Source organism: Cnephaeus nilssonii (assembly GCF_951640355.1).
Source record: "Cnephaeus nilssonii genome assembly, chromosome: 12".
Lineage (NCBI taxonomy): Eukaryota > Metazoa > Chordata > Mammalia > Chiroptera > Vespertilionidae > Cnephaeus > Cnephaeus nilssonii.
In genome coordinates this window covers 56,520,408-56,664,586 of record NC_137083.1, presented here as the reverse complement: position 1 = coordinate 56,664,586, position 144,179 = coordinate 56,520,408, and the positions used below count along the sequence as shown (strand labels likewise).

The 144,179-nt window shown below is 41.6% G+C and overlaps 1 protein-coding gene across 1 annotated transcript; it reads right to left on the bottom strand.

Moving 5' to 3' along the window:
• Nucleotides 1–64,443: 64,443 nt before the first annotated feature.
• Nucleotides 64,444–124,400, bottom strand: MTPN (myotrophin). The gene is made up of 4 exons (XM_079786633.1): nt 124,071–124,400; nt 84,439–84,552; nt 83,409–83,492; nt 64,444–67,796 (listed from the first exon to the last, which is right to left on the bottom strand). Exons 1-4 carry the CDS (start codon nt 124,140–124,142, stop codon nt 67,710–67,712), a joined length of 357 nt encoding a protein of 118 aa, XP_079642759.1. The 5' UTR covers nt 124,143–124,400; the 3' UTR covers nt 64,444–67,709.
• Nucleotides 124,401–144,179: the final 19,779 nt, after the last annotated feature.

Here is a 144,179-nt window from a genome sequence, read left to right as displayed (position 1 = left end):
TCGATGCTTCTAGCTTCAGTCTCGTCTTGCAGGTTTAGGAGTCATTCTATCATTTTCAGGGGACGGTCTCTACTGAGGTCCTTCTTGCATAGAACTTAGGGTTTCACAGGACAATCTGATATCCCCTGGAGCCTTTTTGTTGTCCCCATGTACTGACGAGCAACATTAAGTGTCATCCTCCAGCACAAAGACCAGCCCATTGGTCACTGTTGTTTCAAAAATAATATTTTATTTTTCAGCTACAGTTGACATATGACATTGTTAGTTTCAGGTGTACAACAAAGTGATTAGACATTTCTGTAACTTGGGAAGTGATCACCCTGGTAAGTCTAGTACCCATCTGACACCATGCATAGTTAGTATAATATTGGCTACAGTCCCTGTGCTGTATTTTACATCCCTGTGCCTGTTTTTATAACTGGCAATTTGCTCATCTTACTCCCTTCCCCCTTTTCACCCATCCCCCAACCCCCCTCCCATCTGGCAACCATCACAACGCTCTGAGGAGGGCCTGAGTAGAAGTGAGGCCTCATAGCTCGGGTTGGGACATCCCCTCTCCTCTTCTGCCCTGGACTAGGATTTACACTACTGACTCCCCTGGTTCTCAGGTCTTCACACTCAGACTGAATCTTACCACCAGCTTCCCTGGGTCTCCAGCTTGTGGGTGGCACATGGTGGGACTTCTCTGCCACCATAACCGCGATTATGACACGGCTCTCTTGCTGTGCAACCTTAGGGAAACCTTGGAACCACTGTGTGCCAGGCACTGTGGTAGAAGCCAGAGATATATTTTTGAAACGGATATGCATATACCCCGCCCTCAAGGAATTTTAATCAACTACAAATATTTGTAAACTAAGGTTATGATGTTCAAGGGGCGGTGAGAACACGTAGGACAGTTTGCTGAGTGTAACTTGCTCCTTTCCGGCTCAGAACCTTCCACACTGGGGTTCCCGGGTCTGGGAGAGTCTCCACACCCAATCGCCCTGACTAGTGGACTTTTATTTATCCTTTAGACTTTGTGAAGATTTTTCTGATCACAGCTCTGAGAGCTCATCACAATTTATAATTATATGTATTATTTTGTGATTCTTTGATTAAAGTCTGTCTTCTCCACTCATTTGAAAACTCCCCAAAGGCAGACAGCATGTATAATTTTGTTCGCTTTTGTATTCCTGATGGCGAACAGGGTCTGGAACATAATAGGCGCTCCGTGAATATTTGTTGCGTGAACAAATGATAACATGCCGAGTGCAGTTGGGTGAAGGAGAGCTTGGGTTTGAGGGCTGGAGGAGCGCTCTGGGGAGAGCAAAGGCACGGTGTTGAGGGAGAGTGTGGTTTCTCTGGGGAGCTGGAAATGGCAATGAATGGAGACCTATTGGGGTGGGGTGCGTATTAAGAAATGAACAGGGACCAGTTCATGAAGCTACGTGCACGCCGTGTAATAGAACCTGAACTTTACCTTGAGAGCAATGGGAAGCCATATGTGGGTTTACAGGTAGCGGAGTAGTGTTATCTGATCGGCTTCCTTCAATTGCACCAGGAGAACAGGCGGGAGAGGGTGAGAGCAAGGCCAGAGGGAAGGAGACCAGCTCAGCGCCCTGCTGTAATACAGGACCAGTGACCAGTGGTTCTCAGCCTTGCTAAACGTGAGAATCGAGCATCACCTGGAGGAGCTTTTAAAAATTCTGGTTCCCCGGCCCCACCTGGCCCCATTAAATCAGAGTCTTTGGGGCTGGAGTCTGGGCCTCAGTAATGAAAGCCCCCGGGTGATTCCAGCGTGCGGTCAAGGGTGGGAACCATAGATCTGTCGCGACAGAATGGCAGCCTGAATCAGGGAGGTAGCAGGGGCCGTGCAGTTTATTCTTGGAGACAGCTTTCGCAGGAGGGTTAGCTGGGGCCCCGCAGGGGAGGGGGAAGCACTTTCTCCTGTCCTCCACTCCCTCAAAGGAAGCGTTGCCACCTGGGCTCTGGCATCTTCTGTCTGCTTCCCAGGCTTCTGAACCCCTCTCTGCCCCCTCGTGCCACTTCCTCTCCTGCCTCTTGACAACTCCCCTGGCTCATGACTCCTGCTCCCATCAGCAACACTAATCTAGCCAATCCCTGGCCAGCTCACCCGTCCTCGCCACAGCCTGTCCCTACATTTTGCTGAGCAAATGAAAGCGAACTCTGCAGGCGCAGGCCCTGGGTCTCCCTCTCCCACAAGGACCATTCCGGGACTCAGTCTGTCAAGAGCTCAGGGCTTACTGGATAAGACATCAGACAGACCCTTTAAAGAAACTCATTAGTTTAAAGACAATTATTTTTTTCAAGACCTGTTCTGACTTAAGCCTGACGCTGTGGCCTGGGCCCTTCGGCTCCCTGCAATGGTTTCCCTCAGGCATGCTTTCATCTTCTACGAGCAGGATACCTGCGGGGCCCCTGTGTTGTTCCCTTGGAGGAAGACCCGAATTCCCACCTGGGTGTTCTCTTTGGAACAGCAATTTATTTCCGTTAAGCCCAAGTGTTCTGGAGAGGAAGCCAGTCAGCCTGAATCGATGTGTTTACGGAGCTTCTATCGTGTGCTCAGCACTGAGTGTGAATCCAGAAAATGCGAGGGTCGCCTCCTGGGACTCTATTCATCTGACTCTGCATTCGATGGCCACCCGAGGAAGGCAGAGTCGATCATGCCCCGGGTGTATGTGAAATTTCACAAGCCTGCTGGCATTTCTTTTCTTGTCTTGGTTGTGATCATCTCAGCCTTTATTCCCCCCTATGCACAGATCCCTGGGCTTTTCAATTTTCCTGCAGAGGCTGCAGTTCCCATGGTGGCCACGACAGGGCGCCCTTGGGGAGTGCAGGCTGTCAGCCAGCCAGCCACTGCCTGGGGGATCAGATGGGCACCGAGTCCCTGCAGTCTGGGCCTGTTTGGCGCAGGGGGGTGGGAGTGGGGGCCTGTGGGGAAGGGACAGGAGCTGTGGTGGGAGGCTGCGTGTCTGGTGGGCTGGCGGGTGCCAGGGGGGCCTCAACAGCACACAGCCAGCGATCCAGGGAGCCGGGCAGCTGAGGTGCAGTGTGGGAGGCTCATGGCAGCAATTATTAACCAAAGGATGTCATCTATCCTTCCCTTCCTTCATTGCAGCCTTCTGTTTCCCAGCTGTTTTCAAACAGATTCTCCAAGTGAGCCTCAAAATGCATGCACCAGGGAGCCACCCTCCTTCCTGTCCCCACATCCACTGGCTTGATAAAGTCCTGTCAACTCTGTGCCAGGCATGGACCCATCTGCCCCCCTGACGCTGTCTGTTTCTGTCCTCAGGAACCCTTCCAGGACACATTTTAGGATCGGGGCACGCATCCCTTCACCGGGAGGCTGCCCACGGTCAGAAAGGTGCTTCCCTGGCATTTAGGGCTTTGGTGGTGTGACCCACCTCCAGGGTGCAGAGTGCAGGGAGACCCGGGCTGCGGGTCATAAGGATGCTCTCAGCTCCAGCCCGTCACGTGGGGCCATTGTCACTCTGCCCGGTGATGTCAAAGCTTCCGCTCATGTGTGGGCAACAAAGTCAAGACTGTTCTCTGAAGAGATGAACGTGAAGCTGCTGGCCTGGCGGGCTCCTTATTTTGCCTGGAGCTGGGGGCCCAAGAATACCAGCGCCTCAGCCCCGAGGAGGCGGAACCACAGCGGCGGAGGCCCGGGGAGGCGCCCGCGGGGCCCGGTCCTGCGGCTGGAGGCCCGGAGCCGCTGCCTGCCTCACCCACACGCAGGTGGCACCTTCTCCCTTGGTGTCTCCCTCAGCTTTTCCTGTGTGAGGAGGGAGCTGCTACCTTAACTGCTATCGGGACTCTTGTCCTCGATTTTCCCCAGGAAAAAAGGGGTGAGGGGAGGCTCAGCCAGGGAAAGCAATTCATTTCTCAAGCTCCAACTACGCCGTGTTCACGGTCCAGGCCTCAGACTATTCTAATCTTGTAAACGGTAATGATGTGTGTGGGGGCAATTTTGTTGTTTACTGAAGCAGGTGAGTGATAATTGCAGAGAAAGGAGAGAGCGGAAGGCTTTTCCCACAGGCTGCACTCCTTGCCTCGCTCTCTATGCTAATGTCGTCTCGGGCTGTGTCTTGTGCCTTAGGATGACAGACCTGGACAGGGAGCCCAGCAGGGGAGGATGGGAGGAAGGGGAGCGAACCGGAGGCCTGGCCCCCCTCCCACCGAGGACAGTAAATGGGGTTGGACAGTCCCAGGGCTGGCTGACTCCCTCCGGGGTGCTGTCAGCATGTTCCAGGGTAGGGAGGGTGGCTATGCAAATACCTCCCTGCCCACAAGATGGGGTGCGGGTGGTGCAGGCAGCCTTCTGAAATGCAGCCACGATGGAAAGTTCCTTCTGGTGTCAGATCCAAATGCATCCTGATGCAGCATAAAAAGGGTGAAGGTAGACAAAAAGGGACAAATAGAAAGTTATTTTATTTCGCCTTCTTAGGTTTATCTGTCCGCTTCTGTGGGGACTACAGGTCATGAAACATTTATTCTGCTTGAAATATCAGCACATATTTCTCTTTAATAATGCATATCCCTTAAATTAGCCCTTTGTCACCGATATAGAATCTATCGAATGCCCAATGTATGCGGGAGCCAGGGCTGGGAAGTCAGCGTGCAATTTACGGTTGTGTTGGGTTGAGATAAAACACAGGATGCTTTAAATGCACGGAAACATATGTTAAAATGTTAGAGATGATGTCATGGCTTTGTGGACATGACTGCAAAGCAGGCTGGGATCTGAAGAGGTGGGTCAGTGGGCTGTACCGGGGAAGACACCCAGAAATGAGCAGGACTTGATCTCAGGCGGTGGCTCACCCACAATAGGGTCCCATCAGCTGGGCATAATTCTCTAGGCAGAGGTCTTCCTTTCTTAGCTGGGTCACCACGGCCTCCACAGCAGGGAGTTTCCTTTTGTCATTCCCGCATCACACTGAGCACTGAGCCCAGGCCAAGCACAAGGGCTGGTTTGCTTATTTTAACACATTGCAACATCAATACAGTTTGTCACTGGTCATGGTTATGAGGTTCCTTCTAAAGCCCTGGGAAGCTGTTTCGCTGCAGCTCCCACAGTCACGATCAGACTGGACAGCCGCTCAGGGCCTCTCTGTGGCACAGCCTTGAGAAACTGGCCTCAACAGGCTCCTAACACTGATAGAGTCCATGTCACCAAGGCAGAAAAATGAGATGATGAGTGTGTGTGTGTGTGTGTGTGTGTGTGTGTGTGTGTGGTGGCGGGAGTGGGGGGTACTTGGCTTTGTGTTCTCAAAATTGCAATTCAGAGTCACATTATGCAGGTCTCTGAAGCTCCCTGTTGGGGGGAGGCTTGACCGCCCCCCTCCCTGTGATCACCAGCTGTCATTAATCTACAAGACGAATTCCCTGCTCACTCTAGTTGAGCTGGAGATGGACTGACTAGGATGCCGTCTGGGCTTTGTTGTACAGTTGCTGCTGTTCTTTTCCTCCATCTATTCAGTTGGGGGGAAACAGTATGTACCATAGGCAAGATCGTACAGTACTTGTTGGTTCTCAGGGTCGCTCTGTCCACCCCAATAGTAACATGTAGGGAAGGTAAGGGGAATATGATCCTTTGAGGGATGTGTCATTTGAAAGCGCCTCTGGCCCTAGCCGGTTTGGCTCAGGGGATAGAACATCAGCCTGCGGATTGAAGGGTCCCAGGTCTGATTCTGGTCATGGGTACATACAGGGCTTGTGGGTTCAATCTCCAGTAGGGGGCATGCAGGAGGCCGCCGGTCAATGATTCTCTCTCACCATTGATGTTTCTATCTCCCCGTCTCCATTCCTCTCTGAAATCAATAAAAATAGAAATCAAAAAAGCGCCTCTGGGGCTGGCCTGATTGGGAAGCTGGGTGGACTGGCAACTGGGAGTCTGTGTTCATTTAAAGAGGTACTGTTTCTGCATGGGTTCAGCTGGGAGTACATTCACATAGTAGATCAAGCTGACGCCAAGAAAGGAACAGGACAGGGTCGGTGAGCTGGAGGCAGATGACAGAGGCTGAACAGTGACATCTCCGGAGCAGATAGCAGCTCCTGTTCCTCTTGTATACTTGTTTTCATATGGAACATATTAATTCATGTTTTATTCATAATTAATTGCTTTTTCATCAGTTGTTCTTAACAATTCATCATGTTGTCTCTGAGTTTCTTTTGTACAATTTTAGAACTGCCAAAATGCTTAGTCATTGCTACCAAACATACCCAGTGGCAGCAAAATTCTTAGTTGGGAGATGCTAACTCTAGTTATTTATTAAGCCAGACCCTCGGAAAGTCCCTAGCATGTTGTTTGCTGTGCAGAGTAGAGGGAGGGATATAAAAAATGAGGACTAGGGCCTGGGAAGTAAGATGGGAAGGATCTAAAACCCCCACAGGTAATTTCAAAGAGGCATCGAGTTGCATTAGAAGCAAAGACTATCTTGGGACTGGCATTGTTGGTGATAATAAAAACTTTGAAATAAATATTTCTCAATAAGGATATGCTTAAAGAAATCATGGGCCATGTGCAATAAAACAATATAAACCATTAAAAAGAAGGAGGTCAATTTGCATGTCTTGATTTGAAAAATTGTTTAGGACATTGTTAAGCAAAACAAGCAGTTCTAAACAGTCTGTTTCATATGATTTCACTTTGTAAAAATAACAAAATAAAATTATTTGTTGGTAGATAGGTTTATATACGTTTAGGAAAAGGTCTGAAAGGTTTACATAAAATTATTCAGTGTTGTCTTTTCCCAGGAGTGGGGATTTTAGTTTCTCATTCATTCATTCATTCATTTATTCATTCATTACATATGACGTGTGTCTCAATTTACTTGGTGTAATATACATTATATATTGGTATACTGGCAAAGGTGGACTTAAAATTATGAGTGTGAAATATATTCACTATGTCAAAATGATCTGCCTAGAATTTCCACCATTGTCTCTTCCTATCTCAATATCACAGTATATGTACTTAGAATATAAATGAAATAACGTTATTATTTGGTAAACTGTTAAGTGAATATCAGATCCTTTAGCTCCCAGTGTTTTCTGACATGTAAATGGATGTACTGAGTTGTCACAGAGCTGCTTCTTTAATAACAGAAGCCAGTGCATTCATAAATCTTTGGAAAACACACAAGTAGCAGGAAATAAACCAGTTTTGATTTATGTAAGATATGCAAAGATAAAACAGCAAAAGATTGAGTGAAGAAAGAAAGCAGCTGTGGGATATAATATTTTACAAGCTCACTATGCAAAAAAAGACAGTTCTGGGTAAGTAATATACCTGTATAAATAAGCTATTTGCATTTCCTGTAATCCTGTTTTTGTTTGTTAGATATTTTTGGTGAGATATCTATGTAAACTTGCTAAGTACTTAATGCAAATACATATGTAATTTGTACATATACACATATGTATTTTAAGTAAAAAAAATATATATATATGTTACTTAAGAACATGCTTAAATAAATCATGGGCCATATGCAATAAAATATATATATGTACTAGAGGCCTGGTGCACAAAATTTGTGCACGGGGAAGGGGAGGGGTTTGTCCCTCAGCCCAGCTTGCACCCTCTCCAATCTGGGACCCCTCTCACAGTCCAGGACTGCTGGCTCCCAACCGCTCACCTGCCTGCCTGTCTGATTGCCCCTAACCGCTTCTGCCTGCTAGCCTGATCGACACCTAACTGCTCCCTGCTGGCCCAATTGCCCCTAACTGCCCTCCCCTGCTGTCCTGGTCACCCCTAACTGCCCTTCCCTTGCCAGTCTGGTCGCCCATAACTGCCCTCCCCTGTTGGCCCGGTCACCCCTAACTGTCCTCTCTTGCCAGCCTGGTCCCCCCAACTGTCCTCCCCTGCAGGCCTGATAGCCCCCAACTGCCCTTCCTTGCAAGCCTGGTCCCTCCCAACTGCCCTCCCCTGCTGGCCTGATCGTCCACAACTGCCCTCCCCTGTTGGCCATCTTGTGGTGGCCATCTTGTGTCCACATGGGGGCGGCCGTATTTGACCACATGGAGGTGGCCATCTTGTGTGTTGGAGTGATGGTCAATTTGCATATTACCTCTTTATTATATAGGATATATGAATTTAAATTTATTCTAATTAGCATTGTAATAATGAAAAACTTGAAGTAGCTCAAATGTTTTATATGTGTGTGTATTCTTTGTGTACATATCTCTATATCTATACATGAATATATGCACAGAAGGTAATGTGGTATCTACGGCAACCCATAAGCTGTGTTTGGGTGATGTGGATGAGTAGGTTTATGAATTTTATTTCTTAATGACCATTTTAGTGGCTTGAAATGTCTGATTTTTCTATAGTGTGCATATTTGCTTTTATAATAGGAAACATTTATTTTAAGGGTGAAAAATAAAAAGATGTTACGTCAGAGATGTTTCTGAGCAGTAACAACAGGGGCAAAGGCTGGATGGCTGTGGGAGATGATGAAGCAGAGGCAGGGAGCAGGGAAGATTTCTTTAATGATCTCCAGTGAGGGTGAGGCAAAAGATAACACGAAACTAGAAGTTGATGTAGAGTTGAAGGGAGGTTTATGTTTCTTTCTACGCAGGCCCATCTGTCCATCTGTGAAACATTACACTCACGCTGAGTTTTCCTAAAAGCAGTCTTACTTCCATCTTCCACTGTCCCTTTAAATTCGAGCTAGGAATTGGTCATTTCTCTGGTTCCTCTTATGTAAAAGACTAAAAGCCCAATGCACGAAATTCATGCAAGAGTAGGTCTTCCTTCCCACAGCTGCCAGCACCGACTTCCCTCTGGCACCCAGATCCAGGCTTCCCTTGCAGCCCCAGCTTTGTCTGGAAGGTTGAAAGTTGTCCGGTCTAATTAGCATATTATGCTTTTATTATTATAAATATAGCAAGGTTTCCTGAAGCTGTCAATTCTCATAAATTTTGTGTATGTTTTCTTTTGATAGAAAGGCTTAAAAGAATTAAATTTTACCATCCTGCCCTATGGTTTCTATTTTTATTTTATTTTTAAGACATTTTTATATCAAGAAAAATTATGTCTTATTATAATGATGTTCCTTAAAAGTATTAGAGTTGTATCTATCTATGTAGCTAGCTCTTTCTTTGTTTTATACATCTTTATATTTTTCAATTTATTTTTTTAAAGGACACTTTAATGTAGAAAATTTCAGCCAGACTCAAACGCAGACAAAAGACCACAATGAACATTCCTGTCCATCATTCAGCCTCAATTATTATCAACTCATCTTATTTCATACTAGAGGCCTGATGCACGAAGATTTGTGCAAAAATGGGCCTTCCTTCCCCTGGCTGCCAGCACTGCCTTTGCTCTGGCTGGAGCCGCCTTTTTGCTCCGGCCTGGACCTGCCTTTCTGCCTTCCCATGCTGCCCAGAGGCCTGGAGCGGCTGGGGTGGTGCGGAATGCCTGCATCATCGCCATGGCGACAACGCAAGCACCCCGCCCCTGGCTGCTTGGTGCCTATGTATGCAAATTAACCTGCCATCTTTGTTGGGTTAATTTGCATACTCACTACTGATTGGCTGGTGGGTGTCCCAAAGGTATGGTCAATTAGCATGTTACTCTTTTATTAGTGTAGAAAGTTCCGAATCACATTAGGTCATAGTCTCAATCTCAGTTAATTTAGAATTTTGCTGTGAGATAATAATCAATGCTTAGAACCAGGTTTAATGCTCCCCCCTCCCCAGCTGGCCCCTTGCTGTGCTGGTGGGGGTTGACATGGGCCTCCTTATCCCCACCCCTCCTACCCCAACCTTTCTCCTTTTTCCCTGCTTGTAACTGTGCTTTTGCCACCAGGTCAGAAGCAGGAGTAGGTATGAGAGGTGAGGTGGGCTCCATGGGTTCCTGGAAGGTTCAGTTGGTGGGCCCTTCCCACTGCAACTCTTTTTTGTTGTTGTTGTTAATCCTCACCTGAGGATATTTTTCCATTGAGTTTTAGAGAGGGTGGAAGGGAGAGGGAGAGACAGAGAGAAACATCTATGTGAGAGAGATACATTGATTGGTTGCCTTCCACATGCGCCCTGACCAGGACCGGGGATCAAGCCTGCAACTGAGGTACGTGCCCTTGACCAGAATCGAAACTGGAACCCTTTAGCCCATGGGCTGATGCTCTATCCACTGAGCATGGGCCCATTGCAACTCTTTAGCTGGCCTTGTTGCCCTGATCCATCCTCAGTTCTGCCCTCAAACCTACCCAGCTACCCCAGGGCTGCTAATACTGTTACTTCTGAGGTCTTCTTTTCCTGGTAGCCTCTCTCCAAGCAGGATTCTTACATTTGGTCCCTAGAAGTGACGGTACCACTGAGACTCAGCCCTCCACCCTGCTATCTGCCGCAGGCTAGTCTGACTTCTCAGGCCTGAGCCAGGTCCCAGGAAAACACATCACTCTCTCCAATGGTCGCATTAAAGTTTCCTCACTGGGCTTGAGGAGAAGGCAGACATCCCGTCACTTGTCCATCCTCGGGTGATGAGACCCACAGCATTCTAATGGTTCTACTAAAAATTCCTTACAACCCTCACTCGCTTGACCCTTTTTATCCTCCAAGTGAGTGCGGGAATTTCCAAGTTGTAGTAATGGTTATTGGTTACTCTGTTTTGACATTTCACATGCATCCAGCACACCCTTTGGAGTGTGGTCTTCATGATATCTGGGTGCTTCAGTCCCAACTTCTAATTTCCCAGTTTGTTATATACAAACTAGAGGCCCGGTGCATGAAATTCATGCACAGGTAGGATCCCTAGGCCTGGACGGCGATCAGGGCCCATCTGTGGGGCAACCAGCAGGACGATTGGGGGTTCCCACTTGCATCTGCCTTGGCTGGCCTGGGGCTGAGACTGATGGGGTTGAGATCCAAAGCCTTGATGGGGACCTGGTCTCGAGGAAAGGAGGGGTCTCTTTCCCATTGTGACAGGAGGGAAGGGGATTAAGAGGAGATGCTGGAAGAGTTGACAGACCTCCCTCCCATCTGATGATTTATAGTATCTTCAGGAAATACTGGGTCAGAGGTTTACTGAAGCACAGTGGGGAGGAAAAGTCTTGATTGATGGGTCTGCCTCACTTGTATGATGGAATTTGAGGAATTTCCAGTCCAGCTTTAAGTTGTAAAACCCACTCCAATGGTGCAGGCTGCTGAGAGGGCCGATGGGGTCCTCCTGCATATGGAGAAGTCTAGGTTAACACTTCCCCTGGGTTAGCACTTCCTGTCGCTGTCAGGGGAGGGAAGGGGAGACATATACCAAAGAAGGAAGGGTATTACCTGGACAAAGGAGGACCAGAAAGCCCGGAGATAGCCCGACTCCCTTGTGCAGAGAGGAAACATTTTATCTTTGCAAATAGACTCAAAGTTCAGGTTTGAATGTCCTGAGTCACAAAAGCCCCATCTGTACGCTACCCAGCACCCTGCTGAATCCGACAGCTCCAAAGAGGAAGATAAGAAAAACAAGTCCTCATGGCCTGCAATTACTGACAGGTTTTGGGAACTGGTGGGAGGGAAGGATGAAGTCCTCTGAGTGGATTCAACCTCAGAATCCACAGCCTCAGAACTTGTGATTTGTTCAGGCCTGCAGAAACACTCTCGATTTTGTTGCAGGGGGTGCATAACCGTGTTTGATGGTGAAACTTTTAGATGTCTCCAACACCATTCTCGCTATTGAATGGTAAGGGTGACTGGGACTTTATTATTAGTTTGGTATGGGTAGCCAAGCACTGTAACAGCTCCTTTAACTGTCAGAGATCAAATTATGAGAACTGAAACTAATATTTTGGTGGTAACCCAAGGCCAGGGGAAGAGGGAAGAGAAAGAGAAAGCGGAGCATAAGAAATTCCCTCAAAGCTAAATGGCTACTCACAACCAGGGGGGATTAATGGAAATGAATGAGCTACAATTTTAAGCAGGAAGCATTGGCTTAAAAAAAAAATCAAATCAGATGGGCACACTCTGCTCAGCCTAAGTGAAGGCTCGTCTTATTAATATGGGTCTGAAAAATGGCACTTCTACTGAGGATGTACACTTTAAATTGCTCCCAAGTCTTTCAGTGAATGTTATGGGGTTATGTTGGGCTAGTTATTGGGCCATTGAGAAGTCACTTTGAATGTGCGGAAAAATGAAAATTAACGTCTGAAGTGGAACTTTGCTTTTTCTTCAGAACTCCCAGTCCTGTTGGGGAGAAGGTGGGGTGGGCCCCTGGCATCGTGGTGCTAAATGTGTGTGTGTGTGTGATCTGCACGCAGTTTTCTCTAAAGGGAGAAACATCTTGAGTCTGAACAAAGTGAAATGTGTTCTAGTGACTTTTAAAACTGTCTCCACCCACAAGGGCAACACCTTACAGGCAGTGGAAACAAAGGAAGGATACAGATTTCGTCAGTGGGGCTCAAAGCTTTTTGATTGCCATCCAGTTGAAACCTCCAGTGCTAATTAGTGCCTGGATTTACTGAGCGGGAGCTTCTGAAGTCGGGCTGGCTGGAGTGTGAGGCATTCCATTTGAATGTTGCAAAACCTCCCTGTAAGCACAAAGGCAACTGTTTATCTCAATCCTCACTTTAAACACCTGCTTACTGACATTTCTGAGGCCTGTGATTGACAGTCTCACACCTGGCTGATGAGGCTGATGTTTGCCCACGCTTTTGAAATGCGATTTTACTCCTTAGCGTGTCGTTCCTTGTTGCAATGTATTGAGTGGATTGGAGGCATCAGAACTCTTGTCGTTCTAAAAAAAATTAACCATTACAGATTAATAGCTTGTTTTCATTAAAGAGAAAATGAACTGGAACTTTCTGACACTTGACTGCAGCATTGTTCTTTAAGATGGGGCTGCAACGTGTGTTATAAGGAAAACCTGCATTGAATTCCTACCCTAGACCTATGTAGGAGTCAGCATCTCTACCGTGGGGCCCATGGCTAGCATCTTGAACTAGCTCCCAGAGAGTTGAGAAATGCTACTTTAAGAGAAGGCCACTTTCAGTTGGATCCTGGAGTAGAATGGGTATCTCTCTGGGTAGAAACTTCTGGTTTATACCTGTGAAATCTGAGTGAGAGTTTCAGGTTTGGGTTAGTCCTTGGGAGACCCCTGAGCATGTGTGAGCACTCACCTCTCTCCTGGCTGGGTAGTGAGCCACAGGCCTGAGAGGTGGGGACATGGGCCCCTAAGACCGGGATCAGTAGCCACATTCCCCCATTCATTTTACAAATGAAAAAATTGAGGCCCAGAAAGGTGAAAGGATGGACTGAAGGTCATGTAATACCGAGTTGAGGCCAGAATCCAGGTTTCGTAATTCCTACTCTTCACCCTTCTTCATGTCACTGAAGTGAGGACTCTAAGAGGCCAGCTCCCTCCAGGACCGGTCTCCATCCTTTCCCCCTGCTTGTGCCCCGGCTGGTCGGCTGGGGCTGCAGCCGCCTCATCCTGCCTGCTGGCTTCTGGCTGGGCTTGGCCAGCAGGAAGCACCCGGAGAGGGGAAAGGGAGGAGGAGCCACCAGGCAGACATTGGTGAGCTCACCTGAGGGCACCATATTGGTTCAGAGAGTGGAAGAGCGTGACCGACCACCCTGGTTTGCCAGGACTGAAGGATCTCCCGGACACAGCACTTCCTGCTTAACCCCAGGCATTCCAGGCAACCTGAATGGGGGAGCTCCTTTAATTTGACCGAGAAAAACTCGAGAGACTCAGGACCATGGTTAGGAACCATAGCAGTGTAGTTGCTGTTGCTCTTTAAAAATAGCCACACACTTTATCATTTATTTTATTTAAAAAAAGAGATAATAGCGACACAAAATTAAAACATTTTAAAGGGGCATGTTGATAAGTAGGTCTTTCTTCACTCTTGGCTTCTGTCAGTTATTTTCTTCAAAGGCAAGCTATGACCAAGTGCTGTGTATATCTTCCCAAAGACATTTATACACAGTGAGGTGTATCATATATTATTTAACATATCCAAATGGTAACATACTAGGTACAGTGTTTGTCACCTTTATTTTTAGCTTAACGGGATGTCTTTGAGATTGTTCAACAACAGGTAATAAAGAGCTGTCATGTTCTTTTTAGTGGTTGTGTAGTACTTCCATCTGGGTTTATTATCATTTATAATTTAGCAAGCCACCTATTAATAGATCTTGAATTTGCTTCTAATTCAGTGCCAATATTAATACAAACAATGCCGCAATGAAAATCCTGAAGCACTTAGGCCAAAGAGGATGTCCATTTAAAACCGTGAAAGTCAATGTCAAATTGGCTGTGTATATGCCCAGATGTCGTGGCTCAGTGGTTGAGCGTCCACCTATGAACCAGGAGGTCATGGTTCAATTCCCGGTTGGGGGCACATGCCCAGGTTTCTGGCTCGATCCCTAGTTGGGTCATGGGGGAGGCAGTTGATCAATGATTCTCTCTCATCATTGATGTTTCTAGCTTTCTCTCCCTTCCTATCTGAAATCAATAATTATATATATATGTATATATATGTATGTGTGTGTATATATATATATATATATATATATATATACACATACATATACATACATAGGCTTTGTAGAGGTGAACCACTGGGCACTCCTCCCAAAGTTATAGAAAGTACCTGGTTCCCTGCAGCCCTGCTGGAAGTATCCTTTCATTCAGCTCTGGTCAAGGGTTGGTTAAGCAAGTCCCAATTTTTGCTACTAAATCAGATCTTCTCTCATTTTGCTTCCTAACTGGTCTCTCCCCAGTTACAGAGACAAAACTATTCTTTAGCCAGAGCCATTTCCTGCCTTTTTAGCTGCTTTTGCTGAGTCAACTCATTAGCTTTAATTGTCTTCAAAGTGATCCCCAGCTGTGTCATTCTTTCTGGCCCAGCAGAGCTATGGGAAATGCTGTCAAAGCCAAGGGTGTGTCTGGAGGGAGAGAGAAGTCTGTACAACCAGCAGCCAGAGTTGGCAACTGGAGAATTAATCAGCCTTTTTTAAGACCTGAAAATAGGTCAAATCCACAAAGTCATTGAGGAGCTGGAGAGCTTCATGCCGGGCAGTCATACCAGAGTCCAGACTTCACCCTTCTAATATCCAGAATGATGTGTGAAGGCACATCTTTGTAGACAGGTCAATGTCCTGATCCACATATCCACCATCACAGCCTCCCATCTCCAAATATTTTGTACATGTGGACAAATAGATGTAATCCCCTCCATCTTTCCCCAGCCAGCCGTATGCTGGAGTTGGCTTATATCATTTGAGAGCTGATTGCTAAATTTTTAGGAATTTTGTGAGCTGGTGGTTAAATATAGCCATTATTGAAACTTATGTAAGTTTACAAATAAGTGTATTTATTCAAAGCAAAGGTTATAAATACTCAAAACACATCACAATCTAAATATTATACATTTTACTTTTGTGTTTGAGTTTTTACATCCATTGTACCTATATGGTGGACACACTATGTAATAGTGTGCTACTCTGTGTCTATTCTCAAGTAGTGGTTGGTGTTGTTTCTTTAGTTGCTTAAAATCAGCCATGTTGGGAGTATTTACACCAAGGAAATTGGCAAATGCTATAGATCAGTGCTTGATTTATTGTTTGGTCGTCTAGACTTAAGAAAGTGAAGGAAAAAATATTAATGCAGATTAAACCCCAAAGTCCATCATGCCTAGAGCAGAAGGTGAATGAGGACTTGGTTCAATAAATATAGTTTATACAATCATAGTTTGACTACAGATACCAGGCTTTAGAAATTTAAAGTGGCACTGCCTTATGATTCAGCAGTTCCACATTTGGGAATATATCTGAAGAAATCCAAAACACTAACTCAAAAGAATGTATGCACCCCTATGGTCATTGAAGCATTATTTACAATAGCCAAGATATGGAAATAACCCAAGTGCCCCATCAAAGGATGAGTGGATAAAAAAGTTGTGGAACTTCTACACAATGGAATACTACTCGGCCATAAAAAAGAATGAACTCTCATCTTTTTGAGACAGCATCGATGGAGCTAGGGAGTGTTATGCTAAGTGAAATAAGTCAGACAGAGAAAGACAAATACGATATAATTTCACTTATATGTGGACTCTAAAGAACAAAATAAACAAACAAACAAACAAACAGAAATATTCACATAGATACAGAGAATAGACTGATTGTTGATAGAGGAGAAGGGTGTTTTGTGGGGGGCTGGGTGAAAAAGGAGAAGGGATTAAGAAGTACAAATTGGTAGTTACAGAATAGTCACCGAGAGGTAAATTATATAGCTTAGGGAATATAGTCAATAATCCTATATAATAAAAGGCTAATATGCAAATTGTCCCCTTGGGAGTTGGACTGACTTGGAGTTTGATTGCTCGCTATGATGTGTGCTGACCACCCGGGGTTGGTGTGGAATGAAGGAAGGCCTTGGGAAGGAAGACCCCAATCAGTCCTGATCACCAGCCAAGCTTAGGGACCCTACCCGTGCACGAATTTTGTGCACCGGGCCTCTAGTATTGTAATAACTGTGTGTGAGGCCTGGTAGGTACTTAAAATATTGGGGGAATCACTCTATAAAGTAGATGAGTGTCTAACCATTATGTTGTACACCTGCAACTTATACAGAATGATATTAAATGTCAACTGTAATTTTAACACCCCCCAAAAAAAAAAAAATCAAAAAAAGCACCTGGGATAAAAATCAACTATATGGGCTCTGTAATAAAGACTGTATTTTATCACTATTTATAAATCACATATTGTAAATATATATTTTTTCCTATCAGTAATATTTATAACTAGAGGCCCAGTGCATGAAATTTGTGCATGGGGGTGGGGGGCTTTCCTCAGGCCGGCCTGCACCCTCTCCAACCCAGGACCCCTCGGGGGATGTCCGACTGCCTGTTTAGGCCTGATCCCACCCGCAGTTGAACATTGCTCTCGCAATCCGGGACTGCTGGCTCCTAACTGCTTACCTGCCTGGCTGCCTGATTGCTCCTAACTGCTTCTGTCTGCCGGCCTGATGCCCCTAACTGCTCCCCTGCTGGTCTGATCACTCCTAACTGCCTCTGCCTGCTGGCCTGATTGCTCCCTAACTGCTCCCCTGCTGGCCTGATAGCCCCTACCTGCCCTCCCCTGCTGGCCTGATCACCCCTAACTGCCTGCCCCTGCTGGCCTGATTGCCCCTAACCGCCTCTGCCTCGGCCCCTGCCACCATGGCTTTGTCTGTAGGATGTCTGGAAGATGTCCGGTCTAATTAGCATATTACTCTTTTATTAGCATAGATAGCCTTATGTATGTATATACATGTATTCACCTTTTTTTGAGAGGTGGTTGTTAAGTATTTACCTGCACACCACCATCCTAGCTCCAGAATTCTGTGACTGTACATTGATTTTATGCTATTATCTTAAAAGAAGCGATGCTATTCTCATCAGTGCCCATTCTGGACAGTGGAGATAAGAGATAGTGAAGACACCATTTGCCTCCTTGCTTAAGTAGTAAAGCTGGGGACTGGACAGTGTATTTACTGCAAGCTCAGTGTGTCACTCATGACTGGAACAGGGACCAGGCCTCGTGCTGATGAGCTGGCTCTTTGGAACCAGGCACTTTTTGCTAAACCTTTTTTTTTGGTTCAAAGGCCAGAAGTTTCTGGCATTTTTCTAACTCAGGGGTTGGCAACCTTTCTGAATTAACAAGCCAAGTCCTCATTTATTCACTCTAACGTAGTGTGTGCCAGGAATGCATAATAACTTTGAAAAGTTCTCTCTGTTAATCCACGTTCTGGCTGAAGTCACTGCATAAAAGAATTCTTTTATTAAGAGAAAGACTCTGAAACATAAAACCAAAAATATGCAACTTCTTTAAACTTTGACAGGAATGGAATGTTTGTTATTTTTGTCCCTCATGTGCAGGAGATTTTCATCTTGCCCCATGACTGGAGGGTACGTTTCTTGCATCAATGTCCCAAGTCAATGCTCAGGGTCTCTGTGCTGGCAACCCAAGGGCCAGGGGGAATGGGCTGGTGTGGGGGTGTTCCTGAGCGTGGATCATGGTTTAGGGGGCGTGATATTTCTTTTACATGGTGTGTCATCCAGAATTCACCAAGGCAAACAAGAGAGTCTACCTCTGCTTATGTAAATAATGAAGAGATTTATTGAATGGAGATTTGGTAGGTCCAAGAACCCTTAGGAAGGCTATAGAAGCAGGTTTGGAAAGAGACTAGGCATCAGCTGGGACCACAACCCAGTCACATTCCAAACAACAGCCTGGTGAAGGCCCTGCAACTGCCTTTGCCATCACTGAACTCTGGGCACCTCTGCCTCTTGTGTGTTGTGCGAAGACCTGACTCAAAGTCTGGCACATAGGATCCAGGCCACTAGCCTTTGCTGAGCTGTGAGGTGCCCTGGGAAAAAGACTATTTGGCTTTTTTCAGGATCTCTAGTGGGAAGAAGGCTCTGCTTTCCATAGAAAAGCACAGGGGGGCATCCTGCACACGAAGGTAGGGGATTCGGGCTGGGTGGCCAAAAAAGAAAAATCAAAAGTCCGTGACACTTGGCCACATGCTCTGCAGATTTATATGCTCTCAGGTGTCAGCTGGGATGTTCCCAGGTGCATGGGAACTTTCTAGTTATCTGTGGCTCTGTGGGACCACTGCTCACTGTGCCATCTCTTCTCCAAGCAGGACGCTCTCTGAGCCCCTTCTGCTCCTCTGCAGGCTCAGGGTTGAGTCTGGAGGAGATGCTGGTTCAATCTTGTTCCTGTCGCATTCTTTCTTATCCACCCTCAGGATAGCACCTGGGCTCCTCCTGGGTGAGCTGCGTCATGTGCTTCCTCTGCCCCATCACTCAGATCTCCCCCTGCTCAGCCCATAGTGCGTATGTAGTCCCAGGAGGCAAAAGGGTATAAGAAACCAAGGACTGGGTCCTTGCACCCCTATACTTCCTGGGGCGGGGCGGGGATGGTCCACTGGAGTCCTCTCAAAACTATGGCCCATGTTGCCTTGTATCACAAGGCGGCGATCCCTTGTCTTGGTGTTTCATTTGGAAAAGTGCCTAGTCCTTACTTTTGGGAAGATACTATCAAAATAACACATTGCATTTGTTTGGTGCTGTAGGGTTTTCAAACATTTCCATAATGATGATCTTATTTTATCATCTTAGTCACTCTCTAAAAGAGCCAATATTATCTCCATCATGGAGTCAAGATGCTGAGGCCCAAAGGGCCCAAAGTCACAAGGCTGCTAAGGGCTAGACTTGGCCCCAATTCTCCTTACACCTCCCTTGGCGCTCCATGGACTGTATGTCTGCTGTCAGCTTCTAATGACAATGACATGTGCAGCTATGAAGAAGTCAGTCACCCAAGATCCAGCTCCTTCTGAACAGTCGTGTCTCCCATGGTGTTTGCAGACCCCTGCCTGAGCTCTGTCCCAGCTTTGGGGTCAGATCATGTGAGCCAGGCTCCCCCCTAAGGTGGCGAGGAGTTCTCAGCAAGACCAGAGCCGTGGATTGATTCCCAGACCCACTCTTGGCCTGTAGCTCTCACTCACTCTCCTTCCCTGCTAGTCATGGAATGCCTCAGGGGCAAGGCAAACACAGCTGGTGAAGTAGTCACAGTCCCCTAACTGGAGGCCACGGGGAGGAATTTGCAACAGCCCCAGCCCCTCAGTCAGGAAGACAAATGACTTCTGTTTCAGACCAATGGGAGTGTCAGGTTATTCCAGCCTGATGAGATTACAGCTCAGAGGGTCACGAGGAATCAGTTCCTCCAGAAGAGGAAAAAAACAGCTGGCACCGGAGGGCCTTCTGCTCCAGGTAACGTGGGGTCACAGGCTGACAGGCTCCAGGTGTGACTGGATTAGGGCGAGAGCAACTGGCATGTAAAACAAGCCCAAAATATAGTGATAAACCAGGGACTGACAGGAAGGCTCAGGAATGTCAGGAAGCATGGCTTTGATGATGCAGACACTCCAGATCCTGGGTCCCTTCTTTCTGTCCAGACACAACAAAGGGGAGGTTAGAGTCCAACCGGAAACGGAGAGAAGTTGGGCCTGTCAGAGGGAAGGTAGAAAGGTGGTGGGAACTAGGAAGTGGCCAGTGAGGAGAGGGAGGCACTTTTCTGGGTCACAGAGTTTGATGGGGAGCCCCAAATCTGAGAAATCAAGATAAATAATATTTCAAGGCAATATTTACAAAGATTAACATTACTGCAAAAATAATCTGTGTTGAACAAAATGACATCTTAAAGGAAGACTGGATTAGTAACAATGCGGTATGGAGCCATATCAGAGCCTTAGGCAAAGGGAAAAATTAATATCGATTCTGTCTTTATTTAAATTTTGACATTTTGTTCAACATGATTTTTTTGGGCATTTCCCCCCAAATTTTTTGTGGTTAAGCATATATAACACAAAAGTTACCATTTTAAACATTTTTCAAGTGCCTACTTCAGTGGCATTAAATACATTCATAATATTAGATACAACCAGAGGCCAGGTGCACGGATTTGTGCACCAGTGGGGTCCATCGGTCTGGCCTGTGGGGATTGGGCTCTCTGACATCCCACAAGGGGTCCAAGGTTGTGAGAGGGTGCAGGCCAGGTTGAGGGACCTCACTGGTGCACAATCAGGGCTGGGGAGGGACCATGGGAGGACTCCAGGGCATGTTTGTCCCATCTTGCTCAGTCCCGATTGGTCAGACCCTAGCAGCAAGCTAATCTACTAGTTGGAGCATCTGCCCCCTGGTGGTCAGTGCCCGTCATAGTGACTGGTTGAACGGTCAAACCAACAGTCTGGCACTTAGCATATTAGGCTTTTATTATATAGGATCGTCATCGCCGTCCATCTCCAGAGTCCTTTTCATTTTCCCAAACTAAAATTCTATGTTCATTAAACACTAACTCCCGTCTCCTCTCCCTCCAACCTCTGGCAGCCACCATTCTACTTTCTGTCTTCTGACTGCTTAGGTACCTTATATCAGTAGAATCATACAATATTTTTTTTTGTGACTGGCTTATCTCACTTAGCACAGTGTCCTCAAGGTTCATCCACACGGTAACATGCGTCAGAATTTCTCTCCTTTTTAAGGCAGAATAACATTCCATTTTATGTATGCACCACATTTCCCTTATACATTCATTCATCAATGAACATGTGGGCTGTTTCTGCCTCTTGGCTATTGTGAATTATGCTGTGATGAATATGGGGATACAAATAACTGTTCAAGTCTGTTTCAGTTTGTTTGGGGTGTACCCAGAAATTGAATTATTGGATTATATGGTAATTTTATGTTTAATTATTTGAGGAATCAGCTTTTATATTAATACGTTGCATTAGAATATTTCTTATCTTGTTACTAAAATTTTCAGGACTTGCTTCAACCTAGTCCTGGCCCCAGAACACAGTTCATGGTGCCCAGGGGTTCATCCATGGCCATGTGCTGAACGGAGCCACACCGCTCTTTTCCAGAAGCATGAAAAGACCCCTTGGCTGGCCTGTTATTCAGTGTTTTGTCCTTATTTGGGAATATGATGCTTTGGGTTGTTTTTCTAGTTGTGAGACCAAGTAACACCAACCTGCTGCCTTGTGACATTGGCACAGATCTGTGAAAGAGCCGCCAGGGTAGGGTGTGGTCTGCAACAGAGACATGCTGTTCTGATGAATGGGATGCAAATTGCTCTGAGCAGGAACTGCACCTGCTGGCTGTCTTTATCCTAAATTTTATTAGCAGCCCTTAGTTCTTCACGGTCCCCTTGGTTTTCTTATTTTTTTCAAGTGAGATGCTCTTCCATAAAACCAACAAGGTTTTGGTCCCTTTGTCCAGTTATTTTTTGTTTTGTTGTTGTTAGTGGGAGAGAGAAGAGCAGCCCCAGGCCTGGAATCAAGCATGACCTGCACTCTGACATAGCACCCTTGGACAGCCTGAGCACATTCTGGAATTACAGAAACAGGCGCATCCGAGAAACAAAACAGTTCTTCTCTATTGGTGCTTGAGAGGAAGATGCAAGTGCTCACTGGTTCCTGTGGTGGTCCCCAAGCACCTCTGGGAGTGACAGGTGCCTTTGAGGAGTGACATTTGGGAGCCCCCCCCCCCCCCCACAGGTCTCACCATCTACTTCTTGGGATTCCTCCCCCAAAGGGTAGTTCACTCCTTGGCTTTTTGGGTTAAATATGTGTTTCCCAGGTTATAATCTCCATCCCCCTGGCTCTCTGTGCTCCATGAAGGTTGGTGAATGGCTGCCCTTGTTCTTATGCTCATCCTAGGCCAGTGGTCGGCAAACTCATTAGTCAACAGAACCAAATATCAACAGTACAACGATTGAAATTTCTTTTGAGAGCCAAATTTTTTAAACTTAAACTATATAGGTAGGTACATTGTTATTAACTTAATTAGGGTACTCCTAAGCTGGCCTTTGCTAAAAACTCAAGGGGCCAAAGAGCTGCATGTGGCTCTCGAGCCGCGGTTTGCCGACCACTGTCCTAGGACATAGGAGTTGTCTCTTTACTTCTCACCTCCCATCAGGGACTTACTATTCTTTTCTCACTTGATTGGAAACTGGGTGGGGAATGGATATGGGAGCAGAGAATAGCATTTTACCATTGACTTTAGGGTGGTAGATGAGCCACTTCATAACTCCGGGTCTCAGTTTCTCCAGTGGCTCTACAATAACATCTGACTCCCCACTGCCTTTGTCTGTTGGGAAGAGTTCCTCTGATATGAGAAGAGGAGATGTTGATCACATCTAAGGATGTATGGCTGGGCTGGCTGTGTGTGTGAAGTCTACATGGAGCTCCACTATGTACCTGACAGCATTCTAGGTGCAGAAGATATAGCATTGCTAAAGCATGGTTAGGGTACAGTTGGGGACACAGGCAAGTAAAAGGATTCAATGAGAGTGTGTGTTTAGTACAGTGCCCAGTACAGCTCAGCGAGGGCAATCCTCATTTCTATCTTCTTCTTCCTCTCCCCGCTTCCTTCTCATTCCCCCTTCTTCCTCCCCGTGCTAGGGAGCACCAGGCACTGTGCTAGGCCTTGGGGATGAAGATGTTACATACAAAGATGAAATAGTTACATTTCCTTCCCTTAATTTGCTAATAATCTAGAGGGAGAAATAGACATGTTAACTCAATTTGCATGTAGATGAGTTCAAAGCTATCACACCCATCTGCCTCCGGAGTGCCTCCTCACAGTAATCCCTTTATGGATTAGGAAACAAGGCTCAGAACAGTCATTTGGTTTCTTTCAGACATGCAAACAGTAGAAGCCAAGCCGAGATTCAAACCTGGGGCACTGGGATGCGGAAGCCTGCGATGTTCCATCTTTCAGAGATGTTGGTCAATGCTTGTCAAATGAATGTTCATTCATGGGATGCATGAGAAAATACCCAGAACAGGCACAGCAGGGAACACAAAAGGTGCTTAAGAGAATTGAAGAGTGTCTGCAATTCTCCTCTCCTGCAATGTGTATGTATAAAGAAAGAACAGGAGAGGAAACAGCAATCGAAACCCATTTTCTATGAATCAGTAGCAGAAAAAGACATAGACTCAGTCAAAGACCAGAAAGTCTGTGTCCCCATCTGAGTTCTATGTCGAAGCTTAACCCCTAGTATGGCTGTATGGGGAGGTGGGGCCTCTAAGGAAGTAAGTTGCTTAAATGTGGTCATAAGGGTGGGGCCCTATAGGAAGAGATACCAGCCCCCCACCCCCCCTCTCTCTAAAGGACAGTGTGAGGACACTGTGAGAAGTTAGGAAGAGAGCCCTCACCAGAAACATCTTGGCAGCCCGAGCAGACTATCAGACCTTCCTCCACAGTGACCCAGGCATTAGCACTCGCTGCCCCTGCTTTGGGGCTTTTAGTCTGTGTCTCTGTCTTCAGTGCTGATCGCTTTGCTTTGCAATTTCTGCACAGAGATGTTTATCTTAGTTTTGTGTCCAACTATGACTTTCAGTGTTTCTTTTTTACATATTTTACTTACTGTGAGGGGACCTAGGAAGTGAGTACATCCAAGTTCTAGAAGAAAGAGTCACAAGGAGACAGAGGTGCCATTTAACTTTGCCCTTACTAAATTGCTTTTTGTTTTTCCTTTTCTTGTGGGCACAGTGTTTGGAATCAACTGGTTACTACTCCACAGTTACTAATTATTCTGAGGTTCACTAGGAACCAGTATTTTCCAGGTCACCTTGGGGGAAGGCAATCAACCATTCCTTCCCGTTTCTCCATCCCCCAGTATACTGATCACAGCATCTCTCCAACCACAGCTCTCTGTGGCTCTCTTCCCACATTACCACCAACTCCAGGCTTCACTCTCCCAAGCAAAAATGGCACCCGTGCATCTTTTGTGTGTACCTGATTGAGATGCAAGTTGGGAAACTACGCTACAGTGATGTATTGTTTGGGATGTTTGTGTGTGCCTGTGTGTGTACTTAACATCCCTGTTTTGAGGTGTGAGCTGAAGTGATTAATTTTGCCCACATAAGGAAGACACACCTGGACTGATGTGTACCTGTTGGCCCTCCCACTGCTCGCCCATTGGTGGCTTCTTAGCTTGCAGATGGAAACTGCTGCTCCCAGGCTCTGTAGACATTTGTGATTCTGCCCCACAGCCTCAAGCAGAACTGGAGCCTTTTCTTGACATTTACCTCTTTCCTTCTCAGTGTTACAGGAGTGCACAGTTGTATCTCTGGTTTTCAGCTCGTGGCGTCAATGCCTGACAACCGAGCATCGAGTGGAAGAGAAGGCTTCAGATGCAGTTCTCCTGAGGTCCAGTAAGGTGGAAATCAGATGGACTTGTGTGCTGCTCAAATCTTATTCATCCATCCATTAGCCAGGAGGCCTTGGCCAAGGTCTGTGAGCTTAATGTCTGTGCATTCGTCTGTAAAGTGGGCGTAAAATGCAGGCTCCCCAGGTTAGTGTGAGTGTTAAATAAATGGGAAGCACCCAGCCTGGGTCTGGAGATGCTCAAACGATATGAATTTTTCTCCCTCTCTCTCCTGATCCTTCCGGAGCTAGCTGCCAGATCTTTGCTGTCACCCCACCCCGATGCACTTCATCTTCTAGGTGCTAATCCAGCAGTTTGACTCCTCTGAGATCCTTCCGTTTTTGTAATGTTGTGACTAGGATACAACAGCTGTTATTTTGGCTTCTTAGGTGGTTTGTCTAGTGTGTCTCCCACTCCATTCCCGCTGTGATTAATTCCTTGGCTAAGGGGCCAGGCTGTTTTTTATGACTATATTGGTTAGGAGAAAAGTGGAGAGAATTTTAAAAAGGCTTAAAGGGAGATAGGGTGGACTAGAATCTGCCAGAAGATGGTGTAAAACTCGAAATTGCTGAACACAGCCAGGGGGACAGTCCCTTCTCCATGTGAGACGGTCAACTGAGTAACTGAATTTCTGTTCTCAGAGAATTCACCAGAAGTAAGAGCAGCCTTGCTGTGGTTGGCCATTCTAAGCCCTGGAAAATCTATAGAGAATTTGGACTCTGTCCTTGACACAAAGCCACCTCCTCTTTTTGTGTCCACTCCCCATCCTCCCCAATAGGCCTGACTTCCTCAGTTCTCACAAAATTTACCTCTTCTTCCCTCAAATTGAATATTCTTGTGGCACCCAACCATCAGACTTCGCACTGACTAACTAAATCTGAGAACTCAATTCACAACTAGGTTTCTCTCTATAGCATTATTTGTAAATTCTTCCAAAAGGAAGAATTTGCATTTTAAAAGAATTGCTTCCTAATGAAATGACATATTTAGTTGGGCTATTCTACATTAATTGTGGGAAGAAGTAATGGTAGATGTGATGGCCTTAGGAAAGCTGCATTAGTATGGCCACACTATGAAGCATGGAAGCGTATGAATTCCAGTCTGACAGCATGGGGATCAAACTTCCCTTGGAGTTTCTACGTGTGGTCTTGGACTTGTTGCTTTAAGAGATACCCAGACCTATTGGGATCCGTTTGGATCGGTGAAGGGTTAAGAGCAGATCCAGTAGGCCTGAAGAACCTCCTACCTCTCATGAGAAATGTCTTTTAGGAAAGAATAGACCTGTTCAATATTACGTCACCCAGTGAAGTGTACAGGGAGATGGTTTTGTTTTGTTCTTGCCCCATGTGAAGATGGCTGTTCTTTGAATCAGAATTGCCCAAAGATGCAACAGGCAGTCAGAAGAGCAGCTGTCAAGGGAATTCCAGTCCAGCTGGCTGATCTGACCCATTCCCCTTTCTGCCTCCTCCATCCCAGATCATCAAAGCTTTCCATGAGTGAAATCCCAGAGATCAGCCTGGGGTGGAGTAAGTTTGGAGCGGAGAAAGATTCCTTCCCCATGGTTTATGTCATAGTCCCCAAGCCAGTGCAAGGCTGAGAGGAAAGAAGTGACTGATGGAGGCAAGGCCTTTGCTTCTCCCACTCACATAACTGCCCTGCTTTGGGAAATGGACATTTCATTGATCTGCTGCGGTGGCAGATCTCTGCAGGCTCCTGAATGCTGATGAATATGAATCATTTTTATTTTATCACAGTGGACTGAGTCCCTAGCACAATAAGGAGACATCTTGCCAAATCTAGATATGGCATTTAGGTGATGGAATAAATTTGAATTCTTTGATAATCATATTATTTTTACTTTGACCCCAGAAAATCGCTCTCTCCCAAAGAAAACTAATCTGAAAAATGTATATAAGGTATTCAAGGTTCTTTGGATCTTATTGCAAGCCTGACTCAATTTTTAGTATAGTAGAGTTTGAGAATTAAATTTTCTATGAGCTAGCAAGAACTGAGAGAAGTACTTGATATGTACTTGGGAGTCTTTCCCAGTCCAGAAACTTAAAGACCCATGCAGTTTTATGGGCAACATCTCATAAGTTCTTTATATCCAGTTGTGTTCTTTTCCTATTTATCTTAACAGAATTCCTGGAAGGATCAAAATTGGTATTTAATAAACCATTATTTACCAGAATGCTATATAAAGCTTCCTAAAGTGCTTATGTCTCAAATGAATCAATCAATACAGTAATCACACACAATAAAATATATGGATGTTAAATTACAATTTAAAATTCCCACTTGACTTTTCTGCTATCCCTAAGTCCTGTAAAAAAAATACTGACAATACTTAAGATTAAGTATATTTTATGAGTAACAAAAAATGTTTCCCAATAAAACTTTTTATGGTGATTTACTGATGGAAATTGAGAATTCAACAAATAGTGATGGAAAAGGATAAAACAAGAGATGCATGAAATTAATATTCATTATAATAAAAACTCTGAGCAATCCAGGTAGAGTAAAGAACTTCAATTTAAGAAAAATCTATACACCTACAAAAAACTTATAGGTAACATTATACTTAATGGTGAAAGACTGAATGCTTTGTCCTTAAGTCAGGGAACCAGGCAAGGATGTCTGTTCTCACCATTTTTATTCCAAGATCACGGTGTCAGCATAGTTGGGTTTTGGTGAGGACTCTTTTATAGGCTTCTCACTGTGTGTTCACATGAGTTGGCCTTTGTGCATTCAGAGAGGGGTGTGCTCTCTAGTCTTTTTTTTTATAAGGGCACTAATCCCATCAGACGAGGGCCCCACCCTAACGATCTCATCTTACCCTAATTACTTCTCAAAGACCCCATCTTCAAATTTCATCACTTTGGTGGGGAGGGGGGGAAGGGCTTTAACGTATGAATTTTTGGGAGGCATGTTCAGTCCAAATCACTTGTTATTCAGTAGTGATAAATGGAATATATACTTAATAATAAAAATCAATTACACATAAGTTTAAAAAGATGTATGTATAAGACATCTTATTCCACCTAAAGGTATCATTTGGTGCATAAATGGATTTTGAATAACTCCTTCGGCCTAGGTCAAGACCAGACATTGGCAATTGCTACTCTATTTGTCTACCAGTTATTGTGTACCTACTTAATGTGGGTGCACTGAGTATTATGCACTGGGGATACAAAGGTGACTAAGCCATGGCTTAAAGAGTCTATATCCTGGGCAGGGAGTCCCTGGAAGGCAGGAACTGTGTCTGGTTTATCTTTGTGCCTTGACAGAACCTCTGAACAGTGCCTCACACAGAGTCACTGCTCTGTAGACATTTATTGAATGAATAAATGCCGCTTGAGCAACACCAATCTCTTGTGACTTTCTCTCTTGCTTAAGGTTACATTTTGTGAGCCCAATAATGCAGAAAATTTGGGAATAAGGCTTAAAATCTAGGCTAAGACCAACATGTAAATGGGAAAAGTTTGTCTCTAACTTCCATCCTCCTTTTCTCTCTCCTGTTCTGCAGAACTTTAATCTATTCATCTAAGGCAAGAATCAACAAGTGGTTTTTTTTTTGTTTTTTTTTTAAGCCAGATAGTAAATATTGGGCTTGCTGGGCAATTGGGTCTCTTTTGAAACTACTCAACCCTGCTGTTGTGCTGAAGCATCTACTGACGTATGTATATAAATGGGCATGGCTGGGTCCCAATAACACTTTAAGTATAAGAATGAGCATTGGGCTGTGTTTGGCCTATGAGTCATAGCTTGCTGATTCCTGCTCTAGGGTTGGAATCCATTGCCAGCATTCACTGAAGTCACGGGAGTTACACTTTAGCTTCAAGTAATGGGACTGATATTCACTGAAGGCCATCTAGTTTTCCAAAGAAGCTTCTTGAAACATATTTAAAACTGTACACAAAAGTACACGATCCAGAAGGCAGAAAGCCATGCTGGGACTGGCCTCACTGACACTCAGGACACACCCATGGCACCCCCACTCGTACAGATCCCGGAGTATTGTTTGGTAGGGATGTATGTGGTAGGCACTGTTTCCAGGGAGTGGTGTGGATGAAGCAGGATTGCATTTGGAGTAAATGGGAGGTGAGGTCAGAGTGAGAGGCAGGTGTAGACCAAGTATCAACAGTCCTCAAGGCCCCGGTGTTCAGAGATCTGTTAGAAGCACTCATGGGAATAGCATATCATTGTACTCATTGCAATGATTCATTAAAATAATGTAATAAGGGTGCATATCTAATCATGCGGGAAAAAGACGTGGGCGGAGTCCTGAGGAATCCATATGCAGGCTTCCTCATGCCCTCTCCCTCGCATGAGGGGCCACAAAATGCTCACTCTTCTCCCATCAGTGAAATACAGTGACATGTGTGTGATATTTCTGCCTAGGAAATTCCATTAGAGACTCAGCGCCCAGGTTGTTATTGAGGGCTGGTCATGTAGGCACCCAGTGCATAGCATGGACCAAATTCCAGACTCCCAGAAGGAAAGCAGGTGTTTATCATAAACCACATTGTTCAGGCACCATAAACTCCCCTTATCATTTAGGGAACTGTTTGAGTGTCTCGTTCCCAGACTCCAGCCTTGCAAGCAGACCTTTCTAAGGGTAGCAGTCTTGAGCCTGACATGTTAACTCTGTTTTATACACCCCCCTACTCTGAGACATCTGAATAATCAAGAGGAGAAGAATGATAGGGCATAACATAAAGGGCGGGAGATAAAGGCCAGGGTGGTTTTGTGATGTATGTATTGTGAGCTTTCATGACATCTCAATGTACACACACCAGTGGGATGATGCAATGTGGTACTGCACTCTGCCTCCCATGCAACATTGTCTTCTTGGTTCTTACTTACTGCTGTTCATGCTAGTTTGGAACAACTCTCAAGTCTCCCTGCCTGCAGCCCACTTGCCACAGTCCATTTGCACAGGCTGCCAGGATATGACTTGGCTTCCATTTTTCTTACGTTGCTGTTTGTGCTAAAAAAAAACCCCACAAACAAACAAACAAAAACAACCCTAAACTGCCCGTCTATTGCCTGTTTTATTGAGAAAGTCAAGGTTATTATTTTTAATTAACCTTATTTACTTATCTCAATCTACCTTTCCCTTCTTCTCTCTTGACTCAGAGAATAAAAGATCCTTCTTTCTGCTGATGGCCAATGTCACCACCTGTGTCTTTGACCCCATCCTCTAACCCTCCTCTCCCATCTCTAGGATCTTGCTCCCTCACTTATCTCTCTTCTCCTGTATTTTACCTCCTCCTCTGTACCGGCTTTTTACCCTGAGAACATAAATATATTGTATTTAAGTTTTTCCCATCATTAAAAAAATGCTAAATCAAAACCTTCCTGTGCCCTCTTCAGCTGCTATTCTTTCTCCTTCCATTCTCATTCAAACTTCTTGAAAGACTTATTTTTTAATCATCTCCTCACCTCCAATTTGATCTTCATTATATTGCAATTTGGCTTCCACCTATAGACTTCTATTGACTGTAAGGAGCCTATGAGCACCTAATTGCTAAATCCAATGGGCACTTTTTATTCATTATCTTTCTTGACCTCTCTGATAAATCTAACACCATTGATCACGCCTGCTTCCTGGAAACTTTTATGTTCCCTGGGCTTCCAAGACAGACAGAAGAAAACCGTGGTTCTCACCATTTCTATTTGACTAATTCATTGTGGGCTCTACTTTCTTCATCCACTATCTAATTATTGGTATATCCCAAGGTTTTGTCTGTTGTGCACTCATCTTATTATATATAATCCATCTGAGCACTCTAACCACTATCTGGATACTGATAACTCCCCAATTTATATCTTCAGCTTAGACATCTCTCCCATGCTCCAGACCCATGTATTCATCTCCATCTGGATGTTCTAGGAGAACCTCAAATTCATCATATTCATAACTGAATTCATCATTTTCCTACTTCTGGGATTTCCTATCTCATTTAGGGGCACACCACTCACTAGGTGTGCAAGATAGAAGTCATCAAATCTTTTTTATTTTTTCCTTCCTTCACGTGTTCCATCTCTCTTTAGTCACCACATCCTATTGATTCTATTCCTAAATATTTCTCAACCTATTATCTCTCCTTCTCTGTTACCAATACCTCTTCTATTCTTGCCTGGATAACTTTAAAAGCTTTATGATAGGTATCCTTGGCGACCATCTTACCTCCAACAAACCCATTCATTCAACACATATTTACAGCACACCTACCATATGCACTGTGCTAGGGCCTGGGGACACTGAGCTTACACTATGGTAATTGTGACTTGTGTGTGTGACATATGAGTGGCTAAGTAATTGAATCTACATTAAATAGGATAATTTCAGGTACCAGTAAGTGCTCCAAAGACAAGATACTAGGATAGAAGCTGACCAATGGAGTGGATTAAATTTGGATATTCCCAGTAGGCCTGCCTGGGCAGGTGACATCTGGGCTGAGACTTTAATGATGAAAAGACCAGACCCTGAAGGAAGAGCATTCTGGGCAGGTGAACAGCAAGTAGAAGGACTCTGAGGCAGGTCCATGCTGGTGTGTCTGAAACATACCAGGAGAAGGGATGGATAGTCTGGGATGGAGCCAGATTGTGTTGGACCTTTTAGGCCATGGAATGGGACTGGGAAGTCAGACTGTAATGAGGAGCCATTGGAGGACTTCCATCAGGAGATTGACATGACTGACTTACCTTCCAAGCAGATGACTCCAGTTGCTGCATGCAAAACAGGTTGCAGGAGCACAGTTGGAAGTGGTTAGGAGGTGAATGAATGATTCCACGTAAGAATTGATGATGGCTGGCCTAAGGAGTTAGCAGGCATGGGAAGAAGTGGATGGGGTTGTAACGTAACTTGATGCAGAGTCAATAGGACTTGGAAAGGAAAGAACTAAGGTTGTCTCCTCCAGCCTCCATCATGGGCTCCAGAGTGATTTTCTAAACACAACTCAAGGCATATTTCTTCCACGATTCAACAATAACCCTTGGTATTTCCTCTCTGCTTGTCAAACAAATTCTAAACGCTGTAGCCAGAGACAGAGGGCCACCTCGGTTTGTTCCTGCGTTTCTCTCCAGAAGACTTCCTTGGCCCCCCTCCCTCCCTCGCTGTTCGTTGTCTCTTCTTTGGGCATTTGCTGTTGAAACATTGTGTTGAAATTCTCTGTATGTGTCTATAGGACCCTAAGGTGTGAAGACTTTGTCATGCTTATCATTTTATTTCCATTGTCTAGCTCTTTGCTACTTGAAGTGTGGTTCTTGGACCAGCCATGTAGGCATCAGCTGGGAGCTTGTTTGAATCTGTTTTTTAGTCAGGAGGTCTCCAGGGGACCCACCCTGCAGTGTGAGAAGCTGGCTCATTTTCTGGATGCAGTTGGCACTCACTGAATATTGAACTGAAAAGAACCAGCAATCCAATCTAGACTCCTTCAGAGCACAACAATGATTTCCTTTTGCTGAAATAGATCCAAGTCATGACATTAGCTTCTTTGAGGCGGATTAAACCCTTACAAGATGCTTTGGATGTATTGAAAGTGTCTGTCACCACGGGGCTGGTGGCATTAGTTTAAAGTAACACATGACAAGTGTTACATTTACTTCAAGCATAAAAACTAGCGTGTCAACCCTTTCAGGCTGGATTGACTCAAATGTACTTTTCTTATAGAATACTCTGTAATTTTTTTTGCAAAGTTGCCATGTAATCTAACACCTAACTTTTTCCTTTGAATAGTCAATACTCTAATTAACTGTTGAGAACAAAGTTCTAAGTACCAAAGGCAGGTACTCTGTTCATATTTGAACTATTAACAAACAATGCACAGTGCTAATTAGTCCATCAACACTTTAGTGTTATTCTTTGAAATGATCTCAATTATTTTGCAGCCTAAATAAATCCATAAGTTCAAAAGATTCCAATTTTTCTTTCTCTTTCTTATAAACTTGGTTAAGTTACTATACCTTCTTGGTCACACACTACAAAATGGGATTAACAATCTATTCCCTACCCAGGCCCTCAGGGTGATGAAGATTTGGGGCTCACACACATAGCAATTCTGATTTCCTCCCCAGGCCCTCATACTCTGATCACTCAGTGTCCCCTAGGCATGAGTGGTCAACACTAGAGCCTGAGGATAGCTGCCAGGTCACCTTGTAGTAGAAGAAGGGACAACTACCTTATCTCCTTAGGGAATTCAGTGCTGCTTGAACTCAGAGGCATCTCTTTGATATTAACTCTACGTCTCCAGCAATGTTAACTAGCCCCACAATGGACTGAATGTGTGTGTCCTCCGAAATTCATATGTTGAAGTCCTAACACGCAATGTGATTGTATTAGGGGGTGGGACCTTTGGGAGGTAATTAAGTCATGAGGGTGGAGCCCTCACAAATGGGATTAGTGACCTTATAAAAGAGACCACAGAGAACTATCTCACCCCTTTTCTACTGGGTGAGGACACATGGGAAGTCAGCAGTCAGCCACCTGGGAGATGGACTTCACCAGAATCCAATCATGCTGGCACCTTGATCATGGAATTCCAACACCAGAATTGTAGGAGATAAATGTCTGTTGTTTATAAGCCACCCAACCTATGGTACTTGTCCTAGTAGCCAGATGAGCTACGAGAAGCCATTGCTTGGAGGCAGATGCTTCACCTTCTCAGGGGCTGACAGCTCAGAACAGCTCTCACTTCCACCTGAATGAAACAGTAAGTAGCTCTTTCCCATAAAATGCTTGGGAAGTTCTTGACCCACCTGCTTCTCAGATGGAGGAACATCATGGTGAAAAGCAAATGTTTCATGTTTAAGATGGGAAAATCCACTCCCAGAACAATAGAGTAAAAACATGTTCTGTCTTTTGCTGTTACTATTTTTGTAGAGTTTGTGTGGGACATTGCAAAGAGCAGTGACCTGGAGGTGAGGGATCTGGGTCTTGTCCTCCTTATCTGTAACTGGCAGTGTGACATCCTTGTCACCTCTCTTGGCCATGGTATTTTCACTAGGTGGCCTCTAGCACCTCTTTTAACACCAACATTTTGGGAAACCGTTTCTATACTCCCCAGTCTTTTCTGGGGAGGCTTAGAAAACCTAAATGCTCAAGGTCTGACCCTTTCTGAATGTCTACAAAATCCCAGTGATTTAATGACAAGCAGTGGTGTGCTGGTAAATGTTTCACAACTGGCACTGATTTGTAGTATTTTCCAATTTCCATGGTGTAAATAATCTCATCATGGCTGATTTCCAGCTAGCAAGGTGCTAACAACCAGCTCATTAAATTTCTGAAAATTTAACAGTCAGACCTTACAAGGTTCTGTGAACTGACTTCAACACACCATTGTGAACAAGCCTCCTTGTCTATTCTGAGAGAAGCAGGACTCATTCAGTAAGGGGCAGAGATGCTCGCTCATCATCTTGGCTCTATGCCTGGCTATTGGGAAAGGTCAGTGTGGACATCAGAAAATTATAGAAGATTGGCATTGAAATGTGCGGTCAAACACTGAGAATAGAGATGATTCCCATTTATCAGGATGTCTGACAACTCTCTCCAGGCCTTCTGCCAGAAATGCATCATTCCTTTATGCTTGTAGAAGGGCATACAATGACACTCAGAAATTAAATTGCCAATAGGAAGTGTTCCAAGTAGAGAGATAGTCCTTTCTGTGCCAGATAGGAGACAGTTTGGGAGTGGGGTGGGGTTCAAGATTATGTTGAGTGGAGTCTCTCCTATTTAGTTTTGTGCTCATTAACTAAAATCAACTTTTTATTTTGGGCTGGCATCCCTTTTCCTACAGGTGTGCATTCATCTCTTGTTACTGTTTCTGAGGGCTAGTACTCTCAATTTTTCTGCCTCTGTTAAAAAAAAAATAATCCCAGGATATGCTGAGAGAGAGACTCATATTTCACACTTCTTTAATCATAATTGAAAGCATAATGGAAGGTCATAGGTTCAATTCTGCAGCAGCCAGTGAGTGATAATGGGAACATGGCCTGTATGTTGTCTAACCAAGAACCTGAAGTAGAAATGGTGTTCTGTTCATATTCTGTCTCTTAAGGGGGACACCAGTGTCAAGTGGGGCCTGGTCCTCAGTGAAACTGAAATATCAATAGACCAAGAGCTTTGCACACCTGCAATGTCAAGATAGAGCTCAATTTGCAGATGCCAAGCACTGATGTCTTGGTGAAGACTGGGCAGGAAGTCTGGTATAATGCATAGCCCTGCAGTTCTTTGTCCCTTCCCAGGACAGCATGGAGCAGCCCCTAAGGTTATTGTCATTACTGGAAAGATACACACACCCCTCAAACATTCATTCTATCTTTTCTAGAGTATGGATGAGGACTCCAGGAATAATCTGTGCAGGAAGGATAGCACATTTATTGGGATTTGCCTGAAAAGTGGAGATGAAAATTAACGAGTGTGAGAAGAAGTGTTTTAATGAGGAGTCTACAAAATAGTGCCTATGATGGGTTATGGTTTATTGCAAATATTTATACCAATGGATAAAATTTGGAAGTACATACAAAGAAATGAAATTTAAGGTAGGCTGGTAGGATAATGAGTGAACATTTTGCAAACTTTCCTAGTTTTGTAATGCTATTCAAATATATTTAAATCTTTTGTGAAAAGGATTTCTATCTTGGGAGGGGTAGGGGGCAATGGGGGGGGGATAAGGACACATATGTAATACCTTAATCAATCAAGAAAAAAAGAAATAAACCTACGTTTCTATGAAAAAAAGAAAGAAAGAAAAGGATTTCAATCTTCATGAAGAACAAAATGTGCTGGAATTTCCCTGGAGAAACTGAAATCAGATATAACTAAGAGTTTCTTTGTGGGATGATTGGACCCTGGGAGGTGCTTATAGCACAGCTAAGAAGCCACTTTCAAGAATGGGATCCCCTTCACCCTGCTGGCCTCTGGACTGGGGGGATAATAAACCAGACTGCTGCTGAGAATTCTCCCATCTGAGACAGCGGTCCTGATACACAGCGTTGACTGAGATGCATTGTGACTCGGTGAATTGAAGGCAGAGCTGTGCACGGGCAAGTTGATAAAGCGGGAAAGACCAACTTTGATGACCGCCTCAGATCTCAAATGCGTTTGCCCCTTTCCCATAACTGAACTAGCCCCTCCCAGCAGCCTCGGCAGTTAGAAACCAGGTGAGTCAATCCTGCCCCAGGGTCAGCCTATCTTGAGGACCTTGCAGAGGCTCTTGCAGCCACGACCCAAGGGAACGCCTCCTGCGTGCAGAGGAAGACATTAGGAGCAGCTTTCTAGTGTGGGGAGGACTTTTGCTACCACAGGGGAACCACCTCTTCACACCCCATTCAGGACATTCTTCTCCAAGTTCAGCGTTCTCCAGTGCAAACGCCTTCTTTTTCCAGACAGGAAAGTTATTTTGGTAAATTGGCTGGTACTGTGGCCATATCTGGTTGGAAAGATATTCCTGCCTGAGATGCAGAGTTCTCCTGGAGTTAAAGGGCTCTTGTTTTCCACACGGCACACTTGTGTAGCAGGAAGCTCCCACTGAGCTTAGGCTGCAGACAGCTCTCTTCCACCCTGGCCCTCGGTTGCAAGCTCAAAGAGCCTGTTTTCTCATTTGCAAAGTAAGGCAATTACCTCTCAAGGTTCGGGAGAGGAAGTGCACCAACAAGGGCCTGGCACATCACAGGCCCTCATTGGACATTAGTTCCCTTTAAAATGTTAAGGGCAACAGAGATAAAGTACTCACGTGGTGCTTCCTGTATGGTTGTGACTCATTCTCACTGCTGACCAACACTCAGGAGGTGTCACACAGCAGCCCCTTCTTGCCATGTCTGGCACTTCTTGCCATGACACGTGGTTTAGCCACAGATATTAGCAAAGATTGTTTCAAAGTAACTGTGGGGGCCTCGTCCCCCAAAGCCACTGTGAAACCCTGCGACTGCTTCTATTCCGGGCCCCCAGTCTCCGCCAGGGCTTGGTGTTGGCTGAGTGCTGGGCACACCCTTGGGACAAGATGGCTGTTTAGACTTCAGGGCCAGAGCTCACCGCCCTCGGCTGCTGACGGGTGAGGCTGCTTACCCCAGCCCAGGGCCCAGAGTGAGGAGGCTGGCGAGTAGGAAGGAGTTGCGGAGTGACCACATTCTAATGCAAAAACAGATCATAAACTAAAGAAGAAAAAGGTATAGTATATTTACTAATAACAAATGCTACGGAGAAAAATAAAGCAGGGGCTGGTACCAGGAAGTGTTCTGGGAGGCATTTGACATTGAAGGGGGGGCGGGGGCGGTGATGCATTAGGTTGCTGGGGCTGCCATAACAAAGCAACACAGACTGGGTGGCTTAAACAACAGAAGTTCCCTTTCTCACCATTCTGGGGGCTGCAAGTCTGCGCTCAGAGTGCTGGCAGGGGGGTTTCTCCTGAGTCCTCTCTCTCTGCTTCGAGGTGGCTGCCTCCTCCTGTGTCTTCACAGGGCCTTTCCTCTGTGCGTGTCTATGTCCTACTCTCTTCTTCTTATACGAACACTAGTCCTATTGGGTAGGTGTCTACACCAGGGTGGGGAACCTTTATTTTTGCCAAGAACCATTTGAATATTCATAATGCCCTTCATGGGCCATACAAAATCATCAACTTAAAAATTACCTGCTATATTTGATCAAACCTTTAATTAACTCACCCCTAATGCCTTGGCAGGGCCAGACCAAAGGATTTTGAGGGCCTTATGAAGCCCGTGGGCGGGATGTTCCCCACCCCTGGCCTACAAGAATGACCCCGCTTAAACTTAATTCCATCTTTAAAGACCCTGTTTCCAAATACAGTCACAATCTGAGCTACTGGGGGTTAGGACTTCAACACATAGGTTTTGAGGGGACACAATTCAGCCTATAACACATGGCCAGGGAAAGTCCTATTGACATGACACTTTGGAATAGGCTTGAAGGAGGTGAGGAAGCCAGCATGGGACGATGAGAAGGGTTTTCTAGGCAGAGGGAACAGCAGGTGCAAAGTCCCTGAGATGAGAGCCTGCCTGGCTTCTTCCATAAGCAGCAAGGAAGCTCGTGTGGCTGGAGCCGAGGGAAGAGGAAAGGAGGGGCAGGAAGAGAGTCGGGGCTGACTGTATGGGGCTTGCTGTCCTAGTGAGGACTTGGTCTTCTCCTAGGGAGGTGGGAGCCGGGGGAGCGATGTGGTCTAACTTACAGCGCCATGAGATGGAGCAGAAGCAGAGACTGTGGCAGTAACCTTGGGGTGCAGGGTGGTAGCAGTGGGGGGTGCTCAGACTCTGGGTAGATTTTGGAGGAAGAACTGACAAGATTTGCAGCTGGACCAGATGGGATGAAAGGGTGAGAGAAAAAGAAAAGTCAAAGCTAATTGCAAGATTTGGGGCCGGAGCAAGTGGGACTAAGGAATGGCAATTTATCGAGATGGGGAGACTAGAGGATCTTTGGGGGGAAATGAGGAGCCAGTTGAGGATAAGTGAGGTTTGAGATGCCTGAAAGAATTCCAAATGGAAATACCGAGTGAAGATGCAAGTGTGGCTGTTAGGCAAGAGGTTCCGGTACGGAGATAAATGTTTGGGAGCCATCAGCTTATAGATTTTATTTGACTATGAGACTGGATGATATGACAAGGGAGAGAGGGTAAATGCAAAAGGGGAGATTATCTAAAGACAAATTCCAGGGTTCGCCAACACTTATAAAAAAAAAAAAATCCAGATTAAAGAGGGCTCTAGGGGTCACATTCCTCTTAGGCCTCCAAGTTACCATCCGAGCTGCGGGGTTATTGTTAACAGTCAGACCAGGAGCCATTTCTGTGGTTTCCTGTTGACTTAGAGGAACCACAGCTCCCACAACCTTTCCTTGGTCTCTTGCCTACCACACCTTGCTCGTACCTGTCTCCCGGCTGGAGTGGGGCGTGGAAGGCAGACAGTGCAGGCCACACACGGAGTCTTGGAGACTGAGACCTGGCTTAGCCTTGCCCAAGACTGTGCTGAGCACACACAGTTATGAAGCTGCCCGTCTTACCAGGGGCCAGCAAGTCTTTATTTCTCTGGAGATTAGCCTCGCCGCTTGTGCTAACACAGAGGGAAACCACCGGTGTTGCTAGAGGCCTGGAGAGGACCACGAAGCTACCATTTACTTTCGTCCAACCCTGCAGGGAGAGAGCCGGTGGGAGCCATTTCTAAGTGGCCAACTGACATGACTTAATGAAGCTGGAGGTGCAGGAGGAGGGTCGGTTGACGCAAGCCCCGGTGTGAACCCGCAAGAGGAAACCTGCCTTTTGGCAGGAAGTGCCCCTTTGGTTTCAGACAGATTTTTTAAATCAAAACAAGGGCTAGTGTTCTTGTCTGGCCTTAGCTGTTGAGTCTGGGGGTGTCTAAAGGCCCTCAGTGCTCTGCCACACATGGGCACAGGCAGGCCGCCTTGCCATCCCCAAGACCCGCTGGTGGGGGGCCCCGTGTCCTTTCAGTGCAGACTTCCCAAGAGGAGCTGGTGGGATGTGCAGGGCCGTGGCGTGTAGTTGGTGCATTGAGGCCGCATTAGATAATGTGGAATCACAGAGACAATTCGCTCTTCCAGTTCTCTTTCAATCTTCTTGCTTACAGCAAAAGACACCCCAGGTGCTGGCCTTCAGCACCTCTTATCCTCGCTAATTGTCCATTCTCATGCAGAGAACTCCAGGCTCAGAGTCTTGGGGAGCCAGTCAGAACTTGAAATCATTGATTTTATTATATTTATTTTATTTTTTATTAATCAGAAGTGATAGCTGATTTCTCATAATAAATTCCCCAAATAAGTTTTAAACGTGACTCAATTTAAGGAAAACATTAATAATAATAATAAAAAACAACAGTACAAGCCATTTGTGGCTATGGGAAAAATCCGTGACAGTAGTGTGTGAATGACCGCATTTTTGCAAAAATACTGCCACCGTGAAATCTCACATCTGTGCACATGGAGTGCAAGCGCCTTTCCTAACAATGGAGATCCAGGTGAGAAACCACGGTCCCAAGAATATTGAGGATGTTACATTCTGCTTTCCGGAGATGCTGGGGAGAAGTCAGGAGCCACCCTGAGACCTTTTCTAAGTGCTTTTGTTTTCTTCTCCCTGGAAGCTTGTCGTACCTTCTGTTAGTCCTCAGTGTTCTGAGGCTCCACGATGTGCCTGGTGTGGGTCAGAGTTCATCCTTCGTGCTGAACACACGGTGGTTCCATTCTCACCCGTGTCAACTCTGGGAAACCTTCTTTACTTTTTAAAAAATTTTTATTGAGGCATATTTGACATTCAACATTGTGAACGTTTAAGGTGTACAACGTATATGTTAGCTAATGCCTCTATGATGTCACATAATTACCATTTGTCTAGCATTGAGAACAACTCTCATTCTAGTCTCAGATTCCCCAGTGCAGCCTCTTTCAAAGCCTTGCCTGCAACATACACACCTGACTGCCTCGCTCCCAGAGCCTCTGGTTCTTAGGATGAGAGGACCCCCTGAGAGACCTGAAGTAAAAAAGCAGGTTGCTTCTCAGTTTTCCCCGCTGCAGCTTAGGACTGAATTTTGTGCATTTATATCTTTAAAAAAAAAAATCAGTTTGCTGTTTTAATGAGACGTACTTTCTGTAACCAATAACTTATTTATGAGTATTTTAGTTTAAAACAAGTTTCACTAATTTTTTTTTTAGCTGATTTCTGATTTAATTGCATTATGGCCAAATATGTGGTCTCTACAGAGTGCATGAAATTTTAGGAAACTTTGTCTTTTGCGATCTACTTTATGTTCAATGTCTGTAAATGTGCACTTGTGTAACTGATCCTTTGAAGTATGCAAAATGGGATTGTTGTCTCCATATTACAGGCAGGTCGTCAGGAGCCCAGAGGATTGTAAAGACTTGTCCAAAGCCCCACAGTAAAGAAGGGCCAGGACTGAGGGATGTGGAAGGAAGGGGAACATGATGGTTAAGAGCACGGACTCCAGTAGTTACCTGGGTTGCATCAATGCTCTCTCATTTGCTGGCCATCTGCCTCCTGAGGATGATAATACGTAGTTCCTACTTCACAGGATTGTCAGGAGGTTTACAAATATGGCACATAGTAAACATGCAGTAAAAGCTAATTATTATTTCTGTTTTTTAAATCCAAGGTTTATGGTCCGTTTAGTGCAGAGGAGTCATTCCACTGAAGAGTATGCCTTTAGAAATGTTTGCAGCTACTGCTTCGCCTAGCAATTTGTATTACATTACGGCCACTATGCATGAGAGAAATTAGGGATAATTAGAAATGCCACAATGTAAGTGGAGAAAAGCATTCTGGGTATAATCCACAGAGGGCACTCTAGCCAATTCAGCAAGTTCTTTATTAAGCAAATATTATGTGTCAGTGACCATTCCTACCCAGGAGTTTTTTTCTGTCTTCTGCAGCTCATTTATGCCTCAAACAAGGTAAATACTGGGGGAAAACTTTATAAAATGAACAGCAATAAAATTGCTTAGAACTACAAGGTTGAAAGAAGGCTGGGGTGTTTAGGGGAGTGGGTGGTTGGCCATCCACTTTGTGGTGGATCGCCTAAATAGGAGGAATTATCTGGGCTGCCCAGACTGGCAGGTGCTAATCCCTGCAACAATCCCCTCGAAGCTCTCGGAGCCGAGAATCCGCTAGCAGGGAGGGCGAGATGCCAGCGGTGGGTGTCCACCGCGCTGTCTCGTGGAACAGTCCTCTCTTCTCCTTTGTGGGCGCAAACGGCCGACAGTCTTCAGAAAACAGGCACCGGCCTGCCTCTGAGCTGGACACCTGGAAACAGGCCAGCCCCCACCTCCCTCACTGCGGATGCTACGCTCCACATCTGTCTCCATGAAATGTGACTTCCACTCTGAAACGTCCCAGCTCTGGCCCCCTCTTTCCTCCTGTTGGTGGAGAAACTGTGCAGTTACTTCCTTCTGTGCCATCTCCCTCCAACCCCCAAAGAAAACATGCTTGATGATATATGTTCCTGCTCCACCACTATTGCAGGGAATGTGATATGCCGGGACATTTTTTTAAAAAAGCTTTTTATTTTGAAATAATTTAGACTTAGAGAAAAGCTGCAAAAATAACAGAGCATTTCAGGATCCCCCTCACCCGGGTACCCCCATGTTACTATCTTACATAAAACATAGTACGAAGATCAGAACCAAGGACTTCACATTGATAACAATACTAGCAACTCACCTAGAGGCTTTATTCAGATTTAACCCATTTTCCATGGGTGTCCTTTCTCTGTTACAGAAATCCACCCCAGACCCCAAATTGCATGTGATTGTCATGTCTCCTAGTACCCTTCAATCGATGACAGTTCCTCAGTCACATGACCTTCACAGTTTTGAAGGATTGTGTCCAATTTTGTGGACAATTTGGGATGCTTTCATGTTTTTTCATGATTAGACTGTGGTGATGTATTTTTGGCAAGTGCTATGGACTAAATTGTGTCCCCCGGCCCCAATTTATATGTTGAAGTCCTAAACCCCAGTGTGACTCTTGGGAGATAGAACTTTTAGAAGGTAATCAAGTTCAAATGAGGTCAGAAGGGCGGGGCCCTAATCTGATATCAGGGGCACATGAGGTCAGTAGGTCTTATTACTGGTCCTTTTTCCTTGATCATTGGCTTAAAGCATGTCTGAAGGTGTGTGTGTGTTTTTCCACTGTAAAGTACTATGTTTCCTTTTATAATTAATAAATATTTTGTGGGGAGATACTTTTAGATTATTTAAGTATCTGGTTTTCTCCGAACTTTTCCCCACTGAGTTTAGCATCCATTGGTGGGGTTTTGCCCGCAGTAATCATTATTGTGAAGTCCTACTGGTGATCTTGTATTTCCTTCTTTCCTTCTACACTTATTTTATTTTAAAATATTTTTATTGATTTCAGAGAGGAAGGGAGAGGGATAGAGAGATAGAAACATCAATGATGAGAGAGAATAATTGATTGGCTGCCTCCTGCACACCCCCTTCTGGGGGGGATAGAGCCCGAAACCCAGGCATGTGTCCTTGGCTGGAATCGAACCTGGGACCCTTTAGTCCACAGGCCGACGCTCTATCCGCTGAGCCAAACCAGTTAGGGCCTTCTACATTTATTAATTGGAATTCTTTTGTGAAGAAGTGATATATTTTCTTGCCAATTTACTTATTTGTTCAATTATTTTAAAATATCTGAATAGACTTACGCATGTTTATTTTATTCTAGAATTACAATTAGATGTTATTTATTTTATTGCTCAATTGTTCTGGCGTTGGCCATTGGGAACTCTTTTAGGTTGGTTTCTATGCTCTTTCAGACTTTTTGAGCACTTCCTTACTTCCTGCTGCCAAGAAACGCTCCAGAATCATCTCGTATTTTTCTTGTCCAGACCTCGAATCAACCGCTTCAAGGAGCCCTAGCTCCTGTTGTTGGAACAGTATTTAAAAAGTAAGATCTGAGTGCCGGGTGTCCTTGTGGCTACTGGGGTGCCAGGGAGGAAGGGACATATTTTCTTTCCAGGAATATTTTTCTTTGCTCCCATCTGCCGAGGTGCCTGAAATTCTGAATCTCCTGGAAACCCGTGCGATTGAAATAAGGCATCCCACTACCCTCCAGCGGCCTTAGCGAAGGACTGTTACGTCTGGCAGGTTTTTTCAGTCCCCAGTTAAAATGCAAACAACCCTGGGCTGTAGGAGGGTGCAGTACCAGGTGAGAGCAGGTTCCGTGTGAAGGAGGCCCAGGAGCGGCCCAGGCCTGAGGTCAGCGAGACACCGACACCGGGGACAGGGAGGGACCTGCAAGAGGAAGTGGGTGTTCACCTGTGACTGTTACAGCTACTCACAGACTCCCTAAGGCCAAATCTCCCCTTCATCCCTAAGGCCAAATCTACCCTTCATCCCTAAAACGGAGAGCAGTACGCCTTCACTCTCCATTTTGGGTATATATAAAGTATTTTGAGTATTTTGGGGTCAGAAAGTTGCTGAGAACTGGCAAAAATATCTAGGTAATAACTTCACTAACTTATATCAAGCTCATAGACCTAGATATCCACTTTCTAAAATGTGTTCCATTGCAAAATTTTGTCCCTTATTTGCCCTACTCTTATAATTCTGGTCCTTTAATTGATCTCAGCTCCATTTTCTCCTCTCAAGTACGATTGATCAACTATAAACTCTTCTGATAACCCACACTTCCTTTCTTCTTAGTGTTAGCATGGTATATTTTTCTCTGTTCATTTACTTTTACTATACAGTATGTGCCTTCGTAGTTAAAGTGCATTTCTGATAGACAATATATAGTTGGGTACTGTTTTATGATCCACTTTGATGATCTCTGCCTTTTAATTAATGCATTTAGACCATTGATGTTCAAAGTGATTATTGATATAGATGAATTAATACCTATCATATTCATTACTGTTTTCTATTTGTTGCCCTTGTTCTTTGCTACTATTTCTGTCTTCCACACTCATCTATTTTTATTTAAAAAATTTTTAATAAAAAATTTTAATTATCATTGACATATACTATTCATTTCAGGTGTACAACATTGCCTTTTGTGGTTTTAATTGAGCATTTTATATTTTTCCTCCTTTCTTAGCATATCAGTTATGCTTTTTTTTTTTTTAACTTTTTAGTGGTTGTCCTAGAGTTTACAACATATATTTATAACAAATTCAAGTCTGCTTTCAAATTATACTATACCACTTCATTGGTAGTGTGAATACCTTATAATAATCCTAATTCCTTTCTCCTTTCCCTTGTGTTATTGCTGTTATTAATTTATATATAAGCAAAATAAGCATATATACACTGAGTGGCCAGATTATTATTATCTCTGAACACATAATAATCTGGCCACTCAGTATGTATGTATATATATATGGCCCAGTGCATGAATTCGTGCATGGGTGGGGGACATGGGTGGTTGGCCGGCCTGCCTGCTGGTCGAACTCCTGGTCGAGGGGACAATTTGCATATTAGCCTTTTATTATATAGGATATACACTGAGTGGCCAGATTAATATGCATTCAGAGATCATAATAATCTGGCCACTCAGTGTATATAACATATAAGTATACCTAACTGAATACATTGTTGCTATTATTCTTTTGAACAAACTGTTATCTGTTGGAACAATTAAGAAAAAAATGGAAGTTTTTATTTTAGCTTCACATATTCCTTCTTCAATGCTCTTTCTTTCTTTATGTAGATCTGAATTTCTGACCTATATTCTTTTCCTTCTCTCTAAAGAAATTATTTTAACATTTCTTGCAAGGCAGGTTTGCTGGCAACCAATTCTCTCAGTTTTTGTTTTTCTGAAAAAGTTTTTATTTCTCTTCACTTTTGAAGGAAAAATTTTCAGGGCACAGAATTTTAGGTTGGTGATTGTTTTCTATCAACACTTTAAACATTTCACTCTAGTCTCTTCAAACTTGCATGGTTTCTGAGAAGTCAGAGTAATTCTTATATTTGTTCCTCTATAGCAGGGGTGGGGAATGTCCAGCTGAATAAGGTCCGGGAAATCCTTTGGTCTGGCCCTGCCAAGGCATTAGGGGTGAGTTAATTAAATGCTTGACCAAATATAGCAGGCTAATTTTTAAGTTGATAATTTTGTATGGCCTGTGAACGATGTTATGAATATTCAAATGGCTCTTGGCAGAGAAAAGGTTCCCCACCCCTGCTCTATAGGTAAAGTCCCCCCGCACCGTGCCCACCCCCCTCCCAGCTTCTTTCAGAATGTTTATTTTTTATTTACTATAATTTAAAAATGATATGCCTGGGTATGTACTGGGGGTGGGGTGGGGCATTTATCCTGCTTGATGTTCTCTGAGCTTCCTGGATCTGTGGTTTGGTGTCTGATATTAATTTAGGGAAATTTCCAGTTATTATTGTTGCAAATATTTCTTCTGTTTCTTCTCTTTTCTTTCTGTTATTCCCATTATGCTTATATTACACCTTATGTAGTTGTTTCATAGTCCTTGGATATTCTATTCTGTTTTTTTAATTTTATTGCAGTCTTTGTTCTCTGCTTTTTGGGTTTTGAGGATGGATTCTCCTGATATATCCTCTAGCTCACAGACTCTTTCCTCAGCCATGTCCAATCTGCTAACGAGCCCATCAAAGACATCCTTCCCTTCTGTTACACAGTTACAGCAATTGTTTTTATCTCTAGCATTGTTTTGGTTGTTCCTTAGGATTTCCATCTCTCGGCTTACATGGCCCGTCTCTTTTTGCATGCTGCTTTCTTTGTTTATTAGGGCCCTTAGCATATTCATCAAAATTGTTTTAAAGTCCTACATCTCTGTCATGTCTGCCTCTGATGCTTGCTCTATTCACATTGTGTTTTTGCCTTTCGGTGTGCCTTTTAATTTTTGCTTGAGAGCTTGACATGAGGTAGCAGGGAAAAGGAACAGCTGTAAATAGGCCTTTAGTGATGCGGGGGTGTGGTGTGCGGGGAGGGAAGCATTCTGCAGTCCTGTGACCAGGTCTCAGTCTTTCGGTGAATTTATGCCTCTGGACTGTGAGCTTCACAGTGTTTGTAACTGTGTTTCTCTTCCCTAAAGTGGGGCAGGATTCCTAGAGCCACACAAGATGGTGTTCCCCCTCTCTCCCTTCCCCGTCAATTAGGTTCTGATCATTAGGCCGGCCTCTGGTTAACTAGTCTCACCTGAGGGCAGGCCCCGGGAGCACAGCCTGCTCTGGAGTATTTAAAAATGGCTCCTTTCCCTTCTCCCTCCTGGAAACTCAGGGAGCTTGTCTCAGGCACTGACGGTGGGAATGTGGCTGCGCTGCTGGAGGTAAATTTCACCTCACAGGCATACCTCGGAGGTACTGCGGGTTTGGCTCTGGGCCACAGCTGTCAAGTGAGTGTAGCTGTAATGAGACTTGCAATCTTTTTGCTGGTGGAGGGTCTGGCCTCCAATTTGTAAAACCACAACATCTGTGAAGCGCAATGAAACGAGGTGTGCCTGCATCGCGGGAGCTCGCCTACCACGGGGTTCTCCTGGAGCTTCGGCCGCCAGCAAGTGGGCAGTGGCTGGTTCCTGGGCAGCTCTGCTCCCCAGTCTCCGCTCCAGTGGGTAAGTCGTGCATCCTTTGTCCCCCCTTTTTGTCTCTCCAGTCTTAGGGGGCAGCAGTTTGCCCTGTGCTCTCCCCTCCCTTACAGACCAGGCAGAGTTGTTGCATTTTCCGTCTGGGCAGCTCTTACTTGTTAGGATGGAGTGGTGACTTCTAAGCTCCTTATGTGTGCAACTGGACGCTGGAGGCGTCTCTCTAGCTTCTACCTACCTTCTGAATGCGGGCTCCCCCGCACCACACCTCTCCTCCCCCACCCTGCCTCTGTAAACATCCAGTGGAGTTGGAGTTGGAGAGTCAACATTAAGGCCAAGGAAAGAGCAGTCTGTTTTTCAGAGAGGCTGGTTGACACGCTCTGGAGAATGTGGGTGGAAGAGGCGAGGTGGGGACAGGGGCGATGGCCGGCCAAGTTGGAACAACAAGCGTCCCGGGCTCTTCCCGGCTCTGACTCCCAGCGTCACAGGTGGCCCCTGAGGCTCTTAGACCTGGCGTCTTGGAGACCCGAATGACTTGCCCTGGGAAGAAGGCTCAGGCTCTTGGGAAAGCCCACTGCCCAGCTCTCCTACCTGGAGTCTTGCTCATGAATCTGTCTGCCTGTGTTGGGAGGAGTGGACACTTTGAGTTATCAAGCATCTCTATGCACAGGGGAGGACAGGAGCGCCCCACTGGGTATTTCAAAGACAAATCATGTTTGGGAAAGCGGTCAAGATTCTCAGCATTGAGAAAATCCTGGGGAAAGGCGCTCAGCCAGTTATCATTTATTTATGCTTTCCAAGGGCGCTGGAAACAGGTAGCAATGGGGTGGAAGAACAAGCCCTGCCAGGTATTAATAACCGGAAAGCCTGATAACTGGGAGGGGGAGGGGCCACGGCGGACTAATAGGGTCCCTAGGGCCTAGGTGTGGGCCCTTCTGACTTCTCAGTGAGGCTACTGGGAAAGAGAATGGATTTTCCCCTCTTCAGCCACCTACGTCTGAAGAACTTCAAGGTAAGTCATTAGCAAGCTCTTTATAAGAAGGCAGCTGTTGCTTTGCCTGGATGGACACAGAACATATATACCTGAGGCTGGATTTTTAAAGCAAATTAAGTAAAAGACCTATTGAAAGTCCGTGAAATGCCAGATACTGCTCGAGGCATTGGGAACACAAAACTTAAAACAATGGTCCCTGGCATATAGCTCACAGCCTATCTGGGTATGCCAGGCCAAGGGCAAAGCAATGCAAGTGTTGCCAGATCAATTAATCTATAAGTACTTTTGCAGTATCGGTGTGCTTGGGGGAGATTTTTAAAAAAATCATAGCTTATTTTCTCACGGGACTGATAGGGAAGGCAAAAATAAATATGGAATAGTAACAGGATATTTAATGAAAACTTGGGCAGCAGGACTTTGAAAAAAGGAGAAGTCAGTGTGGATTGGAGTTTAGAGAAGGTCATTGTTGTGGGGTCGAACCCTGGAGTCAGAATAAGACCATCGGAGGCTGCTGATTGATTAAAAAAAAGCAGGCAAGGATTTATTGAACTGGCCAGGACGGCCGCGAGAGCACCACACGCAGGTGGAGTCCACCCTCACGACCACGCCGTTCCAGGTGTAGGCAGTCCTTTTAAAGGCCTAAACCACAAAGATTTTCCTTTGTTCTAAATTCTAAATTCTGGGAACAGCCCACAGGGGGGTTCCCAGCCATATCGTACTGGACATTGGAATGTGGCCCTATCTTGCAAAAGAATCTTTCCAAAAATAGGGACTTTCTTAAAACGCCGTGGGACGCGGGACAAATTGTTAAAAAATCGGGACTGTCCCGCCAAAAGCGGGACGATCTGGTCACCTTACTCTAAAGGTTATCAGCAGTTTCAACTCCTGGAGCTACTGAGTCAATGGGAATCGATCTTCTGTGGTTGTGGTCCACAGGCACAGGAAAATGACCTTTGTGAGTTTCCAGGTCTCAGTCCGGAAGCTGAGGTAACTACCCTATTGTTTAAGCAAGTAAGTGAGTGCAGAAGCCAGAATAGCAGGGTTAAAATTCAATCAGCAGTTTTTACCTAAGTATGGTTGCTACCATACTTCAGTCATGAAGAAACAGTGGGAGACTCATTTCTAAAGGGAGGATGAGGTGGAAAGATGCAGGGCTCAGGAGCAAGGCCAAATACTGAACCTGACATGGAAGCCACTGAGGGTCTTAGAAGAGAAGAGGATTGTATTTGTGTCCTAGGGCTGTCATAACAAAAACCACCCACTGGGTCACTTAACACACCACAGATGTACTGGCTTGCGTTCTGGAGGCTAGAAGACAGAAATCAAGGAGTCAGCAGGGCATGTTTTCTCTGAGGCTCTGGGGCAGGCGTCCTCAAACTACGGCCCGCAGGCCACATGCGGGTGTTTTTGCCGTTTTGTTTTTTTACTTCAAAATAAGATATGTGCAGTGTGCATAGGAATTTGTTCATAGTTTTTTTTAAACTATAGTCCGGCCCTCCAACGGTCTGAGGGACAGTGAACTGGCCCCCTGTTTAAAAAGTTTGAGGACCCCTGCTCTGGGGGAATCCTTCCTTGTCTCTTCCTAGCATCAGGTGATGACCATCCATCCTTAGCTTAAAGTTACATCCCTCCAATCTTCACATTACCTCTTGAGGACACCAGATGTATTGGATTGAGGGCCCATCTTCAGTATGACTTCATCTTAATGAATGACATCTGCAACCCTATTTCCAAAGAAAGTCACATTCTGAGGTATTGGGGGTTAAAACTTCAACGTATTTTGGGGGGACACAATTCAACCCATAAGACTGGTGAGTTGGTGGGAGTGGGATATTGATAAGGTTAGTCTGAATGGAGCATGTTGATGGGTTGGATTGGGAGGGACTTGGGTCTCAGGGCCTGTAAGGGGCAGTCGGTGGAGAGGTAAGCGTGGCCATGGGAGTTTTCATGGAAGCCATGACAGCAAGAGAAGATGAAACTAAGTGTGAAATCAAACAGGCGTGGCTAGGTGTTAAGTCTACGTGATTAAAAGAATGATGTTGGGACATGTTCAATCAGTTGATTTTGAATAAGCATTCTATTTGGAAGGAAAGAAATGTTTTCTTTGGAAGAGTGGGTGAGCAGTGAAGATTGTGAGTTTAGTTTTCGTTGTAGAAGGTACTGGAGGGCAGGGCCCAGAGCTTGGATGAGATTTCAAGAAAGATGTAGATTTGGGAGTCATTCCCGAGGGGTGGGGGATGCCCTGGAGCCTTTGAGTTATTTCCTGGATCCTGGACCTGGCTTTGGGGTTGTTTCTTGTTTTGATATTAAGCATCACCCAGTTCTCTCTCCAGTGGGGTTGCAACACATGAACACGAGGGACACTGTCGATGGTGTGACAGGCTGACTGTGGGCTGTCTCCTTGGGGATGAGAGTAAAGGGCTTTCGGATTAGGGTGCAGAAGGACTACATCAGTTGCCTGACATTCTTGTTTCCAGGGTATCCTTGTTTCTGCCTCCAGACTCCCGGAGCCCTCACTTGTTGGATTAGAAATGGGATGTTTTCAGATTTCCTAAAACCAACTGCCTTCTTAAAACAACATAGTGTCTGTCTTGAAACATTTGAATCGTTTACCATCATTCTGTGCTGCAGATCGGTGTTAGCTGAGGGCTCTCACACTTGCTTCTCACTTGATTATCCACAAGTGTTTCCAACTCCATTAGTCAATCTAGTTTAAATTTGGCTCACCTGTGCTGCTCATCAGCCACTCTGCTAGTCCGTGGTCTTAATTGAACCTCTTTAGGCCCATTAGCATCATCGGGGGAGAAAGCAGGATTGAGCCAAGATCTTTAATTTTCGTTGGATGGATTTACTTTTGGATACAAGGAACTTCATCACTGGTGTCAGAATTGTTTCTGGGTTCCCGGCAGACACATTTCAGCTCAGCCATGTGGGAGCACAAGAAACATGGCCGAGTTGATCTAGGCCCGTGGTCGGCAAACTGCGGCTCGCGAGCCACATGCGGCTCTTTGGCCCCTTGAGTGTGGCTCTTCCACAAAATACCACGGCCTGGGCGAGTCTATTTTGAAGATGTGGCGTTAGAAGAAGTTTAAATTTAAAAAATTTGGCTCTCAAAAGAAATTTCAATCGTTGTACTGTTGATATTTGGCTCTGTTGCCTAATGAGTTTGCCGACCACTGACCTAGGGTGCAAGTTCAGTGTGTGCACAGGAGAACATCACACGATGTGAGGAAAGGAGATGCTGCGACGCCAGGGTGTCCATCCACGTGCAGCCCATCACCCTGTATTGAGAATCTGCTGGCACACCCTTTGCTTTGACATCTTTAGCTCAGAAGCTTATGAAAGCACAGCTGTCTTTCTGCTTAAGGAGACGACGACTTCAAAGAGGAAGAATGGGGCCAAAACCATAGATGCCATTTTTGGCAAAAAAGATTGTCAAGTTGACATGCAAAACTGTAAACATAATTCTTTCCTAAAATGTCAGGAAGCACCAGGCAATCTTTAACCCAAATAAATGACTGTGGCAAGAGAAAAAGAGTAAAGAGATTTTCCCTTTCTTCACCACTCCCCAATTGAGCAGGCATGTATTTGACTCTCATAATAAAATAGTGAATATCTCATAAAAACAGAAATAAATTCAATCAAATGAAAATGTTCTGGTTCAGGTCAGAGGTACTAGATTTTTTTGACTCCCTGATATTGAATCAGTAAGACCTCCTTTTAAAGTCATGCCCTTTTAATCTGCTGAAATGACAGAGTTGAAACTTTTAAGAGGTAACCAGTATGTGTCACAACCAAAACATAGGCACTTGGTCTGGTTATCCTCAGAGAAAAATTCCTTTTTTTCTTTTTTCTTCCCATCATCAAACCACAGTCATATCTCCTGAGTGAGCCGTTCAGTTGCCTGCAGGAACTGGGTGGCAGACATCCAGGTTTTAATTTTTTTTTATTGATATCATTATGAAGAGAATTGTTAATAGTGGCATGAAACAAGATCTACACTCCTAGTTATGGTCAGGGGATGGACCACAGGCTGTCTGTAATGGCACATTCAAAAAGAAGAGGAGTAAGAAAATGCTTCTGTGCTCAGTGCAGGGAGTGGATGCTAGGAAGCACGTCCTCCTTGGGGAGAGCAGGCCTGGGACCACGTTGCTGTTTCGTGCAGCCAACGAAACACTGGTCAGCCTCTCCCTGGATGTGGCCGCTCCCTACAGAGAGCGCTGGGCTTCCATCCCCTGCGTGGCTCTGTCAGACAATCGGGTCAGAGGGCTCTGGGCCGAACCCATCAGGGTGGGGCCTGCCGCTGCTCCTTGGTTAGTGAGTGGACACAGTGCAGAGAGGGGCCCTGGGCATCGCTGCCATGCAGGCAGGGTCATTAGCAGGGTGCCAGGCAATGCCCCGAGGGGCCTGCTGGGCATGTACACGGGTCTCGGTGCTGCTGCCACCTGCCACCCCCCTCCCGTGTCTCCGCCCGCATCAGGGTTACACAACCCCACACGCTATCAGTGGAGCAAGTCCAGCCGGGTGGAGCTTTGCATACCTGAGGCCATAACATTTCATGCAAATTTACAGGCACCACCAGGGGCGCCAACTGGAGCAGGATGTGGGGCTTGCCCTCCAGGAGAAGCAGGCCCTCTCTGCCGCCCGCTGTGGGTTTTCTGGCTCGGGTTGCTCATTCCCTGCCAGCACACATCAGGACCGGAATGATTTCGTTAGGAGTAGACTCTTCTCTGTTCTCTCCTCCCAGCACCTAAGCCCTATTGGGCTGGAGTCATGGCAGCAGTACTTCCTGTAGTGCCCGGTACACATTTAGACAATACATATTTGTTGAATGAATGAGCTCACCATTTAGAGAGCTGGCTAGCCTCACCACCTCCTTTCATGAAATTCACACTGAGCTGAACTGCCCCCGGTTTCTTTTGTAGTTGGATTCTCTGGGCATCTCGTAGACCCTGTGGCTCCTGTATCAGGCATGTCTCTCTTCCCTGACCTTTTCACTTTCCCCTCCCTTCTTGCTCTTGTACCTGGAGGCAATTTTTAGCTTCTGGAGCCACTGTGGCTGGTATGGGTCTCAAGCAGGCTGCTTTGAAATGATTTCAGTCTTGGTTGAAAGAAAGATAGTGCTGAGGCCCTCCCACCCTCCTCAGCCTTCATTTTTGGTGGGGAGACCGACACTGGGTTGCTCAGTGGTTAGCGTGGGAATCCTGGTGAGTCTTCGCCTGTGGCTCCTCTTTGTCCCGTGCTATGCTGTTCTCTCTATGCAACCTACCAGCCCCTGCCAGCACTACTTAAGCCACAACTCTTTCTTGTTACCATATTTTCTTACAACCACTAAGTGGCTCCCACCAGCAAATCCCCACCAGCCTTTGATTCCTGCAGGAGGAAAAAGAAACACCTTCAAGGATGCGAGAGACTCTTTTTTCTGTCTGTGCAGATAGAAAGGGATAAAAAAGATGCTAATGAAACACAAGAGTTCATTATTTATGGTACTTAAACTTTCCCAGAGGGAAGGCAAAGGTTTTTTGTTTTTAATGTATTTTTATTTCCTTCAAGAGTTTGAAAGAAAAGGAAATCTGGGCCCTTAAAGGTATTTGCTTGCTCTCCCACAGGTGTGTGTGTGTGTGTGTGTGTGTGTGTGTGTGTAACTTCATTTTCCTCTTACTCTTCAGCTATATTTTCTTGTCCTTAGGAGACACTACTGATTCTTCATAGTATATGTCATTCAGAGAGCGTGGTGTAGCAGTTACGTATTGCTGCATAAAAAAACCACCCCAAGCTACATGTAAAAAGTGAAACTAGACCACCAATTTATGCAATACACAAGAATAAACCCAAAATGAATAAAAGATTTAAATGTAAGTCATAAAACCATACTAACCACTGAAGAAAACATACCAAAATCTCAGACATCTCGTGCAGCAAAATTTTCACTAATACAATGCCTAGCTCAGGAGAAACAAAGGAAAAAATAAACAAATGGGGCTACATCCAAATAAAAAGCCTCTGCACAGCAAAAAGAAATCAGCATCCAAATGAAAAGGGACCCCACTATATGGGAGAACATATTTGCCAATGATATATCTGCTAAGGGGTTAATATCCAAAATATATAAAGTACTCTTACAAGTCAGCAAAAGGAAAACAATCCAATCAGTAAATGGCCAAAGACCTGAATAGACACTTCTCTAAAGCAGACATACAAATGGCTAAGAGACATATGGAAAAATGCTCAATGTCACTAATTATCAGAGAGATGCAAATTAAAATGGCAATGAGATACCACCTTACACCTGTCAGAATGGCTGCCATCAATAAATCAACAAATGACAAGTGCTGGTGAAGAAGAAAGGGAACCCTCGTGCACTGCTGGTGGGAATGCAGACTGGTGCAGCCACTGTGGAAAACAGTATGGAGTTTCCTCAGAAAATTAAATATGGAACTGCCATTTGACCCAGTGACCCCACCTCTAGGAATATATCCTAAGAAACCCTAAAAACCAATCAGAAAGAACATATGCACCCCTATGTTCATAGCAGCGCTATTTACAATAGCTAAGATCTCGAAACAGCCCAAGTGCCCATCAGTAGGTGAGTGGATACAAAAGCTATGGTACATCTATACCATGGAATACTATGCAGCAGTGAAAAAGGATCTCTTACCCTTTGAGACAGCATGGAGGGACCTGGAGAGTATTATAAGTGAAAGAAGCCAGTCAGAGAAAGACAAGTATCACACAATCTCTCTCATATGTGGAATCTAATGAACAAAACTGATGAGCAAAATAGATCCAGAGACATAGAAGCATGGAACAGACTGACAAATCTCAGAGGGAAGGCAGGTGTGGGTGGGTGGGGAGAGAGCATCCAAAGACCTTGCATGCATATATGCATAACGCATGGACACAGACAATAGAGTGGTGCAGGCCTGGGGTGGGGGGCAGGGGCGGGCTAGAAGGGGTCAATGGGGAATAAAAGGGAACATACAAAAATTCTTTCAAAATGGATAAAAAAGTGAAATTTAAACCCTGAAAAAATAACTCTTAGAAACTTAGGGAAACAGCTATTGACATTGGACTTTCAACAATAAAAATTAAAAAACACCCAAAATCTAGTGGCTTAAAACAACCACTGTTTATTTCTGATTCTGCAATTTGGATTGGGTTTAGCTGGTGGTTCTTCTGCAGGTCTCACCTGGGGTCACTCATGCAGCTGCAGTCATCCGGCGGCTCAACTGGGGCTGGACGGCCCAAGATGGCCTTACTCCCATGTGGGCCTGGCAATTAGCTGGGCTGTTGGCTGGGACACTCCACACTGCTTTCCATGCTGAGATGCAAGGGGCAAGCCCCAATAAGGAAGCACTGGTTGTTGCTGGGTTTGTGTTTTATGTCCCATTTGGCTCCAGCAAGTCACATGGCGAAGCCCAGGAGTCCGTGTGGGGTGTTACACAGGGGCATGGGTAAAGGGAGGCACGGTTCACTGGGGTCATCACTGTAACCATCCACCACAGCTAGAAAGAGATGTGCGTTATCTGTGGGTGTGGCGTTTCACTTGCTTCAGCTAACACATTATCCTCTCCCCTGATTTTGCTGATCATTCCATAACTAGGTCCTGGCCAATCCTAGAGTTTTTCTTAACCGATTCCATCAGTATCAGGAGTCGGCAGCCTTTTTCTGCGAAGGGCCAGAGAGGAAACACTTTAGGCTTTGTGAGCCATGCAGTCTGTTACAATCACCTGCATCTGTTGTGAGGTGTGGCAGCGGCCACAGACAATATGTACGTGAATGGGGCATGGCTGTGTTCCAGTAAAACTGTTCACAAAAGCAGTGGGCGGGCCAGGTTTGGCCTGTGAGCCATGGTTGGCTTTGCTGAGTCTTGATCTGTATCATACTGTTTTAGACTGCTAACAAAATGTACATTACACTCAAGTATTGCTACTTCTCAAACTTGAAAATGAAATGTCTTTGTGGAATTTGATTTCATCATGAAATAACATAATTATGTTAATAGATACATGTAACAATATTTAACATCATAAACAAGTCCATAAAAAGTGTTCTACATATCTTCTTAATAACTTGGGAATAGCTGTGTTAATAAAATGAAATGCCGTGAGTTGGTTCAGTGGGAGGGGCAATGTAACAGGTGTAGAGAGAACAAACTTCATCGAGTCAGAACTAAGTTGCCTGAGTTCTAGCCCTGGCTCTACCACTAACTGGCTGCATGACCACAGGCCAATTCTCTGGGTTTTGTTTTCTCATCTGATAATAGAGATGACAGCAGTGCTACCTCATAGGGTTATTATACAAATTAAATTCGTTTTCATAAAAAAACAACTTAGAATGGTGCCCAAATCATAGTAAATGCTTTGTTAAAATGGTGAAAAAAATAAAAATATCATAAAACTCTAACTTTCTTAAATAGTAATTTTTGATCAGCAGAGGTTTGGGGTAGTTTCCAGGTTCAAAGTGTTGTGGTATAGTTTTAAGAATTTTAAATTTTAACTTAAAACTGTTAGAAGTAATAAGTGATTTTAGTAAAATCACAGGATATAAAAATCTGTTGCATTTCTATATACTGACAACTACACAAAAAGAAAATTAAGACAATTTCATTATAATAGCATCAACAGGAATAAAATACTTAGAAATAAACTTAACCACGGAAATGAAACACTTATACTAGCATAATAAGAACTACAAAACATTAACAAAAGGAAAAAGACACAAATAAATAGAAGGGCAATTCATATTCATGAGTTGGAAGAATGTTGTTAAAATGTCCATACTTCCCCAAGTGATTTATAGATTCAATACAGTCCCTAACAGGATCCCAATAACATTTTTAATGACCTAGAAAAACAATCCTAACATACATTTGGAAACAACAAAAGACTCCAGAGCGCCAAAGCAGTTTTGAGCAAGAACAGCAAAGCTGGAGGCATCACACTTCCTGATTTCAAAAGATATTGCAAAACTACAGTAATCAAAACAGATTGGTACCATCATAAAGACAGATGTATAGACCAATGTAACAGACTACAGAGATAGACATAAACCCTTGCATATATGGTCAAGTAATATTTGACAGTGGAGCCAAGAATACTTAATGAGGAAAAGATAGTCTCTGATAAATGGTGTTGGAAAATTGGATATTCACATATAAGAGAATGAAATTGGGCTTTTATGTCACATCAGATACAAAAATCAAAATGGATAAAAAAGTGAAATTTAAACCCTGAAAAAATAACTTAGAAACTTAGGGAAACAGCTATTGACATTGGACTGGACAATGATTTCTTTGATATGGCACCAAAAGCACAGGCCACAAAGGAAAATAGACAAGTGGGCCATCACACTAAAAGGCTTCTGTACAGCAAAGGAAGCCACCAACAACATAAAAAGGCAACCTATCGAGTAAAAGAAAATATTTGTAAATCATATCTCTGATAAGGAATTAACATATAAAATATATACAGAACTCCTATATCTCAATAGCAAAACCCCCAATAACTCGATTGAAAAATGTGCAAAAGACCTGAACAGACAATTGTCCCAAAGAAGACATACAAATGGCCAACAGGTATATGAAAAAGTGTTGAATGTCAGTAACCATCAGGGAATGAAAATCAAAAGCTCAATGTGGCATCATTAGGTTGGCTGTTATAAAAAACACAAAGGACAAGTGTTGGCAAGGATGAGTGGAGAAAAGGGAGCCCTTGTACTCTGTTGGTGGGAAGGCAAATTGGTGCAGCCACTCTGGAAAACAATACAAGGTGGGGCAAAAGTAGATTTACAGTTGTGAGTACGTGAAACACAGTTTATTATTGTGTTATTATTTATTAATTATTGTATTTTCCATACAAGCAACATAAACCTACTTTTGCCCTACCCTGTGTAATTCCTCCAAATATTAAAAAAATAAACACTTGATCCAGCAATCACATTTCTTATTTTTTAATTTTATTTTTCAATTACACTTGACATAGAGTATTATGTAGTAGCTTCAGATGTACAACATAGTGATTAGACATTTGTATAACTTACAAAGTGACCACCCTGATAAGTCTAGTTCCCATGGACACCATACATAGTTATTGCAATATCATTGACTATATTCCCCATGCTGTACTTTACTTCTCCATAACTGTTTTTATAACTGGCAATTTATACTTCTTAATCCCTTCCCCTTTTTCACCCATCCCTCCCCATCCCCCATCTGGGAACCCTCAATTTGTTCTCTGTATCTATGAGTTTGTTTCTGTTTTTTTGTTGCTGTTGTTAGTTTTACATTCCACATGTAAATGAAATCATATGGTATTTGTCTTTCTCTGTCTCATCTCACTTGGCATAATACCTTCTAGGGCCATCCATGTTGCCACAAATGGTAAGATTTCATTATTTTTTATGGCCGAGTAATATTCCATTATATATATTTATACCACATCCATTGCATATATTGTATACTAATATACATATGTACCACATCTTTATCCATTTGTCTAGCGATGGACATTTAAGTTGCTTCCATATCGTGGCTATTATAAGTAATGCTGTATATGTCTTTTGGATAAATACCCAGAAGTGGAATTGCTGGCTCATATGGTAGCTCTGTTTTCAACTTTTGTAGGAACCTCTATACTGTTTTCCATAGTGGCTGCACCAATCTGCATTTCCACAGACGGTGCATGTGAGTTCCCTTTTCACATTCTTGTAAACCCTTGTTTGTTGATTTATTGATGATAGCCATTCTGACAGGTGTGAGGTGATATCATTGTGGCTTTAATTTGCATTTCCCCGATGATTAGTAATGTTGAACATCTTTTCATATGTCTATTGGCCATCTGTATGTACTCTTTTGGGAAGTGTCTATTCAGGTCCTCTGTCCATTTTTTTAAATTGGATTGTTTGAGGTTTTTTTGGTGTTGTATGAGTTTCTTATATATTTTGGATATTAACTCCTTATTAGATGTATTACTGGTGAATTTCATTGTTTTTCTTTTTATGGTTTCTTTCACTGTGCAAAACTTTTTAGTTTGGTGTAGTCCCATTTGTTTGTTTATTTATTTATTTTTGTTTCCCTTGCCCAAGGAGACATATTTTTTTTTTTTTAAATTACTAAAAGTGATGTCAAAGAGTTTGCTACCTGTGTTTTCTTCTAGGAGTTTTATGGTTTCAGGTCTTACATTTAAATCTTTAATCTACTTGAGTTTATTCTTGTATATGGTGTAAGAAAATGTTCCAGTTTCTTATTTTAGTATGTCTGTCCAATTTTTACACCACCATTTATTGAATAGACTGTCTTTACCTCACTGTATGCTCTTGCCTCCTTTGCCATAGATTAACTGACAATATAGGTGTGGGTTTTTTCTGCATTCTCTATTCTGTTCCATGTGTCAGTTTTTATGCCAGTACCATGCTGTTTTGATTATGATAGCCTTGTAGAATGCTTTGATATAAAGTGATATCTCTTTGTTCTTCAAGGTTGCCTTTGCTATTCTGGGTTTTTGTGGTTCTTTTTTTAACTTTTAGGGTTATTTGTTCTAGCTCTGTGAAAAACACGATTGGTATCTTGATATGCGTTGCCTTGAATCTAGATTGCTTTGGGTAATATGGAAATTTTAATGATGTTAATTCTTCCTATCCATGAGTATGGTATATGCTTCCAATTATTTGTATCTTCAATTTCTTTCTTCAATGTCTTATAGTTTTCCAAGTACAGTTTTTCACCTCCTCCTTAAATTTATTCTATTTTGATGCAATTGTAAATTGGATTATTTTCTTAATTTCCCTTGTTGGTATTTTTTATTGGTCTATAAAAATGCAACCAATTTGTGAATATTAATTTTGTATCTTGCTATTTGAATTCATTTATTAGTTCTAATAATTTTTTTTGGTGGATTCTTTAGGGTTATCTATAGCATGGGTGGGAAACGTCTGGCCCATGGGCCATTTAAAGGCCGAGAAATCATATGGTCTGGCCCTGCCAAGGCATTAGGGGTGAGTTAATTAAATGTTTGACCAAATATAGCAAGCTAATTTTTAAGTGGATAATTTTGTATAGCCCTCAAATTATATTATAAATATCCAAATGGCCCTTGGAAGAAAAAGGTTCCCTGCCTCTGATATATAGTATCCCAACAATTCCATTTTGGGATATATACCCAAAGCAATTGAATTCTAAATCTCGAAAAGATCTGATCTACATTCCCATGTTTATTGTAGCATTATTCACAATAACCAAGACATGGAAACAACCTAAATGCTTATCAATTTACAAATAGATAAAAGAAAATGTGGGGAACAGGTGGAACAAAAGTAGGTTTACAGTTGTAAATATGAGAAAGTTTATTCTTATATTATTTATTAATGATTGTATTTTTTATACAAACGACTGTAGACCTACTTTTGCCCCATCCTGTATACAGACAATGTAACATTATTCAGCCTTAAAAAAGAAGGAAATCCTGCCATATGAGACAACATAGACCTTGGCGGAATTATGCTAAGTGAAATGAGCCAGACACACAAAAAATGCATGATCTCACTTATATGTGAAATCTAAATTACAGTAGTCCCCTCCTTACCCATGGTTTTGCTTTCTGAGGTTTCAGTTACCTGCAATCAACTGTGGTCTGAAAATGTTAAATAAAAAATTCCAGAAATAAACAATTTATAAGTTTTAAATTGTGCACTCTTCTGAGTAGCTGATGACATCTCACCCTGTCCTGCTTGGGGCTATAAATCATCTCTCCACCGTACACACACTCTTGCCTGTTAGTCACTTAGTAGTAATCCCAGTTATCAAGTCAATTGTCATGGTATCATAGTACTTGTGTTTAAGTCACCCTCATTATCCTATCTAATAATAGAGTAATATGCAAATTAGGCATCACTCCGCGACAAAATGGCGGCCCCCATGCCCACAAGATGGCAGTGCCCAGTCCCCTCAGCCCCGCTGCTGGAGTGTCTGGCCTGTCCCACCAGCAAACAGAGCACTGAGAGCAGGGCATGGCGGCTTCCTTAGTGCTGTGGCAGTGGGAAGCCGCCAGGCCTGCACACACAGAGCCGGCGGAGGAGCAGGGCCTGGGGTCTTCCCGATGGTCGCTGCGGCGACCGGGAGGACACCAGGCCCTGCGCACACGGAGTCGGCGGGCGATCGGGAAGACTCCAGTGCCAGCAGAGCAGGGCATGGCAGCTTCCTGATCTCGGCAGCCGGGAAGCCGCCAGGCCCTGCAAAGCCGGGCATGGCGGCTTCCTTAGTGGGGCAGTGGCAGGGAAGTCCCCAGACATGGCAGACAGAGCCAGACAGCAGGGCTTTGGATCTTCCTTAGTGGGCAGTGGCGGTGGGAACACCCCCAGGCCCTGCAGACAGAGCCTGGACAACAGGGCATGGGGGCTTCCTTAGTGTGTCCATGTCTGGGAAGCCCCCAGGCCCGGCAGACTGAGCACACTGCAAGGCATTGGGGCTTCCTTCACATGGCACATGGCGGCAGCAGGCAGAGAGCGACAGCAGGGCATGGGGGCTTCATCTCCATGGCTGCAGGGAAACCTACAGGCCCCGCAGAGAGCAGAGAACCATGGGGAGTGGGCCTAAGCCATCAGTAGGATATCCTCTGAGAGCTCCTGGATTGTAGAGGGTGCAGGTTGGGCTGAGGGACCCCCATGCACGAATTTTGTGCACCGGGCCTCTAGTACTTAATAATGTCCCCAAAGCCATTCACATAACTTTTATTACAGCATATTGTAAACATTTTTCTATTTCATTTTTTAAAAATATTACATAAATTAGCTGAGATCTGAGTAGCTTCAAGCCTGCTGAAATTGGACTGGCGAATCATGAGCAGGGCGACATAGCTGGACTTGGGAACACCCACAAGGGACATACAGAAACATGGAACATTAGATGTCAGGAAGGGACATATAAGAAATTTTCAGACTTGTTAGTAAAACCTTAGAAAAAGATAGCTTCTTTAAAAAATGATGTTAATTATCTAGTGTATCCTCAAAACCAGCATCCTCTGGCTAGGAATCGTCTTTGCATTCTTTCCTTTGTGTGAGAGATGAGTGTTGCCCGACATGAGCCAGCATTCTACCCCAGCCCAGTAAATGAGATGCCCCTTGCGGCTGCCGCTGTGGAATGCAAAGCGTAGACGTTGCTAGGGTGGCAAGACAAGCCTTCATTTGCTTCTTTTTATAGCTGTGCTTCAGGATATGCCACAATGGCTCAGCGACCTGCAGCCCACCCCACGGGCAGGATTTCCTCAGGGAACCATTGTGACTGTGATCTTTGTCTTTCCTTCATTGATTGTGGTTTGCAGTATCAGTAGTATTTAGGCTCCTTGGCCAATATTTAGGTACAATTACACTTAGGCCCCATGGTCCTAACGGCAGCAATCCTTTAGCCAGGCGTCACTGAAACAAAGCTTATCTCACACTTGACTGTATAATGGTTCAGAACAAATACAGTGAACATTTACCATGTGTCAGGTGCTATTAAAGCTGCTGATAAATTTTCTCAATCAGTGATTATATTTCAATGAAGTAAAAGCTTTGGGGAAAAAATCCTAATACTGATGTGCGATGATCTGGCTGGCATTTGGGACAGAGTTGACCTGAAACTTTATATACTTGGCACGAGGTTGCACCCACTGCAGTGGAGAATCCATAGTCACAGCACTGACGCCAGCGCAGGGCAGTGGGGTGGAGAGAGAAGCCTTTGGCCTCCCAGAGGGGTCTCTCCTGCTGCCGGACTGGCAAGCAGAAGCCAGAGGGACGCCATTAAGTGGCTGTAGCAATCCAAGTGGCCTGCTCTTGGGGGAAAACCCCAAAAGTCTGAGGTCAGGATTGATTCCAAAGAACTGACATGTAGCCTTATTCAAACTCATAAGAGCTTTAATAAGAGAAACTTACATACATGGGCAAAGGGAAAAGCAGCTGCATCCAGTGATGGCGGGCAGGAAGAATCCACACCCCTCCCTGTATGGGCCCCTTTTTAAAGGGGAAACTAGGGGTTAATAGCAAAACCAGACAGCAGGTAGTCAGTCGTGTTGACCTCCTGAGAGAACAATGTATCACTATGTGAAAAGTTAGAACATCAGGCCGTTACTACACTCTGTACCTTCATTAATCTCCTTCCTGAGGGCATGACGTTCGCCCTTTTGGGTGGCATTCTGTTTTTGGGGTAGTTAGCCAAGAGTGAGGATAGAGTTAAACAGTCACAAAAAAGGTCATCTCCCATGGGGCCGTGGCTGCTGGAGCCATATTGCATCTCTAAAGTGAGTTCCCCTGCACCTGCCACGTGGCAAGCCGGAGAGGAGACTCATGGCGCTTCTCCCCAAATTCCTGATGTTCCCCTCACCCTCCTTTGGAATTCAAGGAGCGGACTTGGGCAGGGCCTAAATGTCAGGAATTCAGCCGTGCGTGGGGGCTGTAACCCTGGACTATGGAAATACTGTCCACAGCACGTGAGAGGACATCCTACAGAGAAAAAGCCCTAAGAAAAGTGAGGGGTTATTCTCACCAGTGTTCAATCTTTGGACCCACTGTTACATCTTACCCTGACTTCTTTTGCCCTGAACATAACTTTGAATATCATCTTGAGATTTTCTTGGGCGTCTAGAGCTCAGGACTTGGCCAGAGTTTTGCCGTCTCCCAGGTTAAAGGATTCCATTTACTTTCTAGGAAGCTAGCCTTGATGTCGTATTCACAGGCTTTTTGACTATTGGTTTCTCCCTTTCTGGTCTGTACACTGGTCCTCCAACTTGGGCGTACATCGGAATCACCTGGAGGGCTTGTTACAACAGACTGCTGGACCCAGCCCCATAGTTTGGGTAGGACCGGGCTGGGCATTTCTATCAAGTTCTCAGTTTATGGTGATATTATTAGTCCAGGGACCATCTTTTGAGAATCACTGGCAATGCAGGAGGAAAGGAACAAAATCTTGTAACAGTCTGATACATTATGCCATGTGAAAGTCCTGGGATAGCTGCTCTCTAATCACCAATTTCGCAGTAACTCACCCTCAACTCTTTCTTTCCTATAGATGTACTTTCCATCAGCAGATACTGGTCTTCTCTTCAATTATATAAGGGGGCTCTGTCCCCTTTAACACATATTTAGCCAGACTTAAATACTTTTATAGACCTCAATTCTTAAAACGAGAACTTCAGTGCTTATAACTTTTTCTGTGGACACTCCCACCTACAACCACACATACTACCTGTGTGTATTCTTCTGTCGACCACATGAAAGTTCTGAAAGACAGCTTTTGCTGTGTTTTAGCATCTGTACATATTTTTGGACCATTTCAAAGTAAACTACACAATAGCCTTGGTGTATCAACAAGATTACAATAGAATCACAAATTTTACCTACAATCATGTTCAGTTTTGAGGTTTAAAGTTAAATCAGAACATTTATACTGAAGAATATACCCTATAAAAGTGCTCAGGGTCAAGTGAGTTTGGAAAAAATGGAGATCCTTCAAGGACGGTGCAGCAACTTACATGAGCACATGGAAGATCCATCAATTTTAACACTTATTTAGACCCTGGTGACCCAGGCTGTGCTGGCTGCCTTGTCCCTTGTAATGGACCCCACATTTATAGAAAAACCATTTGTATCAGGAGACTGACACAAAAGCAAAACTTCCCAATGAGCAGCCAGCTTATTTCAATTAAATCGTTCCTATGTCTTTTTTCTTTCCACTTATTTTTCCCCCTAGAAATGTGATTCAGGGAGAAAATTTAGATTAATTACATGTTTAAGTTGATCAAAGTACTGGTCCGGTTGTGGAGAAGACTGGAAAAGGGAGGCGATAGTAACTGAGGGTGAAAAATGCTGCCAACATATTAGCTGTAGCACAATTCAAGTTTATTCCATTTGTTCTTGCAACACAAAACTTAAACACAGTATTAGTTAGCATTCTGATGTACATGAACTAGGATAATATGAGAAACCCAATTGTGTCAAAAGTATTACATTGTGGAAAAAAATGAACTCAAATATATCAAAATGCACAAAGCATTAGTCTTCCTCTATTACTGCTTAGAAAGATCTGATTGTTTCTCCATTTACAAAATAGAATCAGGACAATTTAAATTTTTTAAATTTTGCATGCAAAACACTGCAACTGCTTATGTAGGAGGGCACTCTCACCAGCTTCTATACACAATCGAGTATGCAATATTGCATGGAAGAAAACAGCTTAATTGAAGTGTTAGGGTGAAAAATCAAATAGGTACATACTGATTTGAACTCCATTATTTGGGAGAAAGAATCAATGAATAAAGGGGCTACTTGCTTGCAGCTTCCACACACTGACCCACCTACCTCCCCTTCATGCCCCACTGGGTTTAGAAGGTGAGCTATGCATAGAAGAACTACTTGGTTTACTCAGGTGCTGTATCTGAACTGTAAGTCTATAGATAACCAGTCTGAAGCTGCAAGGGGGAATTTGTTAGTATACTAATAGCATAGTAAACACTCAGGTGTTTTTATACACCTGTTTTTAATTGCTATAGTGCATACGAAATGACTGACTTAATACAAAACTACAGAACATGCAAGGTTTTTGCTGAGATGTTAAATATTACTTAAGTGGAGAAAAAAAAAACTTACTTAACCTTTCACTAATATATGTAGTACCAAAAAGCAGACATGGTTTTAACTTCCTTTACTCAAAATATGAACATTAAGTGTTGTGAATTTTTCTGCCAAGTGGTTCAGAAATACATTATAAATAACCTAGTTTAAAAAAAAATTGTAAACCATCTTGGCCAGTCTATTCTATGTTTACATGTTATTTTCTCAAGCAACCGCTTCATAATTATGGGGTTTACAAAATGGCTGGGAAAGAAGGCGAAGCAGCCTCCACTGCATCACAGGGAACACAGGGCAAACTGTACAAAAAGTCACCGGGCTTCTACACCAGTGACTGTGGGAAGCAGACCAGGTTCAGGAATGATAGGACAGTGCACTCTCTGCAATAGCCAACTAGAACAAAACGCTGAGGATGTAAAGGTAAAACTGTGTAGAGGGTAACCCAAGCCTTTTAGATCACATTATGCCAAGAGGTGAAAACAAAGATTTCAAAACACCTTGTTGATGGTTCAAGACTGATAGAGTGCCCTCCATCTCCAATGAGGATGGCTCCAGGTTTCAGTTCAGTGGTATCATAAAGTACTGATTACTGACTTTGACTCTAACAGGCTGCATTAAGGCAGCAGAATTAGCCAAATGTATCAAAGTATTTAAGCCACCATTTTGTGATTGTTTTCTTAGATGAAGAAAAATTACAGGGTTAGGCTAGTTTTAAGTGAAAAAAGCCACAGGATAAAAAAAGGGTTCATGGGGAAAAGTGTACATGTACACACACACACACACACACACACACACACACTCCACACACTAACCAACCAATCAGCAACTGATCAATAAGACTTGTTATTAGCCAGGCTGACGGTTCTTTGATAGTTTAACTCTGCTGTCGAATGCTACATTGCCTTAAAAAAAATCCATAATTCCTTATTTTCCACAATCTGAATACTAGTCCCTAACCCCGTTTTTAAAAATTTGAGGTACATTTAGTTATTGCATGACATGGCTAAGGAAAAATCCTAATATTCTTAGTAAGCTTAGATGGGTGGCAGGTCAAAGGAATCTTAAATTTTGCTATTGTGCATTTAAAATATTAAGAGAATATGCTTTAATTAGTCATACTGCTCAAGAAATAAACATTTGAAAATGTGTCTAAACATTTTCTGCAGGTCAGAATTATCATCTTAGGGCTATATTTAAGGGCACAGAGTACATTTTGAAAGTGTCACATTTTCTATGATGCATGATTTAAAAAGAATAAAAAATATACTGTGCAGGTGGGCTGGCATATGTTCAGCAGAAGTTTATCAACAGCTGGGGGAACCTGGTAACAAGCATATTTTTGAAGAGATGGGGGTTAAATTTGTCCAAATAGTAAATCTCACCCCAGTGATAGCTTTGGTGCAATAAGTAATCAGCATCCAAGATGGGTCAAAGAGACATTCCAACAATGTTCCTTGTTCTCCACACATAACCGGGGTCAATCCATTCAAATAGCAAATGAAGAAAACTATAGGTACGAAGACAACCGTCTCTCTTTGTATGATACTAACAGGCTTATGGCTATGATTCTAGTTTTACATCCCCTTTTACTACCAGCAAAGTTTAAAAGTGTTTCAATGTTATAAGTATTTGAATCTAGAGGAGAAAAATTTATGCATACTGGAATGGTTTCTCCTATAGACTTCCAAAATTTAAGATTTTATAAATAAAACTAGTCAGTTTTACCTAAAGATACATGAAATCCATGTGAAAGGGGAGAGGAAATCCAAAGTTCAGGCATCTAGCAATTTAGGTGTGCCCCACCTCACCTTCACTGAGCTTTCGCGTAAAGCTGAAGTCACTGAGGGAAGATTTGGTCACCAACCACAGGCAGCGCTCTTCACTACACCAGGAGATTCCCCAGAGTGCACCTTAAGGCAGAAGGCTAGAGCTAATTGCTTATCTCAGCACCCTAAGTTTACATCACAGCAGCCACTACTGCTCGCACAGTTAGGGCTACCAATTATGTAGAGTTGGCCTTTGTATAATCAGACCCTCGACACAATCTAATGAATGAATTAGCTAGGGAGCTGAGAAGGTCAAATGTTACGGTATGTGTCTTTGCTCTCCCTTGGGTATAAACTGTATTTTTGGAAATGGAAAAGAGGCCGACTTGATCAGGAGGCTTTGTAAAAGCCTGATTGTAGTTTTTGCCTTTCCTCCAAAACATTGTTTTTGTTTTTTGTTTTCTGGTAGTCTGATTTGTTATGAATTTCTCTCTCCCCTCACCCCTCCTAAAGTATTTAGCTGAAGAAGCTGGCAGATAAGAGAGTGACAGACAGACAGGCAGCAGTGTGAGGCCACAGGAGAGTCATTCTTCCAGAGCTGTCAGCCCATCCGTCCATCACTGAAGTAGGGCTTTGATTGCCTGGTTGTCAGTGGCTTCAAAAGCAGTTAGTCCATCTGGGCCTTTCACAGTTTTATCAGCACCCTGGAAAAGAATGGGAAAAGCCTTTATCATTAAATGAGCCCACAACTGAGAGAAGACAACGAGACTAGATTACTCGGCATCCGCTAGTGTTTACACCTAGAATTAAATTCTCTTACTTAAACAGAGTTCATCCTATTGAAGAAAAAACCCTAAACACTTGGCAAAGTTATAAAAATGTCAGATTATTTTTCAGGCACTAGAAATTGTAAACTATACACACAACTTGCCAATAACATTGGCAACGGCTGGCTTTTATTTATACTAGCATGTATTTGCCCAATTAATTAACCTTTAAAAATTAATACCCCTAGGTGTAGTATAAAATATCTAGCTAAAAAAGAAAGTGTCATGGTGACGAAATTATTTTTCCCCTCTGCAACTTTTTGGAGCGTACCTAAGTGTTACACACATTATTTCTAAAAATCTGGGGCTTACAAAACTTTTATTTTTGACAGAGTCCTAAAGAGCACGTGTAATACTGGTCATTATTCTTATAAACACTTAGCAGTGAGTGGCTGGGATGTGGCTAGGAAAGGGGCTCTGGGATGCACTCTGGGGATGAAATGCTCTCTAGCCTGCCTCAACGCTTCTGGAAGCTGCTGTTCTGGATCATTTACTTGCAACACGGTATTTTAGGTTTGGGAATGTAGACCTATACCTTTGTGTCCACCCACTGTTGTAAATCTGTCTTCCTTTACTAGAATTAAAGTTCCATGGGAGCAGGAACTGTGTCTGTTTTACTCACCACCGTGTCCCCAGTGCCTAGGAAAGTGCCTAGTGCATGGTGGGTGAATTTGCTCCCTGAGCCTCTTTCACTACCAGAGACAGCATTATTCTCCCACTGAGGGTTCTCTTTGCTAGTTCCACCTAACCAGAATTCAGTCACCGAATAGTCTCTTAGTGTCCTTGCCAAATCTCATTATTTGTTCCTAAGGCCTAGCCTACAGAGCTGACTAAACTTGGCATAGGTGGTTCTTTTAAAGACCAACTCTAGTCAAACTCGCCAGTCTCTTCTCCCATTAATCTTTCTATGCTTTAATCCTATGGAATTTCTCACCATTCCTGAACATACCATGTGCCATGCCTTTATACATGCTGGTTCCCAAATGGAATGTTTTACCCCTTTTCCCTGGCAAATCCATTCAATCACTCAACAAATATTTGCTGAATGTTTGATGTGTAGACATTATAAGGGGCTGGAGAATCAAAGAAAAACAAGACAACCTGCCAGCCTGGCTGGTGTGGGAGACAGACAAATCAACCAGTATGAATCAGTGGGATGAGAACAATAATGGCGTTATGCATCATGATGAATGGCCTGTAACGCAGAATGGGATGTGATAGAGGGTGTAACAAAGAAAATCCTTCTGGATGAGGCAATGCCTGCACTAAGTCTTGATGAGTAAGTACAAGATGATTAGGTAAATCAGGAAGGAGATGACGACAAATTCTAGGAAGTGTGAAATTATTACAAAGTCCTCTTCAATATGATCTTAAAAGTCTCTATTTCCTCACTTTCTAATTCAATAACTGCTTTATGGAACTCATAGTTAAGTGGGAGAGAAACCTGTAAGAATTTCAATGTGGTAAATCCTCCAACATAGGTTAAATGCAATAATTGGGATCACTGTATTCAAATTCTTCATTTCGATAGTTTTTATGACTAGCACTGTAAACTATAATTCTACATTAACACAAAGTTAAATATTACAGTGAACACCTGTTGCTTTTTCAGCTTCCAGAGTTCATTTCCCTTCTTTTGATAACTGCATCCTAATTTCATTTTGGGGAATCATTTGTCCCATTGTGTGGACTCCTGGGAACATAACTCAAGGTGCTATGTACTTTGCTTGCCAAAGAATAATTTGACTCAAGCATCCACTTCAGGATTCTGAATAGTGACTGGAGAGATCAAAGGAGAGAACAAGAAGTTGTGAGCTCCTCTGTTTATTTCTGTGGCATCACCTAGAGGAGACAGTCGAGAAGTTTCTGCTCTCGAGTCCTACAGCTGCCATACCTCTGGCCTCTTCTGAGCCTGATCCTCCAGCTTTCCTGTTGGTTCTATGACTAGTCCAATATCTTCAAAATTCTACTTGTTAGTCAATTTCTGCTATCTGCAACCCCCAAAATCTAGCTTACAAAGTATTTTTTAAATTTATATAAATCATAATTACAATACAAACTCACAACAGAACTCAGATTACACCGAACAACAACTCATTTTTCAATTACAGTTAACATTCAATATTATTTTATATTAGTTTCAGGTGTACAGCATAGTGGGGTAGATAATCATATAATTTATGAAGGAAACCCCCCCCCCCCATATTTCAAGTACCCACTTAACACTAGGCTTAGTTATTACAATACTAGATTCTATTCCATATACTGTACTTTACATCCCCATTACTATTCTGTAACTAGCAACTATACTTCTTAATCCTTTCACCTTTTCACCAAGCCCCACAACCCCCTTCCTTCTGGCAACTATCAGTTCTATTTCTGATTTGTTCATTGAGATTCCACATACAAGTGAAATATTAATAGTATTTATCTTCCTCTGACTTATCTCACCAAGCATAATACCCTGCAGGTCCATCCATGCTATTGCAAAAGGTAAAATTTCTTTCTTTATGGGCAAGTAAATTTCCAATGTATATGTGTACCAACACTTTTTTTATCCACTTGTGTATCGATAGGCACTTCCCATACCTTGGTTATTGTACATAATGAATGCTGCAATGAACATAGTGTGCATATATCCCTTCAAATTAATGTGTTGGGATTTTCCGGATATACACCCAGAAATGGAATTGCTGGGTCATAAGGCAGTTCCTTTTTAATTTTTTTGAGAACTTCCATCGTGTTTTCCAGTGTCTGCACCAATCTGCATTCCAACAGTGCATGAGTTCCCTTTCCTCCACATCCTCCTCATCCTTGTTTGATAATTTATTGATGAGAGCCATTCTGACAGGAGTGAGAAAATATTTTGTGGTTTTAATTTGCATTTCCCTGATGATTAGTGATGTTGAACATCTTTCATATGTCTATTGGCCATCTGTATGTACTCTGCCCATTTTTGAGTCAGATTTTTTTTTTTTGGTGTTAAATTGTATGAGTTTCTTACATATTTTGGATATTAACCCCTTACTGGATGTATCATTTATGAATATCTTCCCCTATTCAATAGTTGCCTTTTAATTTTTTCATAGAACTAGATGGTTAATAGTTTCCTTGTTGTGCAAAAACTTTTTAGTTTGATGTAGTCCTATTTGATTATTTTTTTCTTGCCAAAGGAGACATATCCAACACATTATTACTAAGAGCAATGTTAAGAGTTTATTGCCTATCTTTTCTTCTAGGGAGTTCTATGGTTTTGAGTCTTAAATTTAAGTCTTTAAATCACCTTTTTTATTCTTGTATATGGCAAGAAAATGATCCAGTGTCATATTTTTTATGTGTCTGTCCAATTTTTCCAATACCACTTAATGAAGAGACTGTCTTTATTCCATTCTATATCCTTGCCTCCTTTGTCACAGATCCATTGACAATATAGGTGTGGGGTTTTTTCTGGGCGCTCTATTCTATTTCATTGATTTGATTTATGTGTTTTTTTTTTTATGCCAGCACCATGCTGTTTTAATTACTATAGCCTTGTAGTATAGTTTGCTGTCAGGTAGTGTGATTCCTCTAACTTTGTTCTTTCTCCATTGCTTTGACTATTTGAGGTCTTTTGTGGTTCCATGTACATTTTAGGATTGTTTTAGCTATTTGAATAATGTCATTGGTATTTTGATGGGGATTGCATTGAATCTGTATATTGCTTTGGGTAGTATGGATATTTTAACGATGTTAATCATTCCTATTCAAGAGCATGGTATATGCTTCCATTTATTTGTATCCCCTTCAATTACTTTCTTCAGTTTTATAGTTTTCTGAGTACAATTCTTTCAACTCCTTGGTAAAATTTATTCCTAGGTATTTTATTCTTTAATGCAATTGTAAATGGGATTGCTTTCTTAGTTTCTGACAGTTTATTGGTGTATAAAAATGCAACCAATTTCTGCATATTAATTTTGTATTCTACTTTACTGAATTCATTTATTAGTTCTAATAGTTTTATTTTTAATTCCTCACCTGAGGATATTTTTTTCCATTGATATTTAGAAAGAGTGGAAGGGAGGCAAAGAGGGGGGAGAGAGTTCTAATAGTTTTTATGTGTGGATTCTTTAGGGTTCTATATAGTATTATATAATGTGCAAATAATTGTTTTTTCTTCTCTTCCAATGTGAATGTATTTTCTTTTTCTTGTCTGTTTACTGTGGCTAGGACTTCCAATACCAAGTTGAATTAAGTGGTGAAAATGAACATCCTTATCTTGTTCCTGATAAGGAAAACACTTTAGCTTTTCACCATAAAGTATAATGTTAGCTGTGGATTTTTCAGATATGGCCTTTAGTATGTTGAAGTATGTGCCTTCTATCCCCACTTTGCTGACAGGTTTTTATTATAAATCGATGCTGGATGCTGTCAAATGCTTTTTCTGCATCTATGGATATGATTTTCATCCTTCATTTGTTTATGTGGTATATCATGTTAATAGTTTTGTGGATATTGAACCAACCTTGAATAAATCCTACTTGGTCATGGTGTAATATCTTTTTAATGTATTGAGGAATTCAGTTTGCTAATATTTTGTTGAGGATTTTTACATCTATATTCATCAGGGATATTGGCCTATAATTTTCTTTTTTTGTAGTGTCTTTGTCTGGTTTTGGTATCAAGGTAAGGCTCGCCTTGTAACATAAGTTTGGGAGTCTTCCCTCTTCAAATTTTTGTAGTAGTATGGGCAGAATAGGTGTTAATTCTTCTTTGAATGTTTGGTAAAAGTTAAAGCCATCTGACCTAGCACTTTTGTTTGTTGGGAGTTTTTTTGATAACAGACTCAATTTTGTTAACAGTTATGGTCTGTTCAGAATGTCTCTTCCTGATTTATTTATGTTTCTTCCTGGAAGTATGTATATTTCTGGGAACTTGTCAATTTCTTTCATGTTGTCTAATCCAGTGGTCGTCAACCTTACGGACCCCACGGACCACCAGCTGGCGACTGCTGCTCCAAAGGTTTCTGTAAACCAGCAGTTGCCAACCTTTCGGACCTCACGGACCACCAGTTGGTGACCGCTGGTCTAATTTATAGGCATATAATTGTAGTATTTCCTTATAATACTTTGTCTATCATGGTGTTGGTTGTCATGTCTTTTTCATTTCTGATTCTATTTGGGCATTTTTTTTTCTTCTTGATTAATCTGGCTAAAAGTTGACCAATTTTGTTTATATTTTCAAAGAACCAGGTTTTCATTAATCTTTTCTTTTTTTTTTTTTTTTTGCCTCTATTTTGTTTCTGTTCTGATCTTTATTATTCCCTTTTTTCTACTCACTTTGGGTATCATTTATTTTTCTATTTTCTAATTCCATCAGGTATAAGGTTAAATAGTCTATTTGAGATTTTTGTTGTTTCTTGAGGTAGGCCTACATTGCTAAATTTCCCTGTTAGAACTGCTTTCACTGTGTCCCACAGCTTTGGGGTCATTGTGTTTTCATTTTCACTTTTCTCAAGAACTGAAAACAGTTCTTCCTTGATCTCATTAACCCACTCATTGTTCAGTGACATGTTGTTTAGCCTCCATGTCATTGTGTTTTTCAGTTTTCTTCTTGTAATTGAGTTCTAGTTTCATATCATTGTGATTGGAGAGGATGCTTGGTATGATTCCAATATTCTTAAATTAAGACTTGTTTTCTGGCCTAATGTGGTTTATCCTGGGAAATGTTCCATGTGCACTTGAAAAGAATGTATATTCAGAGGCTTTTAGGTGAAATGTCCTAAAAATATCAATTAAGTCATTCTGATCTGTCATTAATACCACTGTTCCCTTGATTTTCTGTCTGGATGATCTATCCATTGATGTCAATGGGGTGTTAACGTCCCTTATTACTACTAGTAGCCCTGTGCACGAATCTGTGCGCCAGCAGCTCTCTGCGGGGCCTGGCTGCTCGGTGCCCACTGCCCAGAGGTTCTCCATGGCCCAGAGGCCCATCTGCTGCCGGGCACGGAACGCTTGCCTCGTCACCGTGGTGACAAAGCAAGCATTCTGCCAGGCCGCTCACAATGCCCGCTCTCAGCGGCTGCCTCCCAGGACTAGGGGACTCCGGTGGGGTTGAGAGGACTGGGCACCACCATCTTGTGGCTATCGGTGCCACCATCTTTGTGACGGTTAATTTGCATATTACCCTTTTATTAGATAGGATAATACATATATTTCTCCTGTCTTTTAATATTTGCTTTATATACGTAGGTGCTCCTACATATATAAAGCAAATATTGTGTAATGTTTATGAGTTGATCCTTTAGATTAATCCCTTTATCATGATATACGAAATTCCTGTCTCTTGTGATAGCCCTTGTTTTAAAGTCTATTTTGTCTTTAATATAAGTATTGCTATCCCAGCTATTTTTTCTTTTCCATTTGCATAATATATCCTTTTCTATCCCTTTACTTCCAGTCTGCGTGTCTTTCAATCTGAAGTGGGTCTCTTGTAGGCAGCTCATATACTTTCATTAAAAAATAAATTTCCATTAAAGATAAGTATTGATAGGTATGTATTTTATTGCCATTTAATTGTTTTCTGATTGTGTAGTTTTGTGTTCCCTATTTTCTTGTATGTTGATGACTTTCTAGTGCAGTGTTTGGACTTATTTCTCTTTATTCTTATAAATTTCTTATAGGTTTTTGGTTTGTGGTTACCATGCACTTCATATTTATCAAACTATGTTTATAGCAGTCTATTTTAACTTGATGGCCACTTAAGTTCAAACACATTTTTACTTACCTGCTCCATATATTTTTGTCATTATTTTTTTGTTTGTATTTCTTAATTTACTGTTATAATTACACACTTTACGACTTTTGCCTTTTAACCTTTGTACTATAGTTGGTTGAGCCACTGATTTTTACTAAGTATTTGCCTTTGTCAGTGAAAATATTTTTATTTCTATCTTTTCTTATTCATATTTTTAATCTTTTTTATTTAAATAAGTCCCTTTAGCATTTCTTGTAATGCTAGTTTAGTGTGATTAATTTCTTTATATTTCTTATCTGAGAAACTATAACTCTTTGTTGACTTTAAATGATAGATAGCCTTGCTGGGTAATCTTGGTTGTAGATCTTTGCTTTACATTACTTTGAATATTTCATGCCAATGTCTCCTGGCCTAAATGTTTCTGTTGAGAAATCACCTGACAGTATTATGGGAGCTCCTTTGTATATAACTAAATGCTTTTCTTTTGTTCCTTTAAGATTCTCTCTCTGTCTTTAATCTTTGACATTTTAATATTAATGTGTATTGGTACAGGCCTCTTTGGGTTCTTCTTATTTAGAATTCTCTGCACTTCCTGGACTTGTATGTCTAGTTCCTTCCCCAGGTTAGGGAAATTTTCACTCATTTCTTCAAATAGGTTTTCAATCCCTTACTCTCTCTTTTCCTTCTCTGGTATCCTTTAATGTTACCTTAGAGGTCCCTTAAACTATTCTCATTTTAAAAAATTATACCCCTCCCGCCCCCCCTGTTCTGGTTGGGTGTTTTCTGCTACCTTGTCTTCCAGATCACTGATTGAATTCTTTGCTTCATCTAATCCAGCGGTAACCAACCAGTGGTCTGTGAATTTCTTCTAATGTAGTCATTTCAGTTATTGTATTCTTCATTTATACGTGGTTTTTTTTTAATCTTTGTTGAAATTCTGAGTTCATGTATTCTTCTTCTGAGTTCATTGAGCATCCTTATAATCCGTATTTGGAACTTTGTATCTGGTAGATTGCTTGTCTCCATTTTGTTCTTTTTTGAAGTTTTGTTCTGTATTTTCATTTGGGTCATGTTTCTTTGTCTCCTCATTTGGCCTGACTCCCTGTGTTGTTTCTATGTATTAGGTAGATATGCTTATTCTACTCATCTTAGCAGGTAGGTGTCCTATGGGGCCCAGTGGCACAGTCTCCCTGTTCACCTGAGGCAGTTGCTCCAGGGCATCCCTTATGTGGGTGTGTGCACCCTCCTGATGTAGATGTGCCTTGATTTCTGTTGGCACATCAGTGGGTGGGATTGACTCTCAGGCTGACTGGCTGTGAGGGCTGTTGGTGACTACAGCAGACAAGCTGTTGTCTTGGGGCTGATCCCAAGGAGCGGGAGTCTTTACTGGGGTTCTGGTGCCAGGCAAATCTGCCTTTCATGTGTATGGATGTGGAGGTGGCTGGGTGGTGTTGTCTGAAGCCAGCTAGTGGGTGTATTGTTTCTGGAGCCTCTTAAGGAAGAGCTCTGGTGCAGGTCAAGATCAACTGCTGTTTGTGTCCAGCTTAGGGTGACCAGTAGGAACTACAAAGTAATCTGCATATGGTTGCTGCTTGTACTTGGAGGTCCTTGGGAAAGGTTATGCTGTGTACTGAGGTGCCAGGCTTGAGACCCTTTGGTTGGCACCATGATATGAGCTGAGTCAATTCAGTTTTTCCCCTTATATCTCTGGTGCTTTTTGAACTGCTACCCTTGCAAGCTTAGGGTAAGTTTGTGAGCCACCAAATCTTTGCATGGGTCCCTCAAGAGGAAAAAATACTTGGGACTCTAGCAGCCTTCCATATCACTATGATATACAATCCCTGCTGGTTTTCATATCCAGATGTCATGGGGCTCCTCTTCCCAGCACTGTGCCCCAGGCTAGGGCTGGGATCCCTGCTCCTCAGGGGGGACTTCTGCAGCCCAGATACACATCCCAATTCTTAATCCCCACACATAGGGTGTGGAACCTGCTTGTTCTGTCTCCACCCCTCCTACCAGTCCCTACATGGCTTCTTCCTTACATCCCTAGTTATAGGGCTTCTGTTTAGCTAGTCTTCAGGTGGTTCTCAATGACAGTCATTCTACAATTTAGTTGTAATTTTGATATGGTCATGGGAGGAGGTGAGTACAGTGTTTACCTACTCTGCCATCTTGACTGGAACAGTATTACATTTGATTCTCAATTCAAATAGCAAAATCTGCACCAATGCCACTTTGAGAATTTGATAATGCTGGTGGTATTTGAGAGGGGTATTCATGTATTATCAATAAGTGGCTGTATGAATTTTTTTAAATGTAGCACAGATAAAATATTGAACAAACCAAGAATGCTATCAGATAAGGTGGTTTTCTACATTTTCTTAGCAAACTAACTTTTAATATTTTTTACTCTATAGCAGAGGTTGGGAATGCCCGGCCTGCAAAATTATTTGGCCTGGCCCTGCCAAGGCATTAGGAGTGAGTTAATTAAATGGTTGACCAAATATAGCAGGTTAATTTTGAAGTTGATAATTTTGTATGGCCTGTGAGTGATCTTATAAATATCCAAATGGCCCTGGGCAGAAAAGAGGTTCCCCATCCCTGCTCTATAGCAGTTGTATATAAGATGTAAACATTTTGATTTATTGTAAAAGAAAGGCACTGAGTAAACCTTTGTTCTGTATCTTACTCATTTATCTCCAAAGCAGGAGCAGTTAACTTAAGAGTGGTCTGAGCCAGCTATGAGTAAATAAAATAATATGTTGTTCAATAATCAGTGGTCAACTGTGGAGAATATTATGGACTTTCCTCAAAAAAACTATATGGAACTCCCATTTGACCTAGTGATCTCACTTCTAGGAATATATCCCAAGAAACTAGAAACACCAATCAGAAAGGATATATGCACCCCTATGTTCATAGCAGCACAATTTACAATAGCTAAGATTTGGAAACAGCCTAAGGGCCCATCAGCAGATGAGTGGATTAAAAAACTGTAGTACATCTACACAATGGAGTACTATGCTGCTATAAAAAGGAAGGATCTCCTACCATTTGCAACAGCATGGATGGAGCTGGAGAGCATTATGCTAAGCAAAATCAGTCAGAAAAAGATAAATATCACATGATCTCACTCATTTGTGGATTATAATGAACAACATAAACTAATGAACAAAAACAGAGACAGAGAAGCATCGATCAGACTGTCAAACCTCAGAGGGAAGGTAGGGGAGGGTGGGGGAAACGGGGAAAGATCAACCAAAGGACTTGTATGCATGCATATAAGCTTAACCAATGGACACAGACACCAGGGGGGTGAGGGGACAATGGGGGGATAAGGACACATATGTAATACCTTAATCAATAAAGAAAAAAAATTTTTTTAAATGGAAAAAATATAATCAGTGGTTATATATATGTATATGTATGTTTTTGTTGTAAGGTTACAGTAGACTTTCTAAGAAGAAATATTCTTTGAAGTGTGAAACGGGGCAAGAATAGAAAACAAAAAATGCAAAGTTTCTTTTGGATTTTCCTCTCATATATAACAAATGACAATTTATAATAATTTTAATATGCTGCCATTTTTTTAAAATTTAAGAGTAAAATAGTTTTAAAACGAAAATTTCTATTAATGAGATTTTGATTTTTTCATTCTTTTCTATTTAAAAAAATTCTTGTTCTTATATAGAAAGTTGAGTGGTATGTCCTTATAAAGGATGGAATATAAACACACAGACTAAACACAGCTTATCTGTCTAAATTCTAAATTGTAGCAAACTTAACATCTTTAAAACAGAGATAACAGAAGTAAACATTTAACTATTTCTTCTTGCCCCACAACATGCTAGAAATGGTTTTCCCTTAGGATTAGGGAACAAGGATACTTGACTTCTTAAAATCCTTTATTACCCATTATATAAATTACAAGGCATTACATAATTATAAGGAATTTTAGTATTAATATTATAGAAATTTTGATATACGTTAATAGTACAAGAAATGCCTAACATGGTAATGTATTAAATGCTACAGGGACTACTATTATTTCTCTTAGAAAATGATCTCTTTAATCATGGAAACTAGATTATGATATCAAATTATATATGTAGCTGTGAAAAATTCATTTATTTTGGACTTATGAAAGTCCACTGGCTAATATAGTTCAAGAGCAGTATTTCATGATTAACTTTCTTTGAAATAACGTAATCATGCAAACCTTCTATTATTCAGGTATCTGAGGTTTTAACCAAGAAGACCAGTTCAGTAATTAACAATGAAAATTCCATATCTTGTTTGGCTATATTAATTGATAATAAAAATTTTCAACAAATATGCACTAGCATAGTCTAGTAAAAGCATCCAGAACGATACACATTTTTACTACTGAGGGTTAAAGTTGTGAAATGCTGTGAGCTAGAAGAGGGGTCAGCAAGCTATACCCCAGATGCTTGTTTTTGTAAGTAAAGTTTTACTGGAATGCAGCCAAGCCCATTCGTTTCTGTATTGTCTATGGCAGCTTTAGAGCTACAGTGGCAAAATTATGACAGAAACCATATGGTTGCAAGATTGAGCCTAATGCTCTAAAAAAAGGTCTGCAACTTCTGAACTACAGAATATTTTATACCGCCTTTTAAGTTTTCCTTTTATTGCAAAAACTTCCCAGTTAAGATTTTCTAGGATGGAAAAGGGGAAGCTTATTGAACTTACAATTCAAAATGACGTGCTTACACTCTACTTTTGCTTTGATAAAAACAGGTTGTTTGGCCTTTTTACTGACTGCTGTGCTGTTCGGTTGTCACTTCTCTATCATGAATGTCTGTTTCATACTCCAACTTGGGTTTCTTCTTCCTCTGCTACTGGTAAATTTCCCAAGATGCTTCTCGAGCCTGTATTTTTACTTGTTTTATCTGTCTCCTTTCCCTTTTCTCTTCTCACTAGTTTTATTAATGTTTTTCACATACTCTGGATTTGGTGAAACTACCAGGAACTTTGATCATCCTGCTTCCATCTTATACATTATTTAACAATTCTGTAGTTTTAGCTTATTTTAAAAAACTTTAGTGCTTTGCATTTTAATATTTGTTTAGATTTATTCACATACTAATTTCTTGCCTATGTCTCACCTTTCCCTCTGGGTTTGTTTCTGCCTGAAGTGCACTCAGCTCTTCACTTATTTGTTGCTCAGGGGCACTAACCACTTCGCCCTTGGAGCAGCCTTGGATCAGCTTCTACCTGTTGTAACAACTACCCTCTTGCTCATGTTAGGAAATGCTTTCTATAACCCTATCCCGCCTGCTTTCTGTTTCTCAAGGATTCATTATAATTTCTTATCTAATGAACCCCTTCTTATGGTTCAAACCAAATATTGATTCATTCATTTTAAAAACATCTTTTCTGTGGTTGGGAGGGAGAGGATACACTGGCATGTGCTCACACCTTGAAGTGTAAGTCCTACCTGTGGTGTTCTCTACATTGCTAGCTCACCAATTAAAAATCAGCCCAAATAGCTTTTTCTACATGTTCAATTTCTCATAACTGTTTCTGACAGTAATTAACCTCCCTTATCCATAAAATGGTTTCCTTATCCATAAAATGGAGATGAATATACCTATGGATTTGGGTTGATAAAAATTAAAGGAGATTATATATACAAAGTGCTTAAAACATATTATATAGATGTTAGTTTCTTCTTTTGCTATATGGATAATCATGAATTAAATGTTTTAAATTCTTGTGTCATAAATTTCATCTTCTACTGCATTAAATTTTAAAAATAGTCCAGTAAGTATTACATAGTTTAATTTCAGCAATCTTTTTGTTTTTGTGATTTCTCTTCCCGCCCCCCATTAGTTGCAATCATACTGAATTCTTAGTTGCAATCATACTGAATTCTTAAATTTCTGTTTATTGTTTTGGCTTTTTTCCTATGCTACTCACATACCACCTGAATAATATACTAAGAATGTCAATGAATCTGGTAAACTTCGTGAACTAAATACTTTTTAAATGAATTTATAATAATGCATAAGGATTCTATTTTTGATAAAAAGTAGAATAGATTTCATAATACAAACATTGATTTTAATGTAAAAAAGGCACTGAAACAGCTTCATTTTAGCAGCTATGGATTTTTTAGAGTACAATCAGTTTCTAAAAAAAATATACTGGTTAAGAAAACTATAGGGTATCCATTAAAGAAGCATATGCAATAATAAAATGAAAGTAATTTTGAAAAAGCAGAACTCAATTTTACTAGGCTGCTTTTATAAAGGTTAAAAAATGTCATCTAAAACAAAAATCAGCTCTATAAGGTTAAAATTGATCTGCTATCAATAGAGCCATCTCTGAATGTCCCTGACTTAGCTACAAAAATCAAGGCTCAAACACAAGCAAAAGAACAAAACTGCAGGCACCAAGTAAAAGAAAAAAATAAGCTAGTTAAAGTCAGACACCTCAACTTACTACCAATAATTTAGCAACAGAGTACATATTTATAGCGATTCTTCTGGGATAACATATTGGGGTCTTCATGTAAATCAAGCCTTCCTTTTAACAATGACCTGGAACATATTTTGGCAATAAGGGATAGAGAACAATGAATGGTTCAGATCCTCTCTAGCATAAGAATAATTATGTCTTATTTTGTTTGTCCCACAGGAAAGAGAGGCATATCAGAAAGAAATAGTTTGGATCCACAGTTTGAGCATGTTTAGGGGCATCTTATTTAGTAAATGACCAGAGCCTAAGGACCTAAGCTAAAAATGATCCCACGGAGGTTTTTATTTTCAGACAATTTCACCCTTGGCGGGGTAGAAAAACATCACGGAAAGAGGTAATTTCTTTGTTTTTATTCTGACTTATGAATGTATTTATTTTTAACTGAGATAACTAACATGTAACAACTGTATTAGTTTAATTTGGTATTTGTACATATTGTGAAATGATTATTAGAGTAAGTTTAGTTACTTCACATCCATCACTTCTCATCCTTACAAATTTTGTGTGTGATGGCAACTTTTAAGATTTACCCTCTTAGTAACTTTCAAATATACAACAGTCTTGTTAACTGTTTCTTTTACTATACGATTAGCAGATAAGTTGAGGCAGAGAGCTTATAGGTAAAGAAATCTGATCCTGGTCCCATGGCTTAAGCACAGGGTCAGGCAGTGCCTCAACTGTAGAATTATATGTGTCAACAAGATATCCTTAAGCTTATCTGAGCTGGGGTTAGTAACTTGCAATACAAAGAGTCCAAACTAATAAAATATGGGAAATTTTATACATCTTTCATGAACTATACATCAATATTTGTAGCCTGTGACAACCAGTTTTTAATACAGTAAAAATAATCCCCTAGGGATAAAATTATCTAGTAGTTTACAAAGGTGCTTTTTAATCTTTTCATGAATATGGGGGAAGGAAAAGTCAGTGACTGGAAGTCTCTGTGAGCACATCCTACCACACATTCTGAATCTATTAGTGGCAAAAAATATTATTTCCAGTTGGTTTTAAGAGAATTAGTATGTGTGTAGTAGCTAACAATTACTGTTGATATTTACCAAAATCCCCCCAAAACTCATAAAACAACCACTACACATTTAAAGAAATCCAGTAACTGTTTAACATGAAGCTACGGGTAAAAACCCTGAGTTTTAAAGGACCTGAATTAACTACTTTCAGAACAGTATCTTTAAAAAGTTCTCAAAGTATTATGAGACAAATGTGCTACCTTCTTTCCCAATTTTACTGAAGTTGACTTGATGAAGCATAAAATCCTCTTCAGTCTTAGTTATAATAAAAGCTATTTATTAAACACTAATGTACCAGGTATGGTGGCAAAATGCATTTACTCATTTGATTTCTATTTCTTTCTTGCTTCTTTCAGCAGGGATTTTTAAAATACCAAATGAAATGTTATAAGTAACACTTTCTAGAGTATGGCCATAAAATGATAAGCTTGGGATTAATACTAGTGCCTTATTTTATTAAGATTTGTCTCCCAATATTTGCAGGTCCTAATACAGCTAAATGGTTGCAACTGGTGCATTAATTCCTGAGGTTGGGTTTTGAACTCCATCTTGAACTCCATCTAAGAATTTATAACAGCAAAGACAAAACACTGGAAAACTCCAGATTTACCATGATCTCAGTAACATCAAGAAACCAGATGACTTGGAGAACTTTTACTTAGAGAGTAAACTGCCTCTAATACTCTTCCCAGTATGTATTCTTCTCAGTACGTACTACAGAAAAAGAAGTTTACAAATTTCAATCCAGGGCCACTCAAAGTGTGGTCTGTAAACAGCTACTAGTCCACAACATTTTCTATATTGTTAACTACAATACTTATTTCAGTTAAACAGTTTGCTGTGGAAAAAAAAAGTTATTTGATTTTAGAGAGAGAGAAACATTGATTTTCTGTTCTACTTATTCATGCATTCATTGATTGATTCTTGTATGTGCCCAACTTCGGCACATCGGGATAACGTTCTGAGCTACCGTGCCAGAGCCATTCACAGCAACTATTCTTGATTATGGAGACTGTTGTTTTCTATTCTAGCCCAAGGTTCTTACCCATTACCACTATAACAGTTTGTGGACCAGCTATTTTGGGTTATAATATTCTAGACCTCAATTTTAGATACTACTAGATTTCTGTCCCTGAGGCCAAACAAATAAATTAACCAAATTCTTAGCTGAAACAGTCACACAGCAGTGGAAAAGGCAATAAAAAGTAGTAATTGACCTCACCTTCGACAGAAGCAATTTCACACAGGAAACGTGACCTTCATAGACAGCAGACAGAAGGGGAGTAATATGATGTTTATCTGGAGCCTGTGAAAAATAATAAAGAGATAAAACCACCTTATCCATTTTTCATTTCTTCTTTCTAGATGGAATTAGCAAACACTTGTGAATATTTTAAAGTCAATGTTTACCTATTTGCCTTTCTATCCAAAATCACTTTATAGGTACACATTTCTAGTCTCTGGAGAGCTGCCCTCTAGAGCTGCAGTCGCCTCCGTGGACCACTGGTGGTCCGTGAGGTCCGAAAGGTTGGTGACCGCTGCTCTAGAGGCCCAAGCCCACAAGCAAGGTTTCTCTTTGGGAGTCAGCAAAGTGAAGTAGAGGGAAGAGGGCTTTGACCCCAGCTCAAATCTTGGCTCTGCCACTTACTGTGTGACTAGTTATAATCTCTCTGAGCCTTACTCCCCACTAATATAGAAATACCATTGAGGTGCTGAAGGGAAGAACATAGCCAATGAAAAGATTGCCACAGCTCAGCCAAGTGACTTACTGTCCCCTGAAATGTGAGAAGTTCATCTCACTTGCTGTCATGGTTACTTAACATTTTTCTAAAACTCTGAAATGCAGAAGCCACAAAAGGAAAGAGTCAGGAGATGGCTGCTTCTGTATGACCACTTGCTTATTGACCTCTGTCAAAAAATGCACCATATTTACTATGACTGCAGGGTCCTACGGTCCACTGGCAGATAGCATTTGCTACCTACACGTAGTGCAACTCTCAAGTTGCATTAGAACCTGAAAAGCAGCAGCCAAGGGGAAACATCCTGATCCTCAGCTTGAAAGTCAGTTTGCTTGCTTGTTGTTTAAAATCCCAACTATACATTTCTAAGTTACAGAGATTATGGTATAATTTCAGACTGTATAACTTAAAATGAGGTTTCCACAAGAACTATTTTATACATCTATATAAAATAATTACCTAAAGCATACAACAGGAATGTTTTTTTCTAGAATGACAATGTTCTTTACATACATTAATATCTGCTCCTTTCAGCAGCAGAAATTCCAGGATTTCAAGCTGCCCACAATCTGCTGCATAATGAAGAGGTTTCCTTCCACCTTCTAGCGTCCGGTTGACATCTTCTCCCTTATAAAAGAAGCCAAAGAAAACAGTATTTATGTGGATAGTATATTGAAGGAGGGAAGGTGCTTGATATTTTTACTTTCTTAAAGCTCTAAGAATTTTGTGAAATATTTGCATTTCTTGCAAAGTGAAGTAACCAAAAACTTGCAATTCTGCACACAGTTTGATAGTAATTCAAACCACTATTAGTCAAACTGAAAACAAGCAATAATGCTAAATGTAATGAAATATAACAGTGCTCTATTTCTAAGAAGTTCAATCAGCATAACTTCAAGAGGTGGCCACATGAAACTGCTGAGTTCAAATACTGACTTTTTTACACATATCACATGACATGTATTTTAATTCTTCAAAGAAAGCATCACTACTTTGATGGTGTCGGCCATTATCACAGGGAATGTATTAGCTATTAAGAATTCATTTCATTCACTCATAGTCCTATTGTATGGTAAGCATTGTACACAGGGGACAATGGTGAGCGAAATTAGACATGGCTTCTTATTGCATAGAGCTTACCATCTAGTGTAATCAGGTTTAAATGTATTTCAAAATATAACTGCTATGAAGGAAAGGAACTCAGTGCTACATGAATACTTTTCAGAAGGAATATGACAATCTTGGTGATGGACAGGAGGTGGTTAGTATAAGATGAACTTAAGGCCTCAAAAATAGTTTCCATTCATTGAGGATTAACAGAGATTCTAACAATCTACACTAATAAAAGAGAATCATGCAAATCAACCATCACTCGGCTATACCCACAAGCCATGCCCACCAGCCAATCAGGAGTGAGTATGCAAATTAGCCCAAGCAAGATGGCAGCAGCCAAGAAGCTGGAGCAAGCAGGAGGCTTGGGTTGCCCCCGGCAATAGAGGAAGCCAAGCTTCCTGCTACCCTGGCTGGCCCTGGCCTCTGCTCAAGGCTACAAAGTTTCAATTGTAGAAGATAAATAAATCCCAGATACCCGCTTCCAGCCGTCCCTGGCCTCCGCTCAAAAAGGGGCTGGGAGCTTGGGTTGCCAGAGGTGTCCCTGGCCTCCACTCCAGGATACAAAGTCTCAATTATAGAAGATAAATAAATCCCAGATACCTGCTTCCAGCCGGCCCTGGCCTCCGCTCAAGGAGGCACTGAAAAAAAAGAAAAAAAGGAGGGGCTGGGAGCCTGGATCGCCGGAGGGCATGGCCAGCCTGAAAACAGCCCTCAGCTCCTCACCCAGGTTGGCTACACCCCCCATGGGGTGAGGGTCCCCACTGGGGGGCTTGGCCAGCCTGCAAACAGCCATCAGCCCCTCACCCAGGCTGGCCAGGCACCCCAGTGGGAACCCCCACCCTGAAGGGGTTGTGGCCAGCCTGAAAACAGCCCTCAGTCCCTCACCCCATCAGTGGGGTCAGTTGGAGGTGATCAGGTCAGCGGGGGGGGGGGGGGGGGGGGGGCAGGATACAGTTTGGAGTGAGCAGGCCAGCAGTTGGGGGTGAGCACACTGGCACGGGGGGGCAGTTGGGGGCGAGCAGGCCGGCAGGTAGAGTGGTTAGGGGCAATCAGTCAGGCAGGCGAGCGGTTAGGAGCCAGCAGTCCCGGATTGCGAGAGGGATGTCCGACTGCTGATTTAGGCCCGATCCCTGTAAACAGCAGTAGGACATCCTTCGAGGAGTCCCAAATTGGAGAGGGTGCAGGCTGGGCTGAGGAACAACCCCTGCCGCGCCCCCCCCCCCCCCCCCAACCGTGCATGAATTTCGTGCCCTGGGCCTCTAGTAATAAATATAATTACCCTCTCTGCTGACCAGCTACTACAGGTTTGGCACTGTGCTACATGCATTATCTCTAATCTTTAAATAATTCTAAAAGGAGAAAATCTCCACTTAACATATGGAAGGTCTAAAGCTGAAAGAGGTTAAGTAACTTTTTAATGTGGCTCAGTAACAGAGTAGAGATCTAAACCCCCAAAACTACCACACTGCCTCCAATTCAGTATTTGCCCTCCTCCCCCTTTTTAAATATGTTTTTATTGATTTTAGAGAGAGGAAGGGAGAAGGAGAGAAACATCGAAACATCAATCAGCTGCTTCCTCCAAATCCCCTACTGGGAATCGAGCCCAAAACCTGGGCATAGGCCCTGACAGGGCACCAAACTGCTGACCTCCTGGTGCATGAGGCAACGCTCCACCAACTGGGCCATACTGGCTGGGCCTCTTTTTATTTTAAGGAAAACTCAGACTTTAAAGAGTAGCAAAATGTCTGAAAGAATTTATTTTTTTAACTACAGTATTATTCATCTAGTTTGGTTTAGTCAACTCATCAAGCATATCCTGAACTGAGATATTCAGAACTCATTTTATAGCTATTATGAGCTTTTCTTTCAAACATACTCTATATGGATAACAGTCTATTACATGCTTAAGATCACTGGAGACTGGATTACTCCCAGTTAACTCCAACTCTACCACTTAGTTGTGGGACCTCAGACTATTTTCTAAATCTCAGTTTCCTTATCTGTAAAATGGGAATGAAAATACTTATATCTCACAGGGTTTTAGTGCATCATTAAAGGACATAATTCATGCAAAGTATGTAACACAGTACCTGACACAGGGTAAAACGTAAAAGATTAAATGCTTTCTGTGGATCCCTGATGTTGACTTATACTGGTTTTAAAAGACTATCCAAACTTGTTTCTACATAACAGGTAAAATATAAACAAAGAAATGATTCAATGATATAATACTTTATATTTAGAAACACATTTAAATAGTAACAGCAATTTGATGTACCACCTTATTAGTCTTTATTCACAACTGCAGAAATGTGAGACTCTAAAGATAGATATTGCTTAAATGATTCACAGAAGTAGTTTAATTTTTATTATTAACACTTCCTTTCTATTACTGATATTAGCTGGATAGGTCTTTTCAGTGAATCAAAGCAAAGAAATACCTGCAGTATGCAACTGATAGGATAGCTTTGTGAAAAAATATCTGACACCTTCCTTCCCTACTTAGTACAAGCATGCAAAATGCATACAAAATGGAGCTGTTGTGTTTAAACTTTATCCTTTATCCCTGCAGACATTGACTTTTATAATTATTTTAGCAGACAAAAAAATGACAGCTTTAAGTTACTGACTGAAAAGAAAGGATCCTCTTCAGCAGGGTCTTAGCAAAAGCAGTATTTATGAAAAAAATCTATAGTACTAAATGCCTGTATTGGAAAAGGAGAAAGGTCTCAAATAAATGACCTTTGTACTTTTCACTTTCAGAAACTAGGGGGGAAAAGTATATGGAAATCTCTGCAGCTTCTGCTCCATATTGCTGTGAACCAAAAATGCTCTAAAAGATAGTCTATTTAAAAACAAACTGAATCCAAAGTAAGCAGAAGGAACGAATAAAAATCGGAGCAGGAACCAATGAAATGGAACAGAAATAAAAGCTAATTCTTAGAGATCAAGTCACTGATAAATCTCTAGCCAGAGTGAGTGGTGGGCCACAATGCAATATACAGATCATGTATCACAGAAATGTACACTTGAAACTTGTATGAACCTATTAACCAATGTCAGCCCAGTAAGTTTAAAAATAATAAAAGTGAATATGCAAAGAAACTTCCAAGCCCCAGATGGCCAAGAAGAAAAGGATAGTAACAATTCTACACATTATTCCAGAAAATGGGAAGCATCCAACTCATTCCATGAGATTAGCATCACTAGGATTCTAGGCCTCCACAGGCTAATATCCTTCATGAACACAAATTCTGAATAAAATTTTAGTAGACAATCCAAAAATATATAAAAAGGATAATATGCCGTGACCAACTCAAATTTATCCCAGGAATACAGGTTGGTTAAATATTTGAAAAGTCAGCCAATATAACCCACCATTTTAACAAAGTAAAAAGAACCAAAACAACAACCCATATGGATCATCCCAGTAGACGAAAAGGTATCTGACAAAATCCAACATCTATTGCTGCTAGAAACTCAGCAAAGAAGTAAAAGAGGGAAATTTCCTTGGCTTAATAAGGGATTTCTATATAAAAACTACAACTAACATTATACTTATTAGTAACTGGTAAAAGATTGAATGCTTTTCCTCTAAAAATCAGGAACAAGTTATCTGTTCTTACTTTAGTCCATGTTGTACTGGAGATTCTAGCCAGTGCAATTAGGCAAGAAAAAAAAGGGGGCATCCGTTTTGAAAAGGAAGTAAAACTGTCTTTGCAAATGATATCATCATCTATGCAGAAAATCCAAAGGAATCTACCAAAAAGCTACTAGAATAAGTAATTTTGGTAATGTTGTAGGACAAAAGATTAATATACAAAATCAACTGCATTTTATACTAGTAATGAATAATTGTAAATCCAAGCTAAAACAGTATTTACAATAGCATTAAAAAATATAAGACAATTTATTAAATCTAACAAAAATGTGAAATACTTATACAATGAAAACTACTAAACGTTGTAGATAGAAATTAGAGAGGATCTAATAAACAGAGAAACATACTATGTTTGTGGGTTAGAAGTCTCAATATTGTAAAGATTCAATTCTCCCCAAATTGATGTATAGATTCAATGCAATACCAAACAAAGCCCTAGCAGGTATTTTTTAAGACATTAACAAACTGACCCTAAATTTCATATGGAAACAAAAACAATGGAGAATAGCCAAAACAACTTTGAAAAAACAAAAAACAAGTTGGAGGGCCAACACAAACTGATCTCAAAAATTATTAAAAACTGCAGTAATCAAGAATGTGTGGCATTGTCTTAAAATTATAAACTATTCGAACTAATTTATAGTGATAGAAAGCAGATCCTGGGAGGGACTATGAAGGGGCACTTGAGAGTAATGGATATGTTGTTCCATTACTTGATAGTGGTGATGGTTCACAGGTGTGTGCATGTCAAAAACTTAAACTGTATACTTTATCTGCAGTTTGTTGTATTTCAATTATACCTCAATAACAAATTTCTGTGGCTCTATTTTTACACCAAGGTTGTGGGTTTGATCTTAAGTCAGGGCACAGAGGAAACTACTAATGAATGTACAACTAAGTGGAAGAACAAAACAGACGTCTTTCTCTCTCTCAAATCAATTAATAATGTTTTTAAAGTACTTTGATGACTATTCATTGCTCCCAGAGGATCAAGTTTAAACAACATAGTTTAGGACATATGGAAATACTAGCCCATGATGACCTTTCCAAATCTCACAGCATTTCTAACCCCTACGCTTTATTTAGCTAGCTCCTACTAATTCTTCAGAATCAAGCTTTAATAAAACTTCTCCTAGAAAGTCATATCTAATCACCTCAACTTTGAGAAATGTGATCCTCACAGATGTGCTCAAGTACTTTGTACTTTCCTGTGTCATAACACATAACATTCTACTCAAACTGCCTGCATCTATATTCACTATGGACATGGGTCAGGAACCATGCCTCCATTATTTACTTTTGCATCTCCAGTGCCTAGTATAGTTTGTGACATAGTAAACATTTATGTAATAGAAGCTTTTTGACTGAGCAAATGGTGAAGTTGCTCAAACAATAGACTTGGAGATCACACATGAGATCTTCCATTTCAACCAAACACTGTTATCTAGTAATAGCAGTAGTAACTTGAGAGCAATGATGTTTACCAATGTAGAGAGCACAAATGACAATTTCAGGTTTTCAGCAGTAACTTCAGTAGTGGTGGTGAAACAGAAAAGGAAGATAATACTCTATCTAGTTCCTTTCTCCGTACCCTCCATCCATATTCTAGGCGTTAGTGACATTACCAGAGGAAGTTAGACACCTATTCTGTAATTTTGATTCTAATTTCATAAGACATTACCAGCTAGACAAAAATCTCATATTAATTTTGTCTCCCAGATTCTGGGGCCAGGGAAGAGAAATTTTCTGCACAATTTCAACAGGCCCCTTAACATTACATGACAATCTAACCATGTTTTCCTTTGTATCTTGCTCTTCCACTCTCCATGGAGATTATTTAAATATCTTCCGTTGTTTATAAACTGTCAACTTCTCTCTCCTCACTTTCTTTCTCAGCAGATAACCTCATATCCTTCTTTTCACAGAACACTGCCTTCAGACAAGAATTCCTCCAGAACTTCTCTCTACCAAGCCGTCTATCTAAAGCCAATCTCTCACCTATATGTGTTAAATATTATTCTTTCTTGTTTTCTTAGAAAGCTTACTCCTTTGTTTATCCCTTTTCTTGTCTGTGCTTTCAACCATTCCTGCTCTACTGGCTCATCAGCATATGCTTTTCACAACTATTCCACTAAAAAAGCAAACAGCAACAAGAACCTCTCCTTGGACCTGACATCCACTTTTTAGTGACTGTTCTCTTTCCTATCCTTTCTTGGCTAAACTTTCCAAAGAAGCACTGTCTATATTTGCTATCTCCAATTTCTCACCTTCCATTCTAATCTGACTTCTACCTGGAACACCATTTTTGCTGATGTCAATGATCTCCATGTTGTGACTGACAATGTTGACTACTCTTTCCTTTTTTAAACACTCTTTCTTTTGGCTTCAGTAACACCACATTTTCTCACTTTTCCCCCTACTTTCTGCCTGGGGCTTCACTGTTTCCTCTCCTGACTCATCCACTTCTACCAGATGTTTAAAACAAATTTTTAGAATCTTAGTTATGATTTCAGATTGTCATCATATATAATTCAAACAGCTGATAAATTTGGTTATCCTCTCTAATAAAATGGTAATATGCAAATTAACCATCACTCCACTACATAAGCCATGCCCACCAGCCAATCAGAGCGAGTATGCAAATTAACCCCAATCCAAGATGGCTACAGCCACAGAGAGCAAGGTTTCCTAGGTAACAGAGGAAGCCAAGCTTTCTGCCAGCCGTTGCAGGCCTAAGCCTCCACTCAAGCTACAAAGTTTCAATTATAGAAGGTAAACAAATTCAAACAAATGGCGGCAGAATGGAGCCTAAGAGAGCAGGCCAGGGTTGCCGGCGGCAACAGGGGAAGCAAAGCTTTCCGCACACCCTGGCCGGGCCCACCTGCTTAAGGCAACAAAGTTTCAATTGTAGAAGGTGAATTAACTGCCACAGAAATAGCTGCCGCCCCGGAGGGAACAGCAGGCTTGGCTCCACTCCAGGCTACAAAGTTTCAATTGTAGAAAGAAAATAAATTCCAGATACCAGGGCCTCCTCTTGGGTCGCCAGGGTGCGTGGCTGGCCTGCAAACCACCACAGGCCCCTCGCTCAGGCCGCCCCACGCCCCAAGGGAACCCTACCCTGATCCGGGATGCCCTTCAGGGCAAACCAGCTGGCCCCCACCTCTGTACCAGGCCTCTATTCTATCTAATAAAAGAGTAATATACAGATTGATCATCACTGCAACACAATATAGCTGCCTCCATGTGGTCAAAGATCCTGCCCCCATGTGGACACAAGATGGCCAGCAGGAGAGAGCAGTTGGGAGGCACCCGGCCTGCAAGGAAGGGCAGTTGTGAGGGACCAAGCCTGCAAGGGAGGGCAGTTGTGAGGGACCAGGCCTGCAAGGGAGGGCAGTTGAGAGGGACCAGATATGCAAGGGAGGGCAGTTGGAGGTGATCAACCCTGCAGGAGAGGGCAGTTAGGGGTGACCAGGCTGGCAGAGGAGGGAAGTTGGGGGCAAACAGGCTGGCAGGGGAGCAGTTAAGCATCAACCAGGCTGGCAGTGGAGTGGTTAGGGGGTGATCAGGCTGGCAGGCAAGCAGTTGGGAGCCAGCAGTCCTGGATTGTGAGAGGGATGTCCGACTGCCCATTTAGGCCCGATCCCACCAGAATCGGGCCTAAATGGGCAGTCGGACATCCCTCCAGGAGTCCCAGATTGGAGAGGGTACAGGCTGGGCTGAGGGACAACCCCCCGCCGTGCACGAATTTCGTGCACCGGGCTTCTAGTCCTTATATAATTTTATAATATCTACTTAGAAATATCTTGATAATTTTTTTTGGAATAATACTTCCTTAGGGATAAAGTTTATACACATGTTTTTAAAGACATCATGCAGTAATAGCATATGCCATGGAATTTGGCAGCAATAACATTCTTACTATGATGTGTGTGTAAATAACCACGCAGGTCACAAATAATTGCATATAACTTCTATTTGCCATATACAGTTGGGGTAAAGCAGGCTGGCAAACCTAATTTGTCATCACATCCAGGCCTATTCTAGTTTCACCTTTCCCTTTTAGCAAGAGTAATTTATCCAGTTTCATTTTACTCTCCTTCCTTTCATGGCAACATGAAGCCTATTGATTGTTGAATACACAACATAGATTTTTATTATATTAAAATTGTATTTTACAATTGAAGTTATTATTTTCTCTAAATATGGTATATTCCATATGTGTAGTATATATGTAATATTGCAGATAAGAAAATATTACTTCATATTTTCTGGTTGAGTTTAAATTAAATACACTCTATGCAGAACCACCGTGGTGACCGTGTTCCTTCCTTGTGCCTCTCAAGGTTTAGATTATGGTGGGATGGAGAAAGTCTATGTGAAATTCTAAATCAAATGGAACCCAAGAAGAGTCATAGATTACTCTGTATTCTAACAACTCAAGATGAGCTTCTGAGTCTTCTCTGGTCCTAACTGGAATTATTCTTAGAATTAAAAAAAGAAAAAGGAGTGATAATGCATGACAAGTTTACATCAATAAGTTGGTGAGTTCTACATTGGGAAGAGAATCTAATTATTATACTATGATTTATTCCAATGTCAAAGCATGGCATTTTAGGTCTGAACATTGGACAAGTTTTTCAACTTTCTGAAAATTAAATGACATTACTGGCATTTGAGAAAGCTAGATATGTTTCATTTCTTAAGCACTACTGTTCTAAATAACAGAAAGCCTCATTTATAGCAATAAATTCTCTTATTTGACTAACAATTTATTGGTGTAACTGTCTAGTTCTATCTTTAATATCAATAAATCAACTACTATGTACCGAGAAACCAGGTTCCTAGCTTTGTATTAGGCATGCTAAGGCTACAAAAAAAAAAAAAAGAGGAATTGCAGGTCTCTACCCACAAAAACTTTTTCACTATTTAATTGGTTTCACAAAATTAGTATTAATTCCTATATATCTCACCCACCCACAAAATATAAAATAGCCTGCCCTGCTAACTCTCTACTTCACAAACTTTTTCATTGAAGTACTCTAAATAACAATGGAGGAAAAATACATGCTTCCCTGAATCGAAGAGAAAAAAAATAGCCAAATTAAAAATTCATAGAAATATTTCTGCATGAATAAGCACGTAGCATATGTACATATATGTGTTGTTTGTTTTAATATAAAAGCCACGACCCTAAATCCATAGCTATTGATACCCCTCTTTCCCACCCATGGATGCTTTAGGAATTTGGGCCATCTACTCTATGGCTTGGAGGACTTCCTTAAAGAGAGATGACTATGAAAGAGCACAATATTCTAAAATCTAATTCAGTCTCATCTATTTCTGATACCATGATATGGTATGATAATTTCTGATTCTGTACCTTTCCTCTTGAGATCTACAGACCACTAGACAATCTATGGACAGACTTTCAAAGAGTCTACAAATTCTTTTGTATGTGTATATAATTTTCTAGGTAGAGTCCATGTTACTTTTCATTAGATTCTCAAAGGGGTCATGACCCCTGAGACGTTAAGAATCCATTCCTCTATTAGAATGCATTTGCTTAGGTATCTCAGTCTTACCTATCTTTCACTGCCTACTTAAGTTCTACTTTTATGAAGAGAAGTATTATTAAATAGTGGAAAGAATACCAGACAGAAGCCTTGGCTCCAGTGACCTCTGCTACTGCTCACAAGCGTGGTAGACCTATTTCCTCACTGAATAACCAGTGGGTGGAGAAGATAACCTTTCAATTCTATTACAGTTAGTTTTCATGCTCTTTACTTTTATGTGTTAAAGGCATCTGGTGATTGTATCAATCTTTAATTGCCCCCCGCCCCTACCCCACTCATATTCTAGATCAAGAAAATAGGTTTTCTGTACTTCAGGCTACGAGAACAAAGTAGTTGAAGAGTTTTGATGCTGAAAATGGCTGCTACAGTATAGTTAACTTTCCATATAAGCTAGATCAAGCAGGAAGATTAATATAACAATATGAACAATATAAAAAAATTATAGACATATTTTTCAAAGGCAAGTGTTTTTTCTTTAAAATCGATTATTACTCTGAGTTATTTTACTAATGTATGAATTTTAAAAGGTGAAAGAAACACTGCATTAGAAAAAGACACACTATTTACAATTCAACAAACATTTACTTAGCCTATCATAAGTTAGGCACTATGCTACTTGCTTGGGATAAAATAGAAAAGTCTGACATAATGAATTTGCTGCCTACTTGGGAAGATACAAAAGAGCTTCAATGAAGAGAATGCTCAATGACCTTACTTGTTGACAATTTATTTTTTATTGCAATTTAGCTTTTCATGTATTTATATTTTGTGTAAATTAAATTGTAAAGGTCCTTGGGGGTCAGAGACTACATCTTCTACTTCTAAATAAAATCACATTTCACAATGCCAAATTTGGTACTTTGTTGCTGTTGATTATGATAGCATATCATAAAATGCTAAATTAAGGAAATAACAGTATTAGACACGCTGTCTATTGATTTGGAGATGGTGGGTGTATGCGAGAGAATATGCCTGAAGAAATAAATTAATACATTATGGTGTATGGAATACCCATAAGCCAACTGGAAACCAGAAGGTGCTAATTTGGAAAGCATCTACTACATATCATTGTTATGAGGCTTCACCAAAATAATGTAAGGTGCCTGGGATTATATAGAAAGCACTCAATAAACATCAACCACTATTATTATCAGAGGCCTCACTACTTCTCACTTGAATAGCTTTCTACCCAATTTTTCTACGTTCAACATTTCAACAAATATAAATCAAGTACATCAGTGTTATAAAGAGTAAATGATCATGCAAAAAATTCAACTGTTTCTTTTGTTGAACAAAAATCCTCATGGTGACACTGAAGTCATCTTCAATTTACCATTCTGGCCTTTTTATTCTCATTCATACACTGCTCTGAACAAACCAGTGCTTTCCCACTTTTGGCAAACTTTTTGCTGTTGTCTTCCTTTGGCATGGTACCCAACTTCCATTCATGTCTTCAATTTCTGAAATTCTACTAACCCTTCAAGATTTATTTTCTATATAAAACTTTTACCTGATACTCTTGATAAAGGATTCTCTCCTTTTAATCCTTATACTTCTTGTTTATATGTCTCTTACTACATTTATCTTTATTCAAGATATTTGTTATTTATGAATCTCAATGAAAACCCCCATTAAAGAAAGGACAATGCCTTACTTATACTAGTATATATCACCTATGTCTATATGCGACTTGCGCGTAACAGTCCAATTTAATGAATTGGTGTAGTTACTTATACCATCTTTGTCACATTATGTAACCTGTTGCTTACTAAAACAACTACCACTTCACAAAGAGGTATTTTAAAATCATTACTAGAGTGTCTGAAAAGCCACAGAATCTGTGTTGAAAAGGACTTTGAATGCCATCTAATTCAACTACCCATTCTGTGGTTGAATCCTTGCTTGTGTATACTCTACCTGCAACTGAACTTCTCTAATGAAAGGCAACTCAAGATCTTACTGATCAATCCATTCCTGTTTAAATGCTGAAAAATCACTATTTACTGGTTCTGGTTCTATCCCTGGGGACACATGAAACAAGCAGTCCCTATTTCACATTAGATTATTAATTATGTTTAGCAGTCACATCACATTGTAATTAAAACAAAATTTTTTCTATGTAATTTCTTATTATCCTACACTTCAGCTACTGATTTTCTGAGTATATATGTAGGGCCATCATATTAATTGCTATTCAATTGCATCTTATAAGATTCATCTTATTTTTCCAGGCTCCAAGTTCTTTCTAGATTCTTATTAAAAGGAACTTGAGGCCCGGTGCACGAATTCATGCATGGGTAGGGTCCCACGGCCTGGCCAGTGATCAGGGCTGGCCGGCCAGGGGGAGGGACCATGGGAGGTTGGCTGTGGGAGCGCACTGACCACCAGGGGGCAGCTCCTGTGTTGAGTGTCTGCCCCCTGGTAGCCAGTGTGCGTCATAGCTATCGGCCAGTCGTCCGGTCGTAATAGTCACTTAGGCTTTTATATATATACTAGAGGCCCGGTGCACGAAATTTGTGCATGGGTGTGTGTGTGGGGGGGGGGGTAAGGGGGGTACCCTCAGCTCGGCCTGCACCCTCTCCAATCCAGGACCCCTCGGGAGATGTCTGACTGCCGGACATCCCTCTTGCAATCCATCCGGGACCACTGGCTCCTAACCGCTCACCTGCCTGTCTGCCTGATAGCCCCTAACTGCTCCCCCCTGCCAGCCTGATCACCCCTAACTTCTCTCCCCTGCCGGCCTGATCGCCCCTAACTGCTCTCCCCTGCTGGCCTGATCACCCCCCGCCACCGTGGCTTTGTCCGGAAGGACATCCAGTCTATCTGGTCTAATTAGCACATTACCCTTTTATTAGTATAGATATAGATTTGTTAATCCATATCCTCCCCACCCTATATCTCACCTTTCCTCATCATGGTCACTAAGGTATTTCTAAAAAATTTAAGTAAGATTGAAGGATGAGCCCCACCAGTGTTCAGTAAACTTCCTTCCAGTTTGCTATATAAAGAGGTAGTATATTTGGGTACTACAATTCAGAGTCTTGAATCTGGCTCATTTCACTCAACCAATCATCCTTTTCCATCATTCCCCCAAGCATATCATTGAGACATTCAAATGTCTATGAAAGTTTGAGATTTCCTTTATCTAACAATCTAGAACTACAAAAAATTAGTATAGCAGGACTTATTTCTAAGCACTCTTTTCATAAGTGTTACAAACAATCCCACTGTCACCATACACATACTTAATAAGTAACACATGAATTAAATAAAATTTGGAAAATAAAATGTTTCTTCTAGTAAGGCCTACCATCCAAAATACAACCATTATTACTATCTTGCCATACTTCTGTTTTGTTTTTTTTCCTATGAAAGGTAGTTGCTTAAAAAAAGTTACAATGACACTATTAATTATTTAACACAGGAGAGATCTTGCAGTTATTCTTGAAAGCCACAGAATATTTTGTCAAGTAGATGAGTCATAGTTTACTTAAAATTTCTCTTAATTCTGAACATGCAGATTAATACCAAATACCCTGTAACATTAAACCTTTTATTTTATAGAACAAAACAATATCATATATCATTAGTTCCAAAACACATGTTTTCCTGTATTTTAACATCTCTGAAATTGAGTCACAAAAGAGAAAGAAAAATCTTAACACTTGGCCTTGGTGAGAGACAAAGGAATTTATGGGCTGATTATGTGCTGTGTAAAAATACTAACAGTCATTGCCCATGCCTGGCTTTACTACAGAAACTAATATATAATGGGTCAAGATGCTAGAGTGTGAAGTACGGAATTAGATTATGATGAATTTAGAGAACAAAGAATAGTGAAATTCACTGAAAGTAAGACCAGACAATAGTAAAGCCCATGATGATGTTATACACCCTTCTCCCTGCCATTCAGACCCTTTTCCTGCCAGTTTGTTAATGCCAAGATGGAAGTGAACTGGTTCACCCAGACTCTGTATCTGCTAACACCCTTTTCCTGTTCAGACTTTGGACATTCTTATTTGCCTGCCATTCAGACTCTAAATTTTGCCAAAGATGTTCACCTTGAACTGATACAGCTTAATCTGATCTTGATTTTTGCCTTCTGGATAGAGAACTGCAAGCTCTTTCTATATAAATTCATGTTATCCTGGTATAAACTGCTCTAGATCTTTTATAAGACCTTAAAGCTTTAAAGAATTTTTCACTCACTAGTCATTTATTTGGTCAGTGATTCACACAACATTTAAGAGCACCCACTATGAGCTAGAAATTATTCTAAGTGGTAGAAATACAGAAGTGAACAAAAAAGACAAAGTTCATCAGGTCAAGTAACTGCTCCAATAGGCTCAGCATGAGCTGGACTATGCTCACTGTGGTTCCAAAGTTTCTCTTTTGGCAATAGGTTTGTGCTAAGTCATACAAACATAAAATGAAACTCCATTCCTCCTTTACCTGCTTAATCTTTTAAAAAGTACTCAAACTCAAGCAGAAAAATAAATAAATAAATAAGCAAGCCCAGACCACCTTCTTACAGATATACAAAAATAAACTAAAAATAGATTAAAGTCTTAACTGTTAGACTCAAAACCATAAAGCTCCTAGAAGAAAACATAGGTAGTAAAATCTCTGAGCAGTGGTTAGCACACTGGCCTGTGGACCAAAGGGTCCGGGGTTTGATTCCCTGGGTTGTGAGTCTGATCCCCAGCCCTTGTCTGGATGAGTGCAGGAGGCAACCAATCAATGTGTCTCTCTCACATTGATATATTTCTCTCTCTCTCTCTCTCTCTCTCTCTCTCTCTCAATAAATAAATAAATAAATAAATAAATAAATAAATAAATGGAAAAAATATCCTCAGGTGAGGTTTAACAAAAACTCTGATATTTCTCTTAGCAATATTTTTTCTGATCTATCTCCTCAGGCAAAGAAAACAAAAGAAAAAATAAACCAACTAAAAACTAAATACACTGAAACTAAAAATTTTTGCAGAGCAAAGGAAGCAAAATTACAATCTAGTGAATGGAAGAAGGTAGTCACCAATAATACATCTCATAAGGAGTTAATATCCAAAACTTATAAAGAACTCATACAACTCAACACCAAAAAAACACAAACAATTCAATAAAAAAAAATGGTTATAGGACCTGAATAGACACTTCTCCAAAGAGGACATTTTGATAGTCAATAGACATGAAAAGATGCACTTATGTTGTTAATTATCAAAGAAATGCAAATTAAAACCACAATGAGATATCACTTCACACCTGTCAGAATGGCTATCATCAATAAATCCACAAACAAGTGTAGGTGAGGATGTGGAGAAAAGCGAACCCTTGTGCATTATTGGTGGGAATGCAAACTGGTGCTGCCACTATGGCAAACAGTATGGTCCTCAAAAAATTAAAAATGGAACTGCCTTATGACCCAGCAATTCTAATTTCATTTCTGGGCATAACGGAAGAAATGCAAAAACACTAATTTGAAAGAACATATGCACCCCATGTTCACTGCAATGTTATTTACAGTATCAAGATATGGAAGCAATCCAAGTGCCCATCAATAAGAAGAGTGGATGAAAAAGCTGTAGTACATATAGACAATGGAATACTACTGGGCCATAAAAAAAAAAATCACCCCATTAGTGACAGCCTGGATGGACCTAGAGGGTATTACGCTCAGTGAAATAAGTCAATGAGAAAAAGACAAAAACCATCTGATTTCACTTATGTGGAATCTCAAGAACAAGATAAACAAACAAACAAAATTGAAGAAAACTCAACACAGAGAACAGACTGATGGTTGCCAGATGGGAGGGAGGTTTGGAGACTGGTCATGGGGATGTAAAGAGAATATTGTCAATAATCTATGCTAATAATAGAGGAATATGCAAATAAGCCAGGACACCGTAATGTCACGACCGAACAGCAGGGACTTGAGGCTGCATGGCACCTGGCTAGGGTGAGGGACCTCAGGCCGTGCCCCCCGCCCAGTGGGGCTTGATGGGGGACCTCAGGCTGCATCCCCCCACTGGAGGGGCTTGACGGGAGACCTTAGGCCGCAGCCCCGCCTCGGCGCCGGGCCGGGGGACCTGAGACTGCGCCCCCCCACCTGGCAGGGCTTGATGGAGGACCTGAGACTGCGCCCCCCGCCCAATGCCAGGCTGGGGGACCTGAGTCTGTGCCCCCCCGCCTGGAGGCTGGATGGGGGTAGGGCCAGTCGGGTCTGGGTCTCCTACATTTTTGAAGCACGTGTGGGTGGTGGGTGGGGACTTGACTCTAGGTCCCGCGACGCGCCCCAGACTCTGACAGGAGGGAGATTTTCGTATACATTTTACTAATTTTCTTTCATCTCTGACACTTCTATTATAGAGAAAGGGCAAATAGCAATATTAAAATATTTCCTCTAATTAATTCCCTTTTAATGTGCATGAATTTCATGCACCAGGTCACTAGTATTGTAATAACTAAGTATGATGCCAGGTGGGTACTGAAAATATTGGGGGTGGGGGTGGGGACACACTTTGTAAAGTATATTACCTAACCACTATGTTGTATACCTGATCTAATACAAAATAATATAAAATGTAAACTGTAAATGAAAGATAACGTTTTTTTAAAAGTACTCATGTTCATATAATGGAATTGGGAGTGGTTTTTGGAATCTAACAATCTAAAGACAAATCCTGGTTTTGCCATTTACTAGCTTCGTTACCCTGGGCAAGTTACTTGAATTTCTGCAAAAACGATCTTTCAAGATACCTTTATTTTTAATCAAAAATTTATGACAATTCAGTGACAAAATGTAGACAAAGTACTCAGCAAATAATCTAACATTAAATGGTGACCATTAGAATATCATTATTATTGTTATGTTTATTTCATAACACAGGGCACATATGAGATTTGGTTTGCTTTATCTGTATTATGACATTATTATTCTAATCACTTATATGATCCAGACAGTAAATTTTCTTCTGATGGGCTGCTATTACTATCATTGCAAGTACAAGCTTCTGGAAGTTTAAGGCAAACAAGGGACAACAGATTAGGTACACACTAGTGAAGAAAAGAAATCATTTCAAGGGGCTCTGTGATAAGTGTTAGTAGATCAAACATCTATAATACAAATATAGAGTAGGTCAGAAAGAGTCTAGTGTACTTAGTATTTCTATTTTTCTAGATGTCTCACTCTTCTTTTAGTAGATTCCCCCCAGCTTTTTGCAATCTTCAGTTTTTCCCCAAAGCTATTCTCCTAAATAGTTTTAATATGGAATAAAAACCCATTTATAAATATGAGGTATATTTTAATAGTTTTCGATTTCCTGCTCTTAATGGCAAAATCTTCTATATTTTTCTCAAAAGTGTACTTGGTGTGGTGGAGATATTTACTAGATCCAGTACTTCTTACAGGACTCTATTACACAATATGGTTCCTTTGAATAATAAACATTCAGATGGGATAGCATTCTTTATACTATTTCTAAATGAAATGGTCATCTGATTCCTGCAGAGAACTTTAAGCCATTCTTCAGGCAAAAAGAAACAATTCTCTTCCTTTGATCTCCAAGATATGTACAGGTTGCTGCAACTGAGTTCTAAGGCATAAGTACATACTGTACTGTCACAAGAAACCAGTGTCCTCAAAAGCTACTTAACAAAACAGGAGACTAAATTAGCATATGTATGACCATTTTGTAGCACTGAAAGTAAATTAATACTGGATAACTGACAGAGTAGAATGCAGCAAAACTATTAAATTTAACAAATTCTATATAGTGTCCCCAATAATTCAGTTACAGTATTACCTTTTGCCACTTAGAATTCAGAATTCCTTAAGAATGCAGTGTTTAGGGCAACCAGCTTGGGTTCCCCTCCCTGCAGCACGGAGCTTTTCTATAATAAAACTGCTTTCACTCAAAAAAAAAAAAAAAAAAGGCAATGTTTCCTATTTTTTAAATGACAGATCCTTTTGAGAATCAAATGAATGCTATGTCCCTCCTTTCCTACAATCCTGCCTCTGCCCTGCTCTCTACCCAGGCCCTGAAGGGTAAAAGTCCTTACCTTAGGATATAACTTTGCCAAAAGAATCATATTACTGAACTGGTTGCGTGAGTGGGTAAAACAGTACCAGAATTCTAAATTACAATACAGTGATGGATTCTACTGTGTTACTACTACTGAGGAGAAAAGTAAGCAAAAAAGGTGATAATACTTTATCTGGAACTTTACAATACAGAAAAAACAAATGGATGGCACAACATAAAAGGCAGAAGGTCTAAGAAGTATAAAATCAACTTGCTGTTACTCTGTTTTCTACAAAGTTAATATGAAAGGTCTGTCTTAATGAATGCATCCAACTCAGTTATAAATATGAATCTATTTCAAAGTAATGAGTGTAACAATCACTCATTTAGTGAGTATGTACTTAATAAGTACATAATGTATGCTTATAAAACACTTTAAATGTCTTCTGAAGAATAGTTTCTTATTGCTGTTAAAACCCATACTGGGCCTGGCAGTGTGGCTCATTGGTTGAGCGTTGACCTATGATCCAGGAGGTCATGGTTCGATTCCCAGTCAGGGCACATGCCCAGGTTCTGAGCTCGGAGTGCAAGGAGGCAGCCATTCAGTGATTCTCTCTCATCACTGATGTTTCTCTCTCTTCTTTTCCCTTCCTCTCTGAAATTAAAAAAAAAACACAAAATCCATACTGGGCTGATCCTGACCAAAGTGATCACCTTAAACAAACACGTCATGTCAGACATGTTCCCAATTGAGGGTTATTTTTTCACTAACAAAATTACTACAAGACACACATGAATGGTAGTGATGGCTGAGACTTTGGCAAAAAAAAAAAAAAAAAAAAATTGTTCACATTAAAAAAAAAAATCACAGCAAAGCATATATATTAAGAATAAAAACTGCAAAATAAAACAAAATGCTGTGTTTTTAACACGATTATACATATAACTACATATTTCTGTTTCTGGGATTCTTAACCTAGGACTACTCAAGGTCTAAAATACATCCTATCTAATAATAGAGTAACATGTAAATTACCATCACTCCGCTATGCCCACGATTGGGCGGCGGGAGGCTGGGGGGCGGGACTCGGGGTGGCCTATCCGGCCATTGAGAGGCACGGATCCGCTGCTACTGAGGGGGGCTACCCTGCTGTTGAGAGGTGCAGGGGGCGGGACTCCTGCCTCCTTTGCCTCTCAACGGCCAGATCCGCAGCCCCTGAGGGGGCCTGCCGCGGACACCCAGCTGCGCCTCTCAACGGCAGGGTAGCCAGGTGTCCGCGGCAGCCCCCCTCAGCAGCCGTTGAGAGGCGCAGGGGGCGGGACTCCTGCCCCCTGCGCCTCTCAACAGCGGGGTAGCCCCCCTCAGCGGCCGCGGACCATCAAAAGTGGGGGAGCTGGGTGCCTGTCTGCTCCGGCACCAGGCCTTTCAGAAGCCTCCGCTGAGCTGGAGGCTTCTGAAAGGCCTGGTGCACCAGCGGACAGGCACCCAGCTCCACCGCGAAAAGCGAAAGCGTGTAGGGGACCCTACACCTGCATGATTCAATCATGCACTGGGCCTCTAGTATACAAATAATAGGCTTATTTTTACTTACTTACCAGTATCACACAGAACTAATGGAAATCAAAGGGGAAAAAATGAGCTAGGGAAAATTTTAAGAGCAAAAGTAATGCATACCTCTTTGTATTTTTAAGCAAAAAAAAAAAAAAAAAAGTGTTAAGCATCTATTTTTCTTACTAACAAAAAAGTTTTTAAATGGAAATCATGATAGTTAAGGCCCCAAATCTTATGATATATTTCCCCCATCTACACATCTACATAGAACTTTAACTTAAGCTTCCCCTCCCTCCCAAAATAACTACGTTAGTGATTTAAATTAGTTCTATATAACTGTTTTACTTATTAAATGCATACTTTATTTTTCTTCTTTGAAAAGTTTAAAAGCAATTAGTCATAGACATTTTCTAACTGAAAATAGTGAAGTATTTGAATAAATTTTCTACTGATGGTATAAAGTTAAAATTCTAATTTAACCAAAATACATGTATTTATAGAAAGAAAAACTACCGAAATTAAGAAAATCCACTCAAAACACTATAATAGAATTTCAATTTGGACAAAAGACTAATATGAACAAAAAGTAGTTTTATTGTCAAGAAAATAATTCATGGCTCCACAGTTGAAATCTTAAAGTAGCCTGGGAAATATCTCAAGTTCTGATCCAACAGTTTACATTCCTAAAGGCTGTATCTGTAAATAAACCCATGAGAAAGTAGGAAGGAGAAAAAGGAGGAGACTGGGGGAGGCAAAAGAAGAGAAGGAGAAAGAGAAAGAAAAATTCAGCCCTCAAGTTTCTGACGTGATTTCTATGGCAATCTATTGAGTGGAAAGGGGGATATATACAGGGTGGGGCAAAAGTAGGCTTACATTTGTTCATTTGAAAAGTAATACAATAATCTACACTAATAAAAGAGAAAAATGCTAATTGACTGTACCTTCGCTACGCCCACAGCCAATCAGGAGTGATATGCAAATTAACCCAGCAAAGATGGCGGGTAAATTTGCATATACAGGTGGTGGAGGCAGAGGCCCTATACGGCCGATGGAGTTGGGGACATGGGCAGGCAGCAGGGGGCAGTGCCTGAAGCCACCGGTGGATCCAAGCTGAGATGGGGAGCCGGGCAGGCAGCATCAGGCGGCTTGAACCAAGCCGCCACACCACCTGCCCGGGTCCAAGCCGCCCTGCGATTGCAGGCGAAGAGCCCAGGTCCAAGCTGCCCGTGATCACGGGGCGAACAGGCCAAGCCAAGCCACCCTGCGATCACAGGACAAAGAGCCCGGGTCCAAGCCGCCCCGCGATCACGGGACAAAGAGCCCGGGTCCAAGCCGCCCCGCCATCACGGGGCAAAGAGCCTGGGTCCAAGCCGCCTCGTGATCATGGGGCGAAGAGCCTGGGTCTAAGCCACCCCGCGATCACGGGGCGAACAGGCCAGGCTGAGCTGCCCCGTGATCATGGGGCGAAGAGCCTGGGTTCAAGCCGCCCGGTGATCACAGGACTAAGAGCCCGGGTCCAAGCTGCCCCGCCATCACGGGGCAAAGAGCCCGGGCCCAAGCCGCCACGTGATCATGGGGCGAAGAGCGTGGGTCTAAGCCACCCCGCGATCATGGGGCGAACAGGCCAGGCTGAGCCGCCCCGTGATCATGGGGCGAAGAGCCTGGGTCCAAGCCGCCCCGTGATCATGGGGCGAAGAGCCTGGGTTCAAGCCGCCCGGTGATCACAGGGCGAAGAGCCCGGGTCCAAGCTGCCCCGCAATCACTGGGTGAACAGGACAAGCTGAGCTGCCCCACGATCACGGGGAGAACAGAACAGGCCAGGCCGAGCTGACTTGCGATCACTGGGTGAACAAGCCAGGCCGAGCTGATCCCCACGATCATGGGGAGAACAGGCCAGGCCAAGCTGACCTGCGATCATGGGAGAACAGGCCAGGCCGAGCTGACCTGTGCTCATGGGTGAACAGGCCAGGCAGAGCCTGGCCAAGCTGCCCTGCAATCCCAGGCGAAGAAGCCGCTCTGCTGACCAACCTGCGCTATGGACCTGTTCCCCTCTAGCCTGCAGCCATGGGAAGTCTCCCTCTCCCCAGAGTTAGGAGCACCAGCCCAGGTCTACACCAGCGGCCTGGTCCTGACTGCGGGGGTGAGTTCCTGCAGGCTGGGGTTTGATCCTTATGCATTAGCAGTAGGAGACCAGTGCCTTTGTTATTGCTGTGTGTCCGGGTTTTAATTGGACAAATGCCCGGCGGTCCCAGTGGCCAGCTTAGCAAAATCTTTCAGGAGGAGAATTCTGTCTGGGTTTCCTCAAATTCCCTCAGCCCCTACTCACCCCTCTGTAAAGGTGCAGAACAAGTGAGGCCCTTAAATAAAAATCAGCTGCTTCATGAGTATGGCATCCCTTCCTATTTTAAAGGAAGCTGAGTTCCATGTGTACTATGCTATGATATCTGAGGCACAGGACAAGGGAGGCCCTAAGTGTACCATGCTTTGATATTTGAGTCATTCTTTATTGTTCAAGGTAATTTATTTCTGTACGCCTGTTTTGTAATTATTAAATTACTAGAATAATACATCTTGCTATAAAATATTACTAGAAGATCAAATGATCAGCTGACATTTATTGTTATTTTCTATAAATGAACACAATCTCTGGTATGCTAAAGTGACAGGTATTACAGAAATATTCAGATAGAGAGACCTACAGGCTTGATTACAAGTGAGGCTTACTATCACAACCCAAATTTATTGCTTGAAAAAAAGCAGGGAGCCAACTAGAAACTGAACCAAATATAAGCCCTTGAAGGGCAAATGTAAATTGGATAAGCTTTGCTATTACAAGAGCAAGAAGAAAAAATTAAGATGCAAGAATGAAAACCACATTGCATTCACTCTAAGTAGCTGTTAAAGAAAAAGAATGGTATACTATGAAAATACTTAATACAGATTGTAAAGACATTTGTTCAAAGAGGATTTCCTAGAGTAGGTGATATTTCAGTTAATTTTTTTAAATGTGAAGAGGTTAGCTAGATAAGAAAAAGGTGTAGGGGTCCCAAATTGCAGAGGGTGCAGGCAGAGCTGGGGGAACCCCCGCTCTGTGCACGATTTTCGTCCACCGGGCCTCTAGTTAGTAAATAATACAATAAAGTGTTTCACCTATTCAACTATAAACCTACTTTTGTCCCACCCCATATTTTAAGATTGTTTTTCTGTTGAATAACAGCTTGAATTATTATTATTTTTTAATATTTATTTATTTTTAATATATTTTATTGATTTTTTTACAGAGAGGAAGGAAGAGGGATAGAGAGTTAGAAACATCGATGAGAAACATCAATCAGCTGCCTCCTGCACACCTCCTACTGGGGATGTGCCCGCAACCAAGGTACATGCTCTTGACCGGAATCGAACCTGGGACCTTTCAGTCCGCAGGCTGATGCTCTACCCACTGAGCAAAACCGGTCAGGGCTTGAATTATTTTTTTACATCTTTTATTCCTAACAGAACTGCTTGTTTTCCAGTATTATCATAGAAAGTAATCTAAAGGTAAGTCAATTTCACTCCTTGAAACTGTTATTTTGCCCAAAAGTTTACAAGTTAAAAAAAAATTGTATTTAATCATTTTAGCTAGCATATGTCTTGCTCCTCATCTGTGTTTTAATATTTAAATAGAAGTATTTCTATCAGTTCAAACTTGTTATTCTTGACCTGGCCAGTGTGGCTCAGTTGGTTGAGCACTGTCCCGTGCACCAAAAGGTTGCAGTTTCGATTCCTGGTCAAGGTGCTGTGATGTTTCTCTCTCACACTGATGTTTTTGATCTTTCCCCCTCTCCTCTCCCTTCCTCTTTCTAAAACATAAAAATCAATAAAAACATTTCTTAAATAAACTTACATGTTCTTCCCTATCTTTTGCTAATTCAGTCTCTGCTTTATCTACTATAATACTTAATCTTCAATTTTTATTTTTAATATATTTTATTATTTTTACAGAGAAGAAGGGAGAGGGACAGAGAGTTAGAAACATCGATGAGAGAGAAACATCGATCAGCTGCCTCCTGCACACCTCCTACTGGGGATGTGCCCACAACCAAGGTACATGCCCTTGACCGGAATCGAACCTGGGACCCTTCAGTCGCAGGCCGACGCTCTATCCACTGAGCCAAACCGGTTAAAGCTAATCTTCAATTTTTTTAAATCTCGGTATTTCATTTGTGGTTCTGAAACATTTCAATGCAAATGATTGAATATAGAATGTAACACAGTTCTGGAATGAGTCAGATCAAATCCTTTCTTTCCACTTCTTAGCTGTAGGATCTCAGGCAAGTTACTTAATTTCTATTTCCCTAACTATAAAATAGAGAGAAAACCTACCTGGGTAGTTGTGAGAATTAAGTTATATGCATATCTATATGTATATTAATTTATATGTAGGGCCGTATCTGGCATAGAGTAAATACTAAAAGAGCACTCAATGAGAAAGCACTCAATTTTCATTATCTTTCATTTGGAATTTGATTTGGTGTTGCTCTCCTCTCTATTAAAATTTCTGCCCAGATGGTGTGGCTAAGTGGTTGAGCATTGACTTACGAACCTGGAGATCATGGTTGGATTCCGGTTAGGGCACAAGCCTGGGTTGTGGGCTTGATCCCCCACTAGGGGGCGTGCAGGAGGCAGCCAATTAATACTTCTCTCTCTCATCATTGATGTTTATCTCTCCATCTCCCTTCCTCTCTGAAATCAATAAAAATATATTAAAAATAAATAAATAAATAAATAAATATAAAATTTTCATCTGAATTTGATTTGGTGTTGATTCTCCTCTACACTGCAACCAAATGTGACTTTTTCTTGGCTTTTACAAATAGTCTATTCTTTTTTTTTAAATTAAATTCTTTATTGTTTAAATTACATGTCTCCTTTTTCCCCCATTGACCTCTCCCTGGCTGCTCCCACCCCCCAGCACATGCCCTCACCCTGCTACTGTCTGTGTCCATGGGTTATACTTATATGTATGCATACAAGTCCTTTGGTTGATCTTACACCTCCCCTGCCTTCCCTCTGAGGTTTGACAGTCTGTTCGATGCTTCTATGTCTCTGGATCTATTTTTGTTCATCAGTTTATTTGTTCATTTAGTCTATTCTTTTAGTTGTATGTTTTCTTGACACAGCTGTATAGTTGCTTCTAAGTTTTATTCATGTTATCCATTAAATAGGGAAATGATTTATTCAGAACCCATACAACTATCTTGTTTGCTCTATACACCCTTTAACTGAACCTACCTAAGAAAACTTATTCTCAGAAGAATTATTCATTATTGTATTTCCATGGCTACTGAATACAGTGGAAGGCACTGTAGGTGCTCAAATGATATTAGGTGAATGTATTATTAATGAACCAGTGAAAACTGTGCTAACTGCCTCCTCTTTCACTTCTGGAGTTGAAAATCAAGCTGAGTTTCAGGACTAACACTAGGGCTGGGGAAAGAAAAATTCTGGAACAATTCCTAACTTCAAAATAATCTAGGCCTCTTCCCTAAGTTTCAAATTTACTGTAAAAATTTTATGCTTTTTTTTTTTTTTTTAAGAGATCTTCATTCAACCTCTCTCTTTCTCTTCCCTATCCCCACATGGCTTTCTATGACAGTTCAGTATCTTAGAACCATAAAGGTTTCTGAATCAGACTTTTGGAAATGCTGATCCCCAAAATAAGTTTTGTATTTGCTCATACAATTTAAATTATTTTTTATCTGAAGAACTCAAGGGGAAAAGAAATTAGATAACCCAGTTTTTGCAACTTCAATGTTATGCAGAAGTGAGCAAACAAGGACCCACTGGCCAAATCCAGCCTACTGTCTGTTTTTGTAAATCAAGTGTTACTGAACACAGACATGCTCATTTGTTTACACAGCATCTATGGCTGCTTTTGCACAACAGCAGACATGGCTCACAAAGCCATATAGCCTCTATCACAACTATTCACCTCTTTGAGGAAAGGATCTACATTAAAAAAAAACACAAAAAACCACAGATGACAAAATATTTACAGTTAGAATGTAACGTGTTGGGCACTGCTTTGTGAATTTTACATCTACTATCTCTTTTAAAAATTAGATAAGACGTGAATGGACACTGGTACAATCCCCATTTGCAGAAGAGAAAGCTGAGGTTTGATGAAATAAATAACTTGGCTAAGGCTAATAAGTGGTAGGGTTGGGAGTCAATCCCAGGCCTAGTGGAATCTGAAGTGAAAGTATAATTACTATTCTATAGAAGGCTTTAAAACAGTGTTATCGACCTTTCTAATGCCGCGACCTTTTAATACAGTTCCTCATGTTGTGGTGACCCCAACCATAAAATTATTTTCGTTGCTACTTCATAACTGTAATTTCGCTACTGTTAATGAATCGTAATGCAAATATCTGTGTTTTCTGATGGTCTTAGGCGAACCGCTGCTGTAGAGCCTAAGACCATTGGAAAACACAGATAAAACCGCTCTACAGCAGCGGTTCTCAACCTATGGGTCGCAACCCACAGGTTGAGAACCGCTAGCAGGGTCACCTAAGACCATCGGAAAACACAGATATTTGCATTACGATTCATTAACAGTAGCAAAATTACAGTTATGAAGTAGCAACGAAAATAATTTTATGGTTGGGGGTCACCACAACATGAGGAACTGTTTTAAGGGTCAGGGCATTAGAAAGGTTGAGAACCACTGCTTTAAGAAAAACAAACAATAAAGGTATTTTTTAAGTTTGCAGCTAGAACGCTTTCAGTTGGATTGGGTTGATGATCACATGGTTAATCCTCACCACTCGGTGAGGATATTTTCCCATTGGTTTTTAGAGAGAGTGGAAGGGAGGGGGAGAGACACAGATAGAGAAACATTGATGTGAGAGAGACACATCGATTGGTTGCCTCCTGCATTGCACCCTGATCATGGGACTAAGGCTGTGATCGAACCTGCAACCAAGGACCAAGGTACGTGCCCTTGACTGGAATTGAACCCACGACCCTTCAGTCCTAGGGCCGACGCTCTATCCACTGAGCCAAACTGGCTAGGGCTCAACATTCTTTGATACCGTTATAAGTAATGTGGCATTGAGTAGCGTTTTTTAATATTTATCCATTAATAACAATAAAAAGCACTGATAATTCTTATTCTTCACAAAGGAACAAGCATAAAAACTATCTTTACTTTTACTGAGACTATATGGTTTTAAAAATTATTAATTGAAATTCTAAAATGAGCTTTCAGCTTTCAGCTTGGAGACGGCTTAGGTGCAACTTTCTTTAGTCATGAATCCCAGGTTCATCCGACACCAGCCACTTCCACCATGCCACAGAAGTTGAACCCCAAGAGATCCAAGTCATATACCTGAGGTGCACTGGTGGGGAAGTCAGTGCCATGTCTGTCCTGGACCTAGGGAGCCCCTGGGTCTGTCTCCAAAAGAGGTTGGCGATGACATTGCCAATGCAACCAGTGATTGTAAGGGTCTGATTATTACAGTGAAACTAATCATTCAGAACAGGCAGGTCCAGATTGAGGTAGTACCTTCTGTCTCTGCCCTGACCACCAAAGAACTGCCAAGAGACATAAAAAAAGCAAAAGAATCCCAACATTAAGCACAGTGAAAATATAACTTTTGATGAGATGGTCAACATTGCTCCATAGATACAGCACTGATCTTTAGCTAGAGAACTTTCTGCAATCATTAAAGAGATCCTGAGGATTGCTCCTCGGTGGACTGCAATGTTGATGGCCACCACCCTCACTCTTCATCATATCAGAGATGACATCAACAGTGGTGCAGTGGAATGCCCAGCTAGTTAGGAACTACAAAGGAAAACATTTCAATTAAAGACCATGTGACAACTGAAAAAGAAGAAGAAAAAAAAAAAAGAATTCTAAAATGTTGGCCATGAGAAATTACAACTGAAAACTGGTGTTAATATTTATACAACTGTTGTTAAAACCGTATTCCACAACTATTGTAACAATGTGGAAAAGTTGGATAAAGTTCAATGACACATCATTTATACTAACAACATTTGTTACAAAAAGGTATATGGTAAAACAACATTGAAATCAACAAAAGGGGTTAATTCCTAGAAATACCATTGAACCTAAATTTAACTAAACTATATGGCAGATAAGAGACAATGTGATGGAATACAAAACTAATTTATATCTTCAAAAAGCTCACAGGGGAGATAGGTAAAAATTAATATGGGCCCTGGGCATGTTTGGCTCAATGGATAGAGCATCGGCCTGTGGACTGAAGGGTCCCAAGGTTTGATTCTAGTCAAGGGCACATGCCTGGGTTGCGGGCTCAATCCCCAGTGTGGGGAGTGCAGGAGGCAGCTGATCAATAATTCTCTCCCATTGATGTTTCTATCTCTCTCTCCCTCTCCCTTCCTCTCTAAAATCAGTAAAAATATTTTAAAAAAAATTAATATGGGGTTAAGTACAAGAATAGTAAGCAATTCATATTGATGAACAGAAATGTAATACAACCCTCCAGATGTTAAAAGTAGCTCTCTAAATTGCTGGGAAGGTTGAAGAACTAGGCTCAGTAAATGAGTAAGACCAAGGAGGTTTAAAAGAAAGAAAATCAAAATCTGTCCCAAGAATGACGTGGGCACTGAAGCGATGCCACAATGGGCACCCCACTACTTCTGTTTTTGGAAATGATGTTTTATTGCAGCCACTACACCCTTTGCTGTGCTTGAGTTTTTGTATTTAGCTCCAGATAAAAGCACCCAATTAGCCATGTTTGGGTTAGAGGCCCATTTCCTAAGTGTAGGCAGGAGAAAGCCATTAATTTGCCCTTTTTGGCTTTGCTATGGTAGGAGCCAGGCCTTGCACTTCACCGAGATTCATGAAATGTATGTACCAGTTCCCTATGTACCAGAGAACTTCTCAAACACAGGGAGGGATTTCAAATGCTGGGAAACCCCCCACCTCCCAAAAGACAGATGTCCCACCACAAACACTATCTTAAGCCAAGATCTGTTGGAATATTATGGGGGGAGAGTCTCTGAGTTCTCAGAGACTATTGAAAGGCACTGTTCACATATTTAAATGGAAACAAATGATCCACATCTGTACATGCACTTAAAAACAAACAAACAAAAAAAACAAAGCCATTAAGAACAAAAGACATATGCCTTGGCTGGTATGGCTCAACTGACTGGGCATCACCCTGTGCACTGAAAGGTTGCTGGTTCGATTCCTGGTCAGGGCATATGCTCCTAGGGGCTGTGCAGGAGGCAGCTGATCAATGTTTCTTTCTCACATCAATATTTTTTTCTCTCTCTCCCTCTCCTTTGCTCTCTCAAAATCAATTACAAATCATAAAACACACACACACACAAAAACCATATTCCACAGATTTGAGTTTCTTAAGCCACTGTTTTTCAAATTCAAGTCTAGTGACTTGCTAGGAAAGTCAGGAGCCCATAGTTCTCAAGTTTAAGTAACTCTACACTAGAGCATAGAAACAATAGGAAAGCTTTACATTAGATACCACACTGGCATAAATGAGGGATTAACTGCACAGTCAGGATATGCTATGCAGAACAAAATCTTTAAAAATAAGGAGAATTTTACCAAGCAGATAGGAGTGGGGCAAACAAAAAGAATATTCCAATAGAAGCAACAGCTAGTATAAGTATTTCATTAGAAAACACCATATTGTAGTGTGAAAAGCATCTGTTCAGGTTCATGAAAACGGAATTAACCTTTTGCACTCGGATGTCCAGTGTGACTCGACACGGTTAGCATTAGAATAAAGGAATCGAGAAAAAAGCAAGCGAGTGCAAAGGGTTAAAGTCCTAGTCCCAATTAGCAGTAATGATCCTGGTCAAGCCATTAACACTTAATTTTTCCTTATTTACAATATAAGGCAGTTGAATTAGATGATCTTTTAAGCAGTTCTGCTTCTAAACAAATTTATGATTTACTATATATCAGTAATTGGCTAATATTAGCATTCACCACATGAGGAAAAATGGTACACAGTTTATTATTATTACCTTCATTTTTCCCAACTGAAGAAACTCAAGTTCTGAGCAGTTAACTAGCTCACCTCAAAGTGATACACTTAAAGAGCCAAAGCTGGAGGATTTAATTCCAAAGCTAATATATTTAAGCTCTACACTATGGTTTCACCAATAATGCACTTTTAAGTTCTTAAAGGACAGTGTTATAGCTTCAATTATACTATGGGTAAAGGTTATTATCTATAACCCCCTTTTTTGGCTAAATTTTCAAGTAACCAAGAGTTTTGACCTAAGTATTAAAATGTTCATTATTTTATACTAGAGGCCTGGTGCACGAAAATTCGTGCACTTGGGGTTGGGGGGGTTCCTCAGCCCGCCCTGCACCCTCTCACTGTCTGGGAGCCCTCAGGGGATGTCCTACTGATGGCTTAGGCCCGAGACGGGGTGGGCAATCAGGAGACGGTGCCACCCCCATCACCCCGCTGCCATTGCAGGCCTCCCTCTGCAGGAGGCAACCAGGCCAATCAGGGGAAGGCGCCGCCCCCATCACCCCTCCGCTGCCATTGCTGTCCCCTCCCTCTGCCCGCTGGCATGTGCCTTGGCTGGCTTGATGCCACCTGCTCGCTGGCCCCGCCCCTTGCCGACTGATCGTTCTGCTGTTCGGTCGATTTGCATATTACACTTTTATTATATAGGATAATCAAATAGAAATCTTTCCACACATGTATCTAGCTTTTTAAATGACAGAAAAGTTGAGCAAACATAAACTTTTCATGAAGCTTGAGGTTGCATTTATACGTATTAATTATTGTATGGGCTCCTGGAACTTTAAGGTAACATGACTTTTTGCCCCTTCATTTTCTTATGTTTTGATTTCTTCTCTCATGATTTCAGGAATCACAGTTCCTCTCTACCTCTGTAATGTTTTGTGGACTTAAAAAAACAAGTCAAGTTTCTTAGCTAATCATAACTATTTATATATAGTTGACCCTTGAACAACACAGGTTTAAACTGAGCAAGTTCACTCTTACACAAATTTTTAAAATAAATGTATAATCAGCCCTCCATCTCCCTGAATTTTGCACCTGCGGATTCAACCAACTGTGGATTGAAAACATTGTTTTTGATTTGAGGTTGGGAATCCACAGATGCGGAGGGCCGACTATATGCACGGTTTTACATGATTTTATATAATGGATTTGATCATCTGAAGATTTTGGTATCTGTGAGGGGTCCTGGAACCAATCCCTATAGACACTAAGAGACAACTATAGTTAAGTTTTGGGAGAATAAAAAGTTATACATGAATTTTCCACTGTGTGGGCGTTGACGCCCCTAAACTTCACGTTGTTCAAGGACCAACTACAGTAAAAACACAGTTGCAAAAAATTTACTTTTGGCAGTATTTCTCATTACGAGGTGGCCTTTGATGTAATACCATAAAATAACTTTTAATTATCTAAACATTTTTAATATCTGACCATTTCTCTGTTTCAAATACTTTTATATGAAATATTTTCCCACACTGCACCATATCTTCCTATCCTAAGATACTTCATAAAGAATTACAAGCTAACACATTATGTTCTTCAGATCACATGATGCTAGCATTCAAGAAAAAAAGTTTTATGCTTATGAAGATATATGGGTTAAATGTGAGGTAGGTCCACACAATCCTCATACTTTTTCTGAGACAAGAGAAAAAAGGGCAAAAATTTAGAGGACCCACCTGCAAAAATTCTAGAGAGAATATAAGAGGAATAACAGCTCTATCCCATACTAAAACATATAAAGTTATAATCATTAAAACAGCTTAATATGGATATAAAACAAGTAAGAAATCCAAACGCATAACAGAATTCTATTCATGATAAAGATAACAGTTCAGATTAGCAGGAATTATACAATAAATGGTGTGAAAACTGTTAAAAATACACAAATTATATTACTATTTCATGCCTTACTTAAAAATAAATAACAGAAGTATCAAATGTCTAAAATGCAAAAAATAATAAAAAAACACCAAAAGTTCTATAAGACCAAATTTTTTTTGTAATCTTATAGAGAAAAAATTTTATGTAAATAGGACACAAAAATTCAGGTCACAAAAGGGGAAAACATGATATATTTAACCACATTAAAGGTAGAGTCTGTTGTAGAACAACTACTATGACAAAACATATGAAGTCAAGACACAAATCGAAAAATATTTGCTAAGTATGATAAAAAAACGATTTCCCTTAATTTGTAAATAATCCATTCAAATCAATAAAAAGCAACAACTAATTTCCTAATAGAAAAATAAAGAAGAAATTGGGTGAAAGACTACAAATGCTTATAAAGTTTTAATAAGATACCAATTTCCTTATTAAAGAAATGCAAATTGAAGTAACACATCATTTTCCACCTATTCAAATGGCAAAAACTAAAGAATGTGATGATGCCCAGTGCTGTCAATGTTTGAGGGAATGCTCAGTCTCATGCACTGCTGTGTGTCCAAGTTGATAAAACTCATCAGGAGGGTAATACAGATACGGTAGTCTCAAAGTTGTCAAAGGTAGTAACTATAATACCATTTAATTACAAAAATAAGCTAGAAATAAAATGTTTATCATAGAGCACTAGTTAAATAAATTATCCATAAAATGGAATGCTATGTACCATTAAAAAGGAGGGGGCAGCCTGGCTGGTGTGGCTCAGTGGTTGAGGGTCAACCCATGAACTAGGAGGTCACAGTTCCATTCCTGGTCAGGACACATGCCTGGGTTTTAAGCTCATTCCCCAGAGGGGGATGGAAGGGGAAGTGCAAGAGGCAACCAATCAATGATACTCTCTTATCATTGACCAGAGGCACCAGTGGGGTCCCTTGGCCTGGCCTGTGGGGATCAGGCCGAAACTGGCTCTTTGACATCCCCTGAGGGGTCCCAGATTATGAGAGGATGGTTCTCGAGTGACACACCCCAGAATCGGACTCCCTCCTCTCTGGTTCTGGGTGCATCACCCGAAACCACAGCTGCAAGTCAACGCAGCTTGGCAGCTCCTAAGCGTCTTCCCCTTGGGGGTCAGTGTGTGTCATAGCTACAGGTTGGCTGGTCGAAAGGTTGGCCGGTTGCTTAGGCTTTTCTATATATAGATGTTTTGTATCTCTCTCTTTCTCTCTGAAATCAATAAAAATATATTTTATAAATAATAGACAGGAGGTGGCAGATAAATAAATTTCAATGTGTAACCTAAGATGTAGTATTAAGGCATTTAAAAAAGCAAAGTGCAAAAATATGCACAGAATTTTTTTAAATAGAGAAAAGAATAAGTGAATTTTCTATCTTTTCCTGAAATTAATTTTGCGAACCTGTTAAGAACGGCTCGCTTTGTTCACAGGGACTGGGCAATAGAATCATAGGTGTTGCATTTTCTAATCTGTATCTAAATTAATTTAATTTCATCTTTTAAAATTACTAGGAATTAACTAAATCATGGGCCAATTTTTATCTTCTTTTACATGTCTTAAAAATACCTTTAAGTTTTATATTTTAAAGAAAGATACCACCTGGGTAAGAATGGGCAATGGGACACTAGTTTCACTTTACTCTATTCAATTCAGCTTTATCTTTTAAATAATAAGCATATATTATATTTATAATATAAATCAGCTTTATTACACCTTTAACTGTCTGTACTAGTGTAAGGATAATGTTTAAAAATCTCAAAGGAAAAAAAATAAAATCTCAAAGAAAAACACTATAAACAGCCTATGACATCTGAGTGAACATTTGCCTTCCAATATAAAAAAAAAAGCCTTTATTTTATATTCAAGGGAAAACGGGAAATTTCATAAAACTAATTATTTGCAAAATAGATTGAATCAGGACTCCTTTTAAATTGCCTATTTTATTAGGAAATGAAAAGTGATCCCAATAAGTCTTGCAATTTCTAAAGATTAGAGTTGACACTTTACTCAGGTTCAAAAGATCCTATCCTTGCAAAGGGTACACACTTGTTGCTTTTCAAACCTATCAGAGTGTCAAAGGCGGATGTAATTAGAATGGGGGCTGAAGAGGGAAAGGAAACCACAGAGAGGGAAGTTAGAGACCTGATGTATAGTATTTCACAGCAAGTGAAATAGAAGCACATTATAAACAAGAGTACACATATCAGACCTAGTGGAGATTATCTGGAATTACTTATCAATACAACTCATAAGCATTCACCTGTAAGTGAACTAGAGCCTCAAAATCTTCCACAAAGCTCACCTCTAAGTAGTCTCAATGGATAATTACCATCCTAACACATGTACTCAATTATACAGCAATACCTGAGTTATCTAGCACTATTGAGAAGTCAGAGAGACTGAGTTAAAATCTCTGCTTCACTACTCAAGAGCTTTATGACCTCAGGCAAGTTATTTAATCTTTGTCTCAGTCTCTTCATCTCTAAAATTTCTAAAATGGGATCATGCTTATGGGTTGATGTGATAGATGACATTATACCTGTGCATAGTATCACAGTGCTCAAATAGACAAAATTTTAAGACGATACTTTTTTCAAAGAGTGCTATTTATTTAATTTAAAGCATTCTGAACAGGTCACAATACTGTTCTTGTTTCTTCCTAAGACAAATAGACACAATTTGACTTTTTCTGTACTGTATAGAATCACAATTACAAACTATAACAATAAATTATGAATGACTATAAATACAAAAGTTTCCATAAGCTATCAAATAGTCTCTTTATAGACACATCGTGAGCAAAGAAAGCCTCTGATGAGATTTAAAGTTTACAGAGCTGTTGTTTCTATGCTAATTATTTTCAAACTAGAGGCCTGGTGCACGAAATTCATGCAGTGGGTGGGTGGGGGGTCCCCTCAGCCCAGCCTGCACCCTCTCCAATCGAAGACCCCTCGGGAGATGTCCAACTGCCGGTTTAGGCCCCCATCCCTGAGGGGCCTAAACCGGCAGTCGGACATCCCTCTCGCAATCCGGGACCACTGGCTCCTAACTGCTTGCCTGCCTGCCTGCCTGCCTGCCTGATCGTCCCTAACCGCCTCTGCCAGCCTAATCACAGCCTAACCGCTCCCCTGCCGGCCTGATGGCCCCCAACTGCCCTCCCCTGCCGACCTGATCGCCCCTAACCACCTCTGCCTCCTCAGCCCCCACCACCGTGGCTTTGTCCAGAAGGAAGTCGGACGTCTGGAAGATGGCCAGTTGACCTGGTCTAATTAACATATTACCCTTTTATTAGTATAGTTACATTAAAAAGTGTTTAATTATGGCCATTTTTCTACTTTTCATTCATAGTCAGAGATAACTTGTGCCTGCCTCTTGTAAGCTCTTTTCATTTTTTTAATGTGCTGATTCTAACCTTCTGTGAGCTAAGAAACCAGATAATCATTTCAAGGTAGACTGATATGGTGAAAAATATATGGGCTGTAAATTCGGACAGCTCAGGTTTAAATCCCAGTTGTGCTACTTACTTAGTGACCTTGTTAAGTTACTTAATTTCTCTAAATTCAATCCTTAAATCTCCTCATCCTTAAAATGGGAATACTATTACCTATATTGAAATGCTGTGGTAATAAGCAAATAAAAACTTAGGTAAAAATCTTGCAGAGTACTTTATAGTACCTGGCAACATAAGTCATCCTGTCAATGGTAATTATCATTATATAACTAATGAAGTATGTTGTAACTATAGCTAAGTGACGAATAAGAAGAATTTCTTACTTGGAACATATGCTTTTAATGTGTGAAATTCCTTGGCACTATACTGGGATACAGACAAGAAAAAGCATGTAACATCTACCCTCCAGAAGCTCGAGCCTAATTGAAAACAGACCTGCAGACAAAATCATAGTAATTTGATAAGTGAAACACTAAAAGCACAGCACACCATTAGAAGTCAAAATGTTTTCTGGAAGAGGTGATATTTAAGATAAGAGGATAAATAGAAGCTCACCAGGTTGGGGGTTAGGGATTGAGGTGAGCAGACTTGGTCAAGGAGGATGACTGCACATATACAGTACAAGAAACACCATGGCAGAGTCTGGAGCAGAGTTTAGAGAGGCAGGTACAGGCCAGATTGGAACAGCCAAGTATGCCAAACTTAGGAGGAGTTGGCCATTTAAAAAAAGAGGGGGTGGTCACAAAAGTATTTTAAGGGACTGAGGGAGATTGGCTGAAAAGATAACATGCCCAGATTTACATTGTAGAGAGATCACTCCAGCTAAAACATGTGAATTGACCAGGAAGGAGGGAAAAATTAGTCAAGGAAAATAGAGTCCAGGCAGGAAAGAGGCAACAACTAAAGTAAAATAGTAGCAATAAGGATGGGGAATAAGGAGTGAATGAGAGAGACTACGAAGGTAGTCTTGATACCACTCAGAAATTTGGGAAAATACCCCCAATTTCTAGTTTGGGCATAAATGGTTAGGTCATGATGCCATTAGTCAAAATGGAGCCCACAGAAATAATTTTTGAAAAGAAAATGAACCCTCAATTTAGAATTTATCGAACAGAAAGAACTATCCATTCTGGAGCTCAGGCAAGAGCTGAATTAATTCCAACGGGAAAAATTAACATAAGGGCAGAAATGGAAGATGAAGGAAAAAATGTCCCTCAGAGAAAGCATATAAATTGAAAATAGGGCTATGAATATCTATTATTGTTGGCTTTCACTCCTCTTCCAATTGGATAAACTAAATTTTGTGTTGGATGTTATTTATTACTTGCATACTACTTTAAAAGTATGATAGCTTTTCCACATAGTCTGCTGAATAAAGATGCTTAAATTTCCCAAGCATTGTGTCTAACTTCTTTACCATCAAAGTCCCTTGGACCAATAAGTTAACTAAATATGGTCGTTGGGTCAATCAAAAAGCCAAAATGTTTCAGGTATTGTTTTAATGTTACCGATGAACATTTAATAAGGAGTTTTCTTTATATGCTGTTTTTCTTTTTCCATTTAGAACTATACAATTTTCAATGGTTTGGGAATTCTGAACTGATTTTTCAGAGTGCAGGAACTCACCCAAACCAACAACTTATGCCTATCCATACTTTACATTTCTGTATAAAAGTCAGAAGCAGGTAGAAAAATACAATTATTGATTTAAAAAAATATTAGTTTAAAAAAGGGAGCCTATTAAAATATTTCACTTAATAATGAGAGATCTTCACAAGAGAACACAGGAGAGTATTTTAAAGGCTCTTAACCCCTTAGGAGGAAAACTAGACAAGTTCAACTTTTTTAAATATAATTCCTTTGCATAGAACTCAGATAAATGCACAATACATAAACTCAGAAAATGGTAACAAGTGTTCATTAATTGGTGGATAAAAAGAGTGAGTCAATGAATAAGCAGGGGAGATGGCTCTGAGCAGGAGAAACCATGTCCTAAGGCAGGGGTGGGGAACGTCCAACCCCAGGGCTGTATAAGGCCAAAGAAATCATTTGATCTGGCCCTGCCAAGGCATTAGGATAATGTGAGTTAATTAAATGTTTGACCAAATACAGCAGGCTAATTTTTAGGTTGATAATTTTGTATGGCTCATGAATGATGTTATAAATATCCATATGGCCCTTGGCAGAAAAAAGTTTCCCCACCCCTGTTCTAAAGACTTGAGAGTGAATAGGTACAGTAAGGGAGCTCAGTCAGTAAAAACTAAAGAGTTAGGTTTGGGTTGTTTGTTTTTTGTTATTTTTCACTAACAAAGCAAGAAATATTTTAAGAGATTCAAGTTACTCAGTAAAAACTAAGAAAGGATGCCCGGCTGGTATGGCTCAGTGGTTGAGCATCGACCCATGAACCAGATGAGGAAATCATGGTTTGCTTCAGGTCAGGGCACATGCCCGGGTTATGGTCTCAGTCCCCAGTAGGCGGTGTGCAGGAGGCAGCTGATCAATGATTCTCCCTCATCATTGATGTTTCTATCTTTCTCTCCCTCTCTCTGAAATCAATAAAACCATATGGGGAAAAACAAAACAAAAACTAAGAAAGGAAAAAGCTCAATGATCTGTTTATAGGATTACATTACAGTCCAACCTTTTTGGATAAAAAGTTCTTAATACTTCCTTTTACTTTTCTTTGAATGTCTCTTCTCCTTTCCGTGCACATCTTTTTTGTTAATGAGGGTAGGCAGTAACGTAGCATTAGGAAAAAGCCAAAATCAAACTGAACATAATGACCTAATTTAAAAAACTGAAAATAAACGAATCCCTTGTTACTGGCACATATTTTTTCATCACTGTGTTTGTGTGATTGACAACTCTGTACAATTTATCTGCCTGGACGTGGACCTTGGGAATGTCCTTCTAGAAATCTTGGTATCAGATGCTTTGCAACTACACTTGAGATCAGGGGTCCTCAAACTACGGCCCGCGGGCCACGTGCAGGTGTTTTTGCCGTTTTGTTTATTTTACTTCAAAATAAGATATGTGCAGTGTGCATAGGAATTTGTTCATAGTTTTTTTTTAAACTATAGTCCGGCCCTCCAATGGTCTGAGGGACAGTGAACTGGCCCCCTGTTTAAAAAGTTTGAGGACCCCTGCTTTAGATTATGAGAGAATGCAGGGAGCAGTTAAAGAGGCTACGTTTTGGAGTCAGCAGTTCTAGCTGCATCATTATTTTAATCTCTGTAACTTTGAATTTTTTTTTCCTAAGTACCCTGCATCTCAGTAATCTTATCTGTACAATGGAACTAATGAAAGGACTTACTTCACAAGGTTGACCAGGACGATTAACATAAAAACAAAGTGTCAAGAAGACACTACATAAATTGTGCTAGTTTTTGAAAGTGTAAGCTCAGTATTTATCAACTTTTCATATTTCAAGGTTCCACAATAACAACACAAACACAAAGCCCACTCACTTCCAGAGTACTGCGGTATCCGCCACTGGAAAGTGCACCACAGACTGGAGTGTTCTCCCCTTGAATTTTACACTGAAATATCCAGTAAGTCAGGCTTCAGACTGCCACTACCTGAGAAGGCGGTGAATAGTGTCCTAAAAATCCACTGCAAACAACAACTAAGCTGCATGCAAAAAGGCTGAATTGTAGTGGTGAAGAGAGTAAAAACTATCAGTAGTTTACCTTGCACAAGCCTACAAGTTTAAGACACTCTGCTTCTACTTACTTGCTTCCTAACAGATCTCTGAAGCAAAAACACAGCACCACATTAGTTAGTGGTCATACCCTCTGAAGAACTAAAATCTGGACTGGGTTCTCACACTTTTAGGTGAGCAAGACGCCCTCCACGGGTAAGTAATAAAATTATACTTTTAGTTTCAGAAGATTTCTTCTTAAATGATCATCCTATCAGAATCACGTGTGTAAGTTCTCTCATAATTAAAAGGCACGATTTTAGGGTCCAAAGACAGGCCAGCTTAGAATTTTACCAATCGACCACAATGTGGATTCTGTTTTGTGTTTTGAGTTTAGTTTTGAGATGAACTGTCTTCATCATGATTTTACCCTCAAACATACTGTGGTTAAAACTGCGTGACTATCACCCGTGTAAGCATTTCAGATGGCATCACGAAGAATAAAGTTAACAGGCTGGTTTGAAAACGGCTTAGATTATCTTCAACCCTGCTGAAAACCTTCCCACTTGAGGCAAATTAAGTATCTGCTGTAGAGGAAAAGGCCACACCCAAAGTTAAGACCCGATGGTGAAGTGATACCAAGTTTCTTAAGTTTAACCATTGCTATTTCTGGTACCCTCCCTCCCCCCCTTTTTTTTTTCACGGTCACTGAATACGTTAAATTCATTAACGGCCCACGGTTTAAAAAAAAAAAAAGTTCTTCTGATTCTAATCACTTAAGTCACTTCATTCAGTAAAGGGCAGGTTCAAGATGGAGACTGACTTCATTCAAAGAAAGATTTAAGTAACTCTGGCCGGGAAGAGGGCCAAACTCAAAGGGTCAGTGCTCCAAAGTGAGGCTCCACGCCGCTCAGCACGCCTCCCCTCCCCCAAGGGCCCGGAAAGCGCGGAGCGCCGGGCGCAGCCGCCGCCGTTACCTGGCACGGAGCGCGCCCCTGCGATGCCGGCCGACCCTTCTTCCAGTTACGGCGGCTCCCCGACGGCCTCTCCCCGGGGCCGCCTCTCCCCGGGGCCACCTCCACCCCGGCCGCCTTCCTCCCCCTCCCCGCCCCCGCCAGCCCCGCTCCCAGCGGCTCCCGCAGCCTCAGCTCCATCCCACCTCCGCCACTCGTCGCCCGCTCGCTCACCTTGGCCACGTAGTCCTTCACCTCATCCAAGTCCCCGTTTTTCAGGGCCCACATGAACTCCTTGTCGCACATCACTGCAGCGGGGCGGGCCGCCGGGCCGGGCAGGAGACGAGGAGGTGGTGGCAGGCGCGAACGGATGCTGCCGGGCGAGAGGGAGACGCGCCGCGCCGAGCGGAGAGAAGAGCAGGCGGGGGAGGCTGCCAGGAGGGCGAGGCAGTTGGCCCAGGCGACAGTTGGGGCGGGAGAAAGTTCTTTTGCAGCCACCGGGCCCAGCCGAGCAGGTTCCGCCTGGCCGAGAAGCAGCCGGAGCGCTTGCACTTCCGGTTCACTCCCAACTAGGGCCCTCCCACAACTTCCTCTTCCTTTTTCCCTCCTAGCGCTTTGGGACCCCGCCCCAGGGCCCCGGCGGAGCCACCTGTGTGCGCAGGCGCGGTGTCTAGGCCGGCAACCCGGAGCCGGGGGTGGGGGGAGGAGAGAGAGGGGGGAGGAGGGGTGGAAGAGAGGAGTGAAGGGAGGGGTGAAGGGAGGGGTGGGCGGGCCAGGAGGCCAGGCATCAGAGGACAGGAATACCAGCGTGAGAGTGAAGGGAGAGTTAAGAGTACTCTATTGCTGATGGGATCAGGACGTTCCTGCACACCATAAATGGGAAAAAGTAAAAACAACAGAAAAACTTGGAAGGCATCTTGCTCACCTGAAAGTCTCCAGTAGAAATGTTTAGTTCCCTCTTTCTTTTCTTTCTCTCCCTCTCTTCTGAGCTGTCAGCATCTCTTGGGCTCCTAAGACTGCTAGGGTATAGTAAAAAAAATAAATAAATAAAAATAAATTAAGGAAGAAGGAGAAAAAAAGAAAGAGATGAAATAAACTAATTCCTGTGCTCAAGGAACTCTTTAATACTTAATGTATTTAGCATGTCAATACTATGTATAATTTCTGTGGAGGGAAAAACTTTAGTGAGTGTTGGGGGAAAACTTGATTCATCTTCCTGACAGCAGTTATGTCCATGACTAGGATTTCAGTTTGGTGCCATAGGGCACAGAAGACCTAACTGTCCTGTACAATTGCATTTTTAATATTTTATGTTCATTTGTTCTTAAGGATTTGAAGCTTCAAGACTGGTCTAGTGAAGCCAGTCTATTCTTCCCAGAATTTGTCTCTAGTACCTCGAGACACAGACACCAGGGGAATTATGCTTCAACTCTGATGATCCAGATATGCACACATGACCATAGAGAGGTCCAATAAAACTCTTACTGGAATGATTATAGATATATAAAGTCTACTATTTATTAAACCAAACTACTTTACCATGCTTATTGCCATATAGTATATAAGGGTTCAGAACAGACTCTGGAACCAGGTTGCTTAGTTTTGAATAGAGGACCCAACCCTTACTTATTTTGTGTCACCTTTGGCAAACTGACTGACTTCACAATCCTCCCCGTAAGGATGTTCAGTTTTCCAATTAAAATGGGGGTAATAATAGTGTTCAATAAATGTAATTTTGGGACTATCATTTAGAAATAGCAAATAGAGGTAGGTTTGAAATCTGAAGAAAAATCTTCCAACATTTAACAATTGTTTGACATTGTTATTCTGTTCATTTTACTTTGTGACCTTTAGAAATACAACTTTATAACTAACAATGATGGAAACAAATCTCAAGGAGGAATATGTTAGGCAAATCCCCAAGTCTCCATCTCTTCTCTGTCTCCCACTCTGACCTGTGTGATCTTTGAGTTACTGTATTTTTCCGTGTATAAGACACTATTTTTTTCTAAAATCGTTAGACTAAAAATGGAGGGGCATCTTATACACGGAAGTCAGCCAAGGAGGGAGCCACAAAGGTGCTAGCTGCCCATACCTTGTCAAAGAGGCTTCCTCCAATCATGAGCCTTATTGTTACCGACATCAGCTAATGCCATAATTGGAGGTGGAGGTGGAGAGTGCGTAGATGCAACAGGGACCTGAGCGTTCTGAGCCCATAAAGATGCCAAAAAATAAAAAGATAAATACTGGTAAGCAATTGTCTTACTCTGCAAAATTCAAACTGAATGAAATCAACTATGCAAAAGAGCATGGAAATAGAGCTGCAGAGAGACAATTTGGACCTCCTTCCACTGAGTAGATGATCAGACAGTGGAGAAAACAGGAAGAACAACTCCTTAAGACGCCAAAAAAGAAGAAGGCCTGAAGAGGAAAACCAGCAAAATGGGCAAACTTGGTGCAGAGGCTGAAGACTTGGATTATGGAGCAGCGCCAGAGTGGATTATGTGTGTCAACCAAGCTTATTCAATGTCAGGCAAGAATGTTTGCAAGTGAAATGAACATTGTTGATTTTATAGGAAAGGCAAAATGGTGCTTCAATTTCATGAGGAGAGAAGGGTTGGCCATGAGAACACAAATAAAAGTAGCTCAGAAAATGCCACTAGTTTATGATGACGATCTCACATATATAGACAGTGACTCAGAAGACAGCAGTGATACAATAAAAGTTGAAGAAATTGATATATCTGGAACTAATAGTGATGAAGAAGAGAGCAGTGATGCAACAGAGGCTGGATAAAGTGATATGATGTATAATATCATAGTACTGGTATGTAAACATTACCTGTGGTAATTACTAAATAAAGATGTGTTCTGTTTTATGTTTAAATATTGATTTCTTAATTTTGGGTTGGAAAAGTGGGCGACGTCTTATACATGGAGGTGTCTTATACATGGAAAAATATGGTATAGACAGCTCTTGATGTATAGATCCAGCCCAAACTTCTCCTATGTGATCCATTCTTATATTTTTCTTACCCATTTGAATGTCTCAAACTTAATATACCCAAAATAGGATTGTCTCCTCTAAATTCTAAACCTAGTTTTCCTTAGACTTCCCTGTCTCTGTGACTGACACCATCAATCACCCCAGAAACGTGGTGACAAAGATTCTCTCCATGACTCAACACTAACCAGGTTCTTTTGAGCCCTCTTCTCAACTAGGCCTCATCCTTGGTCTATAAAGACTTGAACAAACACTAACATAGCTCCTAACAGCTTAAGACCACATCACTAAGATGACTGTTGTCCTCCCCGCCCCTCCCCCCCCCAAAGTTCCTACTTCAGAAAATGCAAAGCTGCTATTGTTATTTAAAAAAATTTTTTTTTACCATTTGTTCCAAGAAACACCTGAGGATAGTGCCTCTGTCTCCCAGTCTTTGTAGGAGGGTAGAATTCTACCTTAGATTATTGCCAACTAGCAGACACAGCTGGCTTAATTCCATTTACACTAACCATTTAAATTTTTTCACTTCCCTGATTCTACTGAGACCCCGCTCATCCTATTCCCTAATTTTTCCTTTAAAACACCCAATCACCTTTGTATGAATCAAAGTTGAGTTCAGTTCAGAGTAGACTCTTTTTCCCTACTGTAGTAATTATTACTGATTAAAAACTAGTGACTGTCTTTCTTTATCTTTGACAATGGGAGTCATAAACAAATCCTACCATTCCCTCTTATTCAATCCACCAATAAGTCCTTCAAAATATATCTTATATTCTTGACTTCTTGCCATCTTCACTACTGAATACCCGTCCTCCTCGCCCCCCCCGCCCCCCCCACCCCACACACACACACACACACACACACACACACACACACACACACCACCCTTCCTGGCCCTATTATCTGTCTGCACTACTATAATAGCCTCCTAGCTAGGCTTCCCTTTTCACTCTCATCCTTTTCCAAGTAATTCTGTTAGGTAGTAAGTTAGACAAGAGCAGCTGGGGTCCTGAACAGGGGTCAACCAATATTGCCTTCGGACCCCCTCTCTATGGGCAGCCCAGCAGCCAGCAGACTGCCAGTCGGCAGGTTCAGAACCAGCTGGTTCCTGGCCCAAACTCAGAGGAAAACAATATTACCTCAGTGTGACCTTACTAGGGTCCTGGACTAATTATAATAAAAATTTCATTGTGGTTTGGACCCCCCTGTTGGTTTTTCTGTATGCATTATGGGTAAGGGCATGTGCAGAAGAAATATCTATACTAATAAAAGGGTAATATGCTAATTAGACCGGGTTGACCAGACATCTTCCAGGTGTCCAACATCCTTCTGGACAAAGCCACAGTGGCAGGGGCTGAGGCAGAGGTGGTTAGGGACGACCAGGCCAGCAGGGGAGCAGTTAGGGGGTGGCCAGGTGGGCAGGGGACCAGTTAGAGGACAATCAGGCTGGCAAGCAGAGGCAGTTAGGGGCAATCAGGCAGGCAGGTAGAGGGGTTAGGGGCGATCAGACAGGCAGGCAGGTGAGCAGTTAGGAGCCAGTGGTCCAGAATTGCAAGAGGGATGTCTGACTGTCGGTTTAGGCCCAATCCGGCAGTCGGACATCCCCCGAGGGGTTCCGGATTGGAGAGGGTGCAGGCCGGGCTGAGGGACCCCCCTCCCATGCACGAATTTCATGCACCGGGGGCCTCTAGCAGTTATATAACCCTCCTCTGTCAATCATCCCTCAATGCAAATGAAAGTCTCCACCCAGAAAATCCCTCATTTAAACCATATAACCCAGGAGTATGGGGCCATTGTCTCTTTCAACTGGCCTACTCCTTGCTTGGATAAATAAATAAATCTTCAACAAATCCCATGTTGCTTTACTTTCATTTTCTTTGACCTTAAAATCTTTTCTGCGTCGACAAAAAGAACTGAGGTCCCAGCTGGTAATCCCTATGGGTAACATTTGTTGTTGTTGCTGTGACATGGATTGCGCAATCAGAAGTCCAGGGGAAGGGGAAGACATGCCTCAGGGGAAGGCACTCTCACACAGTTAACTGACATCCAATCAACTGGAGAACTTTCCCCATCCAAGGGAATTTACTGGATCTGCAGATCCCATGTCTACCTGGTTTTGCCCCATGGATGGAGAGGTATTTGCTCTCGAGGCTATGTCATCTCTGACATCTCCATAGCCTGGGATAATAGTACTCACCCTTCCCCTCTCCATTCCAGAGGACGCTTAAATAGATGAACAGGACCTCTCATTCCCCTGGAGAAACCTCACTGGGGCTCCAATAGTGCTTATCCTAAGAGATAGCATTTGCTCTAAGACAGGAGAAACCTTAAAAATGTTACAAGAGCAACTTGATTCATTAGCTGGTGTTGCCCTTCAGAGCAGAACAGCTCTTGACCTCCTTACAGTGGCAGAGGATGGTACCTGTTTATACCTGAAGGAAGAATGTTGACTTTATATTAATAAATCAGGAAAGATACAACAAAACATACAAGATATCCTTGAAAGGACAAGCAACATACAGACTACTAGGGATTCCTGCTGGAATATCAAATCTTGGTTTCTCTTCCTCTTGCTTCCCTTTGCTATGCCCATAATTATCTTCATAGTCCTACTAATATGTGAACCCATGTTACTCAATTTATTAAAACAATTCATTTCTTCTCATATAGCAGCCATACAGTTCCAAGTGGTACTGTCTGAAGGATACCAAGCCCTCACTCCCTCGGAACAGACTTCTTATTTTGGGCCCCTGGATGGACATCGGCAGCCACCTCCCTCAGCAGACAGCTAGCAAGTATGGTAACCCAAAGTTCCACAATGACCCCGATCAGCTTGAAGCAGCCGGACTGGTCTTCACCCAAAAGTCCCCAAAGAATTGGGTTCCTATAACTTGAGGGGGGAAATGTTATGTAGGAAGTTAGACATGAGCAGCTGGGGTGGACCCTGCCCTAGGCGGGGATTGGACCAACACTACCTTCAGACCCCCCTCTCTATGGGCAGCCCAGCAGCCAGCAGACCACCAGCAGGCAAGTTTGGAATGAGCCAGTTCTTGATGCAAGCTCAGAGGAAAACGACATGACCTCAATGCAACCTTACTAGGGTCCTGGACTAATTATAATAAAATTTGCATTATGGTTTTGACCTCCCTGTGGGTTTTTCTGTATGCATTATGGGTAAGAGCATGCACAGAAGAAATGCAGTCATATAACCCTTTTCTGTCAATCATCCCTGAATGCAAATGAAAGTCTCCACCCAGAAAATTCCACATATAGCCAGAGTTAATTTCTTAAAACATAAATCAAACATGTACTTCTTGCCGAAACCGGTTTGGCTCAGTGGATAGAGCATCGGCCTGGGGACTGAAAGGCCCCAGGTTCAATTCCGGTCAAGGGCATGTACATTGGTTGCGGGCACATCCCCGGTGGGGGGTGTGCAGGAGGCAGCTGGTCGATGTTTCTCTCTCATCGATGTTTCTAGCTCTCTATCCCTCTCTCTTTCTCTGTAAAAAATCAATAAAATATATTTTAAAACAAACAAACAAACAAAAAAACAAACATGTACTTCTTGTCCTAAGATCTTTCATTGGCTTCCTATTGCATTTAGGATAAAAGCCTGATTATTTGTATGGTTCTCCTGGCCCTTTATGATCTGACCCTGATGGCCTCTCTGATTTCATGACATGCTCCTCCTACCTCCATTGCTTCTTTAGTTCCCATAGATCTCATCTTCGGCCAGTTTCAGTAAAAACCAAGTTCATTCTACCCTAGGGCCATTATGCTTGTTGTTTCCTGTATGGACTATTCTTTTAATTCTTGCTCACTCCTGACCTTTGAGGTTTCAATGCAAATGTTCCCTCAGAGAGACCTCCCAAACCACCTGCTTTAAGTAGATCCCTCAATTATTTCTACCATATAGCTCAGTTTTATTTTCCCCTTCATCTCACTTATTACAAATAGTTTCATTACTTTTTGTTGTTGTTGTTGATTACCTACTTTGTTAGGCATTCATGGTGTTTCAGAAATGTTTCCTTTTGTCTGACATCCTGGGCACAAGAGAGAATTGCTCTTTCTGGCTTCCTTGTGGTTGAGTAATGTCATGTAACTAATTTTGGCCTATTCATTATGAGCAGAAGTAACATGAGTCACATTGGCGATGAGGAGAAGTAATATGAGTCAATGCAAGACCCTACAGAACTCTTTAATCCCTCTGCTATGGCCACCAGCGACTTTCAAGACAGTGGCTACAGTCACTCTGGGTTCCTGAAGGACAAGCATGAGCAGAGCTTTCTTGCCATCCCATAATGGATGTGTAGTAAAACAATAATTAAGCTTTTGTTGTTTACAGGCACTGATATTTTGGTGTTTATTACTGCAGCAACACTGAGCCAATCTCTCTCTCTCTCTCTCTCTCTCTCTCTCTCTCTCTCTCTCTCTCTCTCTCTTTTTTAATATACAAGTTTATTTGAGTCAAACTGGTAACATATGCTGGGGAGCAAGATCTCAAATGCTCTCAAAATTGAGCCAATCTTGACTGATACAGAAATTTTTGTCAGCAGGTTTTGTTACTAGAACAAAAACCTCGATTATGCTAAGAGAATTCACCCCTCCACTAATTCTAGAAATATTTATGGAGCACCTACTATGAGCCAAGTAGTGATAAATTTCTGGCATATAACCGCAGCAAGAAAGATAAGATTCTGGTCCTCATTAAGCCTATTTCTAATACAAAAGGCAGACAATAAATAGGTATTTTTGTTCAGGATAGGCTACTCTGAACAAAATATATTCTGCAATAAACATACAACCCCCCTCTCCCCAAATCATAGTGGCTTAAAACAAAAAGGTTTATCTCATTGATGTTACCTGTCTATTATGGTTGCAGGGGAATTTGCTTCTCATCATTACTTAGGAACTCGGGCTAAGGGTTGCCAACCTATTTATTAGAAAAAAAGTGTATTGGAGGAACTTACAGTGGCAAACACATGTTTAAGTGTTCTCTTATGTTCACAACTCCTTTGCTAAAACTAGTCACATGGCCCAGCCTTATTACTCACTAGGAGCCTAGAAAGTGCCCCAAAGGGTGAAGCATGAGCAGGCAAGACTAGTGACTACTGCCCTCGGCACTTCTGATCATTAGGTATTAGGTTTAGCTTTCTTTTTACATACAAAATATATGCATACTCTCCTCTGGGAAAATAACCCAAAAAGTTCTCTCCTATCACAGTATCAAGTTCGAAGTTCACGATCTCATAGTAGTTGAGCCTGGATGTATCTTCTCTTTATGGAGGCATGTGAACTAATAATCAAAATGTCTGTCCTCCTCCACCCCCTCCATATCCTATATAATAAAAAGCTAATATGCAAATAGACCGAGTGATGGAATGATTGGTCACTATGACCTGCACTGACCACCAGGGGGCAGACGCTAAACGCAGGAGCTCACCGCTGGCGAGTGCAGCAGCGGTGGCAGGAGCCTCTGCTGCCTCTGCAGCAGCGCTAAGGAGTTGTCAGTCAGACATCCCCCGAGGGCTCTTGGACTGTGAGAGGGCGCAGGCCAGGCTGAGAGACCCCCCCCCATCCGAGTGCACGTATTTCATGCACCAGGCCTCTAGTCTAATATATAATGGTAGACAGGAACAAGATAACTACCATAAACACTCTCATTCAAAAAGGAAAAGAATGGGATTCAGATAGCAACCAACTGTCTGTGGCAATTCTGGAATCCTACCAGGCAGACACTGCAAGCATCTCTACACCAGGTGGGGATATTCCTTGATTAGGCCCCAATTCTGAGCCACAGTAGATCCCCTTCATTGCATTGTATTCTGTAGTCCTTTACGCTGCCTTCCACCTTCTAAAGGAGTTCTCTTTCATTATCCCACATGTTCTTATGTCAGAATTGAGTGTAATGGTAGGACATGTAGCTGGTGATCAAGTACTGCTTGCTGGTATGGGGAACTCTCCCTCTCCAATATATACATAGAATTGGATATAGAACCCTTAATTTTGTGTGTTTGTATGTGTGTGTGTGTGTGTGTGTGTGTGTGTGTGTGTGTGTGTGCATATCTATATCTATATCTATATCTATATCTATACATTCCCCCAAAATGTATACACACTTTGAATATTAATTCTAATAGGTCAAATATGAAAAAAAAATCAATTGAGTTATCAGCTATAAAGGGTGTATACATTTTTTAGGGGACATCCTGTATACATGTATACATATAATTAGAAAAAATACTAGAAGGAATCACATATTAATTATGCCATGTCTGAGTTGTGGCAGTATGGTTGACTTCTTGTTTTCTTCCCTATACTATGCTATATTTTCTAAATTTTCTATTAACAAATATTAATTTAAGAATCAGAAAATAAAATTATTTTTATTAAGTCATATATCTGTGTAAAGCAGAACTTATGTCCAATTCAATTGAAGGAGTTTCAGTCATTGCTATACATTTATCAAAATGAGGTGACAAGAAAGAATAATAAAATGGACATAGATCTACCAGATATTAAAACATAATATGAATTTACAACAAATCATTAACTTAATAAATATTCATTCAGTGCCTGACACTGTTTTAGGATCAGTAACTAAGACAAGATCTCTGTCTTCATGGAAATAAATATTCTAGTGGAGGAGACAGATAATAAACAAGTAAATTAATGAGATAACTTTGATAGTATTTAATGCTAAAGAAGGATGTTACTTTAGTGAATGTTGTTGGAGGGGACAATGTTAGCTAGATAGGGCGGTCAAAGGCAACCTCTCTGAAAGCAGAATATTTGAGTTGAGACTTGAATGAGGAGTCAGTGAGCCACTCAACCTTCTGCAGGGAGAGCATTCCAGGCAGAAGGAACAGCAGTTGCAAAGGTCAAGGCAGGTATAGGCTTGGCAGAGTCAGGAATTGGGTGGGCTCAGCTAGGAGCAATGTGTAAAAGTCATGGCAAGTCCTGACAAAATAATACGGACTTGCTAAATGTGCTGTAGGAATTATTTTGGGAGAGAAGAAAGTATGACCTATGGAATATTACTGACAAACTTTTTAAATTTGGTCAGAACAATGCAGTGCTAACCTGGTGTTAACATCACACAGAAAGTCTACGTGAGTATGAAGTTCAATTTTCCATTTCTCTTGCATCTCTCAAGTTCTCGTTTAGGTCCCGTGCCTCATGCAGATGCACTGTTATGAACAGCTAAGAACCTTATAGTTAAACAATTTCAGGAACCCTGTTCTCCATCATGCCCTGGTTAAACCCTCAAAAATTAATGCAGATTATCAACACACAGTTTCGGGTAGCACATGCAGCAGTCAAAGGCCAGAGTTGGGCCATAGGGGCAGCCTACAGGCCAGGTTGTGTGTATGGGTATGGGGGAGGGGTGGCCATGAATCTGGGAGGTGCAACATTTGGGCTGGATCAAGTCTGGTGCTAGAACTCCCTCGGTACTTCTGCTTCAAAGGATCTAGGTTTGTTGAAGAATGGGAGTAGGCTGAGCTTAAATAGCCTCAGCTGTAGAAGGCAAAGACCATCAGGGGACAGGAAATTATGCTCTGATCCTTCAGAAATTTCATCCAAGGATTGGGTCGTTATGGCAGCAGCAGACTCAAAGGTTGGCTGGCTTAGCTGATTGGAGACGAGCCATTTTAGGAAGATGATGAGTTAACTTGACCAAACAGAGATGTTTAGTTCAGTGATAAGAGAGAATCCTGACTTATTGTAGATGCTTATTTGTGAGAACTTAATCTACTGAAAAGTTTGAATTTCTTCTTTGTTCTGATTTATGTGCCACTTTTTAGATTTAATGATTAAGAATGATTTAACATTATTACCTTAATTATGGAAACAAACGTATTGTTTAGACAAAATATTATCAGTTGAAAAGTATGCTGTTTTTTTCCTTTTAGTAATCCATACCTCTGTGGATTCCCATGCCAGGCACCATTACTCACCTTTGGCAGTACCTGCATTTTAGGTCACATCCCTGGGTTGAAATGAATAGTCTCTGAAATATTAGCTTTGTAATCCTAAACCTGTAATAGAAAAGGCAAATGTCACACTGTCCCAAGAGGCAGCAAATGGACCCTTAGGGAACTACACTAGACTGGATGGACGAAGAGACTGACTTAACTTGCAAAATCTGCCACATTGAATTGAGTTTGTGACACAACTAAAGACCCCTTATAGGAAGAGCCAAAATTTCACTGAATTATTAAACTGCAACTTGCCTTCAAGGGCAGGCTTCAGTAAATTGTCAGTAATAATGACAGTCACAATATGGAGACAGAATGAAGTCTAATCATTCTGTGCATCAGGAATCACTTCCAAAAACATGCCTCTAGCAGGAGGGAAATTGATTTTTTTAGAGAGAGAGAGGAAGGGGGAGGGGAGAGCGAGAGAGAGAGAGAGAGAGAGAGAGAGAGAGCGAGAGAGAGAGAGAGAGAGAGAGAGAGAGATTGATTTATGCATTCATTAGTTGATTCTTGTATGTGCCCTGCCTGGGGATCAAACCCGAAAACTTGGTGTATTGGGACAATTCAATAACCAACTGAGCTACCCAGCCAGGGCTGAGGGAACTGGATTTTAGATTCAATATTCACACATATAAATGTCTGTATTTATAACATTCCTGACTATAATAATTCTGAAATGTTCTCCTTCATATATACTGACTAAAGAATACATATATGCTCTGGCTGGTGTGGCTCAGTTGTTTGGGACATCATCCTATGGGTCACAGGTTCAATTCCCAGTCAGGACACATACCCAGGTTGCAGGTTCAATTCTCTGTTGGGGCAAGTGTGGGAGGCAATTGATTGATGTTTCTCTCTCACATTGATGTTCTCTCTCTCTCTCTCTCTCTCTCTCTCTCTCTCTCTCTCTCTCTCTCTCTCTCTCTCTCCTTTTCTCTCTAAAATAAAAAGGGGGGGGGAACCAATACATATAGAGTTAAGAAACCATATTTTAGAAAACTGAAAGGTAGGTGACTAGGAAATATAGACAGATGGTAGTGTGTGTGTGTGTGTGTGTGTGTGTGTGTAACTGGATAATTAACACCTATCATTCCACAGTCTCTGAAGTAGTGCCTCATGCTATTGACTCTGGGTAATAACTCAGGGGAGGAGGTGGAGGAGAGACAGTGTGTCTCAATGTCCATTAACACCTACCAATGCTCAAAGCCGAAGGGCTGTACTTGTCCTTTACGCCACTCCTTTCTTGATGTGATTTGCTTACCCATCCAATGCTGCAGGATAGAGGCAATGGGGAACTCGATTTCTTTGGAAAAGCTTCAAATGCTTAGACCCCGCAGTAGGAATAATGATTTCAACATTGCTAGGTCCTCCAAGGCAGGTGGAAAGACTTCGATTATTTCTGCTAACTTTAACGACATTTACTAAGGGAAAAAGGAGGGTAGCAATTCAAACTTCCACAAGCTATGTTTTCATAAAACACAAACTATCCAAAGTCATTAACAAAAAGTCTTATAAATGTTAAGAATAATAAAAATATTATATATCAATGTGTGCAACACATTTATATTTCTTTTCTATGGCTCAAAGCATATTTCCATTTTAAATATTATAGGAGTTTTCTTTCTTTTATTTATTTAATGCCATATCTTTTCAACCACAAATTATAAGACTCTTCTTATGAGAAAGTATTGTCTTTTATAATTCATTTTATTTATAGTAAAAATCCTGAACCATTTGTTAATTCCTTTTTCTGCTGAATTTGAGGAGAGTCCAATTGCAGTGTATTTCCTTCTCCACTCTTCACAACATGGGACTATGTAGATTCACTATCTATATGGAGTAAGAGCTAGTGTAATAAAAATGCATGTTATAGATATGATGACTTTGTTGCTAAAAGCAAATGCTTACCTGGTATGATGTGTGATATCCTTATAAGGGAGGCCTATACATATTAACCACAGGGGAGTAGGATATAAGGAAGAGTTGGGGAGAAAAAGGATAATAATGGATAATAATTCCACTTGTTTTATAGATTACTAAAAGATTTTATATAATTTCATCTGATCAAACTATGCTGCTAAGTTACTTTTATTATGTCATTTTGCAGATGTGGAAATGAAACAGGAAGCAGTTCTGAGACTTACTAAGGCTGCATAGACTATAGCTGGAGAAGCTGGGTGCCCATTGGGATTTTTGGTCCACACTGTTTAGAAAAACTGGGACCAGACATGCACACTGTGGTGAGAACAGGAGTTGGGTTTGTTAAAGTCCCAGGTTCAAACATCCATCATTTAGTGAAAGCATTTCCGAAAAGTACTCAAGGAGTACTTACCAAGGTAAATTTGTTCAAAGAATTTTCAGAATGAGAGATCAGGGTGTGGCTTCCTCTTCCTCAGTTCAGGCTTGAGCATGAGTTCTGGGGAGATCACTCAGAAAGAATCTTGCTTCTTTAAACACCTGAGAGCCAGAAGAGATACTTCTAGGCCAGAGAGGGAAAGAGCTAAGGAGGGAGGAAGAAAAACTGGAAGTTAAATGAAAGTCATTGTGTTCATATCAGGGTTTCTCAATCTTGGCATTTCTGACATCTTGGGTGGGATAATTCTATGTTGTGGGAAACTGTCTTGTGCACTGTAGGGTGTTTAGCAACATTTCTTGGCCTCTACCCCATAGACATCAGTAGCATTGCCTCTCCCCCTCCAACCTGGGCAACCAAAATATCTCCAGACATTGCCAAGTGTCCTTGAAGGAGCAAAATCACCCTGATTGAGAACCATTATTTAAGGGTGATCAAGCTGACTTATTGTATACTGCAAGTTTACTAACCTGCATATGGATTGCATCTCAACATGTTTTTTTCTCACACTGTTGTAAAATATTTTTATTTTTTGTTAATCCTCACTCAATGATATTTTTCCATTGATTTTTAGAGAGAGTGAAATGAAGGGGAGAGAAACAGAGCGAAAGAAACATTGATGTGAGAGAGATACATGATTGGTTGCCTTCCACACTTGTCAGAATTGCACCTGCAACTGAGGTACATGCCCTTGACTGGAATCGAACCCACAACCCTTCAGTCCCCAGGCTGATGCTCTATCCACTGAGTCAAACCAGCTAGGGGTGTAAAGTATTTTTAAAGCAATGAGATCAGCTTGCCAAATGAATGCTTATAGAGTAAACTTCTATAGATGTGTAGTATTGGGGTAAAATAAAAGGGGAGATTATGATCTCATAATAAAAGACTAGAGAAAAATTCCAGATTCTTGAGATAGTGCCAATAGAATATAACCTGAAGCAGAAATTTAACAAGGCTCCTTCTTTTGAATCACATGTAGGCATGCAAAATGGCACAATCTTTTTGGAGGACCATTTGGCCTTGACCTTGGTGTCAAGGATTCTGTGTCTAGCATGTAGAGGAGCCTCTATGTCATGTTAAGCTCACTGGTACCAAATCACAAGGGCCCAGAGCTGTCCTTTGTGAAGCTTCTCATGAGAGAAACTGTCATGATTGTTTCCTAGAAAAATGAAATAAAAATAGCACAAACAATACTTTTTTAAACTTCTTCCAAGAGATCACGAACAGCGACAACTTAATTCTTAAAGGACAAGAGGCCTGTAATATCCCTGCTTCTGAGGCTAGAAGAGCACAAGGCTTGGTGAAGAAATATAATATGCAATTTATGATTTTCTTGTGGAGGAAATTCCATCAGTGAAAAAAATAATAATGCAAATAAATCAGTCAAATAACCAGTATTTAACCAATATTTCATTCCAGCTCCAGGAGTACCATTTCAACCTAAGAAGGAATATAATGAGGGATGTAAATCCTTGAGAAAACTTCACTGCTGGATCATACTGAATTTTTAATGTATGGATTAAAAATATCATGCTTAGCATGCAGAAATTATTAATGACCACTTTAGTGGACTTTCGCTATCCAGCATTGGCATGCTCATCTTATTTTTTTTGGAAACTCCCTTTCTAATGCATCTTGGAAGGAGGCAGGCCTTCTCACAATGGTAGAAGAAGAATTTGCCAAATCCTTGCTGTTCTGGCATCTCTCTGAGCCTGAGAATCTGTCAGTCAGATGGTGACAGCTGAGAACCTAGAGCCATGACAATCATGCAGTAGCTGTGAGACTTGAATTCTGTGGTGTGCTGGTGACCACCAAAGGAAGACTGAGGTACTCAGGGCAGTGGGCCGTCTGTGCCATAACATCAGAGGTTCAAAGGTGACAATGGCAGTAATGGGGACAGAAGGTGACTGGGGGTCTCACCAGACAGGTGACCCAAGGTCACACAGCTGATAACTGGCAGAGTTGGGAATGGACTGTTGTTCTAGAGACCTTCTGCTGCACCACCTTTAAATGAACGAACACATGCACAAAAGATTGTTCTAAGGACCACCCTTGCTTTTTTTTTCTTCTCTCTTTTATATATATATTTTTAACTTTGCACTGTTTTATTTTTATTTTTAATATATCTTTATTGATTTCAGAGAGGAAGAGAGAGAGATGGAAACATCAGTGATGAGACAGACTCATTGATCGGCTGCCTCCACTGGGGATTGAACCCGGGCATGTGTCCTCACACAGAATTGAACAGTGACCTCCTGGTTCATTGGTCAATGGTCAACCACTGAGCCACGCCAGCCAGGCTGGACAGGGAGCATTCTAAGACTTCAAAGCCAGATTTTTATTTTGCGAATAAAGATCACTGATATCCTGTCTGCCTGGCCTTTCATTAGTTCCATAAAGGGAGTACTTTGGCCTACAGATAACTGTATGCACAAGGCAAATATCTGGGATATAGCCAGAATAAGAGGCATACCACAAATAACAGCAGACTTTGAGTAAGGAAATTCTGAGAATACAGTTCAGGACTAGTGTAAAATCAGAGGAAATGGGTGTGAGGCACCCAAACACGTGGATCAGATGTAGGGCTGGAAAGAACACTACTGGTGTAAATGAAACAGCATTTCCCAAACATAATTTTTTTTTCAGACATGAAGATAAGAAGATACATAGAGGAAAGAAATTCAATTATATATATTATATATATATTGGGTGTTTTTTTTGCTTCCTCGTATTCCAAATCCTTGCTCTACCTTTGAATCCCTATAAATTATTCTTTATTTTAGTTAGTGTATGCTTAATTTCTGACTGGTCCTTTTTCATGTCTTTGAAATTCTAAGATCCTTAAAGCCCTTGCCTGTTTGGCTCAGTGGATAGAGTGTTGGTGTGCAGACTAAAGGGTCCCAGGTTTGATTCTGGTCAAGTGCATGTACCTCAGTTGCAGGCTCAATCCCTAGCCTGTTGGGGCACATACAGAGACAACCAATAGATGTGTCTCTCTCATAATTGATGTTTCTCTCTCTCTCTCTCCTTCTCCCTTACTCTCTGAAATCAATAAAAATATATTTAAAATACAGGCAGTCCTCGGGTTACATTGGATTCAACTTATGTCGTTGTGTGGTTATGTCGCCATCTCCCATTTATTTATATATATAAAAAAGTTCTGTCATTTTGACATATATACATATGTGCTTTATGTTTTTTATTATTTATTTACCACAAGTAAAGGTAAGGAATTGTTATCTTCCTTTTAAAATTTTTTTACTGTTTGACTTCATTACTGCTGTGTATGTGCTCCATGTGAGTGACGTAGGTGCTTATGTAGGTGTGTTCCTACTTACAGTGAAAATCGCGTTACATCGCGCCATAGGAACGGATCTCCAACGTAACCAGAGGACCTACTGTAATCCCTGAAAGTTCACTAAGTCCCTTGAAGCTCTCATTAAGATCATTGAACAACATTATAACCATCACTTTGGACTCTGTATCTAGTAGTTTGCTTCCTTCCTTTTCATTTAGTTCTTTTTCTGGAGATTTCTTCTGTTCTTTCATTTGTGACATGTTTCTTTGTCTCTGCATTTTGGCTACTTCCCTGTGTTTGTTTCTATGTATTAGGTAGAGCTGCTATGTCTTCTGGAATTGGTAGAGTGGTCTTGTGTAGTAGGTGTCCTTTAGGGCTCAGTGGTTCAGTCTCCCCAGTCAGTGCCTGAGCTGGGTACTCTACATGTGCCCCTGTGTAGATTGTGTGCACATTCTTATTGAAGTTGAACTTTGATTGCTGTTGGTTTCACTGAGAGGAATTGACCTCCAGGCTAATTGCCTGTGAGGACCAGCTGGAAATACAGTACTATAGTGGAAGAGCTGCTGTTCAGGAGACACCTCTATGGAGCCGGATTTGCTTCAGTGGGGCTTTAGTGTTCACTAAGTCTTCCCCTTGAGTGTTGCTTGTGGATGAGTAAAGTTGTAATCTGGTATGGTCTGAAGCTGTCCACTGGGTGCATTTGCTCTGGGGCCTCCTGGGAGGTGCAAAGTCAGCAACTGCCTCGGGCCACCCAGGAGGAGCTACAGAGAGATCTGCAGATAGCTGCTACTTGTACCCAGACAAGGCCACGCTGTCTTAGGCCTCTTATTATAGGTACGGGGCATGCTGACACCAGCTTCTGCTTATTTGCGAGATTTTAGGAAAGTCTGAAGCCTGAGCCAGGACAGGCCATTCATATGGCAAAGCAGCTGCAGTTTGTGTGGGGCTGCAAATTGGATGGTGCGGGGTCTCAGGGAATCGCCAGGGTGGAGCAAACAGTGTGAGCCAGGCTGATGGAAACTCAGATATGGCTGCAAATCAGCTCTGCTACGGGGGAGGTCTCGGCATAGGAACAATGACCCCTATGAGCACCCTGTCTAAGAGAAAGCTGCCCCCTGAGTTCTTGCTCCAATGCCAGACAATCCAGTTCTTCACTATATGTCCCTGGCTCCCCCAGGGCTGTTGCCTAGTGCCGGAAGTCAGAGGGAACGAGTCAGCATAGGTTCATGTGCTGGGTGTTTGAGAGGAACTTCCTGGGTCTCCAGCGGCCTCAGTGTCACTCAGCCACAATCCCCACTGATTTTTACAGCCAAAAGTTATAGGGACTTCTCTTCTCAGCTCTGGTCCCCTGGGCTGGCAGTTTGTTGTGGGGCTGGGACTCCTTGCTCCTCATGGGAGTCCTCCACAGACAAGATATTCCTCCCATTTGAAAAACAACAACATACCACACGTGGGTGTTGGACCATCCCGTTCTGTGCCTCTACCTCTCCTATCAGTTTCCATGTGCTTTCTTCTTTACTTATCTAGTTGTAAGACTTCTATGCAGACTAATTTCAGGCTTTTCTGAATGATGGTTGTTCTGTATTTTAGTTGTAATTTTGATGTGGTTGTGGGAGGCGGCAAGTACCAGCATTTACCTAAGCCACCATATTGGTTCTCTATTATTTCTTAATAGAAGCAATTTACATTACTGACTCTTTAGTGGGTTTCTTAGTATGCTTATTGTTTGAACCCAAAGAGCCCTATATTTACATCCCTGGATACTGGAGGATATGTGTTTCATGACAATGTAATATATTATCAAGAGAGCACTGAACCTCTAGGTATTTATTCATCCACTTGGACCCAGTTCATCCAGAGCCCAGGCCCTGGGATGTTGGGGTGAGAGGAATGGTGCTAGGAATTTCTTGGTTGATTTGTACTGCTATTATATGAATGAAATGTCTTGATTTTTCTTTTCTAAATAAATTCATCCCTTAGATTAGAGAACTGGCTAAACTGCAAAAGCCTCTTATAGATTGAAATGGCACAAAAGACAGTTTTTCTTTCAGTTGCTCAGAGTGAGTACTCTTTATTCTCTCATCCACAGGTAAAATACATTTTCTGGGAAATGAACATGCTTTGTATCTTTGTACCGTATACCCCACTGTGCTCACTGCTTGTCAGATTCATTGGAAATCACTTCACATTTGACAACACAGTTTCAGATCTGAATGGGACCTGAGGATGTCAGAAGAAACCATGGCCTATGGAAACAGCTGAAAAATAGGGGATGCTTTAGCGTGGGCAAGGGAACTAGAGCTATGATTGTTGTACTTAAATAATGGGAGTGCAACTCTAAATATAGGAGCAGACAACAAAACCAGAAACAATGAGAAATTATCACTGGGCCCCATGTACAGCTTTTATATGATGAGAATTTTCAGGATGAGGTGGGGCCCTTAGAAGGGTAGAAAGCAGGCAGCCATCTGTCACTGCTTGGGTTATGCCTTTTCAAGGGTGCTACCAAAGTGGCTTTCACTTTGGACAGAAGGTTGGATTGGTTGACTTCCTAAGATTCATTTTAACTTTAAGATGCTATAATTTCACAATCTTTAAAAATAATTACTGAAAAAAAGATGTCATTGGAGCTCACTGTGTGACAAAAACAAGTCCTTTCTCGTCTCTGGGTACTAGATCCTCCATCTGCAAAATGAGATGGTTGAACACTAGATCAGAAAAGTATATCCATTGGCCTTTGGGGTAGTTCCAGCCTCAAGTGTTAAGAAGAAACCTAGAAACTTCCACCATATTTTACCTCTTGTGTGTTCAGATGTTAATGTTTTAGTGGCTCATAAAACAGTACCAATAGTCTCATTCACATTTTAAAAATTCGTTAAAGTGGATAATCCAAGTTGCAAGAGTGGTTTTCTTCCATTCAATGCAATGATGTCACTTTCATTTGGAAGAGAGAAAAAAGTAATCTGAAAAATCTTGATTTTTCTTGAGTAGGTCCTTGTATAAAATTTTGACTACCATTGGTTTAGATGATATTATCTCTGCAGCTTGAATATTGTTTCTAATACCTTCACCACTCTTAGAATAATAGATTCTAAGACTAGAAGTTTGGAATTAATGGCATAGGAAGCTTTTACCTCTCTTCCACGTGCAGGAGAAAACACATCACTCACAGCATGGAGAACAAAATCAATTTTAATGTGTAGTCAAAGTCTGTTCCAAAGTACTTACTTTCTCATCAACCAGGATCATCCTCTCTCCAGCTGAATGTCCTGGTGATAGCCGCTTTTACTTAGGAAACAATGATTATTTCTAGTAGAGGCAGCTAAAAATTAGACAGATTCTAAGTTCCTTGAGAACAAAGTTCTCCCTACTGTATCCCTGGAAAATAACAGAATCTGGTAGTTAGTAGGAACTTAGTGATATTGGAGAATCAGTAAATGAATGAACAACTGAGTAGATAATTTTTTATAACTCTTTCCATCTATACTTTAATGGTGAGAGAGCCCTCTGCTGGAAGAATGCATATTATATACCTATCTCTTAGCAGTGTACTGAAAATAATTCAGTTAATCACTCCTGTTTCTAGATGAGGTCACAGAGAAAGAGAGGCACCTTATTGGACAGAATATTATAAAAAGCTCCATGAAGAATCACTGGTTGGAACAGGATTCAGTTTTCACTAATTGGATATATTATAGATCAAACAATG

What these genes read in the sequence shown, in the direction of transcription:
- MTPN (XM_079786633.1), bottom strand. Translation starts at nt 124,142, where the DNA reads ATGTGCGACAAGGAGTTCATGTGGGCCCTGAAAAACGGGGACTTGGAT. An exon ending in TGAAGGACTACGTGGCCAAG is followed by an intron (nt 84,553 to 124,070) that starts GTGAGCGAGCGG and finishes TTCTTTTATAAG; the next exon opens with GGAGAAGATGTCAACCGGAC. An exon ending in TGAAATTGCTTCTGTCGAAG is followed by an intron (nt 67,797 to 83,408) that starts GTGAGGTCAATT and finishes ATTCTTTTCCAG; the next exon opens with GGTGCTGATAAAACTGTGAA.